Source organism: Leucoraja erinacea, chromosome 38 (assembly GCF_028641065.1).
Source record: "Leucoraja erinacea ecotype New England chromosome 38, Leri_hhj_1, whole genome shotgun sequence".
Classification (NCBI taxonomy): domain Eukaryota; kingdom Metazoa; phylum Chordata; class Chondrichthyes; order Rajiformes; family Rajidae; genus Leucoraja; species Leucoraja erinaceus.
In genome coordinates this window covers 3,502,643-3,635,551 of record NC_073414.1, presented here as the reverse complement: position 1 = coordinate 3,635,551, position 132,909 = coordinate 3,502,643, and the positions used below count along the sequence as shown (strand labels likewise).

General features: G+C 42.5%; 1 protein-coding gene across 2 annotated transcripts; it reads right to left on the bottom strand.

Annotated features, from left to right (window-relative positions):
- Positions 1 to 55,197: 55,197 nt before the first annotated feature.
- Positions 55,198 to 131,937, bottom strand: LOC129714148 (alpha-actinin-1-like). Of its 2 annotated transcripts, none has more exons than XM_055663642.1 (21): positions 131,548 to 131,937; positions 101,225 to 101,339; positions 97,278 to 97,397; positions 95,107 to 95,193; positions 93,569 to 93,656; positions 91,740 to 91,818; positions 91,054 to 91,135; positions 86,584 to 86,669; positions 84,224 to 84,316; positions 82,127 to 82,357; positions 79,529 to 79,676; positions 75,401 to 75,551; positions 75,032 to 75,140; positions 73,872 to 74,012; positions 73,594 to 73,776; positions 71,983 to 72,117; positions 70,584 to 70,763; positions 69,545 to 69,691; positions 62,560 to 62,640; positions 60,027 to 60,185; positions 55,198 to 57,673 (listed from the first exon to the last, which is right to left on the bottom strand). In XM_055663642.1, the coding sequence occupies exons 1-21, from the start codon at positions 131,671 to 131,673 to the stop codon at positions 57,515 to 57,517; spliced, it is 2,700 nt and encodes an 899-aa protein (XP_055519617.1). In that variant the 5' UTR covers positions 131,674 to 131,937; the 3' UTR covers positions 55,198 to 57,514. The 2 variants fall into 2 exon arrangements, with proteins under 2 accessions (XP_055519617.1, XP_055519618.1); XM_055663643.1 differs by lacking the exon at positions 86,584 to 86,669 and adding an exon at positions 86,301 to 86,386.
- Positions 131,938 to 132,909: the final 972 nt, after the last annotated feature.

The following is a 132,909-nucleotide window of genomic DNA, read 5'->3' as shown; positions in this document are numbered from 1 at the left end:
CGGCTCTGACCTCCCTCCCATTGAGGGGATCTATCGCAGTTGCTGCCTCAAAAAGGCTGGCAGCATCATCAAGGACCCACACCATTCTGGCCACACACTCATCTCCCCGCTACCTTCAGGTAGAAGGTACAGGAGCCCGAAGACTGCAACGACCAGGTTCAGGAATAGCTACTTCCCCACAGCCATTATAACCATATAACCATATAACAATTACAGCACGGAAACAGGCCATCTCGGCCCTACAAGTCCGTGCCGAACAACTTTTTTTTTCCTTAGTCCCACCTGCCTGCACTCATACCATAACCCTCCATTCCCTTCTCATCCATATGCCTATCCAATTTATTTTTAAATGATACCAATGAACCTGCCTCCACCACTTCCACTGGAAGCTCATTCCACACCGCTACCACTCTCTGAGTAAAGAAGTTCCCCCTCATATTACCCCTAAACTTCTGTCCCTTAATTCTAAACTTGGCTCGGACAAAACTCTGAACATTATCTGTTATTTACACTTTATCAGTTTATTTACTCATATGTGTGTATATTTATATAATGGTATATGGACACACTGATCTGTTTTGTAGTCAATGCCTACTATGTTCTGTTGTGCTGAAGCAAAGCAAGAATTTCATTGTCCTATCAGGGATACATGACAATAAACTCTCTTGAATCTTGAAAACCCACAATGTCACAGGGAGAATGTGCAAACTCCATACAGACAGCACCCTGTGGCCAGGATCGAACCCGGGACCCTGGTGCTGTAAGGCAGCAACTCTACCGCTGCGCCACTCTGATACTGGAAAACAACTGACCACTGCATGGCACATAAACTTGGTAACCAGAGGAGACAGATTTAATACAACCAAGTAACAAAGACTAGCGGAGAGGAGAGACGAGGAGGGATAAAGAGGTGTGAATACCTATGGGATGCACTGAAAACAAGTTTTGAGGTAACTCTCAGAAAGAAAGTTAATTACATTTTCAGAGGGGTAAGAGTCACAAGGACTTTGGGGAAAGAAAGTGTTAGTGGGAGAGACCAGAGAGCACTGTTTTACTGTTCTTTTTACAATCCATGTTCTCGGGGTATCTAAATCCAAATTGTATTAGTTATTTATGTTATGACATCGGATGGAAGCTGCATACCAAATCTTGTTGCACTTATGTGCAATGACAATAAAAGATATTATTATTATTATTATTATTATTATTATTATTATTATTCTTCAAAGAGCTAGTATGTGCAAGATGGATTGAATGGACTCCTCCTTTGCTATATGAGCACACACGGTGCTTAAATTTAAAGTTCCCTATCGAATGTTGAACCAGTAAAGCTTGTTTGTTAGTACTGGCCTACCTCAACCTCCCCGACTGAAAATGCCCTTTGTTCAAAAATCTCATCAAAGACATTTAACTGTGAACTCCTTGCACAGTGTTTACATATTCCTGCTGCATACTATCCAACTGTAGTGGCTCTGTTTATTTTTGAACAAGGGCCATTCTCATCTACCTGCCAATTGCTAATATTAGATTTATAGAGCAGGCTGCATTTCAGTTTGGCTAATGACCTGGGAAACAAAAATGTTGTAGTTCTAGCCATGAATTTCAAAAACCTCGAGTGATTTATTTTCAGACCAGCACAACGCATAATTGGTTGCAAGGGGATATAAAAAAATCTACAGCCAGTGCCTCTCCCAGTTACTGCAAATCCAATTTATTGACAGAACACCTATAACATTTTACTGACAGCAAATGAAAAGGCAGAGGTTAAATGTTCATTTATCAGTGTTCAGCTTTGCAGTGAAAATAAATTAAGATTGTAGAGCTTTTATGACTTATAAAGTCCCTTTTGTGTGGTGTCTGTCAGATTGTGCTTCGAAGGTGGCGAGTTCTGACTGATCACCCAAATACAGTAATAAAATGTCCTGTTAATCCAGAGATACAAGGAACTGCAGACGCTGGAACCTTGAGGAAATGACAAAGTGCTGGAGTAACTGGAGTATTTTGTTGGTTCACATGCTTGATCAATGGTGTTTTATCATGAATGTTTTATTATTATTAATGTTTGGTGTTTTCTGAGTCATTTGTAACTGTCACTGTATGTCATGTTGTTACTTGTGAGCGGAGCACCAAAGCAAATTCCTTGTATGTGAATACTTGGCCAATAAACTTACTTACTTGTTCAAGAAGGAACTGCAGATGCTGGAAGATCGAAGGTACACAAAATTGCCGGAGAAACTCAGCGGGTGCGGCAGCATCTATGGAGCAAAGAAAATAGGCGACGTTTCGGGCCGAAACCCTTCTTCAGACTGGAGAAGGGTTTCGGCCCGAAACGTCGCCTATTTTCTTCGCTCCATAAATGCTGCCGCACCCGCTGAGTTTCTCCAGCAATTTTGTGTACCCAAACTTACTTACTTACTTACTTACTTAACTCAGTGGGTTGAGCAGTATCTTTTAGTTTAGTTTAGAGATACAGTGAGGTAACAGGCCCTTCGGCCCATCCAGTCCACAGCGACCAGCGATCCCCACACTATCCTACACACACACACACACACACACACACACACACACAAGGGACAATTTACAATTTTACTGAAGCCAATTAACCTACAAACCTGTACGTCTTTGGAGTGCGGGAGTAAACCGGAGCAGCCGGAGAAAATCCAAGCAAGAACATACAAACTCGGTACAGACAAGCACACATGGTCAGGATCGAACCCGGGTCTCTGACGCTGTAAGGCAGCAACTCCACTGTGCCACACAAATAAGATAAGATTAGTTTGGTTTGGCATCACGAAATTGTGGGCTGAAAATTCTGGTCCTGTGCTGTACTTTTCTATGTTCTGGATATACAAATGGTGTAGTGCGTGTGGTCCAGAAGCTGGGCAGTTTCACGGAGACCGCGTCCAGAGACAGGGTCGGGCTGGCGTGTGAGGAGGTAGGGCTTTGTTCAGTCTCCATCATGATGCCAATGGAGTGTCGGGGTCACCAATGTAGTGCGTGGGTCTCAAAATGAGGCAAGTAGTCCGAAGTTTGAGAAGCACTTTAGTTTATTTCCTCCCGGTTCAGGGGAAGACGAAACCAGGAAAAGATGGCACCCAAACCCTGCCTTTTATACCCTCCGGCTAAGGACCGCCTCCGGACTGCAGCACTCCTGTGCCGAGGGGTTCGGCAGTATAATGGGACGACCCTTAGGAGCCGCCACAATGGTTTATTTTTGAAATTGAAAAAAAAGGGATGACCAGTCAACAATGAGGATCCAAAATGTATTCTGTCCATTCCCTCCACAGATGCTGCCTGACCCACTGAGTTACTCCAGCACTTTGTGTTTTGACCAGTTAATACATTTTGATGGTTGAGGAATAAATGGTGCAGATGTAGGCTCCTGGTCATCATATAACACCATCTGATCTTTCAATCTATTTTAAACAGTCGCTGGTCTTCACATTTCACTCACAAGATAGCGTGACTGACAATGCAAAACTACCTCGTTATCATAATTAGCTCGTGAGTCAAGTGCTGAAGGGACATTTGAGTTCAAAGCGTTTTTGGTTCAATAGGCAAAAGACTCCACTAAGCTGCAAATAATGGTTCGAGATGGTTTACGATCACCTTCGGGCAGAATGTGAAGAGAGACGAGGACTTAGCACAAGCCATTCATTTCCCAACCCACTCATTTTGCAAACAATTTAACTAGTGGCGCAGCAGCAGAGTTGCTGCATTACAGCGCTTGCAGCGCCAGAGACGCGACTCCAATCCCGACTACGGGTGCTGTCTGTGCGGAGTTTAACGTTTTCTCCGTGGGTTTTATAATAATAATAATAATCTTATTTATATAGCACATTTTTAGTCAACTTGCATTGACCCCAAAGTGCTTCACATAATTACATTACATTTCCACACAGGCAAAGGTGGGTGAAGTGTCTTGCCCCAAGGACACAACGACAGTATGCACTCCAAGCGGGATTTGAACCGGCTACCTTCCGGTCGCCAGCCGAACACTTAGCCCATTGCGCCATCTGTCGTCCCACCGAGATCTCTCCGAGATCTTCGGTTTCCTCCCACATCCCAAAGACGTACAGGTTTGTAAGTTAATTGGCTTGGTATAAGTGTAAATTGTCCCTAGTGTGTGCGTTAATGATCAGGGATGGCTGGTTGGTGCGGGTACGGTGGGCCTAAACTAAACTAGTCGCTCATCATCTCGATGTTACCTTGTGGTCCAGTGACTGGCTCGCATTTAGCAATGGAATATTTGCTACACTCAAGTGACTCATTGCAGAAACCCGTATCTATCTTCGGTGTAAACCAGCATCTGCAGTTCCTTCTGACACATTCGGAGGGTTGTGATTAGATCCAAATGAAGGACACTTCAACCAAGTTTAGGTGAAAAGCAAACAATGTCCTGGCAAATCCTCAGAAGCAATTAAGCTCCAGTTGGATCGTTGTGAGTTCAATCTCCAACAGTGAAGAGACTTCAGATCAGTGTACGTACCACTAATAAGATGTGACATAACACTATTTGCCTGTCATAAATGATTCTGGAGTGCTATACAAATAATTGGCATTTCACTACAGTCTCTCAGCCAACATACTGATGAAGGATCCAAAACATCACCCATTCCTTCTCTCCAGAGATGCTGACTGTCCTGCTGAGTTACTTCAGCATTTTGTGTCTATCTTGATCGGACTTTGCTGGCTTTACCTTGCGCGAAACGTTATTCCCTTATCATGCATCTATACGCTGTAAATGTCTCGATTGTAATCATGTGTTGTCTTTCTGCTGACTGGATAGCACAGCACGCAACAAAAGCTTTTCACTGTACCTTGGTACACGTGACAATAAACTGAACGAAGAAAGATATCGAGCTTCGAGTGAACGGGAGAGACTTGGATACAAAACCAAGAGCAAGAAGATTGGGTGTTCAAAGCAGGAGAAAATGCTCTTGTACAAATTGAAGGTTGGTTTCAAGGCTGTGGCATGCAACACCAGAGTTAATGATTAAAGCAGAGATTAGGTCAACATTTAAGAACATGTCAGACTGCTTCGTCTTATCGAATCCACATCACAAGATTCGAATTTGCTCAGGCAGAGCTGAACACACTTCTCGGCATCTGCATACAATGGCTTCTTGTCGCTTCTTGTTCGTGGCGGTGGAAAGATTGGTGGAAACAGGGCCGCGACGTGGACACTCTTCCCGTCACCCCATCAGACTACTGATTGATGGAAATGGGGATAGAGAGAATTGGAAAAGGGCAGCCACATGGAATTAGGATTGTTGTACATGCTGAAGATTAACAAGTAGTATATTTTTGTGGGTTACACAAAAAAGCTGGAGAAACTCAGCGGGTGCAGCAGCATCTATGGAGCGAAGGAAATAGGCAACGTTTCGGGCCGAAACCCTTCTTCAGACACAGTATATTTTTGTGGATGGTCTGTTTAGACCTCAATTCGACGTACTGTTGCAGATTATTTTGGTTGCTTCATTTGATGGTAAAACATATGAGGAACGAATTGAAAGGTTGCAAAGATAGCTTAAGGGCACTAGAGTGCTGTTTGTACAGAGTTTGTACGTTCCCCTCGTGACCGCGTGGGTGTTCTGGTTTCCTCGCACACTCGCTAGGACGTACAGATTTGTAGGTTATTTGGCTATGGTAAGAATTGTAATGATAGCGCATGCTAGTGTAACGGGAATCGCTGGTCAGCGCGTGCTCAAGGACCTGTTTCCGCGCTGTATCTCCAAACTAAGATATGCAAGTCCTCATGTTCCGCTTGGGCAGTCTGCACCCTAGTGGCATGAACAATGAATTCTCCCAGGTACACAAAAATGCTGGAGAAACTCAGCGGGTGCAGCAGCATCTATGGAGCGAAGGAAATAGGCGACGTTTCGGGCCGAAACCCTTCTTCAGACTGAATTCTCCCATTTCCGGTAGCCCTTGCTGTCTCCTCCCCTTCTCAGCTCTCCCTCAGCCCTCGGGCTCCTCCTCTTCCTTTTTCCTTTCTTCTTCCCGCCCCCAGTCTGAAGAAGGGTTTTGGCCCGAAACATTGCCTATTTCCTTCCCTCCATAGATGCTGCTGCACCCGCTGAGTTTCTCCAGCATTTTTGTCTACCTTCGATTTTCCAGCATCTGCAGTTCCTTCTTAAACACTCCATCTTCCTAACAGAGTTTGTTGATTTCAATCCCATTTGTATTAGTGGTTCCAGCAGAAAGCAAGAGTGAATGTCCAAATAACTCAACCTACTCATTGGATCGTGTATGGTCTGAAGTATTCTGGGTACTCGCACAGCAAGCCAGTCAGTCCCAGTTGCCACTAATTGATCAAATATACAGTGACACTCTGCGAGTAATGCTTTTCCCCAGGGTACAAACAGTGGCTACAAACAGCAGCTTGGGTAACCTGAGATGAAGTTTCCCGCTGAGCTGCAGGCTGTATACATAATCCATACTAGCAGAACAGATTGCAAATGTTTAGTGTCTACAGGAGTAACAAAAAAATAAAAAATTATCTGGCCTTTTAAAAAATGGGATAGAGCTGTTACTTAAAATATTTCAGCTACCTCCTTGTTTAAGAAGGAACTGAAGATGCTGGAAAAATTGAAGGTAGATAAAAATGCTGGAGAAACTCAGCGGGTGAGGCAGCATCTATGGAGCGAAGGAATAGGTGATGTTGCTCCATAGATGCTGCCTCACCTGCTGAGTTTCTCCAGCATTTAAATCTACCTTCAGCTACCTCCTTGCACTCTTTGGATTTCCATCCAGCACTGGTGGTGAGCCCAGATAAACGCAGAGTTCAATTATTCAACTGATGCTGCCAACTAGTTTCAGCTGGATGGAGGATGACGGCTTAAAATAAGTATAGCTGCTGGTGCTTTTTCTACAAATCCCCACGGGAACTGCTCTCTGTCACACTTCAAACAGAACGCATCAAGCAAATAGACAGCAGTTACAGTCCCCTTACGCTGTCCCTTCGAACACACACCGTACTTAAACAAGTTAGACAAGACTGGCACAAAACTGGCATAATTGTGCTCCACACGTCACTCGGAACAAATGCAAAGAGAATATTGCAGACTTATTTTCAAATTTCTTATCACAATCGGACCAAAGATGGGTCCCAACTTCCTGTGTGGGAAGGAACTGCAGATGCTGATTTAAACCGAAGATAGACACCAAAAGTTGGAGTAACTCTGAGGGTCAGACGGCATCTCTGGAGAAAAGGAATTGATGATGCTTTGGGTCATCTGACGGAAGGTCTCGACCCAAAATGTCACCTATTCTCTTTCTCCAGAGATGCTGTCTGACCCGCTGAGTTACTCCAGCGTTTTGTGTCTGCCTATGAACCTCACTGGAGACCCTCGGACTATCTTTGATCAGACTTTACCTTGCACTAGATGTTATTCCCCACGTCACGTATCTGTACACTGGGACGGCTCGATTGTAATCATGTATTGTCATGCTCTACTGATCATCATCAAAGTTGAAAGCATCAACGAGCACGGTGCCTTACAATGCTACGTACGACAGTGATCGCAACTTCTACTGAAGTGTGGATGGCCGTTGGATCGCTAGGAGCTCATCCGCCCTTCGACAGGTCTTGTGTTTGGTCCTGCTGGGGGTCCACAGCCCCCTCCTCACCTGGTAAACCAGGTGGGGGAGACAGTTTAGTTGACGACTATCCGACCATGGAGCAGGTAGCAGTGGATTACATGGTGCCCATGGCTGGGGGAACTCCTCCCGACCTGACTAGCGCGCAACAAAAGCTTTTCTCTGTACCTCTGTACACATGACAATAAACTAAACTCAACAACCCGAAATATCACCTATCCAGGTTCTCCATAAATGCTGGGGAAGGGTTTCGGCCCGAAACGTTGCCTATTTCCTTCGCTCCATAGATGCTGCTGCACCCGCTGAGTTTCTCCAGCTTTTTTGTGTAACCATCTCCATAAATGCTGCCTGACCCACTGAATTACTCCAGCACTTTGTGTCTATTTTTTAATAAACCAGCATCTGCAGTTCCTTGTATCTTTGGCGCTCTTTAATTTTCTTTCTTTGTGGTGGGCTGGGAGGGGGGAGTTGGATTGGAACATTTCACCAAAGTACCATTTGAAAGAAACAGGCATGTTTTCCAGAAATATCCCTGTCAATTATAGCAAAGAGCTGGCAGTTCGCTGTGCTTGTCATTTATAGGCATCAGGATCCAACAATTACACAAGATCGCATTGAAACATATAAGATTGTTAAGGGTTTGGACACGCTAGAGGCAGGAAACATGTTCCCGATGTTGGGGGAGTCCAGAACCAGGGGCCACACAGTTTAAGAATAAGGACTAAACCATTTAGAAAGGAGACGAGGAAACACTTTTTCTCACAGAGAGTGGTGAGTCTGTGGAATTCTCTGCCTCAGAGGGTGGTGGAGGCTGGTTATCTGGATGCTTTCAAGAGAGAGCTAGATAGGGCTCTTAAAAATAGCGGAGTCAGAGGGCAGTGGAGGCCAAATCACTGGAAGGATTTAAGAGAGAGTTAGATAGAGCTCTAGGGGCTAGTGGAATCAAGGGATATGGGAAGAAGGCAGGCACGGGTTATTGATTGGGGACGATCAGCCATGATCGCAATGAATGGCAGTGCTGGCTTTAAGGGCCAAATGGCCTCCTCCTGCACCTATTTTCTGTTTCTATTGCATAAGGGTGGCACGGAGGCACAGCAGTAGAGTTGCTGCCTCACAGCGCCAGAGACCCAAGTTCTCCGAAGAAGGGTCTCAACCCGAAACGTCGCCCATCCCTTCCTGTCCCGCTGAGTTGCTCCAGCCTCCTGTGTCGATCTTCAAGTTAGATTACGGCAAGCTGATGAGCTAACAGCCTGCCCCAGCTGCCTTCACATCCTCCAGCCTAGGAGGAGTATGACTTGCGTAGGCGTGGGCAGTTGACAGCCAGTGATACTACGGCATTTTGTGTCTATCTTCAGGCAACTAGAACACTTTGTTGACTCCTAGATGCTCTGCCTACAGTCTCCACTCTCTGCAGACAGAGACACAGCAACCAGGATTAAGGGGCTGTCCCACTGCGGCGACCTAATCTGCGAGTTCGGACGAGTTTGTCCTCGACTCGTACTCGCAGCATAGTCGACACGAGGTCCTAGGAGGTCTTTGTAACTCTCCTTCATGCTCGAGTAGTCCCCCGCGTACTCGAGGCCTCAGCTAGGTCGCAGCATATTTTTCAACATGCTGAAAAATGCCCGCGAGTAAAAAAAGATCGCCATGGAAAGAATCAACACTTTTTTTGGTAAAAATCTTCCCCTCATTTTCAGAATTTTAATTTATTAACACAAACTGTTCCCCCGCAACGTTGATTACACTGCGAGTCGGGTCCCGGTTACTGAAATGGATGAAAAAAAGGCCCACGTTCCGCTCCGTTGCGTACTACACGTCAGCCCATTGCATTTAGCAGGAGTGGTCTATCTTGCTCCACTATAGGATCTTTAATATAGACAGCACCCGTAGTGAGGATTGAACCCGGGCCTCTGGCGCTATAAAGCAGCAACACTGTTGGAAAACGGTAACAGATTGATAACATAGTTCAACTTTCGTAACTAAATTTTCCAAAATCCATCAGCGGCAACACATTTAATTAAATACAGCCCTATAAATGATTGCATAAAACATCTTAATTATGGGTTTAATGTTTAACCATCAGTTGTTCAATTTGCCACGAGGCAACTGAACCATTGGAATGAAAATTATTAAAGGTTCCAGCAGAATAGATGCAGAGATGTTGTTTCCTCTGAGGCAGTCCAAAACCAGGGACCAAAATAGGAGAGAACATATTTAGCACTGCAGGACACCCTGTGGCTGTTCTTAGAAGCATTGGCAAGTAAAATCTGACGCTGACTCTCTGGTATACAATGATCAAACACACCATTTAGGAGAAATTTCCTCTCCAAGACAGTTGTTACTGCAAACAGCAGAGATAGATTTGAGGAAAAGCAGAATAAACCAGTGCGGCACGGTGGTGCAGCAGTAGAGTTGCTGCCTCTCAGTGCCAGAGACCCCAGGTTCAATTCGGATTACGGGTACTAACTGTACGGTGTTTGTACGTTCTCCCCGTGACCGCGTGGTGATCCCGTTTCCTCCCACACTCCAAAGAAGCACAGGATTGTAGATTAATTGGCTTCAGTCAAAATTGTGGGGTGGGAGATTGCAAGCTTCACATGGTCCACCCTGTTTCGACTAATGCAATCAACCTGACTTGCACAAACAAGGTCAAGTAACCGAATCCTCTTTGCAAGACGCAATGGCATTTATATTTTCAAAGCAATTGTGGTAAACAACCAATACAGGTATGTTTAGAAAGTAATGGTCATCTCAGCTTTTCTTTTCATGTTCAGGAAATAATTTCCGCTAGTTCTCGACATTTTACCAACATATTTCTCTCTTCCCAAACATTGAATATTTCCAGCATTTCTATTTTCATTTTAATTTTCCAGCATTTATAACCCGCTATCAATATGTAAAATAGATTATAGTCGTGATAGTATACCAAAATAATTTAGGTAACTGATATTTTAGTAGAATGAGAGTGCATACTGTCGTTGTGTCCTTGGGGCAAGACACTTCACCCACCTTTGCCTGTGTGTAAATGTAATGTAATTATGTGAAGCACTTTGGGGTCAATGCAAGTTGACTAAAAATGTGCTATATAAATAAGATGATTATTATTATTATTATTATTATTGTTAAGTAGAACAAGTTGACCTACAACTTTAGGCTGTGCAAGTAAAGCCACACGCATGAAAAAGAAGTGAAAATTATAAATTGTTCCCAGTGCGTGTAGTATAGTACTAGTGTATGGGGTCGCTGGTCGGCACGGAATGTCACCCATCTCGGGGGGCCGAACGACCCGTTTCCCCGCTGTTTGTCTAATCTAAATTAGAAAGAAAGGAAAAGATGGGCACGCTAATGGGATTAGACTGTGCAGAGACGGTTCACCAGACTGATTCCTGGGATGTCAGGCTGTCTTATGAAGAAAGACTGGATCAGAATTGGTTTATACTCTCTAGGGATTTAGAAGATTGAGAGAGGGGATCTTATAGTGGTTGGGGTTGGACAGGCTGATGCAGGAAGATTGTTCCCGATGTTAGGGAAGTCCAGGACAAGGGGTCACAGCTTAAGGATAAAGGGGAAATCCTTTAAAACCGAGATGAGAAGAACTTTTTTCACACAGAGAAATTTCTGTGGAATTCTCTGCCACAGAGGGTAGTTGAGGCCAGTTCATTGGCTATATTTAAGAGGGAGTTAGATGTGTCCCTTGTGGCTAAGGGGATCAGGGGGTATGGAGAGAAGGCAGGTAAGGGATACTGAGTTGGATGATCAGCCATGATCATATTGAATGGTGGTGCAGGCTCGAAGGGCCGAATGGCCTACTCCTGCACCTAATTTCTATGTTTCTATGACAGGTAGGGTAAGCAAAGGCTCCTGTGAATCATGAATTCCAGGGAAGACCACCAGGACATGTGGTTTGTGTGCTGTGAAGTTCCATTTAGTTCCAAACCTCCAAAGAAAGTTTGAACTCAAGAAAGTTGCCGGCAATGGCACGCCTGCTATCTGAAGACAATTTAACATTGGATGCCACTGAGCATGACCAATTTACAACATAGGCTAACTCTAAAAGTGCTGGAGGAACTCAGCGGGTCAGGCAGTGTCTTTGAAGGGGAAAACAATGAAATGCTGGTTTTCAAAAAGAAGACACAGAGTGCTGGAGTAACTCAGCGGGTCAGGCAGCATCTCTGGAGAACATGGATGGGTGACACCTATCTATGTTCTCCAGAGATGCTGGCCCACTGAGTTACTCCAGCACTTAGCAACTGTGGAGGCAATGGACAGGTGGCATTACGTCTCAGGACTCTTCTTCAGACAGGAGTGTAACATAGGCTTCATTTTTTTATTAACCAATGCAATTTTTAAAAACACAAAATAAGTGTATTTATCAACCCACAATATTTCTCATGTCAGGAATGTGAGATGCAGAAAATGTATTTAAACTCAGGATATAAAGTTCATAGAGAAAGCTGCTGCTTTCTCTTAGAACTCCAGATATATCCTATATAATCATTTATTCACTGATCGCTCTGGTGCCTTTAGATGCTCCAATTCCCAAAACTAATTTAAAGTAGCCTTACTTAATAATTACATCCAGACATCATAGATCCTGGGGAAATAGACAGGTTTGATACCTCAGAGCCCTATCCTTTAGTTTTAGTTTAGAGATACAGCGCGGAAACAGGCCCTTCGGCCCACCGGTTCCAGGCCGGCCAGCGATCTCCGCACTATCAACACTATCCTACACCCACAATTTCTACATTTACCAAGCCAATGAACCTACAAACCCGTACGTCTTTGGAGTGTGGGAGGAAATCGAAGATCTCGGAGAAAACCAACGCAGGTCACGGGGAGAATGTACAAACAGGATTGAACACGGGTCCCTGGAGCTGCATCCGCTGTAAGGCAGCAGCTCTTCCAAAAGTAATGGCAAGACATCCATCTTATTGATGCATACCTCCAAAGGTTATAAATGACAATGGGGTTTCAACCCCACTGATGTCTCGTGGTTGTGTTTTGTTCCTTTGGATGGTAGCAGCATGGGAACAGACTTTCTGTCTAGAAAACTCTGTGCAATAACTTCATAAATTTCCAGGCTGCTGTCATGCTGAATAGAAGGAGGGCAGCGTTTACCATTCACAAGGTCAATGGAGGAGGAACTCTATGCTCAGTTACCACTCCGAGTGCCTCCGGCCAGTTTAAGAGACATCAGGCTTTGGCAGTATGGCTCTACCCCCTGGTCTAACATCAGTTCACAACTGAGGGAACATTTGTCATGCATGATAAAATCACCCAGGTTTACTTCCCAAAAGTATGAGACAAGATAGATCCAGTTAACACATTAACTTTGCTGCCCCAAGGTTAAAATTAAATAGTCCAAATGTGAATGCATTCCTTCTAGTATCCCTCTCTTCATTTGCTCTTCTAAATACAATTGTGACTTTAAAAGATTAATATGGGTGTATAAACCACTGTTCCTAACACGCTAATCTTTGATTCTAGGACAATTGTTGATCTTCTTCCTGGTGATACAGTTCAGATTCAGATTCAGATTCAATTTTAATTGTCATTGTCAGTGTACAGTACAGAGACAACGAAATGCATTTAGCATCTCCCTTGAAGAGCGAAATTGATTCATTCATACAGTGATTCATTCATACTATTTCTAATAGTTATAGAGTCACACAGGCCCTTCGGTCCAACTAATCCATGCTGACCAATTTGCCTGACCCTAAGGGACAATGTTGAGGTAACAGTATCCAAGAACCATAAACTTTTGTTTAGTTTAGAGATATATAGCGCAGAAACAGGCCCTTCGGTCCACCAAATGTTTAAGAAAGAACTGCAGATGCTGGTAAAATCAAAGGTAGACAAATTGCTGGAGTAACTCAGCGGGACAGGCAGCATTTATGGAGAGAAGGAATTGGTGACGTTTCGGGTCAAGACCCTTCTTCAGACTGAAACATCGGCAATTCCTTCTCTCCATAGATGCTGCCTCACCCGCTGAGTTACTTCAGCATTTTGTGTCTACCTTCGGCCCACCAAGCCCATGCCGACCAGCGATCCCCGCACACTAACACTATCCTACACACACTAGGGACAATTTACATTTATACCAAGCCAATTAACCTACAAACCTGTACGCCTTTGGAGTGTGGGAGGAAACCGAAGATCTCGGAGAAAAGCCCACGCGGTCACGGGGAGAACGTGCAAACTCCGTACAGACAGCACCCGCAGTCGGGATCTGCAAGTGCTGCAAAGTACCAACCACTGCACCGCCCCTAATTATTTATAATCACTGGTAATAGCAAACATCCACCTAGAAAGTACAAATAGTCACCATTGCAGTATTTGATACAAATTTTACTACAAATAAAATAATTGAACCCAAGTGTCATCTAAAATGTTTTAAATGATTCACTATCTGCATTTGACTTTGTTTCACTAAGTCAGGGACCACCTTTCTCCATTTCTGATAGAGGTCATTAACCTGAGCAACACATCCACTTCCTCCCTCACAGATGCTGTTTGACCTGATGATTGTTTACACCGTTTTCTGTTTTTAGTTCTGTGGCTGTTCTCTCCAGACACCATGTTCGATCCAAACCTATTAAACAGCTCATGTTTTGCTCTGTTCAAATACATATTGGCCCTTTTCATTCTGTTGCTACCCCGATGAAAATGTGGCCAGTTGTTTATATTGAGTTTAGAAAATAATGGGAATGTGAGTTGGTGCATGTTAGATAGCACTGGAAAGAGAGGCTTAACTGGAGCTGTACAGCATGGATACAGGCCCTTCGGCCCAATTTGTCCATGCCGACCAAGTTGTATTCTAAGCTAAAGATAGACACAGAATGCTGGAGTAACTCAGCGGGAAAGCCAACATCTCTGGAGAGAAGGAATGGGTGACGTTCGGGTCATGACCCTTAGAAACATAGACTGAAGGGTCACGTGCAGAACCGTCACCCATTCCTTCTCTCTTCGAGATGCGCCGCCCGCTGAGTTACTCCAGCATTCTGATCATCCAACTCGGTTTCCCAGTATCTGCAGTTCTCTTGGTGCACAAAAATGCCCAGAAACTCAGCGGGTGCAGCAGCATCTATGGAGTGAAGGAGATAGGCAACGTTTCAGGCCAAAACCCTTCTTCAGACTGATGGGGACGGGGAGAAGAAAGGAAAAAGGAGGAGGAGGAGCCCGAGGGGCTAGGGAGAGCTGGGAAGGGCAGGAGACAACAATTGTGAGAATTCAATGTTCTTGCCACCAGGATGCAGACTCCCCAAGCGAAATATGAGGTGCTGCTCCTCCAATTTACGATGGGCCTCACTCTAGCCATGGAGGAGGCCCAGGACAGAGAGGTCGGATACGGAATGGGAGGTGGAGCTTCCTAGATATTGCATTCTAAGCTAATCTGGGCTAAATGGTCAACCTCTGTTGATTAATACTCAACTAAATCTCAGAAGCCGTGGCAATTAATTGCATGGCCTTGAACAAATAGGAAAGAAACTGCTGCAATATGGCATGGTTGAGGCAGATAGAATAGAGTCAAGAATGTTTAATTGCTATGTGTCCCAACAATGGAACAATGAGATTCTTACTTGCAGCAGCATAAGACGTGGCACAGTGGCACAGCGGTAGAGTTGCTGCATTACTGTGCTTGCCGTGCCAGAGACCCGGGTTCGATCCCAAATACGGGTGCTGTCTGTACGGAGTTTGTACGTTCTCCCCGTGACCACATGGGTTTTCTCTGAGATGTTCAGTTTCCTCCCATACTCCAATGGGTACAGGCTGGTAGGTTCCACAGAAAAGCTGCAGAAACTCAGCGGGTGCAGCAGCATCTATGGAGCTAAAAATGGTCAACGTTTCGGGAAAACCCTTCTCAGACTGATCTGGGGGTGGGTGGGGGGGACAATGGCCTTGAAAGGAAGGAAAGAGTACCAGAAGGCTGGGGCATGGTTGAGGGGAGACTGAGGAAGGGGAGGAACAGCAATGGACTAACAGAATTGGGAGAATTCGATGTTCATGCCCCCGGGGTGCAAACTCCCCAAACGGAATATGAGGTGCTGTTCCTCCAATTTCCGGTGCTGCTCGCTGTGGCCATGGAGGAGACCCAGGACAGAGAGGTCGGAGGCGGAGTGGGAGGGGGAGTTGAAGTGCTGAGCCACCGGGAGGTCAGCTTGGTTATTGCGGACCGAGCGGAGGTGTTCGGCGAAACGATCGCCCAACCTCCGCTTGGTCTCACCGATATAGATCTGTATGCATCTGCAGTTCCCTCTTAAACACAGGCTTGTAGGTTAATGGGCTTGGTATACGTAAGTGTAAAATCGTCCCTAGTGTGTGTGTACGATAGTGTTAATGTGCGGGGATCGCTGGTCGGTGCGGACTCAATGGGCCGAAGGGCCTGTTTCCGCGCTGTATCACTAAACTAAAACTAAACAGGCCTGTAAATGCAAGATTATAATAAACAAAATACTCAATAAATTAACCACAATCAAGATGAAACGGATGTGAAATTAAGTTAGGAGGAAGTTTGTGTTGAGTATAAACACTGGCATGCACAAATGAATCATTAGACCCATGTTTGTGCTAAATTTCCATGCAACTGTAGATAGTACTGTACTAACATATAAAGAATTGAGAGGAAAAGAGAACCAAAATATGTTAAAATGTAAAACACAATAGTGTGGACACAAGAAACTGTAGATGCTGGTGGACAAAAAAAGCGACAAAGTGCTGGAGTAACTCAGCAGGTCAGGCAGCGTCTCTGAAGAAGATGGACACGGGCCTTTTCCGGTCCATAGGAGGGTTGCGATGCAAGGGTTTCCTCCCACATTCCAAAGACGTACAGGTTTGTGGGCAAAGTGACGCTGGTAAAATTGGAAGTGTATCTCTAAACTAAACTAAACTTCGATAAGTTGTAAAACTGTCCCTAGTGTGTAGGATAGTTTTGGTCTACAGGGTGATCGATGGTTGGCGTGGACTCGATGGGCTTCCGTGCTGTATCTCTAAAGTCTAAAGTTTATGTGTTGCTTGCTTCCTCGTTACTGATTATGAGACTTGGCTGCCAAACTTCCTATGCAGAAACTGAGATCACACTTAATTGGAGCCGAGTGCCGTGGGATATCCTGAGATCACGGAAAGGAAATGAATGCAAGTTTAGCTTGCCATGGTGGACGAGGAATTGAGCAGCTCGCCACGACTTACAACCCTGCAGATATGTTTGGAGAAAGTGCTAGATTAGGATTGTGAGAAGACTACGTCCAGGAGACGAAGTGGGGAGATTCAACAAGGGATGAATATAATATAATCATTGCTGAAAATAAGCCAAAGTACATTATGATCCGGATTTTTAAATGTAAACGTAAATCTTGTTGCCGATTTTTATTTGTAACTAGACCAAGTGCAGATCCGTTGGGTCTGCTCCCCCAATGGTGTGATCCCCCAACCCAATATTCCACCATGCACCCGTCTCCTCCAACGGAACTGAACCCATTCCCAAATGTAAGATTCCAGCACTCCCCTGCCTCCCTCAGCAGTGGATTAAAAAAAAAAATCCAATTTCACCTCCCCTGCCTGCTGCAGCAGTTCCAATTGCAATACCAATTGGCCCTCCCCCTCCTGTTGAAGCACTTGCTGTGATATCCCATTGAGGCGAAAAGTTCAGAGTGTTCCTGTCTTGCAACTTTGTTTTGAAGTGTGTTGGAAGGTGATAGGAAGGAGCAGCGAATCAAAAGGAAGAAAGGCAGCCGGCAGCCGGACGGACGGCAGGCGGCAGCCACAGACTTTTATATAATAACTAGACCAAGTGCAGACCCGTTGGGTCTGCTCCCCCAATGGTGTGATTCCCCCAACCCAATATTCCACCATGCACCCGTCTCCTCCAATGGAACTGAAGCCGTTGCCAAATGTAAGTTTCCAGCACTCCCCTGCCTCCCTCAATTGCACCTCCCCTGCCTGCTGCAGCAGTGAAAAGTTCAGTGTTCCTGTCTTGCAACTTTGTTTCGAAGTGTGTTGGAAGCTGATAGGAAGGAGCAGCCGTCAACGAATCAAAAGGCAGGAAGGGATCCGTTCTGCAGGCGGACGGGATGGATTTGAGTTTTATAGATATAGATAATAGATAGATAGATAGATAGATAGATAGATAGATAGATAGATAGATAGATAGATAGATAGATAGATAGATAGATAGATAGATGTTGGATGGTATTGCAACTTTTCAGCGATCGGTATAGTCTTTTCTCCATTATAATCGCTATTATGGAATTTAATGCCACCGTCGGAGGCTTCTTGGACCACAACATATTAGTCCGTTACCTGCTACCCTGCTCTTCACTCAAGTACCCTGTTGTTTTAAATATTTAACAAAGAAGATGAGTTAGCCTCTCTCAATTGTGAACAAGAGAGTTAAGTGTTTAGTTTTTATTAGTTTAGTGTCCTCCCCATAATGATGTGGGTACAAGCAAGTCATTTGGTTGGTACACAAAAAAGCTGGAGAAACTCTGCAGGTGCAGCAGCATCTATACAAAGTGTTTAAGAAGGAACTGCAGATGCTGGAAAATTTGGTTAATTTAGTCATTTGGTTAATTGTTTAGTTCTGCTTAGAGATACAGCGCGCAACAGGCCCTTCGGCCCACAGAGTCCCTGCCAGCCAACGATCGCCAAACGCTAGCACTACCCAACACACATGGGGCAGTTTGCAATTTTTACCAAAGCCAATTCACCTATAAACCTGCACGTCTTTGGAGTGTTCAAGAGGGAACTGCAGATGCTGGAGAATCGAAGGTAGACAAAAATGCTGGAGAAACTCAGCGGGTGCGGCAGCATCTATGGAGGGAAGGAAATAGGCAACTTTTCGGCCCATTGTGCCGCCCAACAGTTCTACGGCCAACATCAACAATGCCTGGATACATCCCCAATATCCCCAAAATAATCCGCTTGGGCAGTCTGCACCCTACCTCCGCTTGGGCAGTCTGCACCCTAGCGGCATAAACATTGAATTCTCCAGTTTCTGGTAGCCCTTGCTGTCTCCTCCTGTCTCCTCCCCTTCTCAGCTCTCCCTCAGCCCTCGGGCTCCTCCTCATCCTTTTTCCTTCTTCTTCTTCCCCCCCCCCCCCCTCCCCCACCCTACATCAGTCTGAAGAAGGGTTTCGGCCCGAAATGTTGCCTATTTCCTTCGCTCCATAGATGCTGCCGCACCCGCTGAGTTTCTCCAACATTTTTGTCCACCCTCTTTGGAGTGTGGGAGGAAACCGGAGCACCCGGAGGAAAACTACGGGGGTGGGGGGAGGGGTGGAATTGTTGTTAAAGGGTGTTTGGTGCCCACTGTGGATATGATGGGCCGAAGAGTTTGTTTCTGTGGCGTATTACTACAGAATAAGGAAGATGACCACAATTGCTTTTGTAGTCGATTCTGAAGATTGGTAGAAGGGGAAATGTAATGACAAGTCTAGCAAAGAATTCCAAGAATGTAACCAAAGACCTGCTGTGTGATAATTCAAAGACAAATTCCAGCAAGACAGCAGGGAATTTAACTTCAGTTTGCTAAATAAATCAGGTGTCAAAGACGAGTCTCAGCAGTAGCAATCATGAATCTATTGGATGGTGCTTCAAATCCTTCAGGGGTCGGTGACTTGCTTTAGTGAAAGGAATCTTCTACTGCAGTTGTACAGGGTCTTGGTGAGACCACACCTGGAGTAATGCGTACAGTTTTGGTCTCCAAATCTGAGGAAAGACATTCTTGCCATAGAGGGAGTACAGAGAAGGCTCACCAGACTGATTCCTGGGATGTCAGCACTTTCATATGAAGAAAGACTGGATAGACTTGGCTTGTATTCGCTAGAATTTAGAAGATTGAGAGGGGATCTTATAGAAATGTACAAAATTCTTGGGGAGTTGGACAGGCTAGATGCAGGAAGATTGTTCCCGATGTTGGGGAAGTCCAGGACAAGGGGTCACAGTTTAAGGATAAAGGGAAAATCCTTTAGGACCGAGATGAGAAAAACATTTTTCACACAGAGAGTGGTGAACCTCTGGAATTCTCTGCCACAGAAGGTAGTTGAGGCCAGTTAATTGGCTATATTTAAGAGGGAGTTAGATGTGGTCCTTGTGGCTAAAGGGATCAGGGGGTATGGAGAGAAGGCAGGTACAGGATACTGAGTTGGATGATCAGCAATGATCATATTGAATGGCGGTGCAGGCTTGAAGGGCCGAATGGCCTACTCCTGCACCTATTTTCTATGTTTCTATCTGCCATCATTACCTTGTCTGACCAGTGGACAACTCCAGACCCAGAGCACTAGGGCTGATTCTTACCTCTTGCAAGGACAATTGATGGTATAGAATATCCACAGAATTTGCCACATCCACAAACAATTTAAAAAATCACGGATCAATAGTCAATAATCAATAGTCAATCAATAGTCAATAGTCAGGGTCAGGGTGGCACAGTGGAGCTGCTGCCTCACAGCGCCAAAGACCCGGGATCGATCCTGGCCTCAGGTGCTGCCTGCGTGGAGTTTGTAGGTAGACAAAAGTGCTGGAGAAACTCAGCGGGTGCAGCAGCATCTATGGAGCGAAGGAAATAGGCAACGTTTCGGGCCGAAACCCGCAAGGGTTTCGGCCCGAAACGTTACCTATTTCCTAAAACAGGCAACGTTTCGGGCCGAACCTCTTCTTCAGACTCAACGTTTCAGCCCGAAACGTTGCCTATTTCCTTCGCTCCATAGATGCTGCTGCACCCGCTGAGTTTCCCCAGCACTTTTGTCTACCTTCGATTTTACAGCATCTGCAGTTCCTTCTTGAACAATGCGTGGAGTTTGGACGCAGATCCTCACTCGGACCGCGAGGGTTTATCTTCAGGTGCTCTGGTCTCCTCTCACATCCTAAGGTTGTGCGGGTTTGTAGATTAATTGTAGATTGCCCCTGGTGTGCAGGGAGTGGATGAGAAAGTGGAATGGCATGGAACTAGTGTGAACGGGTGATGAATTGTCGGCGTGGACTCAGTGGGGCTTGGCTCCCTGCTGTAAAGCTAAACTAATCTCAGAGAGGACAAAAGTGTACAGATACAAATTGGAATTCCGGGAAGCAGGAGCGTGTTGCGTGCGGAGAGGAGCCATTAAGAGAGAAGGCATGAGGGTGATGAGTAATTATAGGAATTCTAAAAATATTCAGCTAATCTTCCGAATAACTAAGTAATTGTACATCTGTTGAAACACAGGAGACTGCAGGTGCTGGAATCTGGAGCAAAGAACAAACTGCTGGAGGAACTCAGGCTGCAATTGTGCGGGGAATTTAAAAAAAAAATCAAAATACACTTTTAAAAGGTGGTAAAAAAATCCACTTTAAAAAAGTGTAAAAATAGTGTTAAAAAATTGGATCAAAAAAAATATGTACAAAACAAGAACTGTGCAAAAAAACAGTTTGGTAAAGAGGTGAGGAGGAACTTCTTTAGTTAATCTGTGCTACTCATTGCCACAGAGGGCTGTGGGGGCCAAGTCAGTGGATATTTTTAAGGCAGATTCTTGACTAGAACGGATGTCAAGGGTTATGGGGAGAAGGCAGGGAAATGGGATTAGGAGGCAGAGATCAGCCATGATTGAATGGTGGAGTAGACTCGATGGGCCGAATGGCCTGATTCTATTCTAACTTGTGAACTTGTGAAAATTCCTCCGACATTCTCCACGGCTACACATACGCTTGTCAGCGTTCTATCTGGTTGTGTTCCCAAAAACTATGCCCCGTACCCTTGCCGCTCATGTGGCCCCCTGGGGTGATATCGGTTCCCTTATTTTGAGGGGCGTCTCCACCAGACCCTGCCCCCCAATGTCAAGTAGCGGAAGGACCCTAGACTGTGGTCCTCCCCCGCAGAGCCTTGGCGTTGGCCGAGCCTTGGCCGAGCTTCAGTGCGCCCCTCAGCACGTACTCCTGCAGTCTGCAGCGGGCCAGTCGGCAACATTCCCCGACGGACATCTCGCTCCGCTGGAAGGCCAACGAGGTTTGGTAAGACCAAAGAGCGCCTGTCACCGAGTTGGTGACCTCCCAGCAGCTCTTGATGTCCGCCTCCGAAAGTGTCCCTGCTTGCAGTCTGTAAATCAGACAGCCTTCTGTTACGGAGCCATGCGGGATATACCGTGACAAGGACCAGTAAATGTTTCGGCTCCGAGCCTTTCATCTGAACTGAGAAAGGGGAGAAAGCCGCTATCAAGAGGTGAGGGGGAGTGGAGTGCTGAGAGCTGGTGGATTGAGGGGAGGATGAATTAATTGGCAGATGGAGTCAGGCGGGGGAGGGAAGTGTTGTGATCTGATTTGGCATAGAGCAGTTTTTCAGATAGACTGAAGTTGTTGCTTCAGATATTAATTTGACCCGTCGTTGCTCATTCAAGTTCGAACACACCAACGCCAGCCAAAGGCATTGAAAAAATCAAAATGCGTTCCCGCAGAGGATAAACAAAACTTAGTGTTACAAGTAAGTGGAGTTGCTGCCTCACTGCGCCAGAGACCCGGGTTCAATCCTGGCTACGGGCGCTTGCTGTACGCAGTTTGTACGTTCTCTCTGTGACCGCGTGGGATTTTTCCGGCTGCTCCGGTTTCCTCCCACATTACAAAGACGAGGTTTGTAGGTAAATCGGCTTCGGTAACGGTTGTAAAATGTCCCCAGTGTGTAGGATAGTGCTAGTGTACGGGGTGATCGCTGGTCAGGGTGGACTCGGTGGGCCGAAGGGCCTGTTTCCACGCTGTTACTCTAAAATAAACGGTCTGAGGTGCTGTGTAGGATCACAAACTTCAGTGACACCAGGACATAGAAACATAGACAATAGGTGCAGGAGTAGAGGCCATTCGGCCCTTCGAGCCTGCACCGCCATTCAATATGATCATGGCTGATCATCCAACTCAGTATCCCATCCCTGCCTTCTCTCCATACTCCCTGATCCCTTTAGCCACAAGGGCCACATCTAACTCCCTCTTAAATATAGCCAATGAACTGTGGCCTCAACTACCTTCTATGGCAGAGAATTCCACAGATTCACCACTCTCTGTGTGAAAAATGTTTTCCTCATCTCGGTCCTAAGAGATTTCCCCCTTATCCTTAAACTGTGTGACCCCTTGTTCAGGTTATAGGAGAACAGGCCAAAGCATTGGGCCCTGTAGTTTTATTCAACATTTTTTAAAAGAGGGAACAGAGCATGGTGTGAAATGGAGACCAAGGAACTGCAGATGCTGGAATTGCAGGCAAGAGTCAAAGTGCTGGTGGAACTCAGCGGGTAAGGCAGCGTCCGGAAAGGGATGGATAGGCAGTGTTTCGAGTTGGGATGACCAGTGTGAGGGAGGATCCTGAATGGAACCTCTGCCTGCCCATTCCTTCCACAGATGCTGCCTTGCCCACTGAGTTACTCCAGCACTGTGTGGTTTCCTGGAGGTCGGTGTTTAGTTAGGGCAGTAAGTTCTGGGGGAATGGTGAGTGAGGAGAACTGGGCAATGTGTCGGATAACTGGAAAGGCAGGTGTGGTGAGAGGAGCCTCCGGGGGGAGGTTTAAACCTAAGGTCAAGATACCGTTACAGAAGAGAACACCAACACCACCTCCTCAAACACTTGATCAGTGAAACAAGAGCATGCAGAAGTTACATATAAACTTATGAAACACTTTGTGTGGGAAGGAACTGCAGATGCTGGTTTACACCGAAGATAGACACAAACAGCTGGAAACATAGAAACATAGAAATTAGGTGCAGGAGTAGGCCATTCGGCCCTTCGAGCCTGCACCGCCATTCAATATGATCATGGCTGATCATCCAACTCAGTATCCCGTACCTGCCTTCTCTCCATACCCCCTGATCCCTTTAGCCACAAGAGCCACATCTAACTCCCTCTTAAATATAGCCAATGAACTGGCCTCAACTACCTTCTGTGGCAGAGAGTTCCAGAGATTCACCACTCTCTGTGTGAAAAAGGTTCTTCTCATCTCGGTTTTAAAGGATTTCCCCTTTATCCTTAAGGAGTAACTCAGTGGGCCAGGCAGCATCTCTGGAGAGAAAGAATGGGTGGCGTTTCGGGTCGAGACCCTTCTTCAGACTTCGGTAACATTTCTAAATCCCACCTAGTATGTAGGATAGTGCTAGTGTACGCTGGTCGGCATGGACTCGGTGGGCCGAAGGGCCTGTTGTCGCACTGTATCTCTGACAGGGGAGAGGGAAACCAGAGATGTGGAAGGGTAAGGTGTGAAAACGACAGATCAAAGCAGACGATGACCAAGAAAATGTCGAATAGATCATTGTTGGCTGAGGGGAAGGTGACAACGAGGCATACAAACAGTAAAATTAATCAGCAAGACCATGAAACTAGTCGGAGGACTAGTCGGGTGGGGGAGGGATGGGGAGAGAGAGAGAGAGAGAGAGAGAGAGAGAGGGTAAGCAAGGGCTACTTGAAGTTAGAGAATTCAATATTTATACCGCTGGGTTGTAAGCCGCCCAAGGAACACTTTCCTTTCCAGAAAATCTCTGAATAAAACATTGCACAATGTTCAGAGTACCCAGGGGCTGAAATGTACATAACTTTTTCCCTGTCATATGAAAACCTTCTGGTGAGGGCAGGGTCATCTGATAAGAGAGCCTGCCAAATGCATCATCATTGAATCTAACATTGATGTTCAATCCACAGTCAGTGATATCCAAGCAATGCAATCAAGTCGGAAACATCCAGTGCTTTCTGCAAGTGAGGAGAGAGGGGGGGGGGGGATAGAACTAAGGACCCGGTGTGGGGGGGGGGGGCATGTTCCCAACAGCCCTCATCAACTTCCGCAGATGCTCCGTTTAAATCATCTTACTGGGATGCATCACAACCCGGTTTGGGAACAGCTCCGAAAGAAATCGCAGAGAGTTGTGGACGTAACCCAGATCACCAGGCAAACCAGCCTCCCTCCCATCAGCAAGGTCATCAGCACAGTCTAGTACCGGATAACCTGGTCACGCTAACTCTACAGTAGATAAGGCAAGAGGTACAGAATGTTTGAAAACGCACACCTCCAGATTCAGGGACAGTTTCTTCACAGCTGTTATCAGGCAACTGAACCATCCTCTCATCAGCTAGAGTGTGGTCCTGACCTCCCATCTACCTCATTGGAGGGCAGGCATTATCTTGTACTAAATGTCGTAGCCTTTGTCCTTTATCCTAGGGAAGTCCAGGACAAGGGGTCACAGCTTAAGGATAAAGGGGAAATCCTTTAAAACCGAGATGAGAAGAACTTTTTTCACGCAGAGAGTGGTGAATCTCTGGAACTCTCTGCCACAGAGGGTAGTTGAGGCCAGTTCATTGGCTATATTTAAGAGGGAGTTAGATGTGGCCCTTGTGGCTAAGGGGATCAGGGGGTATGGAGAGAAGGCAGGTACGGGATACTGAGTTGGATGATCAGCCATGATCATATTGAATGGCGGTGCAGGCTCGAAGGGCCGAATGGCCTACTCCTGCACCTAATTTCTATGTTTCAATGTTTCTATCTGCACACTGTGGATGACTTGATTATACTCATGTATACTTAGTTTTTTTTGTGCATTGATTAATTTTCATCAACTATAAATATTTTCTTTGACTGGATAGCACGGCAACAAAAACTTTTCACTGTACCTCGGCACACGTGACAATACCAACCACTAAACCACTTAACCAAAACAAAAGCATTAACTTAGAACTTGGAGCACAGGAAACATTTAGGGATCATGGTCGCTTAACATCGCAAATGACCAAAGAAATCTCTTCTTTTAACTGTAAAAGACCAGCCCCTGTTTGTTAGGAACAATATGATTGAAGGTAGACAAAAATGCTGGAGAAACTCAGCGGGTGAGGCAGCATCTACGGAGCGAAGGAAATGAATGCTAAAAATGAATGCTAAAAATCCTGATCTTTAGTTATATGTTTACATGTTGAGAGTTCTCTGCCACAGAAGGTAGTTGAGGCCACAGTTCATTGGCTATATTTAAAGGGCGTTAGATGTGGCCCTTGTGGCTAAAGGGATCAGGGGGTATGGAGAGAAGGCAGGGATGGGATACTGAGTTGGATGATCAGCCATGATCATATTGAATGGTGGTGCAGGCTCGAAGGGCCGAATGGCCTACTCCTGCACCTATTTTCTATGTTTTCTATGAGAGAGAGTCTGAAGAAGGGTTTCAGCCCGAAACGTCGCCTATTTCCTTCGCTCCATAGATGCTGCCACACCCGCTGAGTTTCTCCAGGATTTTTGTCTACCTTCGATTTTCCAGCATCTGCAGTTCCTTCTTAAACATATGATTGAAGAGGTTCCTTTCTCCATGGAAAGCCTGAAATTTAACACATGCTGGCACGACAATCGCCTCCCAAAAGTGTAGAGGATTAAATTAAATGAATCAATATAATTTGAAAATCTTGATGAAAAAAAACTACCTATATTCAGAAGTGTACAAGATTGCAATGAATATATTTAAAACTGACATGAATAGAATTGGGAGAACAAGCGAATAGATTGAATAGATTAGATGTGATCTAACTGAATAGTAAAACAAGTTTAGACACAAAATGTTGGAATAACTCAGACTCTGAAGAAGGGTTCCAACCTGAATCATCACCCATCCTTTTTTTCCAGAGATGCTACCTGACCCGCTGAGGTACTCCAGCAGTTTGTATCTATCTTCAGTATAAACCAGTTCTTTCCTACACACGGTAAAACAAGCTCGATGGGCTGATTGGCCTGCTACACCATTGTTCCCAAGCAAAAACCATCACTTAACCTTCCGCAGATGCTGCCTGACCCCCTGAGTTCCTCCAGCACTTTGCATTTTGCTCAAGGTTTCAGCATCTGCGGTGTCTTGTGTCTCTATTGAGTTGTATCCTGATCGTGAGGCTGTTTCAGGAGGCAGCTTAAAATTAAGCAATGCCCAAAAAGGTCTAGTCGGAGGCTCAGAGGGGATAGAGCCTTCTCTGTTGCTGCTCCGGCACTCTGGAACACCCTGCCGTTGCACATCAGACAGGCCCCTCACTGTCCATCTTCAAATCCAGTGTTAAAACACATTTGTACTCCCTGGCTTTTGACCATGCCTGAGGCTTTGCTTCTGTTTGTGGTGTTTTTGATGTTTCTTTATTTTACATGTCTTTTCCTACTATTTCTTTTGATTGTTATTTTTGGTGTGTATTAACTTTTTTGTCAATGATTAGTGATGTACAGCACTTTGTTGCAGCTATGTTTGTTTTTAACGTGCTCTATAAATAAAATTATTATTATTATTATTATTATTAAAAAGTAAAACATGCATATGGCTACAGGGAAGAAAAAACAAGTTGGATTGCTCTTTCCAATAGCCAGTTAGACACATACACCTAAAGGCTTCCCTCTCCTGCAGCTTAGCATTTGCCGTTCCTCATCAACTTGAACACAATGTTTTCAATGGAACAACATCAAGGCAGCTCTTTCAGCCACATTACAGAGAAGGATGTGGTAGACCTCTGGTTGGTTTTGTGAGCACTGCAATGACATACTCTGGGTGGCACCTCCACCCTCTGGGGGAAAAAAATAACCAGTTCAGTCCACACCCTTAAATCTCATTTTAAAAACAAAAACAAACATGTCCATTTTAAAATGGACTTCCAAATGTTCTTCAAACAGAAGTGCTCAATCTGTCTGAACTTCTGTCAGAACCTGCAGTCTGAAGAAGGGTCTCAACCCATCCCATCTCTCCAGAGATGCTGCCTGTCCCGCTGAGTTAGTCCAGCATTTTGCGTTTATCTTCCGTGTTCAACATGGAGTTTTTTTCCCTGGCTGAATGTAACTATGTCAATAGACAGTAGACAATAAGTGCAGGAGTCATCCACAATCAGTACCCCGTTTCAGCCTTCTCCCCATATCCCCTGGCTCCGCTATCTTTAAGAGCCCTATCAAGCTCTCTCTTGCAAGTATCCAGAAGGCTGGCCTCCACCGCCCTCTGAGGCAGAGAATTCCACAGACTCACAATACTCTGTGTGAAAATGAGTCCACAGACTCACAACTCTCTGTGTGAAAAAGACTCCACACACTCACAACTCTCTGAGTGAAAGAGTCCACAGACTCACAACTCTTTGTTTGAAAGAGTCCAGACGCACAACTCTCAATGTGAAAAAGAGTCCACAGACTCACATCTCTCTGTGTGAAAAAGAGTCCACAGACTCACAACTCTCTGTGTGAAAAAGAGTCCACAGACTCACAACTCTCTGTGTGAAAAAGAGTCCACAGACTCACAACTCTCTGTGTGAAAAAGAGTCCACAGACTCACAACTCTCTGTGTGAAAAAGTGTCCACAGACTCACAACTCTCAATGTGAAAATTAGTTCACAGACTCACAACTCTCTGTGTGAAAAAGAGTCCACAGACTCACAACTCTCTGTGTGAAAAAGAGTCCACAGACTCACAACTCTCTGTGTGAAAAAGAGTCCACAGACTCACAACTCTCTGTGTGAAAAATAGTCCACAGACTCTGTGAACTAGTCTGCCTATAAGGAGTTATTGAACGCCGAGAAAAAAAAAATCAGGGTATTGGAAAAGTAGCTAAAAACAAAAAGAACGGGGAATTCAACATCTCGTGCTGGACATTAGTCACATGGGAGTGCAGTTTTTATGGAAAGTTGTTGATATGCAGGTCGGCAATGTTCATGTAGTAGTGTTTAAGAAGGAACTGCAGATGCTGGAAAATCGAAGGTAGACAAAAATGCTGGAGAAACTCAGCGGGTGAGGCAGCATCTATGGAGAGAAGGAATAGGCAACGTTTCGGCCCGAACCCCTTCTTCAGACTGATGAAGACATGCCGGCTTCTTGGAACACGGCCAACTAGAGCGCAAGAGAAAAGTAAAATAAAAACACATCACCTTTCATCATGTACTGAACCTGAATTCAAATGAACTCAGGGCATGTACACTGCTTGTCAGTGCTTGTGCAAGTTGGACAAAAATGAAGAGTTCACTTTTCAAAGTAGGCTTCAGAGTTTAAGGAGCGCGGGATCCAGTGTGAGATTTATGTTCTCTACAACACCCTGGTTCAGATTTCATGCTAGTTTCCAAGATTGGGCTGTGAGTGCCATCTCCCATGGACGTGAGATCGATGAGATAGTCCTATCATCTTACTGGTGTGCTCACCACTCCAGTTTGAGTGGTTTGGTCCCAGATTTGGTTTCCATTGATTCAGGCTAGTGTTACGGAAAGGAACATTTTCCCACCCTGAGGTCACTCAGTCAGGAAACACTCCCAGGCCGAACTGAGGTTTCTGGTGCTGCCCCGGTCTATTCTCACCTCTGCACTCTTCACACACAAATCATTTAGACTTTAGAGATGCAGCTTGGAAACAGGCCCTTCGGCCCACCGAGTCCGCGCAGACCAGCGATCACTGTCCTCCACACCAGGGACAATTTGCAAGTGTGGGAGGAAACCGGAGCACCCGGAGAAAGCCCACATGCTCACGGGGAGAACGTACAAACAGACAGCACCCGTTGTCAGGATCGAACCTGGGTCTCCGGCGCTGTAAGGTGGCAACTCTACCTCTGCCCCATTGTGCCGCCCAACAGTTCTACGGCCTACATCAACAATGCCTCTGGATACATCCCCAATATCCCCAAAATAATCCGCTTGAGCAGTCTGCACCCTACCTCCGCTTGGGCAGTCTGCACCCTAGCGGCATAAACATTGAATTCTCCAGTTTCTGGTAGCCCTTGCTGTCTCCTCCTCTTGTCTCCTCCCCTTCTCAGCTCTCCCTCAGCCCTCGGGCTCCTCCTCATCCTTTTTCCTTTCTTCTTCCCCCCCCCCCCCCCCCCCCCCCACCCACCCTACATCAGTCCGAAGTAGGCTTTTTGGCCCGAAATGTTGCCTATTTCCTTCGCTCCACAGATGCTGCTGCACCCGCTGAGTTTCTCCAGCACTTTTGTCTATCCCCAAAATAATACCTCCACGTTTACCAATCAAGAGTATTAATGGACCAAATGTTTTAGAATATTATTCATCTCAATTGTCACACCAAATCTAATCGGTAAACTTACCTCAAGACTAATGCCTGACCAAAGTTACTCATCACAATCAGTAATAGTTGGAATAGTTATCTGTACAGCTCACCAGTCATTATTATGTGAAGCAGTGGTTCTAATTTATTCATACATTCTTCTAATGACAAGATAATTTGTAATTATATCCACGATCCTTCACCTTCCCTTGTACCCGACATATTTTAAAAGGCAGGCACAAAATGCTGGAGTAACTCAGCGAGACAGGCAGTATCTCTGGATAGAAGGTATGGGTGACGTTTCGGATCGAGGCGCTTCTCCTTCTATCCAGAGATGCTCCCTGCCCCGCTGAGTTACTCCCGCATTTTGAGTCTATCCTCGGTGTCTCTCAGCATCTGCAGTTCCTTTGTACATATTTTAAAAGGCAGATTCCTCACGAGGATGGAGGTGAATGAAGCATATTTCAAGGTGCCCTTAACTAAGGTTTCAAGATGCTTCCCCCAAAATTCACTCAAATAGTCAGGTCTATTGATTTATATTGTTTCATATACTCCAACTAGTGGGATACCATTTCATTCCTTGATTTATGCAAATCCCATGGGATTCCATATTGAATTCAATGAGAATGGGGCAGTACAATGCGCAGTGGTAGAGTTGCTGCCTTACAGCACTTGCAGCGCCAGAGACCCGGGTTCCATCCTGACTACGGGTGCTGTCTGTACGGAGTTTGTACCTTCTCCCCGTGGGTTTTCTCAAAGGTCTTCGGTTGTCCCTCGTGAATGTGTAGGATGGTGTTAACGTGCGGGGAGCGTTGGTCGGTGTGGAATCGGTGGGCCTGTTCCCGCACTGTATCTCAAAGCTAAACTAAAACTAAACTAAGTCTGAAGAAGGGTTTCGGCCCGAAACGTTGCCTATTTCCTTCGCTCCATAGATGCTGCTGCACCCGCTGAGTTTCTCCAGCTTTTTTGTGTAACCTAAAACTAAACTAAGCAGGTTTGTAAATGCAATGCACACAGATAATATATAATGAACAACCTTTGTGAGGGTAGTCCTGTATTTAAATGCCTTCTGCACTCTGTAGTTTTCCCGTTGCATTGCTGGATGGCATGAACACAGAGCCACATTGCACCATGGAAAAATGGCAGTGTAACTTCAGAGCCAATGTATTAACCACTTTCCCATCCACGTCCAGAAGGGTGGATAACATTTCACATTGAGTCACCGGGTCTCAAGCCAAAATGTCTGGAGGTAAGATGTGATTACAATTGTTATTGTGCAGAATCTATTCTACTCATTTCCTCCTCCTTTGAAATGAGCTCAGTTTCCAAGTTATGCCCAAAAGTTGGCTTGTCTTTCACCCGTTCCATATTTGTTTGTACTCTTCACTGTTTTACATTTAGAAACATAGAAAATAGGTGCAGGAGTAGGCCATTCGGCCCTTCAAGCCTGCACCGCCATTCAATATGATCATGGCAGATCATCCAACTCAGTATCCTGTACCTCCTGCCTTCTCTCCATACCCCCTGATCCCTTTAGCCACAAGGGCCACATCTAACTCCCTCTTAAATATAGCCAATGAACTGTAGCCTCAACTACCTTCTGTGGCAGAGAATTCCACAGATTCATCACTCTCTGTGTGAATTTTTTTTTTCTCCTCGCGGTCCTAAAAGATTTCCCCCTTATCCTTAAACTGTGACCCCTTGTTCTGGACTTCCCCAACATCGGGAACAATCTTCCTGCATCTAGCCTGTCCAACCCCTTAAGAATTTTGCACGTTTCTCTAAGATCCCCCTTCAATCTTCTAAATTCTAGCGAGTACAAGCCGAGTCTATCTAGTCTCTCTTCGTATGAAAGTCCTGCCATCCCAGGAATCAGTCTGGCGAACCTTCTCTTTTGCCTCCATTTGATGCAGTACAAATTCATGCATTATATACTTTGGGATCAATGGCTCAAACACAGTTCCAGGCCTCACAACGCCACCCCACAACATCCTACACCCCACAACATCGTTAAAACGAAGGGGAAATGGATCAGATTGTCATTTGTGGAGTGATGTGGATAGCATACGAATGATAACCAACATGGCTCTGTAGGAATTAAGAAATCTAAAACAGCTCTCTATATATCTTCTCCTTCCAAGGTCAGTAATGTGCTCACTATTCTAATGATGCCCCTCCATAGAGAGTCTGCAGGTGTGAATCTCAACAAACATTGACAGCGTTGCAGTTGGTAAAGCTGCCGAGACACAGTGACGGAGACCCGATTTGATTCCTCCCTAGAGAGTTTACTGTTGTCATGATAACTGCTGTGTACATACCACCAGATGCCAATGCTAACTCGGCTATCGGACATTTGTATGGTAGCATTAGCAGCCAACAGAGCACATATCCTGACGGTGTTCACATCATAGCAGGGGACTTTAACCACGCGGACTTGAAGAAAATGCTGCCCAAATTCTACCAGCATGTTAAATGTGCTACAAGAGGAGCAAACACCCTGGACAAGGTCTACTCCAACATCAAGCTGGGCTATAGGGCTAGACCACTACCACACCTGGGCCAGTCTGACCATATGTCCCTGCTCTTAATTCCTGCATATGCCCCCCTCAGGAAAACCGCTCCTACCATTACAAAGACCATCACAACCTGGCCTGATGGTGCTTCTCAGCAGCTGCAGGACTGTTTCGACAGGACCAACTGGGAGGTGTTTGAACACCGGGACCTGGAGGTGTTCACAGACAGTGTACTGTGTTACATTAAAAACTGCATGGACACGGTCACAGTGGACAAACGCATCCGGGTCTACCCCAACCAGAAGCCCTGGATGACTCGGGAGGTCCAGCGGCTGTTGAAAGAGAGGAACACCGCTTTTAGGTCTGGCGACAGGGCTTTATACAGCACGGCCCGAGCTAACCTGAAGAGAGGCATCAGAGAGGCCAAATCAAACTACAGGAGGAAGATAGAGGACCACCTGGACAGTAATAACAGCAGGCAGGTGTGGCAGGGGGTCCAGTATCTCACCAACTATAAGACCAACCTTGGAGCTGTTGAAGGTGACGCCTCGCTGGCAGAGGAGCTGAACCACTTCTTTGCTCGCTTTGAAGTGGAGCCACCCGAGACAGCCACATCACAGCACATGGTCTACAGCAGCCTACCCCTCAAGATAGAGGAGCATGAGGTGAGGCGCACTCTGCGGGCCATCAATCCAAGGAAGGCTACTGGACCTGACGGCGTCTCTGGACGCGTGTTGAAGGACTGCGCAGACCAGCTGGCTGGAGTCCTTACAAGGATTTTTAACCAGTCTCTGGCCCAGTCCACTGTCCCACCCTGTCTGAAGTCCTCCACCATAGTCCCCTTGCCCAAAAAAACCAACATCTCCAGCCTCAACGACTACCGGCCAGTCGCACTCACACCAGTGGTGATGAAGTGTTTTGAAAAACTGGTCCGGGGTCACATCACATTACTTCTGCCCCGAAGCTTTGACCCCCACCAGTTCGCGTACAGAGCGAATAGATCCACAGAGGACGCTGTAGCCACAGCTCTCCATGCTGCACTGTCTCACCTGGAGCAGCGGGGGAGCTACGTGCGGATGCTCTTTGTGGACTACAGCTCTGCTTTTAATACTATCCTTCCCCACAAACTGGTGGACAAACTGGGGGACTTGGGACTTCCACACTCCACCTGTACGTGGATAAATAGCTTCCTGTCGGGTCGCAGCCAGAGAGTCAGAGTGGGCCATCACACATCCACGGCCCTCAGCCTCAGTACCGGCTCTCCACAGGGCTGCGTACTGAGCCCCCTGCTCTACACCATCTACACACATGACTGCACCCCCGCCCACCACAGCAACACCATTGTCAAATTTGCGGATGACACTACAGTGGTGGGACTCATCTCCGGGGGGGACGAGTACGCCTACCGGGATGAGGTGGAGCAGCTGACAGTGTGGTGCGAAGAAAATAACCTGCTCCTCAACACCTCAAAGACGAAGGAGGTAATAATAGACTTCAGGAAAAACAAAACGGACATGGTACCACTGACCATCAGAGGGGACTGTGTAGAGAGGGTGGCGTATTTCCGCTTCCTGGGAATCCACATTGAGGAGGACCTGACGTGGAGCGTGAACACCACTGCGCTGCTGAAAAAGGTCCAGCAGAGACTGCACTTCCTGAGGGTGCTCAGGAAGAATAACATCACTCAGAGGCTGCTGCTGTCCTTTTATCGGTGCTCCATTGAGAGCATACTAACATACTGTGTATGCGTGTGGTACACCAGCTGCACAGCGGCTCAGAGGAAAGCGCTCCAGAGGGCCATTGACAACGCCCAGAGGATTGTCGGCTGCCCTCTCCTTACCTTGGAGGACCTACACAGTTCCCGCTGCACCAAAAAAACCCAGAATATAATAAAGGACATCTCCCACCCCGGACACTCCCTGTTTGAACTGTTGCCGTCAGGCAGACGGTACAGATCCACAAGGACAAGGACAAATAGACTAAAAAACAGTTTTTACCCCACTGCTATAAAAGCACTAAATGTAGCCGCCAAGGAACGCAGGGGCGATACAGACTAAGGGACTGTGGTAACGGTGAAATCGACAGAAGGATGGAGGGTTGGGTGTGTATGCGTGCTTTGTCTGTGATATTTATTTATTTGCTTACCTTTATTATTTTACCGTGGATGTTTCGTTAGCTTTAGAAATGTTTGAATGCTGCACTGACTGGCTGACATTTTAAATTTCGTTGTACATGGCCCATGTTACAATGACAATAAAGAAACTATTCTATTCTAATGTTCTGTCGTATCGTATCAGTGAAGCTCGTTTAAGAGCCTCAGCATCTTTTTATCTGCATGTGCTACGCTTCAGTGAGAATGTGTCTCCATTCATCTATGTTACATCAGCCAACTCAGCAGAGAGATGAAAGGGGAGATTCTGTAGGTCTGTCGGACTGCTGGAAGGCAAGAGTGTGGTTATACACATCCGCATATAGAACCCAAACTGCTAGTCTCCAAACTGAGTCTTCAATCAGAGTAATGACAACGTACCAATCACTACCTCAAGCAGACTGCATCATGCCAAATCTATAGTCTCTCACTGAGCGGCAATTTTAGTGAGAGGAAGCAGGGTTGGAATTTGGCATGAGATTGCTACACTTATGCAAGTTCAGTCATTTTTCTATATTTTGTGATGAAAATAGTGATAGGAGCAGCAGGGTGGCGCAGCGGTAGAGTTGCTGCCTCACAGCGCCAGATACCCGGGTTCGATCCCGACCACGGGTGCTGTCTGTACAGAGTTTGCACGTTCACCCCGTGACCCGCGTGGGTTTTCTCCGAGATCTCCGGCTTCCTCCCACACTCCAAAAATGTATAGGTTTGTAGGTTAATTGGCTGGGGATACATGTTGAAAACATTTTCCCCTAGTATGTGTAGGATAGTGTCAGTGTGCGGGGATCGCTGGTCGGTGCGGACTCGGTGGGTCGAAGGGCCTATTTCTGCGCTGTATCTCTAGGTGAAATGAAAATACTTAGAATTTGTATTGTGTTTGTATTGGTACAGTATTATTGTATATTCTTTGGTTCAAACACCTCTTCAAATTCACCCCTTAACCAAACCTTTATCCCCAGAATTAAAACTGGAAGCAAAAGATCGTGGTCATTGTTTTTAAACTGGGGACATCCTGTTTTTTGGTCTTTTGACCAGCTTAACCAATATCACCATGTCAGATTAACCGATGCTGGTTTGTTGTCTGCTTTGCTGCTCATATTAACTATCATGTTTGTCCATCAAATGATCACCTTACTCCAAAATGACATGTCCCCCCCCCATCCCGACATCAGTCTGAAGAAGGACCTTGACCCAAAACGTTGCCTATTCCTTCTCACCATAGATGCTGCCTCACCCACTGAGTTTCTCCAGCATTTTTTGTCTACCTTCGATTTTTCCAGTATCTGCAGTTCTTTCTTAAACAAATGTTTAGTGGGAAAGGTCTGTTGGACAAAATAAGGGATATGGAAAATGCTATAGAACTGTAATCTTTGGTTCCCCACTATGAAGTCTGATCAGCAATCACGCACTCCTTGTTCTCAAAATGCATGCAGCAGCTTGGTTTCATTGGTAGAAGAAACAAGGAACGAGAGGACATAAAATAAATGTGGTTGTCAAAAGTATCGAAAAACTGTTCCAGGAGATATTTATGTTTAAGAAGGAACTGCAGATGCTGAGAAAGCGAAGGTATCCACAAAAATGCTGGAGAAACTCAGCGGCTGCAGCATCTATGGAGCGAAGGAAATAGGCAACGTTTCGGGTCGAAATCCTTCTTCAGACTGATGGAAGGGTTTCGACACGAAACGTTGCCTATTTCCTTCGCTCCATAGATGCTGCCTCACCCGCTGAGTTTCTCCAGCATTTTTGTGTACCCAGGAGATATTTATGTTGAAGCAGAAAGAACGCTCTGCTGGGCTGCTAGTGGACGCAGGTTCCCTATAGCCCTCAAGACAAAGATGGGCATCATTTATTGCTTTTTAAATACTATAATACATGCCAAACTGATGGCACTTCATGAACAGAATATTTCAACTGAAAAGACACAGCTTGTTTTAAACGAAACAAACTACATTGACCCAAAATGTAACTCTCCAAATTGTGCACTTTTGATTCTAAACTTTTCCCCAAAGACTCACAAATGTCAAACTGGAACTGCCCAGAATGTTTTCTTTGGCCTTTTCAGCCACAAAACACCCAAGATGGAGAGTAAATAAATATACAGACAATAAAGCAGCTATCCCCTCCCTCTCCTCCCCGGCACCAAAGGGTTATTTATTTTGTGTTCTGAACAAGGGACAGGGAGAAGTTTATTGCTGGCCTTACAACATTGTCAGAACTCACGCTACACTGACCTCAAGATGACGGGCCACAGACTCTGGAATTGTCACGTGTACCGAGGTGCAGTGGTGGTGGAGGAGGCGGGTTCTCTGGATGCTTTCAAGAGAGAGCTAGATAGGGCTTAAAAATAGCGGAGTCAGGGCATATGGGGAGAAGGCAGGAACGGGGTATTGATTGGGGATGATCACATTGAATGGCGGTGCTGGCTAGAAGGGCCAAATGGCCTACTCCTGCATCTTGTCTATTGTCTAAAAGCTTTTGCAGATTCTAACCAGAAGCGAAGGTTACACAACAATCAAGCTGGAGAAACTGTACAGATATATGCAGACAGAGTTGATGTGGACAAGCTTTTCGAAGGAGAATAGGCAAGATTCAAACAAGAGACACCCTTCAGGTTTAAGGCCCGAAAGTTTAGGGGTGATATTCGGGGGAACTTCTTTACTCAGCTGAGTGATAGTGGTGTGGGATGAGCTTCTATTGTCTAAAAGCTTTTGGCAGGTTCATAACCAGTAGAAACATAAAACATAGAAATTTACAGGAGTAGGCCATCCGGCCCATCGAGCCTGCACCACCTTTTAATATGATCATGTCTGATCATCCAACTCTGTATCCCGTACCTGCCTTCTCTCCATACCCCCTGATCCCCTTAGCCACCAGGGCCACATCTAACTCCCTCTTAAATATAGCCAATGAACTGGCCTCAACTACCCTCTGTGGTGGAGAGTTGGAATGAGATTCACCACTCTCTGTGTGGAAAATTTTCATCAAGTATCATTTAAAAATAAATTGGATAGGCATATGGATGAGAAGGGAATGGAGGGTTATGGTATGAGTGCAGGCAGGTGGGACTAAGGGGGAAAAAAATTTGTTCGGCACGGACTTGTAGGGCCGAGATGGCCTGTTTCCGTGCTGTAATTGTTATATGGTTATATGGTTATATGGTTATATGGTTATATGGTTATATGGTTATATGATGAAGGGAATAACATAAATAACATTCAGTGCAAGATAAAGTCCAGTAAAATCTGATTAAAGATCGTCTGAAGGGCTCCAAGGAGCTAGATAGTAACTCGGGACTGCTCTCAAGTTGTTGATAGGATGGTTCGCCTGTCTGATAAGAACTGGGAAGAAACTGGCCCTGAATCACACGGTTGTACCTCTTGCCTGATACCAGAAAGGAGAAGAGGGAGAGGCTGGGGTGTGACTGGTCCTTGATGATGCTGCTGGCCTTGCCGAGGCAGCGTGAGGTGTAGATGGAGTCAGCTTTCCCTGTGCTAGCGGAGCCAGTGAAGATTGAGCAACACACACCATATCTGGGAGGTCTCTTGCACAGTAAATCTGCTCTCGCTCAGCACAGACTGTAGGCAAAACCATACACTCTGGCTCCACTTTTGAAAGGAGACATGATCTCAAAGGCTTTGTGTTATTGGTATTCCCCACACAGACTTCATTGACCTCTGGTTTAGATATACCGCGCAGAAACAAGCCCTTCGGCCCACCGAGTCCACACGGAGCAGCAATCCCCGCACACTAACACTATTCTACACACACGAGGGTCGATTTACACTTTTGCCAAACCAATTAACCTACGTCTTTGCAGTGTAGGAGGTACCCGGAGTAAACCCACGCAGGTCACGGGGAGAACATACAAACTCTGTACAGACAGCACCCGTAGTCAGGATCGAACCCGGGTGTCTGGCGCTGTGAGGCAGCAACTCTACCGCTGCGCCACTGTGCTGCCGATAAGGTAGAGATTGCAAGTTTAGAAAGCAGCCTTGGCAAATAATTGCAGTCTAACTTTTAAATGGTGCAGACTGTAGGCCCCTTTCAGTTCTGTTTAGTTTATTGTCACGCGTACCGAGGTACAGTGAAAAGCTTTTGTTGCGTGCTATCCAGCCAGCGGAAAGTCAATACATGATTACAATCGAGCCGTTACAGGAATGTTTCTGTGGGAGTAGATTTAGGAGTGTGGCAATATGTGATTGCAGATTTGCTTCTGTGGTTAGCAAAATAGTCGCCTGGGTAGGGAGCCATCTTGCAAACATCTACCCGCAAGATGAACAATGTTGCAGGTTGCAACAAGCACCAGGAGATTCAGTGCCCTCAACAGAGGAAGTGAAATCAGAAGAAGGGTCTTGTCACAAAACGGCACCCATTCCTTTTCTCCAGAGATGCTGACTGACCCGCTGAGTTACCCCAGCTTTTTGTGTCTATCCACAGTGAGATTCAGGACAGGGTAATGGTGGCAAAGACCAGAGGGATGAGTGGACAAGCAAACGCTTGAAGGAGCTGCACACTTTTCACAGAGCAGAGAAACTTAAAATAGCTCCCTCTTCACATTCAACTCCTGATCTTGTAAGACAGATGCAGGATACATTTACCCACAGGGCAATTAGGAGAATCTATCAAATTAAACCATTAAAATTAATTTGGACTACATGCTTTGAGATGTCAAGTTTTTCATTATTAAAATGAATAATGTAATCCAAGGAAGAAGATGGTCCTTGTTGTAGAACAGGCACGTGCCCTTATTAAAACCCAGAGAATACATTAAATGCCTGCTCTAATTAGGATCATAGCTCTTCCTGTAGGCATTAACTTGTGTACATTTGTAAGGCAATCCTCCAAGAAGCCTGTTCTACATACACTCTAGATGGCGATTGCTAGAGCAGTTAGATTTAAGGCTTAAGTACCCCATTCAGGAGCTTGATCGCCCCAAACGCCACCAGCTCCGGGAGGCAAGATCGTCCCATCAACCGAAGGCTCGAGAGGCCCCAGACCGTGGGAGAACAAAGAAGGGAAGAGATTCGTTTAGAAGGATGAGGGGGAATCTTATAGAAACATATAAAATTATAAAAGGACTGTGCAAGCTAGATGAAGGAAAAATGTTCCCAATGTTGGGCGAGTCCAGAACCAGGGGCCACACACAGCCTTAGAATAAAGGGGAGGTCATTTAAAACTGAGGTGAGAAAAAACGTTTTCACCTAGAGAGTTGTGAATTTGTGGACTTCCCTGTCACAGAGGGCAGTGGAGGCCAAGTCACTGGATGGATTTAAGAGAGAGTTAGATAGAGCTCTAGGGGCTAGTGGAGTCAAGGGATATGGGGAGAAGGCAGGCACGGGTTAATGATGGGGTTAATCACTGGGGCTCAAATGATAATAAATTTGTATTGTATTGTATTGTATTGATTGGGGCCGATCAGCCATGATCACAATGAATGGCGGTGCTGGCTCGAAGGGCCGAATGGCCTCCTCCTGCACCTATTTTCTATGTATCTATGATTCATGGGCTTGGGACTCACCTGGGCTTATCTGGATGGGCAGGGCCCCAGTACTTCCAGCAAGTGGCATTACATTTGGACATATTTCATTGTAACCAGTGGCAATATATGGTGACTGTGCATTTATGGGTTGTGCAAAAGAATTTCCCTCTGCGGCTTTGGAGTGTTGGAGGAAACTGGAGCACCCGGAGAAAATCCACGTGGTCACAGGGAGAAGTACAAACTCCAAACAGGCAGCACATGTGGTCAGGGTCTCCAGCGCTGTGAGGCAGCAACTCTACCGCTCAGACACTGCGAGCCGCCCTGAATTCTCAATGTTTCCCATGAATATTTGTAAGGGAAATGAAGTAGAAACAGTGGAGTTGAGGAGGGGGGGGGAAGGAAGGATAGCAGAGAATTAACTTTAGTTGTCAAAAAAGCCGATGGAACAAGTGCTTTTAGCTCCCATTAAACCTTCTCAAGCTAAACCAGCTGTTGAAAATATCTAATGTTTCCAATGAACACATGTGGTAGATTATATTTCAGTGTTCAACTGGCCATTTTGCTTGGCAGTTTCAATATTGTATGCTGTAAAAGTCACAAAACTCCAGTGTCTAACACATTTCACCACCTGAATTCTCTCAAAGGGAGACATAAGCAAGCTGGTAAAAACCTCGCCAAGTGTATTAGAGTTCCAGTTTTGGAGGCGTCCCAGTAGCGCAGCGGGTAGAGCTGCTGCATAACAGCACCAGAGACCCTGGTTCGATCTCGATCTTGAGTGCTGTCTGTGTAGAGTTTGCACTTTCCCCCGGGGACTGCGTGGGTTTCGTCTGGGCGCTCTGGTTTCCTCCCACGTTCCAAAGTTAATAGCAGGTTAATTGGCACTCTGTAGATTTCCACATGTGTAGGGAGTGTCTGGGAAAGAAATGGTGTGAATGGGTGATCGATGGGCCAGTATGGACTCAGGGGCCGAAGGGCCTGTTTCCACGCTGTATCTTTGAAATACGCATTTCGTTGTCTCTGTAACTAAGCTAAAAACAGCTTCCATGTTTCCACAGAGGCAAACACGGCAACTTGCATTAAAGAAGCTTCTTCAACCAAATAAGCATTGATGGAACCAACCAAAGAAAAAACTATTTAAGAAGTTTAACTGCAGATGCTGGAAAATCTGAAGAAGGGTTTCGGCCCGAAACGTTGCCTAATTCCTTCGCTCCATAGATGCTGCTGCACCCGCTGAGTTTCTCCAGCACTTGTGTCGACCATTGAAAAACGATTTTGCTTGTTTATCTTTTCAAATATTGTAGCCCACGTCTGCAGTGTACAGCAAGTTACCAAACTATCCAGTTGCATAACTTGCCCCACGCACTCAGTTCCACAGGTCTACAACACCTTGCATCCTCGTGAACCTTCTCTCCAGTGATGGTGCCTGTCCCGTTGAGTTGCTCCAGCTTTTTGTGTCTATCTTCAGATAAAACCAGCATCTGCAGTTCCTTCTTACACAAAGATTGGTTGTTACAATGGTTTTGTTTTTTGTGCTGCATCGCAGGCAAAGAGGGAAGCGCTAATGTGATTTCCGCAAACATGTTTCCATTCAAGTCTAATTAGCAATTCTATCACCGTAAACTTCCCACAGGGTTCTTTAGACAGAGGCAGTGAGCGAGAGTTGTGGGCAATTCTGCCCAACGTAACTCGGGAACAGAAACCAACTACTCTTCTGGTGGAATTCTCTGCCTCAGAGGGCGGTGGAGGCCGGTTCTCTGGATGCTTTCAAGAGAGAGCTAGATAGCGCTCTTAAAGATAGCGGAGTCAGGGGATATGGGGAGAAGGCAGGAACGGGGTACTGATTGGGGATGATCAGCCATGATCATATTGAATGGCGGTGCTGGCTCAAAGGATCGAATGGCCTACTCCTGCACCTATTGTCTATTTTTCCCTCCACTCATCAAGGGCCACGGATTTAGGCGATAACAACTTTTATTTATGAAACCCAACATCTTTTGGCACTTCACGTAACCCTTGAAAACATGGCAAGTAGCCACATGAGGAAACAGGGCAGATGGCCAAGGGTCGATCAAAAGAGACAAGCTTTGAGCATCTTAAAGGAAGAAAGTGAGAGATGGTGATGTTTAGCGAGGGAATTCCAGAGCTCACTGCCCAGACAACCTAAAGCACAGCCGACAATCCGCGATGATAGAAATCAGGCTGCAAATGGAGATGAGGGAGACTGCGTTGAGAGGGTGGGGCAAGACTATGGAGGAGTGATGTGGAGTATTCCTGTTCTGAATGGCTCAGAATCTCACCGTTATCATACCTCTGGGCTTATCATCATGGAGGTTCGCAGCTGAGGATGGGTGGTGGTGTTGGGCATTACCTGCAACATATCAAGGTCTTGTAGCCCGAGTCTGAGTCTGAATAGATGAGCCTGAATATTGAATTATCTAACTTTCAAGTAACCCCCTCTCTCCGTCACTGCCCCACCCTAGTCAGAGTAATGCCCCTGTCCCACTTAGGAAACCTGAACGGAAACCTCTGGAGACTTTGCGCCCCACCCAAGGTTTCTGAGCGGTTCCCGGAGGTTGCAGGTGGTTGCCGGAGGTTGCAGGTAGTGGAAGCAGGTAGGGAGACTGACAAAAACCTCTGGGTTGCTTGTTGCTTGTTTCAACCTTCAGTGTGTAACTACAGTAGTCTGCACCCTCTGATCGGAAATGATGTGATCCCACCAAGCTATATAATTGTCTTGGACAGTGCTTCTTAAACTGGTGATAAATTGGCTCACCCAAGGGCGAATGGAATTATTTTGGGGTGAATGAAACTAGAGGGGTGAATGAAGGGAGAATGACTTCATTTATTCAGATATTTCTACATATTTTTTTCTATACTTAAAAAAACATTGCCATTAAAGTGGTTAGTTAGTAAGCTCTTATTGGCTTTAATGGCAGTTAGGCTGGAAATTTGATTTTTTTTTCTCTCTTCCAATGGTTTTCTAATTTCAAAATGTCCCAAATTTACTGTAATATAACCTTTTAGGGAAGTCCAGACGAGCTAGTGGGATCATAAATGTATAAATGGCAACACTGGAGGATGGCCGTAGGCAACTGTTGAATTGTATCGTTAATTTGTGTAGCAATTTAGCTGCCATAGTTGATATTTGATGGTATTGTGGGCTTGTGTCTGTGGAGAGTTATAGAAAGTTATATTGTTTGGATACTAATATATTAAGTATTTTCCAAGGCAAAAACTGCAGTAATCAAAGCACGAAAGGGTAGGATGGGGCTGAAGCCCAGCTTTTAGACATTGGAATGGTTTATATCTGCTGTGGGGGGACGTTTCATGTTGATTTCTATAGTGTACTGTTCTGTGTCTTTTTTTCTTTTTTTTTCTTTTTTCACTTTTTTGTTTTGTATGGATATATTGACATTTGGTTTGTTCTATTAATTTAATCAAACTCTGTAAAGCACTTTGGTTCAAATACTGGTTTTGTTGAAAAGTGCTATATAAATAAATGTTATTATTATTATTATTATTATATCATTCTAATTGAATGATTATCCAACTCCATTGGTAATTAAACTTTCTTTTTTCACCCCTTGTTTTCTTTACATATTTTTAGGTTGTTCAAAAAGTTGAATAAAATAAAAATAGAAACATAGAAAATAGGTGCAGGAGGAGGCCATTTGGCCCTCGTGATTCATTGTGATCATGGCTGCTCGTCCCCAATCAATAACCCGTGCCTGCCTTCTCCCCATATCCCTTGATTCCACTAGCCCCGAGAGCTCCATCTAACTCTCTCTTACATCCATCCAGTGACTTGGCCTCCAATTTAAGAAATCAGTTAATTTTTGTTTTTTGCTCATGTGACAAAAAAGTCATGTATAAAATTATACATAAGGGAGAATAAGGAAAATTACCAAAAAACATAAGAAAATTTAGTTGAGGGTGAATTAAATTTTGTGATGAAGACTCAAGGGTGAAGGACATTGAAATAGTTTAAGAAGCACTAATCTGGGCGATCCACTATAGTATTAGTGTTGCCAAGATTGTTAACTGCTGATGAGAAAAGTTAACACCTAATGGAGATGTAACAACTTGCCGTGCAATTATCTATCTTTAATGGAATGTGTGAAGAAAATAGTCTTGTGTCTTGTGAATTTTCGCACCTTCCAGCAGCACTAACTCCCTGCAGCAGTGCACGGTCCCTGCTGTTTAGAGGGAACAGATGCTGGAGAATCCCAGTTACAAAAAAAGCGGATAAAAAAAGCAGCTGTTGGAGCGAGGAAATAGGCAACGTTTCGGGCCGAAAGACTGATCGGGGGGGGGGGGTGGATAAAAAAAGCTTGGAGACAAGGGAAGAAGGGCAGTTGGAGGAACTCAGCGGGTCAGGCAGCATCTGTGGAGGGAATGGACAGACCATGTTTCGGGTCGGAGGTAGACAAAAATGCTGGAGGAACTCAGCGGGTGAGGCAGCACCTATGAAAAGAAGGAATAGGTGACGATTCGGTTCGAGACCCTTTGCCAGACTGATGTCGGGGGCCCTTGGAATACAGAGTTGGAACAGGCCCTTCGGCCCAACTTGCCCACACCGACCAACATGTCCCATCTACACTAGTCCCTGCCTCAACTACCTCCTCCGGCAGCTCGCTCCATGCACGGATATGGACAAATGTCTTGTTTAACAAAGGAATATCCCGCTGCTATTAAATAAACTAACACAAGCTTAAAGTATTCCATATGGAGGAAGGAACTGCAGATGCTGGTTTACACCAAAGATAGACACTAAATGCTGGAGTAACTCAGCGGGACAGGCAACATCTCTGGAGAGAAGGAATGGGTGACGTTTCGGGTCGAGACCCAGTCAGGGAAGAGGGACACTGGAGATATGGAAGGGTAAGAAGAAGGGTCGCCATTTCTTCGATCGACGTTTGCCTGTCCCGCTGAGTTACTCCAGCATTTTGTGTCTATCTTAAAGTACTCCAGCTTTACGTAAAAACTGGGTTCATTTACACCCAGCTTCACAGCAAATGGATTCCAAGGAGAGATGTCTCTGAAGTTTGATCTCCCCAGATCTCTGCCATTCCTGCTTGATGTCACGTCACGCGAGCTAGACAGATTATCCGAGGCATTTTGTGAACGTAAACAATACAGACATTAAGTGCAGGCCTTACACAGGCTCCTGATCCAAACCACCAACCTCGATGTAATTAAAATGCCATTTACCTTCACTCCCAAACCTGGCTTTCCTCACAGCGCATTCGACACCATTCCCAAAGGAAAATCAACGTTTAGTCTCCATCAATTCAGGTGAGTACACTTGGGGAGGGGGATTAGAACAAAGGGCGGCATCAAATGTCAAGATGATCTCGCGTTACAGACCCCAGCAGCCTGGCAATGCTGCCAGACAGCGAGGGCTTTTATTTCAGAATCGACGAGTACCGTCTGTGATTGCTTATCCAAGTTAGAAAGTTGTGCTTTCAACTCTGGTGAGTTAAGTAACATGGTGCTCTAAAGAGACACTTATTATGCCCCTGTCCCACTTAGGAAACCTGAACGGAAACCTCTGGAGACTTTGCGCCCCACCCAAGGTTTCCGTGTGGTTCCCGGAGGTTGCAGGTAGTGGAAGCAGGTAGGGAGACTGTCAAAAACCTCCGGGAACTGCACGAAAACCTTGCGTGGGGCGCAAAGTCTCCTGAGGTTTCCGTTCAGGTTTCCTAAGTGGGACAGGGGCATTACTGACCAAAAATTAAGGGGTCACACGGTGGCGCAGTGCTAGTTCGATCCTGTCTACAGGTGCTGTCTGTATGGAGTTTGTACGTTCTCCCTGTGACCGCGTGGGTTTTCTCCGGGTGCTCCGGTTTCCCCCCACACTCCAAAGACGTACAGGTTTGCAGGTTAATTGGCTTTAGTGCAATACTGTTATTTATCTCTCCACATCATCGTCTATATCTCTCCTTTCCCTTATCCCTAACCAGTCTGAAGAAGTGTCTCGACCCGAAACGTCACCCATTCCTTCCCTCTAGAGATGCCGACTGTCCCGCTGAGTTACTCCAGCATTTTGTGCCTATCTTTAGTAAAATTGTCCCCGGTGTGTAGGATAGTGTTGGCTTATGGGGATAGTTGGTCGGCGTGGACTCGGAAACCTAGAGGGGCTGCTTCCATGCTGTATATCTAAAGCTAGTCTAAATTAAGAGCATGGATTTGGAGGTACAATAATATCTTCCACGAGGTTGGAACGCAGATTAACGAGGCCCATCTTTGCATGGCTTTGGAAATCCCCATGTCTCCATTACTGGCCTCTTGTTTATCCACCAATTTAATCTATTCCTGACAGTAAAGACCACGCAATGTGGACACGTTATGTGATGCGGTGTCAGGGGTTATGGGGAGAAGACAGGAGAATGGGGTTCGGAGGGAGAGATAGATCAGCCATGATTGAATGGCGGTGTAGATTTGATGGGCCGAATGGCCCTGGGCCAGAGGGGATAACCTACTCATCACTTGCTCCAATCCACTCAGACAATCCAATCCAATCCATGTCCCATTCCAGCTGCAGCTCCACAAACTGCAATCCTTTCATGTTTCCGAGTTAAACCTTGACCTTCTCTCTCAGCCCAAGTTACTAAACTCACATTCCAGATGTCTCTAAATCACCGCTCTGTTGCAACGAGACTCGTCCAAGCGCTGCCCAAGTTCCCCAAACTCACCAACCATTTTAAACCATTTTAAAGATTGTTAAGGGCTTGGACACACTAGAGGCAGGAAACATGTTCCCAATGTTGGGGGAGTCCAGAAACAGGGGTCACAGTTTAAGAATAAGGAGTAAGCCATTTAGAACAGAGACGAGGAAACACTTTTTCTCACAGAGAGTGGTGTGTCTGTGGAATTCTCTGCCTCCGAGGGCAGTGGAGGCAGGTTCTCTGTATGCTTTCAAGAGAGAGCTAGATAGGGCTCTTAAAGATAGCGGAGTCAGGGGATATGAGGAGAAGGCAGGAATGGGGTACTGATTGGGGATGATCAGCCATCGCTGGCTCAAAGGGCCAAATGGCCTACTCCTGCACCTATTATCTATTGTTTAAACCTGCGATATACACGTTCCCCTTTCCCTCGATGTCCCTGCCTGCTGTACCTTGCATTATTGGCCATGCCAGGGAATGCACGAACTGAGATTGCTGGCTTGCGACAGAGCTGGGGAACAATCCCAGGAACGCAGTCCGTTTACACTCACTCACCGGCCAGCTTAAATTTGTGGTCTGGCGGGCTGGGGAATGTGCCTCTTAGACAGGGCAGCAACCACAGACACCAGTGCAGGCTGGCGTGTGAGACCTGAAACTAGAGCGAGCCATCAGTATTCCATGTTAGCCAAAATTGCTGGTGAAACTCAGCGGGTGCGGCAACATCTATGGAGCGAAGGAAATAGGCAATTTTTCGGGCCGAAACCCTTGGAACTGCACTGCTGCTGGCTCGACCAGGAACGTCACCCACACCTTCCCACCTGTCTCGCTGAGTTACTCCAGTATTCTGTGCCTATCTTCGGTATCTATATAGAATCTCTTCTGCCAAACTCACCTGTTCAGCCAAAGAAGACACAGACTGCTGGAGTAATTCAGAAAGTTAGGCAGCATCTCAGCAGAACATGGACAGGTGACATTTCAGGTCGGGACCCTTGTTTAAACTGCAAGAAGGGTCCTGACCCGAAACGTCACCTATCCATGTTCTCCTGAGATGCTGCCTGACCCGCTGAGTTACTCCAGCACTCGCTTCTTTTGTAAGACTGCATCTGCAGTTCCTTGTTTCAACATCTCCGTTAACAGGTTATACACATTGATTTTGTCAAAATTATGTTGCGAAATATAAAACATTTGTCGAATCACACAGAACCCATGGAGGTTATTTATCTCATCACACTCACCCATAAACACCCTCAGCCAACCTTCACCTTCACCCCTCTCACCCCAGCTCTATCCCCTCACCTACACCCACTCTTCCCACCCCAGCCCTTCCTCCCCTGCATCCTCCCATCCCCTTCACCACCCTCCCTACCCCACATACACCCTCGCTATATCACCCCCTCCCCTACGCTCCCTGCCCTCACCCTCCGACCTACATCCTCCCCCTCCCTCCCTCTCTCCCTTGCCCCCTTCAGCCACTCCCTCCCCTCCATCATCCTCTCATAGAAACATAGAAATAAGGTGCAGGAGTAGAGGCCATTCGGCCCTTCGAGCCTGCACCATTCGCCATTCAATATGATCATGGCTGATCATCCAACTCAGTATCCCATCCCTGCCTTCTCTCCATACCCCCTGATCCCTTTAGCCACAAGGGCCACATCTAACTCCCTCTTAAATATAGCCAATGAACTGGCTCTCCTCAGCACCTCATCTCCTACCTCCTCCTCCTCTTCCTTCTCTCCCCTTCCCACCTCAGCATCACATCCCATTGTTCCCGATGTTGGGGAAGTCCAGGACAAGGGGTCACAGCTTAAGGATAAGGGGGAAATCCTTTAAAACCGAGATGAGGAGAACATTTTTCACACAGAGAGTGGTGAATCTCTGGAATTCTCTGCCACAGAGGGTAGTTGAGGCCAGTTCATTGGCTATATTTAAGAGGGAGTTAGATGTGGCCCTTGTGGCTAAAGGGATCAGGGGGTATGGAGAGAAGGCAGGTACGGGATACTGAGTTGGATGATCAGCCATGATCATATGAATGGCGGTGCAGGCTCGAAGGGCCGAATGGCCTCTACTCCTGCACCTAATTTCTATGTTTCTCCCCTCCACCCTCCCACCCCTCCCCTACAACCTTCATCTCTCTCCTCTCTCAGCCCCACAACCTCTCTCCTCTTCACTCTCCTCCCCTTCCAGCCCTAAACCTTCCTCTCTCCCCTCCTATCCCTCTCCCCCCCTCCATCTCCCTTCATCCCCTCCCCCTTCTGTCCACTCGGCCCCTCTCCCCCCGTGTCCACTCGGCCCCTCTCCCCCGTGTCCACTCGGCCCCTCTCCCCCCCGTGTCCACTCGGCCCCTCCCCCCCCCCCCGTGTCCACTCGGCCCCTCTCCCCCCGTGTCCACTCGGCCCCTCTCCCCTCTCCTCCTCTCCCCCCGTGTCCACTCGGCCCCTCTCCCCCCGTGTCCACTCGGCCCCTCTCCCCCGTGTCCACTCGGCCCCTCTCCCCCGTGTCCACTCGGCCCCTCTCCCCCCGTGTCCACTCGGCCCCCTCTCCCCCCGTGTCCACTCGGCCCCTCTCCTCCTCTCCCCCCGTGTCCACTCGGCCCCTCTCCCCCCGTGTCCACTCGGCCCCTCTCCCCGTGTCCACTCGGCCCCTCCCCCCCCCCGTGTCCACTCGGCCCCTCTCCCCCCGTGTCCACTCGGCCCCTCTCCCCCCCCCGTGTCCACTCGGCCCCTCTCCTCTCCCCCCGTGTCCACTCGGCCCCTCTCCCCCCCGTGTCCACTCGGCCCCTCTCCCCCCCCCCGTGTCCACTCGGCCCCTCTCTCCCCCCGTCCACTCGGCCCCCTCTCCCCCCTGTCCACTCGGCCCCTCTCCCCCGTGTCCACTCGGCCCCTCTCCCCCGTGTCCACACTCGGCCCCTCTCCTCCTCCTCTCCCCCCGTGTCCACTCGGCCCCTCTCCCCCCGTGTCCACTCGGCCCCTCTCCCCCCCCCCGTGTCCACTCGGCCCCTCTCTCCCCCCCGTGTCCACTCGGCCCCTCTCCCCCCCGTGTCCACTCGGCCCCTCCCCCCCCGTGTCCACTCGGCCCCCCTCCCCCCCCCCCCCCCGTGTCCACTCGGCCCCTCTCCCCCCCCCCGTGTCCACTCGGCCCCTCTCCCCCGTGTCCACTCGGCCCCTCTCCCCCGTGTGTCCACTCGGCCCCTCTCCCCCCCCCGTGTCCACTCGGCCCCCCTCTCCCCCCCCCGTGTCCACTCGGCCCCTCCCCCCCCCCTGTCCACTCGGCCCCCTCTCCCCCCCCCTCGGCCCTCTCCCCCCCCCGGCCCCTCTCCCCCCCCCGTGTCCACTCGGCCCCTCTCCCCCGTGTCCACTCGGCCCCTCTCCCCCCCCGTGTCCACTCGGCCCCTCTCCCCCCCGTGTCCACTCGGCCCCTCTCCCCCCGTGTCCACTCGGCCCCTCTCCCCCCGTGTCCACTCGGCCCCTCTCCCCCCCCCCCCCTGTCCCCCCCGGCCCCCTCGGCCCCCCCCCCCCGTGTCCACTCGGCCCCTCTCCCCCCCCCCGTGTCCACTCGGCCCCTCTCCCCCCGTGTCCACTCGGCCCCTCTCCCCCCCCCCGTGTCCACTCGGCCCCTCTCCCTCTACTTTCCCCTCTCACCTCCTGTCGCCGCCACATCCGGCAATCTCCCGCAGACCGCATCCGGGTCCCGGTTCCCCGGGCGACGGGCGATTCCACTCCGACCGCGGGGGGGTTTGTGTGTGTGGAGGGAGAGAGGGAGAGACCAAGTCTAGCCGGTGGCGGGGGGGGGATTGTGGAGCCGCTGGCCCCGCCCACCAGTGGCCCCGCCCCTTCTTGGCCCCGCCCCCTCCCCAGCCTGCCCCGCCCCCATTGCCCACCATTGGCCCCGCCCCCTCCCCAGCCTGCCCCCTCCCCAGCCTGCCCCGCCCATCATTGGCCCCGCCCCCACCATTGGCCCCGCCCACCATTGGCCCCGCCCCCTGGCCACGCCCCCCTCTCCCTCGGACCCGCCCCCTCTTCTCCGGGCCCCGCCCCCTACGGTCAACAGCCGCCACTGCACCCACTGCCCCCTGGCGGCGCCGACCGGAGCTGCACACACAAAACTCTCTGGAGTAACTCAGCGGGACAGGCAGCATAGATAGACATAGATATGCCATTTATTGTCACTATACATGTACAGTGAAACTGAAAGCTGCTCGTACTCAGTGCATAGATACAATTTAGCACAAAAAACAAGAAACAGAAAAAAAAAACACAAAAAAAAACAGAAGGAAGATGGGGGGGAATAGGTGCACAAATTCTGCGGCGCTACATACATACATATATACAGATGGAAGGTTACACAGAAAAGCTGGAGAAACTCAGCGGGTGCAGCAGCATCTATGGAGCGAAGGAAATAGGCAACGTTTCGGGCCGAAACCCTTCTTCAGACGAGATATACAGATGGAAGTCCGTGTTGGGCGGTGTAGTCAGTGCATGTGTGAATTTGAATTTATAGTAGATATGATGTCTGCATTTGTGATATAAGCATCTGTGGAGAGAAGGAATAGGTGACATTTCGGGTCGAGACCCTTCTCCAGACTGGACAGAAACAACGTCTGACGAAGGGTCTCGACCCGAAACGTCACCCATTCCTTCTCCCCAGAGATGCTGCCTGTCCCGCTGAGTTACTCCAGCATCTTGTGTCCAACTTCGGTCTAAACCAGCGCCTGCAGCTCCTTCCTGCACCAAAGAGCTGTGACTACACTGCAAACTCATTTTGCCCTTTTTTTTTTTTTTTAAATGTATTCTGGATCCTTTCAAGAGAGGTCTTAAAGATAGCAGTCAGGGGATATGGGGAGACAGTGCAGGCTCGTAGGGCCAAATGGCCTACTCCTGCACCTATTGTCTATTGAACCTTGTTTTCCGTTTCTATCGTGTTATCGGTTGTTTGCAGTGTTTCCAAACCTGTTGTGTTGCTGCAAGTAAGAATTCCAATCTTGTTTTTGCACATATCTCAATTAAACCCTTTTGACTTGCTCGAATGAAAGCTGGAAGACGTTTGCATGTTCTCCTAGACGTGGAAGTGTGTAGACGTGGAAGTGTGTAAACGTGGAAGTGTGTAAACGTGTGTAAACCTGGTCTCCAGGCAACGAGATTTTTAGATTAAAACGTCTTGTTCTGTGTCAACTCTTACATGCACCTCGGTCATTTCTGAAACCTCGCCCTTGGCTTTAAGGAAGAAAGAGAGAGAGAGTTCCACAGTACTCTGACTCTTGGCACAAGTTCCCCAGTTGTATTTATTGATCCACACACAGAAGTGCTGGAGGAACTCAGCAGGTCAGATAACATCTGTGGACAGAATAGACATGGCAAAGTTTTGGATCAGGATCCTTCTTCAGTCTAAATTTCTCAGCCATTGCCTTACATGGTTGCGCTTTTGATCCATTTATGCTCTACTCAATAACTAAAAGTCTGTAGCCTCCTTGTGCTCTGGTATTTTATTTCATTCACGTTTAAACGATAATGTTTTATTATCAATTGTTTACTGCATGTCGTGTTGTTGCTTGCGAGCGGAGCACCAAGGCAAATTCCTTGTATGTGAACATACTTGGCCATTAAAATTATTCATTAATGTGGCCCATCGAGTCCACTCCACCATTCAATCATGGCTGATCTACAGTATTTTTCTCTCTCAACCCCATCCTCCTGCCTTCTCCCCCTAACCTTTGAAGCCCTTACTCCACTTTAAAAAAATACCCAATGACTTGAAGCTCACCACAAGAGGGTGCATGCGTGCAGCAGAAAGATCGGATCCACTGGGATTTCCATCATTAACAGATACAAACTTTCCAGACGTAAACATCATTTTGCTCTTTGAATGGAGGGAAGGGGAGAACATTAACATTTAGCTGATTATTTCCACCAGGTGGCGCTTCGATGGCAGCCTCGCCTACAGTCTGTCTGTCCTTTTCTTTTTTTTTGTTATTTTAATGTGTTTAAAAAATGTGTTAATGCTCTCTAGTTTGTTTTATGTGGGGGTGGGGGAAACATTTTTTCAATGTCCTACCTTGCCGGAGATGCGATTGTTTTCTGGGATCGTATCTCCGGTCGCTCTGCGGCCTAACATTGTGGAACTGCTCGAGACTGACTTTGAGCCCCACCGTGGGGACGTGAACTTACCATCAGAGCAGATTCCTTGCCTGGGATCAACGCTCCAACTGTGCGGCCTGTGACTTTATCATCAAGGAGCTCGCAGTCTCTGGTTGGGACGGATGTTGGGAAGCTCCAAATGCCACACGATGTTCGACCAGCCCCGACCCGGGGTAGATCGCCCAGCACGGGGGAGCTGAGATCCCACCCGATGCAAGAGCTTGATCGCCCCGATGAGGAGGCCCACCGCCTGCTACGGGAGTAAGATCGTCCCGTCAACAGGTTAGGGGCCCCCCCACCGCTGGAGAACAAAGAAGGGAGAGACTGAACTTTTTTTCACCTTCCATCACAGTGAGGAATGTGGAGGAGTCACTGTGGTGGATGTTCATGTTAAAATGTATTTTGTGTGTTCCGTTGCTTTTTATTGGTATGACTGTATGTATGGCAAATAAAAATCCTCATATGTTGCAAAACCTACTTGGCTCATAAAGTACAATTATGATATTTGCAATTGATAAAACAGTTTAAAGGAAATTAATATTGATTGTCGCAGTGGTAGAGTTGCTGCCTCACAGCGCCAGCGACCCAGGTTCGATCCCGACTAGGGGAGCTGTCTGTACGGAATTTGTATGTTCTCCCTGCGAGTTTCCTCCCACAGTCCAAAGATGAAAATACGACTCATTCTGCTCCTATTACTCATGACCTTATGTTCAGAGGGGCAAAGTTTAAATGAGAAGTTCCAGACTTTAAAAAAAAATATATATAACGGTATGATGGGTGCCTGGATTTGCTGCCACATGTGGTGATAGAAGCAGATACAAGGGGCATACAAGAGGCATTCAGATAGACACATGACCATATAGGGAATCGAGGGATATTGTTCGTATACAGAGATTAATTTATCTGGTGTTGATGTTCGGCATGGATATTGTGGGGCAAAAGGCTGTCTGTTCTGTTCTATGTTTTAAATTCAGATCAACCAGACACTAAATGCAATGGTTTCATGCAGGAGCTCATTGGGGAAATAAAAATGCCCTGTATATTTAATATAACTAATAACAAGACTCCTCAACAGATCAGACTCTCCACCATACGCTTCTTTTACACTTCACGTCACTTCCGGACCACAGCCAACATTATCGGACCATTTTCATCCCTCTCCCATCAGGATGAAGTTAAAAGCTTGAAAGCACATACCAGATTCAGGAACAGCATACTCTCCGCTGTTATCAACTACCAGTCAGTCTTAAGACGGGTCTCGAAGCGAAACATCAGCCATTCTTTCTTTCCAGAGATGCTGCCTGATCCTCCAGCATTTTGTGTCCATCTTCGATCCAACTTAAACCTGGTTGTAGTCGTGATCTTCCAACCTACCTTATAGCGGATCTTGCACTTTTTACTCTGCACTCTGAAGTTTCTCTCTTTACAGTGCTTGCTGTGCTTTTCTTGATTGTACTCGTGTAGAGAATGACTGGATATCAGTGTTTCCACTGCATCTCAGTACACACCAATTATAAATGATGGCATTGGCGTATAATTTATCCGTTGTAATAAAGTATCGGCCTGGCTTAAGCAGGGACGGTCCCAGATGACAACAAAGACCCTGTGCGCCACCAGTTGCTACATGCAGCGGCAGGCCTGGTTCACCACTGTGAACAAGGGCTCAGTGGGCCGCTGCCTGCAGGAGGAAGCCCAGAGGAGGGATCCACTGGTGAATTCAGAGGCGAGGAGTGGCTCGGTAGGAGATGGACCTGGATATTGTCTCCAGCGTCTTCACAGTAGGCGACAGGAGGCGCCCCAGGGCCACAGACCTCGGATGAGAAGGGCATCGGATCGCGGGCCTGCAGCAGCCTGGGGCTTACCTTGGTCTGGGGGGTTTGGGCTGCTCTTTACTCCCAGCATGTGGAGCAGACTCGACTTTCTCTTCGCAAATGGTGCCAAAATATGGCGACTGTGCATTTGTGGGTTGTGCAAAAGAATGTTACTGTGCTGAGCATTCATGACAATGAAGGCCCATTGAACCATGATACCAGTGCAACTGTCCCTGTAGCAAACCCTTACAGGGTGATTCATTCATTTTTATGTCAAAATCATTATTCCCGATCTTCCAGCTTCCTTATTGTAGACGTTAGACTTTGTCTGAAGCACTATTCTGCACTCTGGTATTTGCCCTTTCACGTTAGGCCGAAGGGCCTGTTTCCACACTGCAACACTATATGTCGATAAAATATATACCAATGGATCCCAATGTCTGGAGCCAGTCAGGGAGGTTGGTCTGGGCAGAGATGGTTTGTTCAGTTTTGGAAATCGGTGTCGTGGGGTCTAGAGTAGTGGTTCTAAATCTGGGTGAGGTTCTTAACCTGGGGGTCATGACATTCAGGGCTTTATTGGGGGACATAAAGGGGACACAAACAACATATCAATTTGCTGAGCCCATGTTTAGGACTTAGTTCTGGACCCTTTTCAGACTGACATGTGACAATAAAATTAAGTATTCATTCATTTATAATAAACTAATACCAATTCAGGAGGCAGAGAGAAACGGTGAATGCCAAGCTGCCGAGCAATACACAATATACCATGTAATTGAATGCATTTTCTTCCAAACTGCTCACTGCCGTTCGAGAGCTCAACCACGCACACCTTCAGAGTCCAGGAGTAGCCTTGTATCGCAAGAAATAAACACACCTTCAAAGTCAGACTTTAAAATAAAGAGTCTGGGAGTTTTTATTTCTCAAAAATAGTGATGATTTATTTCATCTAATAGGGCTAAGGTAGCAGAGACCCTCTGAAAACACCCTTAAATCAAATGTAGAAAGGCAGCCCTCACTTATACTTCACAATTATGGCAAGGAGGCTACAAAGGGGAAGAAAATGTTCACAATATTTCTAATATTCCAGAAAATCTCATTTGTCCATTGGAATGTTTTTTTTATTTTAAATCCAGAGAATGTTCAATTTATTTCCTCTTTTAAAAACCAAGCAGTAATTACAGTCCATGAGAATTTCAGATGAGATATATATATATATATGTCGTATAGCAAGTCCCATATTAAGGTAAATAGCAAAAAGCCCTTCCACACCACCAAGAACTGCAGTTATACTCTCTCAAGGCCAGCCTATTTCTCACAGCAACAACAATTCAACGTCTAAGTCCGAGGAGCAAGGAGAATCAAAAATTAAAACAAAAGCCCCCATTTCCACCTCCCAACCCCCCCCCCTAAAGACTTCTTTCTGCAAAAAAACTCAGTACCCTCACAGAAAAAGCCCAGCTTTGTTTTTGTTTTTATTTAAAAAGGCAGTCATTCAAATTATAGACCACTGCAGTATGTACATGAACAGATTAAATATGGAGAGATAAATACTTTTCCTACCTCAAAAATAACCTATTTTACCCCTGGCATAACTATTTAAATGGGGGAAACCATCCTCTCCGTTTGAGGTGAAGCCACTCAGTCACCATAGCCAGTTACAGTTGTACCAATGCTTCGAGCACTGGGCTCACTTTCCAACTGCATAGCTGGAAGTGTCAAGACACACAGCTGACAGTCCCAGTTCATCACCGTGTTAGTTACAGCACTTAATCCTAGCTGCCGACTTCAATCAGACTCGTGATGCGTTTCTGGGTAGGCATATGTCAAGTTTCCATCCAATTTCATTCTTGGGCATGCAGTGTACATCCCCATTTGCCTTCACCAAAGATTATACTTTCATGATTTAGGATTATAGAATGTGCATTTCAGTAATTTTACACCCATCTACTTTGCTGTTCTGTTCCATGATCAGTTTACATGAATGATTCAAACTTCCCGGTGGGAATCTGCAATAACATGATGCCACTGGACAAAGGAGAGCATTGCAGTACCTGCCATGATTTCTTGTCTTACTCCTTCAGTCCCGACAAGTAAATGTGGTAGCAAAACGCTCCAGATTCAAGCCCAGTCCCCTTTAGAATTCAACACTGCCTCAACTGCACAACAGTAGCTAAAGCCAACGCTATTTTAACAAGCTATTCATAATAAATAACTGCAACAGCGAACAGCAAATCACCCTTGGGGCGCTGTTAAACCCATGACACCACTAAGGTCACATGGTTTATTTGAGAAGCCATCAGAAAGTCAAACATGTTACTGTCTTAATACCCACTGCCAGCAATTTATTTATTCCTCCTGCGTTTCAGTAAAGGGCTGCCTATTCAGCATGTCACCTGACCTGTCCAAACACTCCCAAAGTCTAGACACAGATTCTGTTCAGCAAGGGCAGTATGGGCTACTCTGGAACACTGAATTAAAGAGAGAGAAAAAAAAAACTCGCAAAAAAATCTAAATCAGCCACGATTTTCGGTTAGAAACAATTTCCAGGTAACTGCATCCTCCTTCAAAGCATATACTGCACTGTAGAACTAAATACCTTATCCATTTAAAAAAAAACATTTGTGGCCCACCTGGTGAAAATTATTCTACAAATTGGCTGCAGAAAGAAAATTAATTGAAGCAGCACATCATTATACCTTGGTTCAGAGTTTGTGTGGGGTGGGTGGGGGGGAGAAAGAGGTGAAAATAGGATATTTATAATACAAAAATATTTAGTTTTACAGTATCGAGTACATTTGGAAAAATACAAAGGTGCCAGTTTCCTATGGAATTTCTAGAATTTAACATCAAAACCTCCAAATTCCTGTGAGACTGATTCATACAGGTCCGTTGGCACTTATGAATTAACAGTTGGTGCTCCAAATAGTGTGTCTGTGCAGAATGTACAGAAAATGTTTTGCACCCCAATATAGAAACGCAAAATGGAAATTTGCATAGATTTAAGACTAATGAAGTCGTAATATAAGACACATAATGGAATGTACAGCAAAAGGTTCCTTGGTAAATTGTGTATGCCAACTGCAAAACGCTGCGGATAGCACTGGCATGTTCAGGTGGTGGTGGAGAGAATGCGCGTGCATGCTCCAGGGGGGAGTAAGGAAAGAGTGGGCTGGCTATGGAAAAGAAAATTTGCTGGTGGGGATTACAGATCACTTTCGCCGTACAGAGCTGTGGAGAAAGACATGTAATCCAGGGCGCCAGGCACTGTGTCGGGTCCTTGGTACGGGGCCATCCGGGCAATGCAGTAGTCAGCTTGATCTGGAGGGAGCTCCCGCCGCAGCTCATCTGCCGTGATGAAGTTCTGAAAAGAGAATTCACACACCAGCTCGTCAGACTTTTTTTTAAGCGGATAATGTGGCGAGATCAACCATCAGGCTCTTGAACACTTCACACTAATACACGAACCACAACTCTATCTCTGCAACTTCATGCTTCTGTGGACTGCACTACTGTGAACTATGGTTTAGTTACTTGGTACTAAGATTAATAATTTACATAATTAATCATTGTACATTTGCATTATCGTGTTGACTGGGCTATAAAAACGCAGCAACTAAAAACAGCATTTCCGGTAGAATATTCTCGACTTTTTCTTGATTCTCGACAGTGTACGACCCAACCCCAGGGTGAAGTATCCTGACCAGAAAATGACTTCATCCCATCCACAGATGATGCCTGACCCACTGAGTTCCTCCAGCACTGTTTTGCTCAAGATTCCAGCATCTGCATTCCTTGTGACTGCACGAGCCAACCCTAAGATCTACAACCTGCCCTATGTCCAATATAACATGGTCTCCCAACATTCCCACATACCCTGCGGTGACAGCAGAACCACAGCAGAAACTATGCATTCATTTTTTCTGCCAAGGTAATATGACTGAAATGCTCATCTCGTCAATGCTTGTGTTACTGCCTCAGCCACTCCAACAGCACCCTCCCCAACACACAACCTCCACCAATGCAAATGGCAACAGATGCTTGGGAACAACAGCACCTCATTTCACTTGGGCAGCGGTATGAATATTGACTTCTCTAACTTCGAGTGACCCTAACATTCCCTCTCTTCGTCCCAGGTGCAGGAGTCGGCCATTCGAGCCAGCACCGCCATTCAATGTGATCATAGCTGATCACCCAAAATCAGTATCCCATTTTGGCCTTTTCTCCCATATCCCTTCATTCCCTTAGCCCCAAGAGCTAAATCTAACTCTCTCATGAAAGATGCTGCCTGTCTCGCCGAGTTACTCCAGCATTTTGTCTATCACCACTGTGCAGGTCACACCATCCCGACTTGGAAATCTTTCTCATTGGACCCAACTCGACAGCAGAGCAGGAAATATTCCTCACCTGTATCCACCCATCATATAATCATATAACAATTACAGCACAGAAACAGGCCATCTCGGCCCTACAAGTCCGTGCCGAACACTTATTCTCCCCTAGTCCCATCTACCTGCACTCAGACCATAACCCTCCACTCCTTTCCCATCCATATACCAATCCAATTTATTTTTAAATGATAAAATTGAACCTGCCTCCACCACTTCCACTGGAAGCTCATTCCACACAGATACCACTTTCTGTCAGGACCTGGAGACTTATCCACTTTTATATTTTTCAAAAGTGTCAGTACTTTATGTACTTTACTTGTCAGGCTTTATCTCACCCCCCCATCTCTCTTTTCCAGCTTTCTCCCTCCATACTCCATCAGTCTGAAGGATCCCAACCCAAAATGCCATCTATCCACTTTCCTCCACAGAAGCTGCCGGACCCACTGAGTTCCTCCAGCACGCGTTTTGCTCAAAACACCAGTATCTACAGTTACTTGTTCCTCTAAAAAAGTCCTCAGTAGGTGTGCTATGATTCAAACTGGGGTCAAGTGAAAAGGGGCAAGTATTGCAAGCGATTTTCACATCAGGGAACTGCGGGGTTTATTTTTCCAACCACTAACATGATAGGGACGGAGCAAAAAAACTTGTCTAAGGTAGACACAAAATGTTGGAATAACTCAGCGGGACAGGCAGCATCTCTGGAAAGAAGGAATGGGTGATGTTTCGGGTCGAGACCCTTCTTCAGACCCGAAACGTCACCCATTCTTTCTCTCCAGAGATGCTGCATGCCCAGCTGAGTTACTTCAGTTTTTGATGTCTACCTTCAATTTAAACCAGCATCTGCAGTTCTTTCTTAAAACAAAAACTTGTCTATTTGGCTCAGCTACACATTTGATCAAACCACAGCAAAACCTGTTGCAACAAATGATGCCATCCACTGACAACACACAGGCTGGGACTTGCCCTGTGAATGCCTTTAATGGAAAACGAGGGCTTTCGCTTCTTGAAGATTGTATCTTGTCTCCACGGCAACAACTAATAAATCAGAGCCGTATTAATTCACTGACACAAGACTAACTAACAGTGCGACTGACACAGAACCCCACCTTAACAAAAGATTAGCGTTCCATTTTGTTTGGTTGGCACTTTCAGCTTGTCCGTAAAGGTTAATGGACAATTTAATAACTTTCTGCAGAGTAGTAACTGTGGCAAATTTCAAATAGTCATTTAACAGAACAGAAGTTGTCTTTACAAATAATTTAAAAGTAAAAATTTTATGTTCAACCCTGCAGTAAATTTTCTTGTGACTTAAGTAGAATTGTTTACCTTGTCCCCAGCCAAAATCTTGAAAGAGGCCATGACTTGTTCAGCTGTATCAGTGTCTGTTGTCTCCTGTGACATGAAGTCGATGAAAGCCTGGAATGATATTTCCTGCGTGTTGTTGGGGGCAACAACACCCATTATACGCGTAAACTCGGCTTCACCCTGGGAAAAACAGCAAGAAAGTCAATACACACCAGCACTGAAAATAAGAGTGGGCCACTCGGCCCCTCTAGCCTGCCCTGCCATTCAATTTGATGGCGGCTGATGCTAGCCTCAACTCCTCCGTCCCATTTCTCCATATCTATTCCAGAATCAAATATTTATCCAGCTATACTTTAAATAGTTCTAATGATCCAGCTTCTACCACCTGCCAAAGAAGGGAATTGGGGAATTCACCACAGTCTGCATGAAGCCATTTCTATGCAACTCAACTGGTCCCTTGCCTGACTTTGTCCCACTGAGAAAACATTCCAACATTTGCCCTGTCGAGATTCAGATCAGAGGTTTGAATGAGAACTTAATTCTTGGAAATCCCTAGAGATACAAGCCCAAATTGTTTTGTCTCTCTTGGTATCACAACCCCTTCATCCCAGGAAGTAGCCTGGGGAATCTCCTTTGTACAGCTATAGGTCTGTGGCGCGTGCAGCTAGGAGGTAGACTATAGAAGAATGTCCTTGCCAGTTTGTTTTCACGTTACTCAAACTGCCCAGTTGGTAGAACAAGGCTAGTGTAAAAATGCCACACCACAGCTGGCTAACAAGGCACACAATTGTATCAAGGGAACTTGCAGAGATCCTCCAACTGAGAGTTCCCAATTGCAGTTGACTATGACCAGAAGTTATGCCTGGACCACATAGACCTGGATCTGTCACTGCCAGATTGAAAAGAAAATAATGTTCTATTCCCCCCCCCATTTTCTTCAACATTCTCATTATAATTTTGTTGGGAAAGCATAATCCCAGGGAATGTTGATGCCATGTTATGAGCAACTTTTACTGAGAGATTGGGGCAAGTGAGGGGAAGTTAGACCAAGTTTAGTCCTCTCAAACTGTCCTCGCTTACATGTATACAACCTACAGCATGGAACTTGCATATTATCCTTCCTGACTAATGAGAGTGCCCCATGGATAAGATCAGGTAACTTGGCAAAAACAAATCCCCATTTCTCAATTCTCAGTATCAGAAGTATTCTTTGCCTTCTTATTCTTAAGAGATAATCCATATTGTTGAGCGGAGATTATTTCCGCCTCACATTTAAAATACAATTTTTTTAAGTTATTCTATTTTGGAATTGCACAAGATTCCAGTTTATTACTTTAGAAAAAAGATTGATTATCAGAAAGTAATCAGGGAGCAGATTCTTCGATGTAACAGCCAGTGCCTAAACAATGACTGGAACAGAAGCCACCAAATTCCCACAAAATATTAACTGGTGGAATTGAGCTTATTTGAAGGCAAAGACAACCAAGATATTGGGCAAAAATGTGTAACGTCAAAATCATTCAGCAATTGAAAAAGTCTGACAACTTGACTTTGATTATTTTTTTGTAGAATATCCTACTTGCTTACTTTGACTTTGAATCTCTGCTTACATCAATTTATAGAGGAGAAACTGAAAATGTTTAAGAGCAAAAAGTGCTGAAACAGCCTGTGCGCTTAACCAGATAACACAAAATGCTAGAGTAACTCAGCGGGACAGGCAACATCGCTGGATAGAAGGAATGGGTGACATTCCGGGTCGAGGTCTTTCTTCAGACTGAAGAAGGGTCTCAACCCGAAACATCACCCATTCCTTCTATCCAGAGATACTGCCTGACCAACTGAGTTACTCCAGCATTTTCTGTCTATCTTCGGTGTAAACCAGCATCGGCAGTTCCTTCTGAAACATCACACTTAACAGATCAAATGCATAAAACTAGAGAATGCTTTGAAATATTATCCAATTACCTCTAGCGTCCTGGAGTACTCTACAAAATGTTGTCGGATTTGTTGAAGTTACAAATTAGCGCCCAATACACAGCAGTGCTTAAAATCTACTCGTGTAATTCAAATATGGATGCTTCATACTGTGACTTTTGAGAGCAAAACTACTTCTACAAAAGATTGACTAAAATACAAGAGAGCTTACAGGTGAGACCCCTGGTATTTCTGGCTGAAGATGTGAAGGAGGAAGAGGAACCGTACCAGACTGTAGCCCGTAGAGATAAGTAGAGCTCGAAAATCATCCACGTCCATCAGCCCGGTTCGCTTCTACTCCAACAGAGGAGCAAGCACGAGGAAAATACACGCACACAGAGGGCATGGTACCATGAACAAGGGTTTACATGTCAGACAAGACGGGTACAGAACCAACCCAAAAGGAGGAGGAAAAATATTAAACAAAAAAAAAAAAAAAAAAAAACAGAACAGACCAGGACAGGGTAATTTAGAAAGGAATTTGGAAAAAGGCCAGAACACAGAATCCAGGAGAGAAGTGGAGAGAAAAAATACATAGTTAGCAATTTATTGACTTTTAATTCATTCAAATCATCAATACCTGTTGGTCATTTCCAACATCGTAGCCCAAGCTGATAAGGCAGGCTTTAAACTCTTCAGGTCCCAGTTTCCCGCTATGGTCCTATACGAGGTCATGGTGCAGACCAGGGCATGCAGGTAACATGATGTGCGCACACACACACACACACAGCGAGGATGATGTGGGAAGGGGGAGAGGGAAGGAGGGTGGGAGGGAGACAAGGGGAAAGAGGGTGGAGTTGTTGGTGATTCAGCACAACATGCACCATGCACGTCACATGCAGATGGAGATAAGGAAAATAAAAATTAGACAAGACAATGAAAAACATTTGAACAAAAAGTAAAAATGCAAATGAAATCATGAATTTTACACAAACCTTTCAGCTGTAAAACAGTACTAAAGAATTACACGTACAAATCAGTATCAGACATTTTCCCCCCACAAATTAAAAGAATTTCAATATAAACTTTAAATCAACCTTATTGAACAAGACACTAATACATCTTCAATTCTGAAACTTAACTCATTTTGCCATAATGCTGTACAAATTATTAACAATCGATGTTGATAAAATGCAAACTTTCAGAAATAGTTTAATGCATGTTGCTATGTCACCCACCTTGCATATTAATGTGTTTGTTGAACTTTTTTTTTTTTTTTTAATTAAATTTTAGACTTCTTAGAATGTTTCCATCATTTACTTTATGCATTAAAATCACATTATAAATGCCTGAATTTTAATTGGCGGAGAAATATCTGATCTCACATGAATAGTAAATTGAAACAAAACAGTATTTTAAAGAATGGTTTCGGGCCGAAACGTTGCCTATTTCCTTCGCTCCATAGATGCTGCTGCACCCGCTGAGTTTCTCCAGCATTTTTGTGTACCTAGCATTTTAAACAAAGCTGCTACAAGTTTAAGGCACTGATCACAAACAGCTGTAGTCCCAGTGGACTTCTGTTGGTAGTACTGGTCACTATCCTCAGCTGAGCAGCAGTTTCAACAGCAATGCAATACTAAATATACAACCCAAAAGCAATATTTTCTGCATTCCATTGTGTTTTGTCATAATACATAAATTCCTCATTTTACATATTTAAAAAAAAACGAGTTTGGAAAACCTACGAGGTGGGCAGTAACTTGATAATAACTGAACTTCCTGGTGAGATTTTTGAAACAATAATTATTGGGCACAACATCAAGTCTTACTTAGAAATTGCACTTAATGATTCATACAATTCAAGTCACACAGACATTTAAAAGAACTTGGTTCGTGACCTTCCTTTATTTATTCTGTTGTTAAGTATGATGGTAATGGAACTCATACCCCCGTTAGTCACTGTTAAGCCATTGCTAAACCTACCAATTAATTTTAAATCTAATTTCACTAAGACAGCCTCCTTTTGCTCTGGTATTTTATTTAATTCACAAGTTTAATTGTTAATGTTTTATTATTAATGTTTTATGTGTCATTCCTAACTGTCACTGTATGTCATGATGTCACTTGCGGGTGGAGCACCAAGTCAAATTCCTTGTATGCGAATACTTGGCCAACAAACTTATTCATTCATAATTTTGTTTTCCACCTACAATGATTTTGATAAAAATCAAACAAATTAATGGTGACTAAACACGTCCAACCCTGACAATTCTGTCACAACTGATTAAGCTGTGTTGGAAGCAATGACCAAGAAAGCACACCAACGCTTCTACTTCCTTAGGAGGCTTAGGAAGTTTGGTATTTTCCCTACAAGTCTCGCCAACTTCTACAGATGCACCATAGAAAGCATTTTACCAGGTTGCATCACAGCCTTGTTTGGAAACAGCTCCATCCAAGACCGCAAGATATTGCAGAGAATTGTGTACGCAGCCCAGACCATCACACAAACTAACCACCCATCTATAGACTCCATTTATATCTCATGCTGCCTCGGCAAGGCCAGCAGCATAATCAAGGGTGTCACACCATGGCCACTCCCTCTTCTCCCCTCTCCCATCAAGCCAAAGATGAAAACACACACCTCCAGATTTGGGGACAGTTTCTTTGCCAGCTGTTTTCAGGCAACCGAATCATCCTACCACAACCTGGGAGTAAGCAGTGCTGAACTACTACCTACCACTGATTACCCTCAAGACTATTCTTGATCAGACTTTGCTGGCTTTACCTTGCACTAAACTTGTATTTCCTTATCATGTATCTATACACTGCAAATGACACATTTGCAATTTATTATCTTCCCGCTGACTGGTTAGCACGCAACAAAAGCTTTTCACTGTATCTCGGTACATGTGACAAACTAAATAAACTAAGCTAAATAAACTAAAGACGTTGTGGCCAACTTTATTTCCACCGCAAGACAAACTGAATTTCTGCAAATGTGTTAGTACTTTCTGTATAAACAATCCTTTCTTTGGCTTTTTAAACTAATTCAAATGACCTATCTACTGAAAAGCACAATGGAGGAATTCAAACTTATTGCCGCCCTTTTGCCAAACAGCCATGGAGTTCAAAAGGAAGAGCATTCATAAAGATACAATCGATTTAGCAGCATCTTTTAAAACCTTAAGCACTAGGTTATTTTTGGGGTCTTCATTTAAAATATAATATCTAGCTTTGAGTGTGTCAACCAATTTCTTCTCAGGCAATTGAACATTCAAGTATGTGCTCACCAAGGAAAGATTCTTATATTAAAGTGCAACAAATGATCAAGGAGAGTTTTATTACTAAGTAACTGCACCTATTAGGGAAGTATGCAATGACATCCTAATATATTGGGCAACACAGTAAACCCTATTAAATCTAAACTAACATGTTAGGCAACTTTTATACCAACCCATTTCCCACAGAGCTTGTTTCTTTGTTAAGATGACACAAGATACTTTTGAACAAGACTAACATTGCAATATTAAACTGTTCCCCCCTAAGTTGGACTCTATGTAAAAAAACAGGTCATGACAACACCATTTGTCATGACAGGATGTATCAGTATGCTTATATTTTCCACAGAGTTAGATTGCTCTTTGCAGCTTTCAACATTTGCTCAGTGGTCAAGTGGACATCTGGAATTTACTGCGCATTTTTAAAAGCTAATTAGAGTACCGTTCTGGAACAAAGGCTGTATTGTCCAGTGGGCAAATTAAATGAATCGTAGCCTTGTGGCAGGGTGGTAAAACATATCCGCAGCAGGGATTGTAATTACCTACTAGGTCTCAATTCCCCCATAACCCTCTGCCACCACCCTCCTCCAATCCTTAAGACTACTCAACTCCCCTCCCACATCTCAACTGCATGAGCACCTTTTCCACCATCACCGCTCGAGATCACCACTTTTAAAAGTTTAGTTTAGAGATACAGCGCAGAATCAGGCCCTTCGGCCCACACTAACGCCATCCTACACACACTAGCGACAATTTACATTTATACTAAGCTCATTAACCTACAAACCTGTACGTCTTTGGGGAGTGGGAGGAAACCGAAGATCTTGGAGAAAACCCACTGTGTCTCGGAGAGAATGTAGTCGGGATTGAACCCGGGTCTCACAACGACTCACCCCTTTCTCCAACATTTCTCACTACTCATGTGGTTCAGGTCCTGTCCTAACTAGATCAAGTTTTCCACTTCCAAATACTGATAGTTTCATTTCCTCAATTGTCAACGGTTCATTGCCCTTCACAGATGTTGCCCAAGTGCTGACTTCCTGCAGCAGTTTGCATTTTTCTGTTCAAAGTCATTATTTAGTTCAATCAAAAATATCTTTCTCCACTGGCAATTCTAGTTATGTTGCAACCACAATGTCGAACGCGAGATCAGTAAAGATTAAGGAACACCATTTTTAGACGAGTTAAGGGCATGCAAATACATCCACATTTGTCAGTGGTTACCAAACCACAACTGCTCTGCTGTGACTGCACTGTCTATCTGAAAGTGTAGTCAAGTGTAATCCACTTGAAAAGATGCAAACCATGATCATGATTATTTTATATTAAAAATTTCATTTGTTTTGATTCAAGAATTTGGATTAGAAACATAGAAAATAGGTGCAAGAGTAGGCCATTCGACCCTTCGAGCCAAAGGTGACAAACAATTATGCCAATGTACCATAAAGACTTGTCAAGAGATGTCAATGCTGTCATTCTGTAGAAAGATGAAGCACACCCTCACCTTTACACAAATTATGTAACTCGTAGGATGGAGGTTTAATTTATACTCAAGCTATATCTAGAGGTGTCAAAGTACTTGTCTTGACTATTTAGAGGTGTCAAAGTAATTTCCCGCTCAGCAACATAACTTTAGACAACAAAATTGAAAGACAAATGAAAATTAAAAAATCAATTGCTATACTTTCCCATGAAGAAATCATACAGATCTTTTGCAAGTGGCCATTTTTTTTTTTTTAGGAGTGAGGGAAACAGGGAGAATAATGCAATTCCTGAAATTAGCTACCATTTGCCAGATTATGAAAATTTGATGTTTCACAGGTAATTTTGTAATTTTATCTGTAATTTTAGAAACTGGTTTCGCAGTAACTTTTAGCAATCAGTGCGAGATAATCCATCTGAATGAACGCGTTTGTACTTTTTGAAGTGTGACCATGCAAGAGCTTTCCCTTAGAGGTAAATATCTAAACAAGTCACGTGGATGCCAGTTATGCTCATGTAACTATTTGGTAGAACTGTGCTTTGTTATTTTGTTTATCGGCCTTGAACTAAGCCAGCAGATACAAAATGCTCTGTTTGCTGGATTCTAAATTGTTCCCACATTGACAACATGGCTGCACCTCAAGTACAACAAAACTGGCAATGGGGCACCCTTGGGACTCTGGTGACATTGCAGTGGCCTATTTTACAGACTATTGGATGCTATTATATAATGCTGACACTTACTGCATGTAAGACAGTATAATACATTTGTCAGTGAACCCAGCCGGTTGAAAGGTAGCAAGATACTGTGCCATGTTAAGTTTAAAGGGAGCACAGCCTGGCGAGTTTCTGCTTGTAGATTTCAACCAGCTCATCTCCGGACTCTAATTCCAGCTGCAATCCATATTCCCAATTCCAGCTGCATAACCAGCTCACACTCCACACCCTAGCTCTGGCCACAAACCTACGCAGACTCCTTGTAATGCACGACTGACTTAGTTGCTTTGTGAACAGCGAGGACTTAAAGTGTATTAATGACCTTGCTAGATGTTGAACCATCTGGATTTCTGAACAACTGAATAATGGGCAACGGTTTACTGTAAAGCAGGAGGGGTGCCTTGCTTCAAGTCAGTACATATAAATTGAACTCCTGTCAAATAATATTTCTCGGTTCATAAACCACAAGATGACGAAATCCTGCAAATGTTTTGTTTTTTGAAGTGCTCAGCAGGCCACATATTCCAAATTCATTCAGAGTGACTACATTGGATATATAAAGAACACTCTCCCCACACACACCAAAAACATTAAACACCCATGCTTTGGAATTCAGTTTTCTCTGCTCAAAATTAAATATCAACTAGGTCTCCCACCCATTTCAGCAATAAAGCACCATTGTACTCTAATGAGATTTCAGTACAAGTACCGTGGAGAACATCAAGGCTTAGGGTGCCTGGCAAAGCTAATCAGTTATAGCATTACCTGCCTGAATGAGAAAAGGCAGATTCAGCACAATAAAATCCTACTCTTGTAAACAGCTGCTGAGCAGCCATACCCTTTACCTAAACCAATGTAACAATATTATAAACACCACATTCGTCAATGCAAATTCTCCCACTGTGTGATTCAGCTATATATGGCCAATCATTACAAGAAAGGTAGGCACAAAATGCTGGAGTAACTCAGCAGAATGGCTGGATAGAAGGCATGGGTGACGTTTCGGGTCGAGACCCTTCTTCAGACTGAGAGTCAGGGGAGAGGGAAACAGATATCAAAGGGAAAGGTGTGAAAACTAGATATCAAAGGGGATGAAAGTCAAGGAAACTGTAGTATAGATCATTGTTAGCTTGGGGAAGGTGACAATGAAGCATACAAAGATAAAAATTTAATCACCGGACAGTCAGACTGGTCAGAGAACTAGGATGGGGGAGGGGTGGAGAGAGGGGGAAAGCAAAGTTTACTTGAAGTTAGAGAAGTCAATATTCAATTGGCTGAGTTATAAGCTGCCAAGGCAAAATATGAGGTGCTGTTCCTCCAATTTGTGTTGGGCCTCACTCGGACAGTGGAGGAGGCCCAGGACGGGAAGGTCAGCGCGTGTATGGGAGGGAGTGTTACAAGAGTAGATTGGAAAAACCTATTAAGACCAGGCATTGAAATAATCCACATTTAAAATCTTTAATCCTTTCATCTTCATAACACATTAATTGGCAACTATTCTTCCTGTGCATTTACATAATACAATCAGCCTAATCTGTACTCAGTAAGATCACAATGTCTTGGATTCAGATTCACTTTCCTAATTATTTCCCCGAAATGCCTATTCCTTTAGTCCAAAATATGTCTAAGTCTTAAATGCATTCAACAGGTGTTGGGAGTACAGAATTCTGAAGTTTCAAAATCCCCCAAACGTTCATCTCCATATTAAGTGGGTAACTCTTTATTCTAAAACTATACCCCACATAGTTCCAAATTACTCCTTAAAAGACAATTTTGAGAAGGCATGTGGCAATCTCATACAAAAGCATGGAGTTGCGGCAACTGTGGATCTACATGTAGCCTTTATGCCTGAAACCCAATGTCAAAATCTGGGTTTAGTACGTGGAGATGCTCAAATCCAATTAGTAAATATACACGTCATGTTGTGCATATTCAGCAAATCATTAAGCCTCACATATACCTTGCTCTCTACAGCTCCAGCCCGCTGCTACTAAAGTGCTGCTCCATCTGCAGGTTATTATATTAAGTAGGGCTAATAGGATGTTTATTATTAAAGCTTTGCAATTCCATTAGGTAAATACTCCAATGCCATAAAAAGCAAATAACTTTATTTATTGGGGAAAGCACAGAAGGAGTTACAAAACGTACCTTGTCGAAGTGATTGAACGATGACCGAAATTCGTTGAGCTGCTCTTGGCTGATGCCTTTTGCATCACGGGTGAGGATTTGGTTTTCTACTTCATTAATAGTTCTGGCAATCGTTGTCAGCAGCTGTTCCCAGCCAACTCGGATGTGCTTTTTACATTAAAACAAAAAGCCAAGGTGTTAATTAACTTCCTGCCCAAATTGAATGTATTAATCCAGCCTACTCGTATCATAGACTGACCTGCACTTCCTTTGTGAAAAATCAGTTCCGTTTTGAAAGTGTATGTGGAAATTATGCATATTTTATGCTCCATATTCTACCCCACATGTGGTGGCATGACTTACGGCCTTCCAGATCTCTATTTAATCAATCTACCTGGTGGTACAGTGGTGCAGCAGAAAAACTGCTGCCTTTAATGTCCCAGAAACTTGGGTTTGATCCGAATACAGGTGCTGTCTGTACAGAGTTTGTACGTTCTTCCCGTGACCTGTGCGGGTTTTGAAATTATTTGAATATTTCTCCGGGTGCTCTGGTTTCCTCCCATACTCCAAAGCCATACGGGTTTCGAGATTAATTGGCTTGGTATAAAGGTAAATTGGTGTGTGTGTGTGTGTGTGTGTGTGTGTGTGTGTGTGTGTGTGTGTGTGTGTGTGTGTGTGTGTGGGTGTGTGTGTGTGTGTGTGTGTGTGTGTGTGTGTGTGTGTGTGTGTGTGTGTGTGTGTGTGTGTGTGAATGTGCGGGGCTCCGCTGGTCAGTGTGGACTCGGTGAGCAGAAGGCCCTGTTCCCATGCTGTATTTCTAAACTAAACAGGAAAATAATCTTTTTGGCAAAAGGGAAACTCCAGTTAAGAAAGGACAGGTCGACAAAGATTTATTTTCCTTTTAAGAGATGCTACTTTTGGTTCAGGATAAATCAATAAAACGTTTTCACAAGGCGGAATGAGAAGTAAAGCTACCATCCTCTAAAGAGTCAGCGTCCCACACTAAGTACTTTGCCACTGATTTTAACGCGTTAATTTACTAGTAGACGGTAGGTATTACCTCCATGGTGTAGTTGGTGTGCTTGTTGTCAAAGATGAGGGCCTCCTGAATGAGTTGATGGTCCTGCTCCAGTTTGTCAATATTGGGTTTATAATTGATGATACTGTCCTCATACTGCTTCAGTTGATTTAGCTGGTCTTCCAGTGTACCGTGCATTTCAATAGAAATCCGTCCAATCTCCTAATATAGAAACACAACAGTCAATTCAACCACCCATTTGCTACACCAAGGTGTTGCCCTGTATTCATATTGAGAGAACAGCACGTCTAAAATTGCAATATTTATTTTCACCCAATGTGCAATCTCAGTTTGACAGACACCCATCATAATTTGAAGATACATTAAATCCCCATCAATTTTGGTGCATGCAACAATTGATTGATCCTCATTATAATGAAAAGTCTTAGGTTAGTAAAAATATTGCAATAATAACTCCCCAAGTCTACAGAAATAAAATGCAAGATTTTAAGGGAGAGCTGGATAGGGCTCTTAAAGATAGCGGAGTTGGGGGATATGGGGAGAAGGCAGGAATGGGGTACTGATTGGGGATTGATCAGCCATGATCACATTGAATGGCGGTGCTGGCTCGAAGGGCTGAATGGTCTACTCCTGTGTTTATTGTCTATTGAGACAATCAGGCTATTAGAGATTTCAAATACCCTTCAAGACTCATCTCCTACCGAGTGGTGAAACTGCACTAAAGATCAAGCCAGCCAATCATTTCATAACATCTTCTCTCCCCCCCCCCCCCCCCACCGCAATAATTGATAATACCAATCAGCCGAGCATAGGATGGAGAGCAAAATTAGTAAATTCCTAATGGAAAAGATAAAATGTTTTCGTTAATATCTCAATTCTCTCTTCATTTACTATTGTAGAATTCAAGGTTAATTCTAGGGATTGTTAGCAAGGAAAAATATTTAATTTATCATGCATGAATGGTGTTTCTCTGCTCAATAGGGCGACGTTAGGCTGTTTTCAAGACCAAAATGAGAGTGACGAAGTATGGCCAAGTACAGGTGATCACTTCCTTTCCTTATAGTGTCAAAATTTCCTGTAAAACTATCTTGGGTGCAGTTAATAAAATTACAAGGCCTGTCAAATTGAAGCTCGACACACCATATCTCCACTCCCCAGAACACTAATTCAATCCCATAACCACGAGACTACATATTTCACCAGCCACCGTCTTAAACTAAAATTGGATACAATAGGTTAAAATAGAAAGGATGACAAGAACTATTTAGTTGATTAAAGCTTTCAAATAACAAGTAAACTGCATTAACTTTGTAGCTAATTACAGTGGAATTTAATAGCTGGAGTGTGGAGGTAGAACATTTTTGTTTGAACTTGGAGAAACTATCCTCAAAACCAGTTCTACATGTTAAAGTTTGCCAACCTTCATCTTGGTCTGAATCCAGGGACCAACAACGTTGGCTGCATTTGCAAACTGCTCGCGCAAGTTTTCATTGGACTGCTGTTTGTTAAATTCTGCTTGCAAGGCTTGGTCTCTTGCTGGCACCAACTGCTGGACCTAGAAGCACAGACACAAACATTCAGGTCATCAAAGTTTATGCTCAATGGCTTAGACATTTTTCCAGGTCTTTCAAGGCCCCACCACCACCCACTTGCAGCTTCTTTTGATCACCTCAATGAGTGTTCATTGTGACATATCTTCTGGTGTTAATAGTATGTTGACTTAAGACAATTAATCTTAAGTACATTAATTTCCCAAGTTTAGAATTATTTGAAACAGCACAGTGGCTTTTTATGTAGAACTACTGCCTCATAGTCCCTGATGCATTTCGTTGTCACAGTTCCTGACCCATATGGAAGGAAGAAATAGGAATACTTCATTGTCACATGTGACTAGGCACATTGAAATTCTTTGCTTGCATACACAATGTATACAAATAGCAGCCACCTACGGTGCTGACAGTCACAAAGCACGCCGGCTCCCCCTTTTGTCCCCCTACTCCCCCCAACGGTACCCCCATGCATGGTCCCCATTATCCTTTGTTCCCCCCCCCTATTATCCTTTGTTCTTCCCCTCCCCTCATGGAGGTCCCCCCCAACGTAAGTTTTATTATGCAAGTTCCACGACCACATTGCTTTTCTTCCATGTCCCAAAGATGTGCTGATTTCTTGGTAAAATGGCTTCTGTAACGATAATGTGGGTTGGTGGAAGAAAAAAAAAAATCAGGGAGTGTTGGTGGTCAGATTAAAAATAGGTTACGAGGAAATAAGTGGGAGAATGATATTGCTCCGAGAGGCAGCCGCGACTCGATGAGCCAAATTGTCTTCTCCTCAGCATCCCATACCACAGAAACAGATCCCCAACACCACCCCCTCCCTTCCCTTGAGGTGGCTGTGGCACCTGCCCGCAGCACTAGCCACCAGTTCAATCCCAACCTATGTGGAATTTGTATATTCTTGCTGTGACAGCATGGGTTTCCTCTGGATGCTCCAATTTCCCCCTGCATCCCAAAAGTTATGTGAAACACTGGGTTAATTGGTCACTATAAATTACCATTGATGTATAGTTATGTGGCAGAAGCTGGGGGAGTTTACTCCAGTGTTCAAGAGTTATTAGGAAAATTAGTGGGGATTGGAATTGCTTTGTGAGCCCACAGATTCAACAGCTGAATGGACCTCCTCCCAGGTCATAAGGAATATTTTGAGTAACGTTTATGACATTTGTTTGCTAGGTTTGAAAGTCGCACAGCTCAAATCAGACATTAGCTGCATGAAAGAGGAAAACTATAGCAAGTTTTCAATTTCAGCACAGTATTTGAACCCAATATTTTAATCAACTAATTTTCAATTGGACCCACATGTTCTTGTGAACTTGGCATGCCACATCCAGTTCCCTATATATTAAATTACATTTACTATAGAAAGCCATCAGATATGGAGTAATACTTCCCCACATCTTAATACGAATAGTACTGTGTACAAAAATCATCTGTAAATGCATTTTAGATTCTGATGGTCTTCAGCAGTCTCTTACATTATTCCATTTATCATTAATACTCTGCGAGGTAATGGATGTGTATGGATTTACACCAGAGAGCTTAATGTCATAAGACTGAGCAATTTTCATCATTTCATTGTGGATGCCCAGAATTGCTTCCCGCTCTTTATCAGCATCTGGTAATGTTGCTTTGAATTGTTCATGAGCTGCAATGAGACCCTGCAGAAAGCAGAGGGAAGAAACCAATGAGAACAGGGAAAGTAGCTTTAATTCACTGTAAGAACTTTATTCCATGTATTGTACTCAAATTGTACCTGAATCTCCTCAGTAGTATGGACAATAAACATATCCTGCAGGTCTTCCATCGCGCCCTCCATCCAATTGTTGAAAGGTGCAGCTCTTTTAGCATATTCCAGATACAGCTGGTCAATTGTTTCCTGCAGTTTTTCAGTCCTCTGTTAAATCAATTTAAAAATAAAGGCTCATTTAGGAAGCAGCAGTCAAATAGAGCACAAATTTAGCCTTTAGCCACCTCTGCTCTCATGAGCACCAAATGAATGGTTATCAAATAAGACGGGCTTAGCAAAGAAATTCTGCTGGAATTCAAAGGTTGGTGTTTTGCAATAACATCACTAAATCAGTTAGAACTCAACCATAAGAACCAGACAATTATGTAGCCAAGCTTTGTTCCTAATTTTGCAATGTAATGGATTTTCTACACTTTCCTTGTAGTGTACAAAACAGCAGCTACTATTTAATTCCTTCAAAGCATGCATCTTAGAATGGTCTCAAAATCTAACACATGCTTTCTGCAAACACATTGCATTTGTTCAATCTGATTTCTTGACGTAAAAATCGGCATGCTCAAAAATTTCTGGAAGATTGTTCATAGTTTCAAATCCATGACATGCTAATTAGGCCAACGCACTGATGGAAAGCTAGTTGACAAGTCTAGTTCTAGTCTGGTTCTACTCGAGTGCACCCATGAATTGAAACAACTTTTCATAAGACAATTACAGTAACTATAATCATAAGGGAGTAAGGGTACAGAGACCAGAAAATGAGATTTGAAGCGGGGCCGATATGAATCTTAGCTGGACTGAGTCAAAATTACCTCAATAGCCATCAGGAAGGGAGGAAAGCGAATCACTCGGGCATTCTATTTCTAAATGCATCAAAAACTTTTTCAAAATCAAAAATGTATCAAAAATTGTATCAAAAATGGAAACCAAAATACAAGTTAAATCAAAATGAATATAGAATCTGAAACACTGCCAACAAATTAAAGAATCAACTCAGACACATGATCACTAAACACTGCACCTCATCTCACATACAACATTGAATTAAGCAAAGCATTTTCCCATTAATATCCCAAGGTCACCTGGGTTTAAAATTCTGACTACGGTTAGAGATATGGATAAATTAAACACACGAATTTCACCACAAAATAAAACAGCAGTTTTGGTCTCACCTCCAGGGCATCCCTCCTACTCTGTGTTAAAGAGCCCAGAGTGTCCCAATGGTCACAAATCGTCTGGCAGCGAGCGTTTACATTGGGAGAGTCATAATAATCCAAATCACTGCAGAAAACAAATTACAAATTAAAAAAATTGAGCTAGGCCACCACAGGATTCAGAATATTTCACTTCAAATATTTGATTAGATGTTTCAACTTGCATTAGAGGAAATATTCTTATTTGTTCTTATTCATTAGAGTATAATAATGGTTTGTAAATTTCTGACTGCAGAAACATTGAAACAGTGGGATCAGTTATAAAACCTGGCCTTTAATGTTGAATGGCAGTCTGGTTGGTGCAAACAATCATATTATTGTACATACTTGAGCTCTTGTGCGATGGCAGCGATCTGCTCCACTCTGTCTTGGTGTGCTGCCAGATCACTCTCAAACGCTTCGTGTTTCTTGAGCAAGGCCTTGATGTCAGCCAGTGCTGCCGTTTCATAGTCTTTTTGTGTCAACATTACTTCTTTATCTGTAGGAACAGGCAGCAAGGATAAAATTTGCATTACCATCCAAGAGCCAAGCGACCCGAAACGTCGCCAATTCCTTCTCTCCTTAGATGCTGCCTCACCCGCTGAGTTACTCCAGCATTTTGTGTCTACCAGCCAAGCGATGATGCTGGTCAGGTTTGAGCTTTGGCTCAGTTGGATACTTTGCTTAAATCTGAGGTTCTGGGTTCAAATCCTATTAGAGATGCCACAAAATGCAATGCTGGTAGTACAGTTGCAGCAGTGAAGGAGTGCTGGTGTCATAGGTGGCATCTTTTGTAGCAAAGTGTACCTCAAGGTCCAGCTCACTCAAAAGGCAGAAGGATAAAAACACACACTATCTCTAAAAGGAGCATGGTGTTTGTCCTTAGCAATATTCTACTAAAAAAGACCTGGCCATTATCACATTGCTGGTGAATATTCAATCCATCTCAAATAGTCTGCTATTCACATTTCCACCCACTTGTGCCTGGAAAATAACTAAGGAATTGTTTTGATGACAATCTTTTATTAATTAGAGCAAAACTTCATGGGTACAATCACCTCAGACATGGAAATTAATGAGAAGGTCCATTTCCGAGGTTGCGTGAATTATTAAATGGTGTAACAGCTCAACCATACATTCACTTGTAAAGTTATACACATGGTCCTTAATCATGTCCCTGGGGAGAGCACTGAACTGTTGTAAATTATTAGTGATTGTGGATGCATCTCCCTGGCCCTTTACTCATCCCTGAAATATCTGGATATTGGACACCAGACTCCTGTTTATTGTCCATAGCTCTGACTTGCACACCTCAATTCCAACCAAATGTTTCAACTCCAGTGCCATGGACTCAGCACACATTTCTGCAAGCAGATCAATCATTTATCCTGACCCATAGACTGCAATCAGCAGATGACACCTCTAGCAAATCCCCATTTGCCCTCTCAGCCTCTTGGTATATTCCCCCCACACTCCTACTACTTTGTTGACAAATTGAACTCCAACGTCATGTACAAGTTTGCAGATGACACCATTGCTGTGGGCTGGATCTCACAAAACAACAAGATGAAGTTCAGGAAGGAGTGGAGAGTTTAATGGCATGGTGTCAATTCAACAACCCGCAATGTCGCAAAACCAAAGAGCAGGTCAACAACTTCAGCAAGCAGGGTAGAGTACACACCCCAGTCTGCATGGTGCGGGGCTGGAAACTATCTGGTGCTTCAATTCCTGGGTATAAATATCAACAATTTGTCCTGGTTCAACCACATAACACTACGGTCAAGCACACCAATGTCTCTTTCTCAAAAGGCTGAGAAAATTCAGCATGTATCCAACGAGTCTTACTAAATTTTACTGATACACCATAACAAATATCCTATGCAAATGCTACATAGCTTGATATAGCAAATACTCTGCCCTAGACTACATGAAATTGCAGCATTGCAAATGCTGCCTGGTCCATCATACAGATCAGCCTACCCTTCACTGACTCCTCCCTTAATTCTCATTGCCTCCTAAGAGCAACCAACGTAATCAAGGACAGTTCCCATCACAGTGATACTCTTCTCCCCCTCTGACAAGTATTCAGACAAGCTATGATGAATTATTGATCTCCAAAACTACTTTATTGCAGCCCTTGCACTTTCTTCATCTGCACTTTTTCTGTAGCTGGAACACTATACATCGCATAAATTCCTCGTTTGCATTACCTTGATGTATGTACTTATGGTACGATCTTCTTGGATGGAATTCTTGGTACACAATAAGAAACCAAACTAATCCCTCTTCCAAGAGATGGTTTCTCCTACAACACAGCACCCCTTCGGTGTTTTGGCTGGAGTGTGCTTGAGCCTCGAACGAGATTTGAACCCAAAACTTCAGATTTGAGCAAGTTTTATGGGGCTTCTGGCTGGGCACAACTCCTTAAACAGAACAGCTGATGGAGCTATTTGGGATAGGGAAAAGCATATTTTTATCGTTAATTTCTCATTTAAAATGGAAGTCACTGGACTAATGCACAGAAAACAATTAAGTAGCGTGGCTGCAGGCCACTTTATCTTTACCTTCCCCCACTCACTGATTTGCAAGTAAATGGATTTTTGTTAGACTAGCCATTGAAAAATTAATGTTGACTTTTTCCTGGAACTTCTGGATAACTGCAGTCGCTCATGGTACCCATTCTTTTTGTTCCAGCAACAAAATATCTACCCGTACAAGTCTTATGTTGAATCCACAAGCCAATTCAAACATCAAACTTAATATTTTTGCCTAGATAATTGAATGTAGAGAGAGCACTGTGTGTTTGCTTCATCATGCTGAGAGAGTCAAGGTACATAAAAATACTGTGGTTAACTCAGAATTTCCACTCTTGTTCAAACATCTAATCCAAATACACATTAACTCACCCAAGTGTTGCCTGACTGGATACTGCAAGGGGGAGACAAATAATTTCTCCTTTCCTCCCTCAAGTTGATCAAAATGAAGAGTTTCATTTTGTTTTAATATTTTAATTAAAATAATGAGAGAGACACAAGTTTCAAGCCTTTTCCTTTTGAAGTTTTGTGCATGAGGTAGGTGTGATTGAGAGAGAAGAAAAGAGCTGTGCTGGTATTCAAGCCAAACCTCGCCAGAAACAAAAATACACACAAGAACTGAAGCACCTCAAGGTTAATAAGCATCTGCTAATTCAATCTTACAACATCTGGCAACAAGCTTGGAGGAATCCTTCAGCCAGCCTCAATATGCTGCACCATATTTTTTTTAAAAAAAGCATTTCTTAAGGAGACAACTTAGCAGGGTATTCAGTGGACTTAGAAAATCCCCATGCCTAAAATTTGCCGTCAATAAAAAACAATAGTACTTGTCGACCTCAATGGTAGCAGCCCAAATAAAGTTTCAATCTTTTAGGGATCTCCCTTTGTCCAACATTAGTTGCTTTCAAATCACTAGTTCTTTTGTGGGACTGGTTGAAGGGGGGAGGGTGTCTCTGATATCCAGCGAGACATCTCATTAAGCAAGCCAAGCAGCAAATCCGACAGCAAGCCAGAAAAGAACATGTTTTACCAGATTTCTTTAAACATTTTATAGAGCACAAAAGACTGAATAGAGAAGGAATCTTAAACATTAAGCCACCAAATAAAACTTTGAACATCTAAACTATAGAAATTTCAAAGTTGAGTTTGAGGATATATATAGAACAACAAGTTTCGGAGTCAGATGTCATTAGATATTAACAGCAGCAGTACACTCAAGACTCTACCCAGGATTGATCCTGACTATGGGTGCTGCCTGCATGGAGTTTATACGTTCTCCCGTGACCAAACTTGTTTTCTAAGGGTGCTCCGGCATCCTCCAACATTCCAAAGACGTGCAGGTTTGTCGGTTAATTTGCTTCTGTAAATCATCCCTGGTACATAGGATGAATCGTTGGTCGGTGCAGACTCAGTGGGCTAAAGGGCACGTGATTTTTTTTCTATTACAAATTTCCATTGTGGAATACAGAGGTAATTAAATAAATAATGGGTTTTTCTGATCGACTTCCCTCAAATTTTATTCACTTGTTCCCATGGAAATCTCGAGTTACATTAGTCTGAGACCAGTTGTGCAGATTTCACGTATACAGCACTCGTCAGGTGGTTTGGATGCAACATCAGGAATTGGTACATTGATAATTGCAGTATTTATTATTCAGCAGCTGGGAGCATTGAACAAAACGAAACAGCTTCTGGATAACTTGATTATGGGTCCTTGCTGAGAGGAAAGAAGGTTTGAGCTCCAAATGTCAGATATGTTATTACTAAGGGTTGACAAAAAAGGTTGGCTTGCAGTAACAAAATTCATAGTTTAATCTATTTTTTGTTTATCAATTGGTAGCCAAGTAGCTTTTGATTAATGCCATGATTTTAAACTTCGCACTAGATGATCATCCTAAATTTAGAATGCTATATATACACAATTATAAAATTGGAACATTACCTGTGGTCCAATCTTCGTGGATGGAAGCTTTCTGCCTGAATTTTTCTGCCAGATGATCAAGTCTTTCCAGCCTCCTGATCTCGTTCAGCAGCCATTCCTCGTACCCTTTCTCTGCCTGCTCCAGACCTTGCCATGCATTATTAATATCCTATACACAACCAAAAGATATTATTCCACAGAAGCCTAATGGGAATGAAGCATTGTCATAAAAATTTGCACAGTATTATCCAATTAAAAAGAATTTATAATGCACATACAAGCAAGCAATTTAAAATATAAATGAGAGAGTTCCTTCAGGAAATGTTTGACATGAACTGCTTATTCCAACAACTAGCAGACTCCGGAAGAACCTGGGCCTACAGACTAGCGTTTCTAAAGCAGTCCACCGATACAGGTTGCCACCATTTGTTTGGATTTGTTATGGATGAACTGATGGCCATAATTAGTGAACAATTGCCTTTTGCAACTTCAAGTATTAATGCATCAAGCAACACTTGATGCATTAATACCGAGGTACAGTGAAAAGCTTCTTAGTTTAGTTTAGAGATACAATACGGAAACAGGCCTTTCGGAGCACTGAGTTCGCACCAACCACCACACATTAACACTATCCTACACACTAGGGGCAATTTACACTTGTACCAAGCCAATTTATCTACAAACCTGAACGTCTTGGGGTGTGGGAGGAAACCGAAGATCTCAGTAGAAAACCCACGTGGTCACAGGGAGAACGTACAAACTCCCTACAGACAGCACCAATAGTCGGGATCAAACCCGGGTCTACCGTTGCATCCTATCCGAACGAGATGATCCTTTATCGCTTCTCCAACAATTTCCACTGAACACCCATGGTATTCATTCACGGAATTAAAATTAAAGTACTTGAAGCTTGTGAATAGAGTGGCTATTTCATGCACATCAAGATCCAATAAACTAAAGAGGCAACTTGTTCAGTTTGTAAATATTTGTTTTGATGCCAACAGTGGCCTGCATTCCCCCACACCACACTCCCTTCACATTATGAACATTGAAGGATATTTTTCTACAAAACTATTCCCATAATCAAGCACCTCTACTTCCTCCAATTCCTTCCCCAAACAGAAACACACCAATCCTAACTTTAACACAGGTATTAGGGCAGCCATTTCTTAATGCTGAAACAAAAGACTGCAGATGCTACAATCTTGAACAATGAACAGTGCTGAAGGAACTCAGCAGATCAGGCTGCATCTGTGGAGGGAATGGCCAGGTGGCCATTTCAGGTTGGGATCCTTCTTTAGACTGCATTTCAGGTCAGGAGCGGAGTCTGAAGAAGGGACCCGACCCAAAACTGAAGCTGTTTGTCCATTCCCTCCACGGATGCCGAGGGAATGTCAAGCAAACAACTTTAGATTGTGCAACAAAAAAGGAAAACAAAACATTGTTGGTTGGTTCAAGACCAAAGAATATAAACTATCCACTTTTGGCTACTTTACTTCTTGTGCAGAAAAAGTCCAAAAATACTTTGGCATTGAGTTTGTTGTTGCATATCTTGCTACACCAGTGCAAAGTACTGACCATCTCCAACTGGAGTATTTAATCCTCTACACTGGACATTAATTCCATCATCAAATTCCCACCCTTAGTTGCCTGGGAGTTGCTATGACCAGAAACCTAACACTAGTCACATTGGGACAATGGGAATAAGATCAGATGGTACACTGGGTAACCTACTGCAAGTGACACAGTGTTCCCACTATCTACAAAATGGACAAATTACACTGGACGAGTACAGATGCAGCCACACAAGCGATATTTCACATCCACTATGCACTTCCCTCACCAACAGTCACAGTGAACTCACCATTCCACACCACCTTCCTATCAATCTCCATTCAACAGGTCCCATTAAAACAAAACAACCAAATTTATATCCCATGGATTTCAATTGTAATGTCAATGGATTCTACTGCTACGAGAAAATCGTTCTTTCAATTTAAAATGCACAGCAGCATCTCGCCGACACTCTATCTCTAACAAGAGCAGAAAAGCATGGAAACACCATCTTCTACAGGACACTCGCAGTATTATATTATCTTGGGGATTGGAATCTTGCTCACCATTTAGTCACCATCAGGCCTAAATCATGGAATTCAAACACTGTGGGAATGCCAGTCACACTTCAAGGCCCATTAGAGGAAGGAAGGCAGGAAATGTAAGTCTCAAAGTGAATGGAACATTACTGGCGTAAAGTATGAAAACCACTGGTGTTAATTAATTCTCACGGGGAAAACATAGTATTGCTCCACATACAAAATGTGTTCCCCGTTTGATTCTCAACCAATTTTAGGTTAATAGATTTCAACCAGGAAGCTACTAATAGTCCTCTAACAGGAAAACACAACTTCAATGGTGTATCCAAATATAAGCAGGACGTGCGGGATTGTAGTTCAGTGTGCAACTGTGAGAAAATTAAATCTTTGCAGTTAGCCTGGGGAAGTGAAGGGAAGCAGAAGGTAAAGAAGCTAAAGTGTATAGAGTTTATGCGATAAACGTCAGATACAATTTTCCAATTCCAACTCAACTGTGGCAATGGATTAAAAGTTAAATGTTTCTTACCGAGATCATTTTCCCTTCAGAAGGCATAAACGCTGGACGGTTGCTGAGGCGGAGTTTGGTCTGAAGGGTGTTGAAGTTGATCTCAAGCTGACACTTCTCTTGTACCTTTGGTGGCTTGTGGACACGCCGATAATCACGGAAGTCTTCCAGTTTTTGCTGCATAGCTTGCATGGTTTTCTCAGGTTCCCTGTTCTCAAGCCAGGGTTTGGTTTGGCGAATCCATTCCAACAACTGGAAACAAAACACCACAAAATACAAAAGGTGATCACAATTTTTTTAAAGCTTAGAAATGCTTTTGAGAGCAAGAAATCTATTGAAAAGGCACATACTTCATTGTTTACTAAAATTCCCTACAATATTTACCCACAGTACCAAAATTGCACCAAAATTAACACCGATTTTAAACAGCAAACACTGTGATGACTGCTATTCACTTCCCCCAGTACATGTCACATGTTAGTCAGCATGTCACCACACCTCCTTGGCCTATTTAGCCTCATTTAAAGAAACATCTAAAATATATATTTTAAGTTTTTTTTAAATTGCAACACCAATGAGAGATTCGAGCTAAATATTTGGTTTGTAGTCTTGTAGCAACTGGTTCTTAAGGTAGCACTGTTATAATTCCAAAACAGTGGCCATTTTTTATTAGGATAAGAACCAGTTGTTACAGGACAACAAATTAAATGTTGATCTCAAATCTCACAGTAGCTCGGGAATTTAAATACACTCAAACAGAATTGAAAAAGAAATTAGCATCAGTAATGGCAATTATGAAACTACCAATAAATGACAACACTTTCTTTAAATAAAATTCCTTCAAGGGAAGAAAATCTACTATCCTGAGCTGGATTGGCACATGTGCCTCACTTGGATTAACTTTTAAAAACCCTCTGAAATGGACACCTAGTCACTCAGTTCAAGGACTATTAGACTAATAAATGTTGGCTTTGCCAGCAAGAGCAGCCCATGAAGGATAAATGGACCAACGGAAATTTGTCAAAATACAAAACCTCAGGATTGCGGTTTTAATACTGTTCAATTTCCAGAATTTAAATACATTTGTTATTCCCTAAATTATTGGAACCCCCAATTCTAGGAAACGTGAAATACAATTTTACAAGCATTTCTCACGAATATACAGGTTGTAAAGGTTATTACCATTTACAAATCAGAAATTGTTAGGGGGCATGACATTGTCCTCTATAATCCTAATGGAACTTAGAGCTCCAGGATGTCCTCACCATTGAATTATATCTTCCTAGAATTTGCAAGAGAGTTTATTATATTTATACATTGTTTAAATCCATTGATTCTTCAAGGTGTGTCACTGCCAAGGCCAGCATTTACAACTCATCCCCAATTTTCTCTGAACAAAGTGCCATAAGTCATTTAAGGAGCATTTAAAAGTCAACCACATTAGTCGCATGTAGAACAAAATCATGAATGAACTTCCATCTCCTTCCCTGCACATTTAATTAAAGATCTCTACAAATATATCTGTAAAATTGTACATTCATCGGTCATTTTTTCCTGAATAAGCACCTTCTAATGGTAATGAGATAAACTGGGAACTAAACATCAACAAAGTCATAGAATCCAAAATGGGCATCATCCCTTGTAGAATGTGGAGCTCAGTAATTCTGAACAGGCACGAATGATGATCAGCCAAAATGACAGTTCAGCTGTCTTATTGTTCCACAAATCCATCGCACAAATGAGCTATCTGGCCAAACAGTTTGATGATCATGCCAAAGTATAATAATCGGCTGATTTGCAAAAAGCCTTTTGATGGAACAAACCCCAAAACTAATCCACAGATGTGTTCAGTTATTGTTAAGAAATTTAAGACTACTGGCTACTCACATTTGTTTTCGGTTTGATGACCATCCACAAATTGTAATAGTTTTTAAACAAATGCATTCTTTTAGACGGAAGGGTATCAACCCGAAGCATCACCCATTCCTTCTCCCCAGAGATGCTGCCTGTCCCGCTGAGTTGCTCCTGCATTTTGTGTCTACCGATTCTTCTAGACTATACTCACTGCAAGTCATTCAGCAATTTAAAAAATTTACTGCACTCGTGCAAAATACATACATCACTCGCCAACTTTTCATAATCTTCCATAAGGTGTTCATTCTCTTGATTAACTGCCAGAACTTTGCAGATCCTATTGGCCGCAGTCTCCGCCTATTGGGAACAAATACATGGTTAGAAATTGCAGCACTTAAAATGTTATGGAAAAAGTTATGCAAAGTTCAGGCAGATTTATGGGATTGTTTTGGCACAATATTAAAATGTCATTATTAAAGTTTTTAAAATTACCTTTCAATTCCAAGAGCAAACATCTCAAATAAAATTGCCACTCTGCAGGTCATGATGTTCACAATATATCCAGCTTAGATTAAGCTTCACAAATGAGTGTCATTTAAGCAAAGATTGGTTCAAGAGACAAAATGGGTGATTTGAAATGCAAGTAAGTAAACAAAGTTTAGATTTATCTAAAGATCTGAGTCTCCCCAAAAGGCTTTATCCTCTCCCCCCCCCCCCCCCCTTAAGGACAAAGACTGGCAATTGTGGGTTTTGGTCAGAAATATAAGCATGCATCACTACAACCAGATTAGTGCAGAAATGCCACTCACCTGACCCACCTCAAACTAACACGAGCAACATGGCAGCATGCTGATGCAGCACTCAACTTTAAAAAATGCCTATTAGTATTCTATTTCAAGCAATTTTGTAATCCATCTGTACTGTATGGGATTTGCAAAGAATGTGAAAGCAAGCTAGTGTGCCACACCGAAGCATGTACCCTTGCCCCAAGGATTCGGCTTCCAAGTGCCAGTGCCTTCATCTACATTCAACGGATTGACTGCTTTGTCAACTCACTTTTGCAGAATGAATTAGTAAAGAATCACTAAAGGAAGAAAAAGTCTTTCATTGTACACCTGTTCGCACTGATACATGCAGCAAACTATATCACAACCTTTAAATTACCAAGTTAAGAGAGTGACGATGAAGTGATGTGTGAGAGAAAGCATATTGCTCCAAAAAGCACAAACAGTGTCAGTGGCAAACCATTCATTGCCAAGAGACAACAGGAAAGGGAGGCTTTTATACCTGTTACACAGCAAAAAATATACATTGGCAGAACAAATGCAGATGAGAGCTGGTCACCATTGATGGAAACAAATGGTCTACATAAGAGGGGAAAAAAAGAGACAGCAATGGTTGACAGTTGAGAACAAGTTCATGAGGTTATTTTATAATAAAGGAATATTAAATGTATGCAAATTGCACTGTACATTTAGTGTAATTTTTCGGGGGTTGTTTTATGGATTATAGATTAGGTTTAAAACTTTGACTTTGCATCATTTTCTCTTCAAATTGTCGCTAATCAACCTGACAATGTCAGTTTGCAGAATTACATTGAAGGCCAGCAAATAAATAAGACCACTTTTATACATATTTATATTTACTATGGACCTAACCACCCTTGTCATTACTGAGATAAGACCCAAACGACAAATGGTGTGAAGACTAGACATAGCACAATGCTAGAATTCTTCTCCCCCTAACATTCCACCTTTCTAACAAAGGAGACATTTAGCATTTTGGTGTTTTAGGTCATAAAATGTCCTCTTCACAACTTTAGTTTTCTGGCATTATTGGGAATTTTAATCCTGAACATGCGAAAATAATACATTTCCAGACATCCAAATATATGATGAAAATTCTAATACTGGGACTTTAAACGAAGTTTTGAAATTAGTAGCAAAAGTAGATTTCAACAGAACAGTATAGTTGCTCGGAAGGATATGCAGACAATATCACTAAATTCAGATGTATTGCTGCACAAAGGGAAGGGGTATAGTAAGTGGGAACAGAGAACAAGGATTGACCAGAGGTAGTCCAAGGGCCTTGTTCAGAATCAAATATTATGGATTCAGGGTAGTTCATTTGCATATGACAAGAGCATGCTTATTTTGAATATATAATATATATGCACACACTATGTACCTTTAAAAAAATGACACTCATTATCCTACAGAAAGTGCCTGTGCACATTATACAAATGGATCTAGAACGTTCACCACCCTACAAGAGGTAAGCACCACACAGAAGACCAAAAGCACACAAGAGGATAGAATGTTTGCATGAGTCAAGAGCTCACCTTTTGAGCACCTGAGAAGGCATGGTAGTAGCATGAAACGTAAGTCATTATAGCCTTTTCATCTGGCCTGAGAGTGCCTACAATATCTGTGCAGAAAGAAAGTTAGCAGAGTAAGGTCGCATCATGCCATAAGCAGAAAAACAAGTACTCTTATCGTACGGTATGCAAGAGCAGAGGTGCAGCATCATGCCTAGAACAAAGAAAATAAAAATCTGAAGGACAGCTGAAAGAGAAGCATAAGATCAGTGCTGCAGCAAGAAGTGGATCCTTGATGACATGGTACCTTCTGTGCTCCTGAAAAGGCATGGTAGAAGCAGGAGACATAGGTCATTATAGCCTTCTCATCAGGACGGGCTGTATTCACAATGTCTGCGGGTAAACAAAAATATTAGAAGCTTCTAATCAACATCCCAATCTTTATCATTAAATACTTGTGCTTATATCCATGGACCAATCAAACCCAAATGTACAATGTTGTCATTAAGACAGTTAACTTAAGTTCAAAAAGCAAAGCGGTGCAGCACACTTACAACTTTCTACCGCAAATCCATTGGAGCTGCACACGAGTTATAATAGCTGTTTCTCACCATCAGAAAAAGTAATCACCATGAGTCAGATACTCAAACATAACCATCCATGGGAAAAATTAGATCCCTAACCAGAAATTGATTGACATTAATATTTCAGAACACACACTAAAGGTCAATGATTAATATTATGGTCGTCAGTAAATACTGTGCAAAAGACCGGACTAAAGTGTGCCAATTTGCCTTCTTCAGCCATTTCTACAGAAATTTAAATGGAAATCTTCATTAAACAAGGTTTGTTTATTCTATCCTGCAAAGCCTCCAGAAGTATAGATTCTGGCTACAAAATCAGTCCAAATAAAATACGTGAATAACGCTGGTGCACAGTATTTAGTACAATCAAGTAAATCTGCTGATGCATATCAATAGTAAACTGTTAAATGTATCCAATTAAAAATCAGTATCCAATTAAACATCGGTTGGAGGTTTAAAAAAAAAATGTAAGTACTAAACACACATTTCAGGTCACAGACCTTTGCCAGAACTATGTAAGCGGAAAAAACTGTTTATTGTTAAGTTGAAGACAAGTGGGGAAGGGACGGAAATGATAAATGGAGAACCTCTAAAAGGTCGAGGCTAAGTTTCCACCTTCTCTGCTACTTCTCTTGCTTGCTCTGTCCCAATTCTAACAAAGAAGTGTTGACTGCCTTTCCACAGATGTGGCCACACCTGCAGCTTCAATCATTGCTTTAACATCAGATTACCAGGTTTCTGTTGGATTTTCAGGTCTACATAAAACCAGCACTCCCAAGTTTTGAACGGAATCATCTAGAAACACATTTCAGCAGTCTTGCCAAATATACAAACTGAAAAAAGTGTGGAAATTAACATGCATTATTTGCTAATCTGGTGATCGGATATTACAGGGGTGAAACAAATGAATTGCATCACAAAATCAAATGAGAATAATCAAACACATTAGAACATCAATTCCACTGAACGACAGCAAACAGCCCCAAGAACACTACCCTTCAGGCCTTTCCACCCAAATTTAATTTTTATTTGTATTCATCGGTCTCAATCTTGGGTCTCAAGACATTTGTTTGCCTCAGACAGATGGCTACTAATGCCCTAATGTGATTGCATTCGCAAATGTTGTCATGTTATGGAAATATTCAAATTATGTACTTGGCTCATTCATGCCCCAGTGAACACTCGTTGCAATTTCACTGACAAAAGATTGGGATCCTTTGCTGCAAGTAAAATATTCGTTACTTTGGCAATATAGATGAAAGATTTTAAAAACCAAAACAGGAAATGTGGTTTGAAATTGCAAGATGTTGGGATAACAGAACATTATGAAGGAAGTCTAAAATAATACTACGCTCAACACCCTTGTATTCAATACAATAACTACCTAATTATGTATGTAAAATTATGAAAGGCATAGATAGGGTAGACAGTCAGAGCCTTTATCCTAGAGTGGAAATGTCACAGACTAGAGGGCATAATTTTTAAGTGAAAGGGGCACGGTTTAAAGGAGATGTGGGGGGGGCAAGTTTTTTTTGGTTTTTTTTTACATAAACAGAGTGGCGGATGCCTGGAATGCACTGCCAGGGTGTTACTGGAGGCAGATGCAATAGGTACATTTAAGACATTTTTGGATAGGTAGATGTGACCAAATGGAGGGATAGGGATCATGTGCAGGCAAATTAGATTTTTATTTTATCTTAACATCAAGTTGGGCATGGGCATTGTGGGTAGATGGGGCCTGTTTCTGTGCTGTGCTTTTCAGTGCTTTATTCTTCCACTAAAAATGTCAATTAACACAAAACCCTCAGGAGTACTGTCTGTGCCCCATGAGGTAGCTATAGCAATGTCAAGTGTAAATTACTGCTTCAAGCCCGTATAACAGTTAGTTGCCCCTTAAAAATCAGATATCCCATCCAGAAAAGGGGTACCTCAAAATGTCGATTTGCACGAGATCAAATGCAACTTCAACCTCCTTCAATGCAAGGTAGACAAAAGTGCTGGAGAAACTCAGCAGCGGGTGCAGCAGCATTTATGGAGCGAAGGAAATAGGCAACGTTTCGGCCCGAAATGTTGCCTATTTCCTTTGCTCCATAGATGCTGATGCACCCGCTGAGTTTCTCCAGCACTTTTGTCTACCTTCGATTTTCCAGCATCTGGAGTTCCTTCTTAAATTCCTTCAATGCAAGTGCAAGCCAATTCTCATCCTTATCTGTCAGGCGTACACACATGGAAATCTCATCCTTGCCCATCATCTGTGTCCTCATGAAAACCATTGACTATTAGTGGAGCAATTGAATCCATTTTCTTTTCCAAACTAGGTTGAACCCTTTCTGCCAAGTTAGCATAAAAACAAAATTAATTTCAACTACTACTGGATTTACTTGGCTGTAGGAATAGATATATACCACAAACAAACTGGAAAACAACTACTCACCAGCCAAATAAGATTTTCTTGCTACAACATTACTGTTACATCCACTAAGAACAAAGTATAACCTTCTCGCATGATGATTGCATCAACACATGTTAGCTTTGCACTTGGCAAGGAAGCATCTGCATCATCATTCCCTAATGGCATTCATTTCCTACACTAATGTTCATAGTTTACTGAAGTTGGATTTAAGCACTTCCTGCAAAGCCGAGCAACAATAGCTTAATCTCATTAAAGGTTTGTTATACGTTGGGAGTTGACCTGTTCTACAGATAGCGTTGGAGTTAAAGGACACCCAAACCATATATTTCCGGATGTGCATTCTTTGAGACAAATAGCAAAAAAAACTCCACATCATTAACAGATCTTAGTTGTAAAATACACTTCACTCAATTGTGCAACTCAAAACAATCAGGTTTTCACTCCTTAAGTAACTGTATTGCATTTAAAATCCGTATAGTATTTTGTAAAGTACCCTCCCCCACCACCACAAAGGCAGCACATGGCAGGTAGTGCCAAGTTGTGCCACCAGTGCATCTCCCATGTTGCAGGCCCCACCTTTCATTGAGATGCTGTCCTGGGATTCCCTGAAATAATGACAAGATCATAGGGGCAGCTAACAGTCAGATGATATAGGTGTCCTCATGGGGCATATTGGAAGCCATTTCCCAAGGTGGGATGTTAATAACTGCAAGTAAAATGCTGCTGAGCCAGAATTTTTCTCAAATCTTTAAATAAATCCAAATACCATAAATGTAAATATGGAATTAAGTTTATGGCCCACTGAGCCTACACTGGCCACCTGTTGGTGTAAATGCTGCATCCTTCTCTTGATCTACAGTTGTCAAACATCTAATGTTAAGATAAAGCTACTTTTAAATGTAACTTTTAATTAAACAAATCACTTGGTAATTTTTTGCACCATCAGAATTATTAGTTCACCTAAAAAAACAATTATTCTACAAGTAATTAGAGATAAGTCTATTGGGATCCCCACCCACCCCCCCCCCCGGATCTTCACATGTGAATTATTTTAAGGAGCTCATTAGAGGGAACACTGAAAGGAGGATTTCCATGTAATAACAAGCCCAGCACCCTTTGTGCAGCAAAGATTTCTGCCTGCATTGCTGTAGCCAAGGTTCTCAAATACATTTTAACACGCTATTCACTACTAGCCCTTTCTGACTCTCCCTAATGGTCACTGGAATAGGCTATCTCGAGCATCACATATTCAGGCCAACCTACAAAATCTTGCCGACAATAACCAGTCAATGCTGAATTGTTGTTCAAGGAGGAACTGCAGATACTGGAAAATCAAAGGTCGACAAAATTGCTGGAGAAACTCAGAGGGTGCGGCAGCATCTATGGAGCGAAGTAAATAGGCAACGTTTCGGGCCAAAACCTTTCTTCAGACTGATCGCAAGGAGGGTTTTGGCCCGAAAGTCTAAAGAAGGGTTTTGGCACAAAACGTTTCCCATTTCCTTTGCTCCATTGATGCTGCCGCACCCACTGAGTTTCTCCAGCAATTTTGTCAACCTTCAATGCTGAATTAACATTATCAATTTCTACAGTAAAAACTTCAGTCTACTTCTGAACAAGGGATTCTATGCAATCAGAATTGAAAAGTTTGCTAGAACTTTTACAAAAAGATGCAAAGCGTGCTAGAGAATTAATCTATATTAGCAACCTTAAAATGAAACATTCATAACTGAACACCAAGTATATTTCTTTCCATTAACGTTAACAGAATAAAATAACTCACCTTCTGCGTCCAACATCTTGGGTATATCTAAGTATTTTTCTGCCACTTCAAAAGCATTGTTCAGGTTAGTCAGAGGATCATCCTGTCAGGAAAAGAGGAACCAAAAGGTCAAACACATACCTTGTAAGCATTAAAATTAAAATTGCTACCTCCAAAAACGTTTTTTTCCATCAAACACAAGTATAAACATACTAACTATTGGTAAAAGTATCCCTAATATAAAAGGATGGCAGATTTCCTCCTCTGAAAGGGATTAGTGAACCAACAAGTCTTTATGATAATCCGGTAGTTTTGTGATCAGGTGTCAGAAAGAACTGCAGATTCTGGTTTACAACTCAGGGCAGGCAGCGTCTCTGGAGAGAAGGAAAGGGTGACGTTAAGTCGAGACCCTTCTTCAGAAGAAGGTTCAGAACCTATTCAGAAAAAGGAGCTCGACCCGAAACTTCACCCATTCCTTCGCTCCAGAGATGCTGCCGGCCCCGCTGAGTTACTCCAGCATGTTGTGTCTAGTTTTGTGACCATGACTTTTCTATAAATTCAAGAATTGTAATTAAAACTTCAGAGTCGAGTCCAGGCTCGCTAGATTAATAGTCAGTAAATTACACATCCTTCAGCATGAGCACACCCACAAGTTAATATCCAAAGAAATATGCAAAGAGTAACAAAATGTAAAATTTGTTACATACCTTCCTCAACTTATCGTAATCAATAAGTTCTGGTCTGTGTCTGTGAATGAGAGCATTGAACGCCAGACCATCTTTCCAACTGGACATCAGAAATGGAATCCAATGGAAGGGGGAAGAGAGACAAGGGGAGAGATGCATTATTTATTTCAATCGAACAGCTACAAAGGTTCCGCATTAGCAATTACAAAAAGTACTTTGGGATATGTTAAAGCTATTACAGTCACAGAAGTAGTTTGAGGTGCAAGGGAAGGAAAAATAAATTCAATGAATACATTCACTGCAGAAACCTATTTATAATTTAAGTGCAATTCCATTAAGTTCAACATTTTCTGGAAATACTTGTCCCATGAAATTAACTCCTGGGTCAACGCACTGCACTAACACATCTAAAGAGCCCATTGAAAGCTAACAGGAACAAGTACAGAAATGTTAGCCTTTTATGGTAGAGCTGCCTCCCACGGGAAGATCCTTTCCAAAACAGCTCTGATGTAAATGGCCCAATTCCCTCAGTATGCTTGCAGAAAGGCTGCATTAACTTTGTATACATCATAAAACTTTACAATAAGTTCATATCTTGACAGGCCATGCCAAAAGTCCAAATTTGTATTAGAATGGTATTTTATACCTGGAGAAGCAAGATTGCACACACTTTTGTTTAACAGAATTATGGCAACATTAAAATTGAAAAAAAAACCTGCATGAATGGTAACTAATACAAAAAGGCTCTATTATACAATGTTAATTATATTTTTACTTCAGAAATTAAGGCCCAGGGAGCAACAATATTGTAAATGAGAAATTATCTTAAAGCTATAAATCTGTTATACGAAATGGTATTAGAATAAAACTACAAAGTATTAAAATTTGAAGCACTGGGACACTTTCCAGTGGAGTTGAGAAACCAAATAGGTTTTATATTATACGTTTTAAAAACAGTGAAAGGTGAGAGCAGTAATATGGAAAGACCATTTCCTTTGGATGGGAAGTCAAAAATGAGGGACCCATAAATCTAAAATAAGTTTGACAATGGAATTTGCCCTCGCAAGGAAGCATTTATGGCAGACCATGGCATCTTAAAAGGAAAATGCAAACGACAATGGGAGGCTAAAACCAGCTCATAAAGAGATGTACAGGATGATGCCGGGATATTGTAAGAATAAGCACAGTGCCAAATTGCAAACTTTCACAAACTTAGTTGGTACAGCATTTCTTTTGATCTAACCCATTAGTTTAATAGAATTAAATTCTTGCTCCACTTGGTACTATTGAAAATAGGTACAATTATCTGTTTCCATGTTAATTATTTGCAGTGGCCACAATAAATTCAAAATATTCAACCACAAGTTATGCAAAATTTTAACCAAACAATTAAGAGGACAAAATGTTCACAAACTAAGTGACAATGTCATTATTGATATATCTGCTGTAAAAAGTGAACAAACAAGTGCAAAGTGTGAATGTATATGTGGTTGCATACCAATGAACCCAACAGTAACTAAGGTGTATTCAATCATAGCATACATTTAAAACAAATCTTTTACAATCGAAATTTACACCTCCCACCTCGGAGGCAAAGTTTAGAGAAATGCTGGTTTGCTGCTATTGTGAAAATTAAGGGCACTCAAGCGTTCAAATGAACAGCAGCTGTATAAAATATCCAGAGCTTGCATGAACATTAATAACAGGATTCACGTAACAGATATGATGACTACAAAGGCTAGCTACAAGTCTGCTTTTATCTATCACTCCAGTTTAAGAGATCACTTTCCTTCCCCCTCCCCTCCACCCACACCAAGCGAATAAGTGATTCATTATGCTGCACACATTACCTGATGTGGAAGTTCTGCACATTCACATTCTTGTATGGCGCAGTCTTCCTCTGGCACCAGAGCAGCAATCCCTCCTTGGCAGATGTTTCTGAAGCATTTCAGGAGCAAAAACAACCATTAGAACTGCTGAACTACAGTAAAAAGTGCACAACAACAAAGCAGAGTGCTTAAAATTAAGTAAAATGTAGTATCTAGGTTTGCAACTATCAGCAAAAACAAAACTGGTGGTTGGAAACACCCAAATACCTACAAGTTTGAATGTGGCACATAACATTTTAAATTACATGCTGCCAAACCAATAATAGCTTTGTCAGCATCATGTTTCAAAAGAGTTTCAAGGTGTCACCTAATATGAAACACATCCGCCTTGTAGTGACACAAAACGTCATCCTAAGATAAAGGCTGCCAGCTCTCTCAACCCAGAGAAGAATTAAAAGTTGTTTAATATTTAACGACGGATTGTTGTAATCCTTCAGAATTAGAGTGTTACTCGAAATTTGGGAAAAATTGATATCCATAAATTACAATTGACCAAAAACTATCCAGCTTCCTGCTGTTTTTTAAAACATCTATGAAAATGCTACTTACACCTAACAGAACCCAAATTGGCAACAGTTCAAAAATCACTCGCTAACTTTAATTAGGACTGAGTACACAAAATGTTATGTCCATTTTGTATCCAACGGCATGTTTTATCTGACTAGCGAAATTAATTAACATGGCTGCCAGCATTGTTTCAATAATTTAAAACTTGCGATTATTAAATCTGCAACACAAACATCACTAAATGAGCAAGTTATGCAGTTACACGGGCTAGGATCACAATTGAAGCTTTCCACTCCCCTGCACAACACATCCTTAAGAATGACCAATTATTCTGATATTTTGCCAAGCCTTTCAAAATTGGTAATTTACCAATGGGAACACAGAAATTATATTCCATTCCTACGTTGTTGCTCTGACATTCACAAATCCAGAAGATTTTTGAAATATTTAAGGGTGGCACAGTGGCTCAGCGGTAGAGTTGCTGCTTTACAGCGCCAGAGACCCGGGTTCGATCCAGACTACGGGTGCTGTCTCTACAGAGTTTGTACCTTCCCCCGTGACCGTGTGGGTTTCTCCGAGATCTTCAGTTTCCTCCCACACTCCAAAGACGTATAGGTTAATTGGCTTAGTATAAGTGTAAAATGTCCCTATTGTGTGTATGATAGGTGTTAATGTGCGGGGATCGCTGGTTGGTGCGGACTCGGTGGGCTGAAGGGCCCGTTTCCGCACTGTATCTATAAACTAAACTCCGTCCAGGATGAATGAGACAATACCTAGCAGGTATGGTGTACCAAAACCTACTAGGTGGCAGACCTCAATGAGATTTGCGAGTCAAGATGATAAAGTTTATGAATATGACATGGTTAATTTTCACTTCAAAAACCAAGCATAGTACTGACAGCATAAAAGGATTTTTGCTCATAATGCACACAAGAATTCAGACTAATCTGCTTGTCACCAGTATTTATGGTCCCGAACCGAAATATTTTTACCTTCAACGGATATGTCTTGAATAGCAAAACGAAGGATGATTGTCCAGATCATACCTAGGGTCATCTTAGCATTACCATCCACAATTTCTGCAAAGAAACATTCATATTTTTGAAAAAACTGCACAGCTAATCTTGAACAAAAATAAACCAAAAGAATAAAGATATCTTCTTTATAGGTTGAGCTAAAATGAATACATGACATTGCAATAGATCTCAGCAACTTCAACCTAATAATTAGTCCAAGTCTCAATTTGTTCTTTCATGGCTTCAACCACAAGGAGGAGTTTTAAAGTTACTACTGAATTCCTATATTTTATCTTTACTGAACAGAGCTCCCTCCATACAGTAGACTAGTGTTCAGAAACTTTGCACTGTTGGTTTTGTTTTTCTTAAAGAACCAGGCCATGTGAAAGCATAACATAGACATGGTGAATGAGATGCCTCTTGCAATCAGTCTGAAGAAGGGTCCCGACCTGAAATATTACCAATCCATGCTCCCCATACATGCTGCCCGACCTGCTCAGTTACTCCAGCATTTTGTGCCTCTTGCAAAATTCCTTCACTGGGGCAAAACTTGCATGGTAAATGGTAGGGAGCTGGGGAGTATTGTAGAATAGAGACACCCAAGGGTGCAGGAACATCTTTGCATGAAAATGACACATGTGGACATGGTGGCAAGGGCATTTGGTCAGCATCTTGAGTACTGAAGTTGGAATGATATGTTGATATGGTCACACTTGGAGTACTATATAGAGTTCTGGTTGCCCTGCTATAGGAAGGATCAAAAGGTGCATGCACTGGAGGTCGGTACCAGGAATTACAAGGAGAGGCTGGTGGCCTGGGGTTTTTTTCCCCCCTAGGGGGTACCTTAGAGGTTCATTAAAAAAACATGACAGGTAGTGATTGGTCGATTGCTAGTCTTTTCCCCAGCTTAGGGGAATAAAACAATACTGCATTGTTGGAGATTTCACCTTTAGGGCAAGATCTTCACTGCTTTTGGGTGACACTATCAAAAGCCATTTCTCCGAGCAGAATGGCCAATATACCTCTTACCAATATAACTCAACTATCTTCATTCCAAATGATTGCGATCATTTAGCCATCATTACATCTTTTGCTGTTATGGGCAAATTAGCAACTGTGTTCCCGTTCACTTAAATAGTAGCATTTCACTGACTGCAAGCAACAATGATATACCATTGAGGCCAAGAAACAGTCTTTCAAAACCTATCTACCACCCAGAGATGCAAATTAGATAACGCTTTAGCCAAAAATAAACATTTCAAAATACGATTCAGACCTTTAATCCAACTATTGCCACATTACTTGCAACAAGCAACTTTATTTACTTGTGTCTACCTACAATAACTTTAAATCACTTATTATGCAATTTTTGTAGGAGTCATCTGGGATGTACATAAAGGAACTTGGGCAAAATGCTTAATGACAAACTAGCATTGGTTTAATGTTCAACTTTCCTCCAAATCTTTCGACATACATTCTAATGTTCTATCGTACCATTTGACAATAATTAATGTTTGTCTTATGGTATTACAGATATATTATGCACCAAACCAATGTCAAAAGAATATTCTTGAACTATATAAAAGCTATGTAAAACTTCTATTCATCCTCCCTCAAATAATTTATATAGAATTTACAGGCATTGGAAAATTCAAACCATGTGCTACATCTGAGTTTTTGTAGTGGATTCTTGCAATACAAGCAAAGAGGAATAAATATGGTCTGCTATACATTTATCATCAGCACCCGGGAGTTGTCATATATCTGTTACTATATTTATTAACTTTCTTTCAACAGTTAAATTCACCAACTTTTCAGGCTTAATCAAGATTAGCCATTTGGAATATTTAAAAGTGCGGAACCAAATGCCAAAACAAGACAACCATATGCAACTAGGCAGAGAAAAAAGCTTCACAAAGAACAATTATTCAGACTATTTAGCATGTTTTACTGGTTCACGACAAACCAAATTTCATCAACATGATTTTAAAGACCCTGTGATAAGCTGCCAAGTCCAGTTCTCATAAAACAAATTTTAATCGAAAGGAATGGCATATCTCCGTGAAAGTTTGAAAATCCCAAATTCCGCACCACTTGGTTTCAGAAGCTTTATACAATATTATGTAGACGGAAAACAATTCTCTTACCTTCTGCTCCAATGGAAACTAGCTTCACCCCTTTGGACGCAATAAAGTCCAAAGCCTTGTTGACATTATTTATTTTATGCACCCTCATTTTTCCACGTTCTGGTTTAGGTAATCGCTCTCCTGGGGAAAGATTGAATATTGTTCTTACAAAAGTTCTGCAAGATTCTGCAAACTTGCATTAAAATAGTAACATCCAGTAATCAGATAATTTAGTTAAACAACTAAGGACAATTTACAGGTGCAGATAAATAAAATGGTAAATAATATTTGTGAAACCCGAACACAAAAGCATTACATGTTAATACCATTGATATTTGGAAACTTTATTTATCCCAGAAGTAGAAGTTCCACAGATATAGCAGCTACTGCAGTGGTCGGTGAAAACAAGGACTAGGAGTAAACCACAAGATTACAAAGCTTCTAGTGCCTTCCTTCAAACCTAGGTCATCCCACAATATTTCATCGGCACAGTAATTTAAGTATAATTGTATCGTATGAAATAAGACAACCAATTTATACACAGCAAGCTCCCAAAGTTAGACTTTTTTTTCTTCTATAAAAGGCAGAGTTGAAAGTATTGGCTCCAGTACTGAAAGTCACACTGTGGGACTATTTACAACCAACTGAAGGAAAGATAGAGCCTCTACTTAATAATTGACTCCATTTAATAATTCATGCTCACTCAGCCTACAAAGAAATGTCAGCTTAGATTTTTATGCTCATCTTCGGAGCAGGACATGAACCAATAATCAAAACTGAAATATTTACTACTATGGCTTAATCAATTGTTCCAAATATCCTCAGCTGTCCCAGCTTTCAAAACTTCTGCAGTGTTTGGTCAATTGCATTCTTTAGTTTTTTCAAACATTTTTTTTTGCATCAAATCAGCTAAACAGGGCCAAGAATCAAAAACACAAAATGTTGGAGTAACTCAGCGGGACAGGCCGCATCTCTGGAGAGATGGAATGGGTGACATTTCGGCCCGAGACCCTTCTTCAGACTGAATAAAGTTAACAAGCTGAATTAGATTTCTAATAAATGACAAGATTTCAGGCACAATTGCCAATGGTAAGAATTTAGGAAAGGAATAAACTTAACATGCAAAATTTAAATAGTTCTTGTCGCTCATGCGCAGATCAACAAAATGCTTAATAAATTATAGAAAATTTGATTTTCCCTGTCCCAGCCATTTAATCCTACAATTCCACTGTGCTCACATTAGGTTTGCATCCAAAGGTTGAGATCTGCAAATTCAAATCCCAAAGCAAATGGGCAATTTAATTAAATAACAACTTAATTAAAAAGACAGTATAATGGAAACGTAAAGATAATGAAATCCTATAATGTCATTGTTTCACTGATGTCCTCCAGGAAGGGAATTTGTTTGCCCTCACTTTGTCTGTCATGTTAACCCCTCCAGCACAAGATTATGGTCAACACTAATTGTATCCTCGAAAATGATCTAATGGGTCATTTCATTGCAGCAGGCCACAAACTATAGGACGGGAATACAGACCCCTTTCCATAGACACTGGTATAAAAATACATTGGAAATTCAATAAAAACACATTCCATCCCTCATCCCCAACATTACATTATGTGGGTGCGTGCCTGTATTGAGCAAGCTGTACCACAGACGAGGCAAGAAATAGCCCCACACTGTAATATTCAGAACATTGCATTGGTGCCAAAATTCCAGATTCCAATGCTCCCCATGTAATATCCTGTCTCGTCCCAGCGGTAAAACACACTAGTCAGAGGTAGAGAATAATATACAAAGAACAGGGAACGATTCTGGCAGGCTCAAAGATGCTCATTACCAGGAATAGCTTGATGGCACCAAATCGAATCAAGCCCTGAAGCAAACATAGTAGACAGCCTGCAACAAGCAGTGACAGAAGACAAAAAGCCTCAGTCTATCCAAAACAGATACATACAGCCATGACTGTACGTCTCTCCATTACGTAGCTTTACTATTGCAGTCAATGGGACATTCAAAACAAATCCAGGTAATAAATGTACACATGGTGTTGCAGACTACCAGCAGAACCATCATACTCTAAACTTCACAGTCCAGAATATATCTTGCTCTGCTATTGTCATTAAGCCAAGGGATCAAGAGCATAAAACAAACTACTAGAGGAACTGTGTGGAACATGTAGCATAGATAGTCCATATTTCAAGTTGTGACCCTGCTACAGATTCCTGTTTTTGCTGTCTCTTGAAGCATAGGAAAAAAAAAATCGACCTTTGTTTCTAGAAAAAAGTCCCAAACCACGAGATAAATACACACTTGCGCAAAAGCAAAATTTGTATTTTATGGAGATCAGCTTAAAGCTTGTCGTTCCTGTCTGTCACATAACTAGAGAATAGGGCCCCTCAGAAACCAAAGAGGTCATTTGTGTATGACCAGAGAGGTGAAGGTTGGACAGGCTAGGGCTTTATTTGTTGAAGCACACAGGTGATCTTATAAAATATATAAAATCACAAGGGGGATAGGGTGAATGCACAGTATTTTACCAGGGATAGGGGAAATCAAAAAAATGACATATGTTTAATACAAAGATTTAATACAAAGATTTAATACAAACCCAAGGGGAATTCCACTCGGAATCGGTGGGTATAGGGAACAAGCTGCCAGAGGTAGCTGAGACATGTATAATAGCATTGCACAGCTACATGGATAGGAAAGGTTTGGAGGATATGGGTCAAATGACAATAAAGATATACTGATACTGATATGGGACTAGCTTAGATGGGGCATCTTGATCAACATAGACGAGTTGGACCAAAGAGCTTGACTCTGTGTTATATGACTGAGTACAAGCTCAAAGAAAAGGCTACAATTGTTGGAAATAATTAATTGAGGAATATTAAAATGGGCAATCGATCGTCTTGATATTGCCATGATCATAAAAGCCAACTGATTCACTTTATATCAAAAACAGTTGCATATACTGTACACAGTAAAAGCTATTGTTGCAAACACCCCAGCAGTAATTAAATTAGCAGTGCCTCCATCCAACTAGCATCAGTACAGCACCGCTCTCATTTATCCAAACAACGTGGAAAACTGCCCCGTCATTAAAAAAAAAAGCATGAGACGAAAACCAGACCAAACAATTGCTGCCTTAAAACTTTATCAAATGTCACTTTAAAATGGTTATTTTGCTATTGTACACTTATCAATAACTTAAACAATGATACTCAATTAAGAATTAGCTAGAATCACTGTAATCCAGAACTCATTACAACCTTGTCCCAAAAGTCCAGAGGGAAGGAACCAACTCCTGACAGAGAAGGCAGCATTTATCAAATGTCATACTCGGGGCCAAGTTAAACTGATGAATAGGAAAAAAATTATAGCAGTGGAGGAAGAAATTTTTTTGGAACGAGGAAAGAAATTACATTCAAAGAATTCTCAAATTATCTCTTTTGTAAGTTTAGGAAACAGTAAGCGAACTCCGGTGCAATTTATTTTGATTCTGCTTTGTTTTAAAAAGTTGCCAAGTTTTTGAATATCTACAAAATAATTTGCCATAAGTGGTAATAGTTTAGCAAGTTAGGGCTTTACATCATTTAGACAAAAAAAAAATCATTCCACAAACCTAAGCTGTATGCACTCAGCTATATTCAAAAACAAGTCTTACTTGCTTTATTGTGGTTACATTTTATCAAAACAAAATATTCACATCCTTCAAACTAAAATCATTTTGTACTTAGTTTAGTATTGATATTTGTCAATTTCCCCAAGTAGCTTAGGTCGTTGTCACAAGGGTGTTAAAAAACATTTGTCTTTCTGTTTAAAACATTATACGTATAAAGCACAGGAAAATCCAAAACTATCTCAAGAATAAAAACAGATTCATTATTAACCTTGATCAAATACATTCAACTGAAAACGATTCTCATATATTCAAATGTTTTAAGAGCTCGCATCCCCTCACCTGATATCACCTCCAAAAGCAACATAAGTTTCAGACCATCTCTAAAATCTTCTTCAATTACTTCAATCTGTGTTCCTGCCTTCCGCAAATGCGAGTTGCACCACGCTGTAAAAGTCTGGAAGAAAAATAAATGCATATTCAGACTATAATATAGAATTATCATCCAATTGCCAAATATGAAAGTGGATTATTTCCTGGAAACATTCACTTTCAGGGCTTGCTTTAAGCTCTTCGATCCACAATAATTTCATATTATTAATTACTTCAATGTGAGCAAGGCTTGTATCTTGTCTTTATGATCCACTTGTGGGAACTCCGTTCATGCCATTCAATACAATTACAGTTGATGCGATTCAAACTAATAGTTGTCTTAATGCCCATTTCATAATAACAGGTTGCTTCCCAGCAGGACATTTACAAACATGCTCCTTGCAACAATTCATTGGTGTTCATTCTGATTTTTCCAGATGAATTTAAATTTTACAACTGGATACTAGGAAGTGCAGTATTCCATATCAACCACCTCCAGATGGAAAGAGTTATAGTTTGCAAGTGCTGCTATACAAGCATTTCCATAACAAATTGGACACAACGAGTGATGAATTAGGGAACAGTGAGCACAATGCAGGCCCAAATTGGTTAGAACAACAATTTTGATTGGGTACTAGAGAACCACTTGGACATTATGCACAATACAAACTGCTGGAGCAACTCAGCAGGTTGGGCAGCGTTGCTAGAGGACATGGATAAGCTATGTTTTGGTTTAGGACCAGTCTAAAGAAAGGTCCCAACTCAAAATGTCACTTACCCATGTCGTTCAGAGAAGCTGCCTGGCCCACTGAGTTATTCCAGCACTATTTGTTGTTAACCAACATCTGCAGTTCCTTGAATCAGAAAAAACCTGTTTCCATGTAACCTCTCTCTGCAGTAATCATATAACCCCTGTCCCTTAAGAATACAGCTGCAACTTTAACTGCGTGTGGCCACTGAAATTGACAATCACTTCTATTGACACTTGTGCAACTGTATATGTACTCTATTATATGTAACTGAGTTTTGCTCCTGTTAGCTCAAGATTGCAATGCCCACAGTTACAAGTCCCCTGCATACAGCCTTTAGTATTTGTAGATGACAGTAAATAAAATAAACATATTGTTATCGAACAGGCTTATTTTTGACAATCCTGCATGAAATATAATTGCAAATCTGAAACTAACCTCTAGCCACCTTCCCCCCCCATTGACAATTGTCTTTGTAACTTGATTTTCTATAACATGGTTTCAGGAACGGAATTAACATTATGGCAGAACTGTCTTTATTTTACAACTGTTGCACTAGAATATTGTGTAGTTTGTCTCCTTACTCATAAAGGATATACACGCAAAGGAAAAGGTCGAGCAAATACTCAGATTGATTTCAATAATGTTACGTTTAATGCAAGAGGAAAGATCAAGGAGATTACACTTGCATTCTCTAAAGCCAAGGCCACAAGAAGCTTTCATTGAAGTTTACAAAGCTCTTAAAGCACTTGACAAGCAGAGAGGGAGTTTCCCCCGGTCAAGATGTCTGAGGATAAAAGGGATGTCAGTTTCGTATAGAGAAGGTTTTATATGCAGAGGGTGGAAGATCTTTGCCCATTCATCTTCCCCGAGGGGTGTGGCTGGACCAATACATGCAGAGACTTAAAGAATGTAATTTCACAGCAACACTCCAAACCACTCAACTTCAATTGCAGATTCAATCTGGAAGTCTGCATTCCCTTCAATAAGAATCAAAGTAAAATCTCACTATTTCACACCATTCCCTTTTAAATCTTATTTTCTTTTAACATCCTTAATTTCAAGATGTGCTCTCTGTCCTCAAAACCCACACACTACTTCCTGGATTCAAATTCTCTAGACCATAGAAACATTTATAGCCAATTTGCATTCCACAAATTCAATCACACAAAGCTGGAACTGGCTTTATATAATGTGTAAAAAAAATTGAGATCGCAAGCCAATTCTGAAGCAAAACATGAGAAAACTTTGAGAATAATGGTCCACTCAGTTCAATTCAACCCCGCCACTACTTTATTGATGTGAAGTTGCACACAAACATTGCAGACAATGCAAATATATTCTCAAATGCACTTTTAAAATGTTTCACAACTATTTAAAAGGACAGGGAAATCAAACAAGCCAATGAAGGAAGATACAAGAAGTTGACCAGATGGATTAAGGATTTAAAATTTGGTAAAGGATTTGAAGGAAGCAAATGAGGATTTCCATAACTAATACAATCAATGGCTGCATTAAATTGTGGTGCACTAGAAAGCATTCATTGAAAACCAGAGTTGGAGAATCAAAGTTAAAAAATGGGTGCAGAAATGCATGTGGGACAAGACCAAAGGAGAATCAAAAGAAATGGGCTGAGTAGGTCTGTTCTTTTCAGGAATGGCTAGACTGTGGAGTTAGAACTGCAACTGCACTTGAACTTAATGTTTAGGGGGCTTGGAATGAATTAGTAATTAAGGAAAAAGGATTGACACCACAATACTAGGGAGGCAGCACCTCTAGAGGACATGGATAGGTGACGTTTCAGATCAAACCCCTCCTTCAGACTGATTGTAGCGAGGGGAAAATGCTGGAAGAGAGGAGGTACAGGTCAAAGCCCAATCAGTGATAGGTGGATACAGACAAGGGTTGTTTTTTGGTAGGCAGGTGTGTGGACAAAGGTTAGGGATAAAAGGAGACAAACAAATTTAAGATAAGGCAAGAAGAGATGCGAAATGTAAAGCCACAGTAAGGGATATCGTGGAATGACATGGAATGAAACAGTTGCCTAACCTGCGCCTGGTCTTGTTGATGGACAGAATGTCACATCAAGAGCTGCAAAAGCAGTGGCCTGTCCATCACGGGTATTGACCTCCCCACCATCGAAGGGATCCACAGGAGTCACTGCCTCAAAAAGGCAACTAGCAGCAGAGAGCTACACCATCTCTCATTTCATTCCTGCCATTGGAAGGGTGGTATAGGAGCCCAAAAGCTAATGTACAGATTCAAGAGCAGCTTCTTCCCAACAACCATCAGGGTCTTAAACACTACAACCTTCAAATAAGCTCTAAACTACATGGAACTGTCAGATTCACCTTCATCTATTGAGGATATAGAACTTTATCTATGGAAGTGATGTGCTACAATGCTGAGAACTACATGTTGCACCCTGTGTCTTTCCCTTTGCTTTATCTATTGTACTGGAATTTGACTCGATTCTATTTATCTATTTGGATAGCATGTAAAGTAAAGCTTTCCACTAGATCTCTGTAGACATGACAATAAGAAACTTAAACCTAAACATATGTGGTTACAGGGGAATGAACCTGGGGAAGGGATGGTGGTTTGGTAGGAAGGAATGTGGAACAAGGAGTTGAGGGAGAGCGCTTCACTTTTCACTCCCAACTCCTCCAGAACAGTTTTCACATTCCAGATTTTTCATAATACAAGAATCTTTCGGAAAATTGCCCAACTAAGACGTGAAATAACAAAGCAGATTTTCCGCTGATTTTTTTTAGGGATGGGACCGTGGCGCAGTGTTAGAGTTGCTGCCTTACAGAGACCTGGGTTCAATCCCAACTACGGGTGCTGTCTCTACAGAGTTTGTACATTCTCCCCATGGGTTTTCTCCGAGATCAGTTTCCTCCCACAGTCCAAAGACGCACAGGTTAGTAGGTCAATTGGCTTGGTTTTTATACTTGGTATAAGTGTAAATTGTCCCTAATGTGTGCAGGTACGTGTTAATGTGTGGGGATCGCTAATCGGTGCAGACCCGGTGGGCCGAAGGGTGATTCCGAGCTCTATCTCTAAACTAAACAAGCATACATCAGAAACCAATACTGGAAATGGCAATTTGGTTCTACACACGAAGATCAGTATATGGGATTCATCTGCAATAATGGAACAGGTCCATTCTGCTTGAACTTTGAGGTTGCGGTAAATTTTGCATTCTCCACACCAGGTCTACTATAGGTTCTATTGACACCATCTATTTAATACCAGACAAAATAATAATTGTGATTACATGATTACTTTTAATCAGTCGCAAGTATTCAGAAAGCACAATGCTAGAAATCACACAGCATAAATATTTTCACTTTGATGGCCATTTTACCCAAGTTACCACTTAATAGTTATTATACTTATAGCAGTCAAAGGCAGAGAAACTCCATTCAAATACATAAAATAAATCCATTTAACTAGGGAGTCTGCAGATTTCACAATTTTTCATTTGGGTCAATAACTTTCGCAAACAATTTTAATCCAACACAGTCTCAGTGTCACAGAGGTCGACTTAACTGGCTGGAATTACAAACTAAAATCAGAGATAATCACTTTCAGGTCGGTACTAATCACACAAAACACATAGCATTTAGCTGATAAAAAGATGATAGCAAATGCATACAATACAATCACCAGGTCAGGACTATACACAATAACTTCTGCCAGTTTCCTACACAAATCAAGAAAATTAAAGAGGCGACATTGGTTATAACTAGAACCATGCCTTTGAACAGATTTTCATTAAGACCAGCTTTCATCTAAAACAGCAAGAAATGCTTAGCAATACACATGAAAATCATAAACTAGCCATCCTCTCTCCCTGCTGTGACCTACCCATTCCTCGGTTACAAGAATCAAAATTGCAAACCACTGTACAATTGAGGTAATGTTTTTATCAGCATGTCCATAATTTTCCTACTTATGTGCCCTGAGCCAGAGTATTTCAGTTTTACCGGGCTGCCATTTTAAAACTGAACCAACTGTGTAAGCCATCCGGAACAATGCCAATGAAATTAAGTCTGAAGAAGGGCCTCAACCTGTAAACATCACCCATTCCTTCTCTCCAGAGATGCTGCCCTTCCCACTGAGTTACTCCAGCTATTTGTGTCTAGTTCCAATTAAATGAATATGGCCCAACCCAAAAGTTGTCATAAGTTGGTAAGATAAAGATTAATCTACTTACTAATAACTGCATTTTATAACTGCAGTAACTTAATATAATGCAAACAACGGAGAACATGTTAAAAAATATCTTTAAACATTAGAAATGTCCAATTTGCTTTTTAAAGTTCACCAAGTTTGGTAAAGGACAAAGAGGTTGCAAGTTCAGAGATCAGTGTGAAAATTGGAGGAAGTGTGTTGAAGATTAGGGACTGGGAAGGGGTTGGAAAGAACCAATCAGCAATATTAAGTAAATAGTATGCCTCACACTCTGGAAATCAACTGGTGAAAGTGTGCGACAATACCCAATTAGAATTCAATCCTTTACTCAGTGCTCATAAAGAACTCAAAGATATGGTGGAAAATTTAAATAACATTAAGCCACTGGTTTATGTCACTGCATCAGTAGCATTTTGCTTCAATCTGAAAAATGGCTCTCTAAACAGAAAAGTCTGGATTTGATCCAGAAACATAGCAGAATAGACAGCAGAAAACAATCTGCTGACAGAGCCCAGCGTGTCAGGCAACACCTGTAGAGGGAATTAGACAAACAACATTTCTGGTTTTGACCCTTCAAGAATACAAATTTCCCTCCACAGATGTTGCACGACACACTGAGAAACCTAAAATTAAATCATGAATTTAAAGAGCTACACTAGTGAAAATCAGACAGACTGCAGTTTTATTTTGATCTTGATAGATAGAACAGTACAGCACAGAACAAGGTCTTCAATCCAACGTCTGTGTCAAACATGATGTCCAACTCCTATCTGCCGGCACATAATCATATCCCTCCATTCCTTACATATCCAAAGGCCTATCCAAAAGACCCTCAAATGCCACTATCGTATTTGCCTCAACCACCACCAGCAGCACATTCCAAGCACACACCACCTCACATCAAATGGCCAACATAAAGGTCTGTTCATGGAAATAAATCCCAATGAACAATTTCAAGTGTGAAAGGCTGAGCAGAAAACAAAAGTTGGAAAGGGGAAGGCATGAAGTCGGAAAACTAGAAATGTTGAAGTTGGAAGTTTAAACATCTCCTTTTTGCAATCATGTGAAGATCCAGAATGTTAAGATATTTTACTGAAAACATCAAGCATGTCAAATAATAGACAGAGCACGAGTAATGTAAACAAAGACAATTTGTGTAGTTCAGATTAATGGACAGAAATCAGTTCTAACACAAAAGGCAAAAATGTGTCACACTTAGAGTTGTTACTCAGTAGCTATTTAACAGGCATCAAAAAGGCAAGCACCAATTGGAGAGAGAAAAGAGATATTTGAACAAATGTTTGCCTTCCAGAATGATATGGAAAGGGAAAGAACTAATATTTAAAGATAGTCATGTTAGATAATATTTAAAGATAGTCATGGATTGTGCGCCAAATCAAGCATTATGAGTACCCAAGCTTGCAGCCTTTAATTTTAGAGAACAATGGAAATGGTTATTCTATATAGTGGAGGAGAGAAGAGAAAAGGGATCTGATGGACACAAAAGGCATTGAATTCAAGAGAATCAATGATAAACAGATCAAGGCTGGCAACATGCTGGCTCAAAGTTCATAAAAAAGTTGATAACCACTCCAGAAAAGCTTCAAAGTTTTTTGCATAGCTAAAATGTTATTTGTGCTGCCAAGCATGGCAAGTAGACAAAAGAAACATGGGATTAGTTAGAAGTGACCTATTCATCACGCGGATTCCAGTTGCAGAGGTTTCATAATGAGGAGTAATGTGCATTTACACCTAGAAACTCTTTTACTGATCTTCAAAAGCTTCTTTCTCTGTAGTTACTCCAAGGAACCTGTATGGCAACAAGTGATTAGAGAGACAATAAGAGAATCAGTAGTAACTATGAGCCGATGCAACAATTCAACATAAATTATGAAATGTTTACAATGAATTGTCCTGAAGCTAACTCAATTGCAAAGAACACATTAAGTGCCTTTAAACAATTGATGGTATTTGTTAAATCAAGTCATTTTCACATTCCTAATCAACAGGAGATAGTCATCTTGAACATGTGCACCGTTTTATATTCACTTTAAATGCAAGATCAACCTAGAATTAATGAAAGACTATCACTTTTAAATTAGTGGCGATTTCTCAACAAGCTTTCCATCAATGCAGCAGTCAGCTAACTACATGGCAAATTTGTTCATTTCATGACTTCCAATCATAACAATTACAGTGACAGCATTCTTGGCTGATGAGATCATTCACTGAATTTGAGCATCGAGTGCAGCATTCGGTTTTAAACAAACCAACCACCCATACCATAATCAGTTTTCAAGAGCCACAATATTCAGCAATGGCATTCCATATACTTTAATGACTTTAGTGAATGATTTATAGTGTAGTGGCTAGCAGTCCAACAAGGGAAATAATTCTCCCCTAACAAGAGAAAGAATTCTTCACTAATGCCCCCCTTAATACAAAAGTAAATTGTGATGCCCTGGAAAAAGTCCGGAAACAAGTATTTTATTAAGGTCATAGAGTGACCTGTAAAAGATTTCTGCTGCAAAGCCATTATCAATAGCCAGGCCATTCCTACTGGGAGGTTACAGCAAGCAGGAATTAGATGAGAACTCTGCACTGATGGATCTAGATAAAAGTATGAGATCCTGAGGAGCAAGGCTGGAGTTGGTAAACGTCTACTCATTCAGACGCCATTTGGAATCTCTGCAGTCACCCAGTGCGTGGTCTCTGCAGCACAGCATAGCTCAGTCATGGAGTAAATGCAGAGACTGCATACAATGCCCTCCATTGTGTTTGGAACAAAGTCCAATCATTTACTTATTTGCCCCTGTACTCCACAATTTGAGATTAGTAATAGAGAAAAAAAAAATCACGTTAAATTGCACATTACCAGATTTTAATAAAGGCCATTTTTATACATTTTGGTTTCGCTATGTAGAAATTACCGCTATGCTTATACAGGGCACCATAATGTTTGGGACACAGCAATGTCATGTAAATGAAAGTGGTCACGTTTAGTATTTTGTTGCATATCCTTTGCGTGCAATGACTGCTTGAAGTCTGCGATTCATGGACATCACTAGTTGCTGGGTGTCTTCTCTGGTGATGCTCTGCCAGGCCTATATTGCAGCCATCTTTAGCTTATGCTTGTTTTGGGGACTAGTCTCCTTCAGTTTTTTCTTCAGCATATGAAAGACATGCCCAATGAGTTCAAATCGGGTGATTGACTTGGCCACTCAAGAATTGACCATTTTTTAGCTTTGAAAAACTCATTTGTTCCTTTAGCAGTATATTTGAGATCATTGTCTCGATGTAGAATGAACTGCCAGCCAGTGAGTTTTGATGCATTTGTTCGATCTTGAGCAGATAGGATGTGTCTATACACTTCAGAATTCATTATGCTACTATCATCAGCAGTTGTATCAGTTGGTAAGCCTAAGGTTTGGTTGATGTTTCTAACAGTTTTATTCTCGTTTCTCAGCCTCATAATGGCTTCTTTGACTTTCATTAGCACAACTTTGGTCCTCATGTTGATAAACAGCAATAAAAGTTTCCAAAGGTGATGGAAAGACTGGAGGAAAGACTAGGTGCTGAGAGCTCTTTTATACCTGCATTAAGGAGGCATTTAAACACACCTGAGCAATTACAAACACCTGTGAAACCATGTGTCCCAAACATACGGTGCCTTGAAATGGGAGGGGGGGGTACACTATGTATAAACACAGCTGTAATTTCTACGTGGTGAAACCAAAATGTATGAAAATGGCCTTTAATGATATCTGACAATGAGCACTTTAACCACATGCATTTTTCTATTACAAATCCCAAATTGTGGAGTACAGAGGCAAATAAATAAATGATGGGACTGTCCCAAACATTACGGAGGGCACTGTAGTTGCAATTATTTTGTTCCCAAGGCAGGGAGAAGATAAAACAGGCAAGGCAACCTTCCATCATTCATTTCCCAACCTACAAACTATTTATTCGACCCAATTACTAGGATCAAAACAATTTACGAATAACACATATCCTTTCAGTTTAAGACAACAAAGGCAAATAATGTTCAAGATGGCAAGCAGAAACTATTTATACAGTTTATAACAAATGTATAAATTCAGCTAACATCAAATCAAATACCACATTTGAAGTTCATGCTTAAACTTGAAAATTATTAGAATTGCCTGTATGTAGTTACTATCATTCTCGAACTAATACAAAGCGAACCTCTCATTGGACTTGCCTTTAAGCAGTAGTCATTAGGCAATTAGCAACTCTGCTTTTAAGAAGCCACAGGTTTCACAGAGCAGTCAACTTGTGCATGGAAAATTAGTTGTGAAATTTTATTGGCAATAAGCCAGTTTCCATTCACAGTTAAAGTGAAGCCCTGTCATGATTTGTCTATAATGGCCAGCCAAGAAAATGGCAGGGTATCCTTGAAGGGGAAAACCCATTTACAAATGGCAAGTGTGCCTGGAACAATTAATGCTTTTGACCCACTGAAAATGACCCCTCTCCCTCTCCCCACAATCACAGCCAAAGGCAAATAGTTGCTCAATTTACACTTTACATTTACGACTTATAGGGTTATCGATTGAATTGGGAAGAAAAATATCCAGAGAATTCAATCATTAAACTTATTGTGCAATTCTGAAGCGCAAAACAAACTAGACTCTTAAAGATTCCAAAGAGACATTCAGTCACAAAATTAACATTGCCAATAATGATAGAGGGATGAAGAAATCGCTATGTGGACAAGTATTAGAGTAGTTTGCTACAAGGAGAGAAAAGCAGTCAAAAATGTTAGCAAAGTTAAATGGAGGAAAATGCAAAGCTGTAGGGGCACAACAGATGAGCTTTGGATCGTTCTAACAAAGGGAGTAGTCATAATGGTCCAATTGACCATAACTTAACTTCAAATAACTTTAGATTACAAACATACATTTTAAAAATCAGCTTTATACAGATCACTTTTGCACTAATGTCAGATTTTAAAACTGCTTTTGAAATCGTTGTGGCAAATCAACAGAGATAGAACTGAAATGCATGTATTTAGTAGTGCATATCAAGATGAAAAAAAATCAAGAATTTTGTGCAAGGAAGGACATGCAAAAATTGGAATATTAAAATACAAGTTCCATGCTATTTGAACGTATTGGCCCATCACCTTTGCATTAAAAAGTTTGATCATCAGTAAGTCAGTGGGACAGGCAGCATCTCTGGAGAGAAGGAATGGAGTCTTCAGTCTGAAGAAGGGTCTCGGCCTGAAACGTCACCCATTCCTTCTCTCCAGAGATGCTGCCTGTCCTGCTAAGTTACTCAAGCATTGTCTACCTTTGATTTAAAACGGCATCTGCAGTTCTTTCCTACACAATGAGTGTGGGATAATTGGTTTTGTGCGGTCTTAAGGTCTTGATCTTCAAATCCTTTGTCAGTTGAGTAAAGTCTAATTATCATGGTGGTGGATTTCCATCCTTAATGCCTGCTTTTTGAGAGCCTGAATTATGGAAGTGGTCCATGTTTTCAATGATTTACTCTACAGTGCAGGCTACTGAATGGTCAATTCCCCCCCAGCAACCCAGACAGACTAATCATATAAAAAGATAGAGAAAAAGTAGAAGGGACGGCAGATATTGATTTACACAAATTAAATATGTATATGGCATGTAGACGATTTTTGCATTTGCACATATTGAGAGGCTAAACTTCCAGTAATTGGCAGTACAACCATTGATGAAGGGGGTGGGCCTTGCACATATGTGCAAGACCAATACACTGCTGCCACACCTCTTTGCCAACAGACATGCAAGCTCAGAGTAAATCATTGAAAGCATGGACCACTTGCATAACTCAGGCTCTCAAAAGATTCTCAAAAAATTCCTGTCCCGCTGAGTTACTCCAGCATTGTGTCTACCCGTCACTCATTCGTGTATTGAAAATAGTTTACTTTGAATGTCACTTCAACCAACTGCAAAGTTCTTTCCATCCTCATCTCTCCCCAATTTAAACTTTGAAACAGGTTACCAATCCCAAATAAACCACTTCCAGTATTCAAAGATTTAATTAAGGGGCTTTGTGCAAGTCCTGACACTTCAAGATAATTCCTAGGTAGACAAAAATGCTGGATAAACTCAGCGGGTGAGGCAGCATCTATGGAGCGAAGGAATGGGCGACGTTTTGGGTCGAGACTTTCGTCAGTCTAATTTCTCAAGATAATTCCTAGAACTATCCACTTATGTACCCCACTTCTTTGATAGATTGTGTCTGCGACCATAATCCTATTCCTCTCACACCTAGTCTCTCACCCTCAATCCATTTCAAGAATGCTCAGTCCATATTTTTAAACAAAACATCTAGTAATCTCAGGTTAAAATTCAAATAGTCAGCTCCCAAATTCATTGTTTCTACTGTGCTAGCCTAGAAGAAATCACATGCTTGACTTCCAGTTAAACCAAGCAAGGTCAAATGGGGAGGGTCAAAAATCTTCAATTAAATGATTACCCAGTGCTCAATGGTTTTTCACTGCCTCAAAAAAATATTCACTTTCTTATCTAGTTTTTTCCTTAATTATACAAACTGACTACATGCACAAAGTATGTACATTTACTGACAAGTATTTGTAAAAACTAGATTTTGTTGATGGTAGATAATTAATTCCATCGCAATGTGTACTTGTAAACTGTCCCGTATCAATGTCTTGTCCAACCATCCATTTTCAATGCCTGCTTTGTAGAACCTCTGAACAGTTTGAATGGAATAAAATGTAGTCGCATTTCAGTAGTATGATTTCACAGCCGACTCAGATTCAGCAATGCAGATAACGCTGTCCCAACAAAAGCCACTCCCCCAGGTAATGCTTCAACAAGATTACCTTATAAGGTTAAGCTGCTCAGTTTCTGAACGGAGTATTACATAAGCTAGGTGTGTCATACCAGAAGTAGCTGCTGTGTGGCCATTTTATGAGGCTAGTGGGGTTGAACAGGATTACTAGGAGGCTGCTCACACATTTCAGATCACTAACTTCAATACAGTGTACTGCAATGCCTCTATAGCTTACTGTACCATGACAAGGAAACCTTTTAACCACTGAATTACAAGTTAAATCCAAAATGGAAAGAAAATGCTTTATCGTGCACGTGGTCAGAGTTAGACTTAAATCTTTGCCTCAAGTGCTGCAAATCAATTAACAGGCATCGGACATCGAGCAAAGCAAATGAAAAAGTACCTCAGCAGCATTTATTAAACTAAGGTTGGCCCAACTTTACAAGAATCATTTTACAGAAGCACTGCCATAAGGACATTAGGTTTGAAATATGGTAGGTTGCTACTAATAAGTTAAAATAGTGATTATATACAATAATGTAAACAAATCTTTCTGGGGAAGGTCACTGTTGCCTTTGTTTAGAAATGACAAATTCTTCACATAACCCATGACAATCCTAGCATTTCTGCATTTGAATTGAACTAGAGTAAAATTCAATTCCAGTTTAAATTGTTTAAATAATTTTCATGTATTCTTAGACAAGCATCACTGCTTAAATAAATACAAATCTGATGTGGTTAGATCAGCTATGTGGTTACATAGCAAATAACTACAGCTACCTCAAAACTCAGAGCATATGGTTTAGTAAGAGCTCTCAAACAAGTACAGCATATTATAATTATGATCTTGGGTGAAGAATAATCCACTCCTAAATTAAGACTCAAGCAGGAAACATTAGGGAAACAAACTAGTGGAGTTATTTCAATAATAAAAATTCCTCATTCGCTAAAGGTTTATCAGTACTGGTTCCTTTAAATAACCACTATCTCCAAGTGATCTCGCTCCCATAATAAACACTGAGTAAAGTAAAGATCAGATAGAATTATTATATGTACAAACAATATTACTCATCTGTACATTCCTTCCTCTAACAACATAAAAATCCCAAGGTAGGAAAATATGAACAGCTGAATAGTTTTGTGGAAAATATGGATTTTTAATGCCATTTTTAAAATCCTTGGTTATAAAATAAAATTTCATCTTTGAAAAAGGAACAATTTTTTATGAGTACGATAGGGTGGAGAAGTAATGGGAAGACTTCTTCAGTCTGAAGGGTCTTGACCCGAAACGTTGCCTATTTCCTTGGCCCCATAGATGCTGCCTCACCCGCTGAGCTTCTCCAGTATTTTAGTCTACCTTCGATTTTCCAGCATCTGCAGTTCCTTCTTAAACCTAGTGGGAATCATTACTCAGGCACCCGATTGCAATGATACGATAAGAAATGTGCTCACCAAATATGCTGGTTTAGTGGAATTATAACCAGACATGAAAAATTTAGAAGGGCTGGCAAGTTGTCCAGTCCAGTGTTTATACAACATGATATGAAATGGATTATCTGTTCATCACATTGTTTATTAAACGTCAATGCTTCCAAATTATCAATTTCCTCCAATACAAGCTCACAGTTGAAATGATACTTAATTGATAACAATCAAGTTTTGTTGTTTGCAGCCTACACAAAATGGAAAATAAGCACCCCCCACCCCCATTACATCCAGCCTATTATTACATTTGAAACATCACACTAAAATACCCAAGAACTACTGCTTGGCATACTGTTGGATTTAGAAAAAAATTGTTTTCAGAAACAAATCCCTAGTGTACATTTATATCATTACTTGTATTGCATGGCAGGCAATGTATAATGCCAGAGGGAAGGGATACATTGCCAATTCTTCTTTGCCGTAAATTGACAGTATCCTGTTGCATACTGGCAAACGATGGAAGCAAGCAATTTGAGCTCAGAAGCACAATAGAAATCCAAGCAGGATAAAGTAGGATAACCCAGCTAAGATCAAAACCTTAAACCATTAAAAGGGTCAGGAGGGGGAGATAGAAGGTGGAACGGTGAAGGGAAGGGTTGGGGCAAGAGATCCACATAAGGAGCAGTTAATTAGCAGATCAGTCATGTGGTGAGAAAGGTGTAGAGGATAACCAAGGATGCGGGTAATAAATACAGAAGACAAAAGGTGGAAGATATGGAGCAAAATGTAGAACTAGAGGGAATGATAGCTGGTAGACAGGAACTGGGGAGCAGGGGGAAATTAGAAGACCTTCCCCATCACCTTTCTACCAACAATCTCCTCTTTACTCCAAATTGGAAGAGTTCAAACCCAAAATGACATGCTGCCTGCTCCTCAGAGTTTCTCTATTTTATTTTGAGGATTTCAGCATTTACATCTCTTATGTCTCCAAGAAACCTATTAGCTACTGTTTTATTGGAGGACAACACCATATTTACCATGACTGCACCTAGAGTGTGCATTAAGGGGGGTGCGTAGGATAATTAAGTAGTCTTAATTGGGGCTAGTGCATAACATCAACGCTATGATACCCAGCCGTACGAAGGAATGGAAGCCAAATTTAAAATAAATCACATTTTGTGGGATTATCTCCTTGGTCCCAAAAGTTCCCCAAATGCTTAAATTAACATCTTAATGCAGCTTTTAGTCTCCCTTGAAATACTAAAAATCATACCAACTACCAAAATACCATGTTTTATTTAAGTACAAAAAAATAAAGTTCTATTGGTTTGCAAAATTTGCACCAATGGTCTTTTTTCCTTTCTATACTGCTAACTCTGAACAGTTCCTTTACCCTAAATTATAATCTATTCTAATACAGAATTGAGTCTTTAACAGAACAAAACTGTCAATTAGCTGCAGAAATGTTCAAATTTGATTATCCAATGCATTTATTTAATTGACTGGCATTTAGAAGTCATGCACACGTAGGCAACGCAGACAGGCACACTAAAACCATTTCTTGGTAACCACACAGATCCAAGGCTCAAGAATATCATATTTCAAAACATTCAATAATGACATGCTCTTAAAATACTTCCTTTGGTCTTCTTACAAAGTACAGTCAATGCAGTCAACAAAACATTTTTCACACAGAACTGGGCAAGAACAAATCTCTTGTACCACTGTAAAGGCTTTCATTAACAATAGGCATATTCTTCCATATTTGCTGTTGACTATTTTTTCTATTCTAGAAATGATGCCCCATTCATAGCAATCGGTTTCAAACCTGTGATGGTAGACAACAGCAATCATGGTGGATTATAGTCCCACCTTTGAACACAAAGCTCAGGCAGGAATCTGAACTATGGTTTATAATTAGCATTTTATAATTCTGAACATGGCATAAGCATAACTTGCTGCACTTTTAGATCAACTTAGTCATGGAACAGGAGTTCAAAGGTAAGCGCATCTTAACCACAAAATAAAAATCAACTGCAATAAATGTTTTCATGACATGCCACAGGCTGCCTCTGAAAACATTCACATGCAGATGGGGAAGGAACATGTAACTATAACACTCTAGTTTGTTTTTTTAAATACCACTCGGCATGAAAAATATGTTAAACCAATTAGGTATTCAACAAGACAGATTGTCCTAAATAAATATTGCTGCAAACCACTATAGCGTTAAGGTAGGGGGTGAATATTTAAAGGAGATACGCAGGGCAATTTTTTTTTTCTATGCACAGCGGTACGTGCATGGAACATGCTGCCGATACAATTGCGGCATTGAGGCTGCTTTTAGATAAGCATGTGAAAATGCTGGGAATGGAGGAATTTGGATCACATGCAGACAGAAGTGATTAGTTTAATTATGCACCTTGTTTGGCACAAACTTAGTGGGCTGGGGGCCTGTTATTCTGTAAACATATAGATCAAGAATTTACAGGTGCAATTTGTAGTACTCATGAACATTCCACCATCCCCATCCTACAGATCGCAAGAAAGATGTTCTTGACGAGTAACCCGACCAGGAACATCATCAAAAGCTGCAAATGTTTATGGAACTGTTGCTGAAGTCTAGTTTGAACAACATTAATATACAATAGCAATTTTGAAAGTAACCAGTTGAACTTCAGAAACAAACCATAAAGGAACAATAGCATAAAGAAAGCACATCAGCGCCTCTACTTCCCGAGAAGATTATGGAGAGTCGGTATGTCAAGGAGGACTCTCTCAAACTTCTTCAGGTGCACAGAAGAGAGCATGCTGACTGGTTGCATCGTGGCTTGGTACGGCAACCTGAGCGTCCAGGAGCGGAAAAGGCTGCAAAAAGTTGTAAACACTGCCCAGTCCATCATCGGCTCTGACCTTCCTACCACCGAGGGGATCTATCGCAGTCGCTGCCTCAAAAAGGCTGTCAGTATCATGAAGGACCCACACCATCCTGGCCACACACTCATCTCTCCACTGCCATCAGGTAGAAGGTACAGGAGCCTGAAATCTGCAACATCCAGGTTCAGGAACAGCTCCTTCCCCACAGCCATCAGACTATTAAACACAACTTCTAACAAACTCTGAACTATAACAGCCTATTGCACTTTATCTGTTTATTTATTTATGTGTGCATGTGCATTAGAATTTCATTGTCCTATCAGGGACACATGACAATAAACTCTTGACTCTTGACAACCAGGTTAATTTAGGTTATTGTGGATGGGTTACCAAATTCTAAATATAGTGCAGATTCTTGTCCATACTGTCTGGAAGCTACAGATTAGAAGCATACTTTCCAATCAGTTATCAGCACAAGTTTCAAATCAAATGTGTACCGCTGTTCATGCTTCAAGACAGAAAAAAAAATCCATTCAGCATATACCCTGAAAGCGGTTGGTAAGCTACTCAGTCTGGCAACAAGCCAGAGAAGAAAAGGTCAGCTTCTTTACTTTTTAAAAATTCAATCTGCCAACACCACCCTAGGAAAACAGACATCCAAGTTTGATATCAACTGGTTATCCACTACTTCCAATGCACACCGAGATTGATTGCAGAATTTAGCTATTCGCTGAGCCTTGGAGAAAGCCAATATCCAAGTTTCTATGCCTAACTTACACCATTATTAGTTTAAAAAGGTGCATTGGAAACAGGAATTAAGAATACAGCTCTATTACAAATACAAAGGAGATGGGAGGGGGAAAGAAAAAAAAAATTAGAACAATCATCTTTGTTTACACCTTGTCCTTTTTCTTAAAGGACCCAACAAACATGAAATTCTACTCAGGTGTCTGTAACAAGCAGCTTTCTGAAGTGGGGAAAAACATTCAAATTTTTAATGTGTAGATTTATTCTTGGTCCATTTTCTAGACGCATTGTGAAGTTGTGTAGCTTTTAATGCAGTCTTGGGATACACAATTTGGAATTTGGAATGGTATCATTTTATATTTACTATTCACAATGATCATTGTACACCCTTCTGTTGAAACTGCTCAAGATTTACTACTGCTATGTTCTATTCTTACAAAATCTTGGCAGAGGTCACTAGTTATTCTTAATGGTCATAAAGGTATACCAGTTTAATTCACATGTTCACATTTACCACATGCTCAATTCAGATTGGTTAACATGCAAGCAGTATTCTCCCAATTAAAATGTTGGAAAATTCTAGGCTGTAGAATTACTTCCATTTAGAGAACAGATATCATACAAGATCATGCCAAACTTCAGACATTACTGGAAATACATATTTTGCATTGGAATTCACCTGCCAGAATCTCTGTACCTGTTACCACCACTGCCAGTTCCTCAGTGTTATCACTGGAGAATGTGTCTGTTGGACTTGAAGAATTTGGAGCAAGGCTCACGTTTCAAATGGAAAACAGGGACTGCTGTGTACTTTATTTCGCTGAAAGATGGCTCACCCCTGACCTTGCTACATATGTCCTAAGTTTTCTCCAGTCATCATGGATTATACGGATATAAGCAGGGTGAATGATTATGCCATCTGTTTTTTGGTTAATGCCTTGTAGTACGCTGTTGAGAAACTCCAAACTCTGCTCCCTTGACTTTGAATACTTGTTCATAAAATGCCATCCCTTTTGCCTATTGTGGAAATTCATCACTACCTTCTTGACAGCAGCCCACATTCCAACCAAGGTGGCACTCAAAGAATTATATTTGGTCGTCAAATAGCTTGAGACGGCACAAACTGATGCCCAGTCATCATCGATGACGACTTCCACTGAGCCAACTCCGGGACTGCAAGTCCTGCAAATTCAGGATGCTATTGATTGGTAAAAGCTCAGCCTTCAACACAATACTAAATCAGTTCAACCCTAAACTTTAGTTTAGGACTTGGGACTTCTATCTGCAACTGGCCTCTGGACTTTCTGACTGACAAACTTCAATCAGTTGGAATCAGATAATAAAATTTCCTCCATTCTGACCCTCAAATCTAATGCCTCTCAGCGTTGTGCTCAGCTCCATCTTCAACTCCCAGTACAACTTTAATTGTGTGGCCAAGTACAAAAACAGCTCAATCTTAAGAGAAGGTAAACAAAAATGCTGGAGAAACACAGCGGGTGAGGCAGCATCTATGGAGCAAGGGTATAGGTGACGATACTGGTCGAGACCCTTCTTCAATCTTAAGAGATATATGGAACTGCAGATGTTGGAATCCTGCGCAAAATAAAATGTTGGAGTAACTCAGGTCAGGTAGCATTGTGAAAGGAATGGATAGCCAATATTACAGGTCAACATCCTTCACTAGGGAGTCCAAAGAATCTGAAACAGCTCCAATCCATTTTCTCCACAGAGGTTGCCCAACCCTCCGAATTAATCCAATTTTCTGTGTTAAAATTATCTTTGTGTCTGCCAATGATAATGCTGCCATCAGATGGATCAACAATGAGTCAAAGTACAGGAAAGAGATTTTGAATTTTGTACATGTCAGAACAACCTAACCCTGCAATGTCAGCAAGACAAAATAATTGGTTGTTGACCCAAGGAACCGAGAGGGTGAACACAATCACATCCTCTTCAACCAAGTTGCTGCGGAGATGGTCAACTGCTTCAAATACCCAACTATCCATATCACCAATAATCTAACCTGGCCCCTTCACACTGATGCAGTGATCAAGAAAGTACATTATCATACTTACTTTCTTAGGCATCCGAGAAGATTTGGCATGCCCATGAGGAATGTCTGAAAAACACTTACAGATGCGCTATACTAAGAATTTTGACGGGATACAGCCTCGTATGACATCTGCTCTTGATCGACTGAACCTGCAGAGAATGATGAACACAGCCAAGTCCACCACAAGCACATTGTTTCCTTCCATCCAATCATTCTTCACAGTGTGTTGCATCAAAGTGACTGGGTGACTGCATTTTGGCCATTCCCTTTTCTTCGTTAAAACTATTAAGGTTGGAGGCTGTCGAGGGCAGACAGCCGGAAGTGATAACATCAGAAATGGTCTGAGATTATGGCCTGCTGCTCATCTGTGGGGTCATGGTCCAAGGGTAAGTAGGTGTCAGAGGGGTAGCGTTTTGCCTCAGTGTGGTCGAAGGTAGACAAAAGTACCAGAGAAACTCAGCAGGTGATGCAGCATCTATGGAGCGAAGGAAATAGGCAACGTTTCGGTCCGAAATCCTTCCTCAGACGTCTTTGTCTTTATCTTGATAATAATGTTGGGGTTGCTGCAGAGTGAGCAGAGGGCTGTACATTCAGCGGGGGGGGGGGGGTTAGAGTAGGTAAAGGGAGTGGAAAAGTTGAGACTGTTGATGCCATGCCAGTTAATAGTTTTAACCCATTCCTTTTTCTTTCTGCCTTCGGGAGATGATTGAGGAGCTTGAAAGCTCAGGTGTCTAGACTTGAAAACAGTTTCTTCCCCACCGCTGTCAGATATTTGAATCAAACATCTTTTTTTCACGGCCTCTTCCTAGAAGTGTTGCTAAAGTAAACTCTGCTTTATTCATTTAAACCATTATTGTACTTTAATTGTTTTCACTACTTTACATTGCATTGCACCACATCTCCCAATGGATTAATTATTATTCTGTTTATCAATTGAGCTTCAGGTGAACAAGGAATTTCATTGCTCCCTATGTGACGCAAACTAGTCACATAGGGTGCAACAATTATGGCTTAGGCATCAGCTACAAATTGCAGTTTCATGAAACAAAAGTCAATGCATACCATAATTCCGTCCTGACCTGCTCTAGTCAGTAATTTAAAAAATAGTATATTTTAGTCATTTTATGAGAACTGTCCAATGCTTGATTAAAATTAAACAGGCATGTCAACTCAGCGTGGAACAAATAAATAATGGACTGCATACCATTTAGCTCTGCATAACCTTTGAACAAGCCAGAGCAAGATTCTTCAAAGAATTTAACTGATTTCCAATGATACCCAAGACTATAAACCCAAACTATGTTTTATAAATTAGTCAATCAAATAATGGGAAAAAATATATCCCCTCCCCTATCCTGAAAGAAAAATCTTTATACCCTGTGGTAAAGATCGCAGAAAGTCTGTATGCTAACAGAGTAACTACTGCTAAGCAGCAAACATGGCCTATTAAGGGAGAAAAATTTGAGGCATTTAGTGGGAAATTCTGTTAATAGCTCCTCTGTGCCTCTGGCTGTAATTCAGAAGATGTTGTACATACAAAAGGTGACAGGCCGCACTGGAGTAGCAGGGAACATTTCAACGTCTTGGCAGAGATATCTTGTGTATATTTTAGCTTTCAACTATGATGCATTTCATTTGTCTCAGAAATAAAGATGTATTCCTCAGCTTGCATTATTTTCTGCTTGGCACATAGTATAATAACTAGTGTCTTGGCATCAATCTGGCACAGTGCCAGGAAAAGTGTAAGGGAGAATATACAACTTAATTCTGGCTTTCCATTTTAAAAACCAAATATTACGAACCAACATCCTTAAATTGAATAAAGATCAATTTAATCTTGATAAACCCTGTAGTTTAACAATGCCATGATAATAATCTCAAAAGCAAACAAACAGTGCACTCAAGTCCAAAGGCAGGATATTTTGGCAGGAAAGAGAAAATGGAGACAGGAGTAAAGATTATCCGTTACAATTAAGACCATTAATGGATGCAGTTTTCCGCTTTGACCTTTATGGCAAAATGTAAATGCCATTTTAAGTTAAAAGGAACAGAGCTGAACCAAGAACCAAAAAAAAAAAAAAAAAGAGTTGATTGTAAAACATCTAAGTTTTGTCAAAGCTACTAGTGTAACAATGAAAACAAGACAGACACTCAATCACCAGTCTCCCCCCCCCATGCCGGGACCCCGTTGTTTTCCCCGACCCCTCCCCCCTCACATTCCAACACCACTGGAGGCTCCTGCCACCGCCGAGGCACCCGTTGCAATTGAGGCCCAAGCTGCCACCGCTGAGGCTCCCGTTGTCACCAAGTCTCCCATCACCACCGCCGCCGAGGCTCCTCCGACCCAGGGAGGTCTCGCCACCTGGCTTCTCCACAGTCCCCTGGAAGGCCTACCAGGGCGCGTTCCGGTGGTTGGCGTTGCGGATGTTCAGTGGGTGGATGGGGCCACGTGCTGCTTCCCGGGATACTCCTGCCGCATCAGATAATCATAAATGTGGAAGAACCTATTCCTGCTTCCTCATGTTTCATTCATAAGTCTTGGTTAAGTATCATCTGGCCGACAAACTGCTAGGCCCGATTGTGCAAAAAAAAAAAACACACCTGTGTAATCCTTGCCCAAAATCCATGACCAGAACAGGTTAAATAATTCAGAAAATACAAATTCCATCATGTCACAGAATACAGAACAGATACAGGCCCTTCAGCCCATGTCCAAATTAAACTAATAATTTCTGCCTGCACATGATCCATCTCTCTCCATATTCATATACCCATCTAAAAAACCTCTTCAATCCCACTAACATAACCACTTCCACTGTGACCATTCCAGATTGAGATTCACGCTAACATCTCAGTTGTTAATCACTAGGACAAATACTTTGGCCAACATGCAAGTGTTGGGAAACAATAATTTAAACAATTTTGATAATCCTGCATTTATATCAGATCTGCAAATGTATTGGTTTTAATCTATGCTAGAAATGCAGGCACAAAAAAAATTAAAGCATTTATTCTAAATTTCCTGAAGGCATATTTGAAAGTTTCTTTTAAAATCACACGCAGTTTTAGCACTAGTTTGTGAAGCCAAATTCTACATTGAGGAATTCAAAATGTTTCTTTACTGCATTGTCTTGTCACACAGAAACATCAAAGTACTGTAGACTAATTTAAGCTGCAATATGGTGAAATAACTGCACTTCTCACAATCAAACAACATTGTTTTTCCTCACATCCTCTTGTGAGCATCCTCACAGTAATGAAATATCTAGTTAAACTCAAATCACCAATGCATGCTATGGGTCAGGTGCTTGTTAACAGTTAATAGGATTAGCATAGATAGATACTTGTTGAACATCCTAGGCCACAACGTCACCACCTGTCTTCAACTCCCCACCTTAGCACAGAGTGGACAGAACATATAGCCATGGAATTACCTACAATAAAACATCACAGCAACCCCATATACAGGTGGACCAATTTCACAAGTTTCAAAGTTGCTCTTAACCAGTCCCTCTGGATCAAGAGTAAACTCTGACCATAACAAAAGAACAGGAGCAGGACTATGCCATCAGGCCCTTCATTCCCGATCTCATTTATCAGGTTAAAACTTATCTTCCACTTAATGTAGCTATATTCCAGAATGCCCATTGAAGCAACTTAATGACCAATCATTCATAGCCCCAGAGTCAAAGGAATCACAATCCAAGTAAAAATGTGCTCATCTCTACCCTAAATGTTTACCTCTTATTGCAAGACCAACTCGATTCAAGGCAATTCACCCACACAAAATATCTTTGCCAAGCCCTGTGGGAATTTTGCATGTTCCAATGAGATCACCTCATTCTAAACTTTACTTAATGCAGGCCTAGTTTATTCAAATATTTTCCTGGCCCTTAACCAGTTCTCAATCCGCATCTGTATAAAATCCACAATTCCATGCATCTCAACATATTGGGCAACTTTCAGTTTTGGACCTTAATGTCATTAAAGACAAGTCAATACTGTACAGCACAATGTCATTTCCGACTAAGTTGCCAGACTGGTCTAGTACTATTTGCCTGCTTTTAGCCCATAACCCTTTAAACCCTTCCTTTTAATATATTTGTCCCAATATCCTTTAGAAGTCATAATTGCATCTATTTCTACAGTGACTTCAGCTCATCCTAGATACGGACTGCCCGTATTGTAATTGTATCGCTCATTACTGCAGCTTTCATTCTCCCCTAATTCTGAAGTATCTTTGTTCAATGATTAAAAGATACAGCATGGAAACAGGCCCACCAAGTCCATGCCAACCACCAATCACCTGTTTACACTAGTTCTACACTTTCCCACTTTCTAGCCCACGTTAAGGGCAATTTTCAGAGGCCAGTTAACCCTCACGCTCAGTTAACCAACATATGCAGTGTTACCAACTCAACTGTCCCATGCCTGCAATGTTCTTTCTAAAAGAGGTACTTAAGGGAGGCAAGGGTTGGGCAATAGGAATCTGGCTACAAAGATTACAATGGTACAAAGACAGCAGGCTGGTTAGACATTGCTGTAATCAGTTCCATGGAATTAAGCAATCTAACAAGATTGCAACCTAAATGATGCAATTCTTCAGTTTGTGCCCCACCAAGTGCCTTTTAAAAAAAGTATAAAATTATACTGTACTAGAAAACATTTTATTATTTTGTTCCAAAGTATTAAATAGGCAGCCAAGCATTCTCATCCTTTCAGAAAAGGATCAAGAAAAGACCTTTGAACCAAAGCTCAAGGTGTACTGCCAAATCATTCTTTATACCTGACTAACTCAAGCCAAATGAGGCTAGAGTACTCAAACTCTAAAGTAAACAGGATTCCGAAAAGTTCACACAACTCAAATTATAAAAGTTAAAGTAACCAATTTTCTTTACTCAAATGCAATTTACTGAATTGCAAGAATCAAAGTAAAACAGCTAAGACTGGGTCAACAATTCAATCAAACTCAAGAATCTGGAGCTTTAGAAGATCTATCATTAGCATCTGATCGGCTTTCTACCAGAAAACAAGAGGACTAATTTAATAAGAATGGCCAAGGAATTCAGAAGTTAATTAACCAAACTGCAAAGCATTCTTGATTTGGAAACTACATGGCCCAAGGAAGAAAGATGCAAGGCATCCAAGACCAAGGTCCATCAAAATACCCGTGACTTAAAGAAACAAGTGGTAGAAGGAAAAGCTCAGTGGTTCCAGTAACTAGCTGATAACTGCATTGCCTGGACTTTTCAATGCTGAATCCCAAAAACAAAGGGTTTCATTCTGAATCAAGATCAGATTTCTTTAGACATCCAGCATATATTGGACAAATAATTCAAACTTTTCAATCAAAACCCTGCCCTCGAGGCAAGTGTCCTCGCCTGATTCTCAGTTTAAAAAGCTACATGTTATCTGAAAAATCAGCAAGAACTTCAGAGATCACAGCATCACAACAGAAATACCCAAAAGACAAGACAAAAGAAAACAAATTTATCACCACTTCCAAGGATCAATTATCATTTATGTTAAAGTTAAAGTAATGAAGATCTAGATTTGAATTCCAGCACTATGCCAATTGCCTACCAATCTGCAGTAATCCCCACCCTAATATCTGCTGCAAAAACATGGATTATCTACACGAACATAGAAATGGAAATCATCTCCTACACAATTCAAACCAAGATTCCCAGTTTTAGAGATTCCAACAATTCAGCATGCTCTGGTCACATGCCCCGTCAAGCCGCTCCTCCAACCTAACATCAAAATGAACTGACTCTTCAACTTTCAAGTTCTGTGCTCTGCTGACCATCATAGAATAAAATTTAAAAAAAAGACAATTTTCATATCAGCTAACAGTTCCACAAAACTGATGACCAAGAGGAAAATATGATTAGAATGTTGCAAATCATGCAATTTCTACGTGGACTTGCAAAATGATTGTAAATCGGCAATTTTGGTTGCATATAGACATCAGTTGCTGGTCACCAGACTTACAAGGGTGTTAGCTGATAAGAAATAACGGACCCATCCCACTTTGCACCTTATCAGTGTGGTGGACTGCACAAGCAAATGATAAGAAACCACAAAATATGGAAAGAATAGTTTTAGATTTTACACTTCAGCCTCAAAACCTTCCCTAATGCAAGAGTAGATATGCATTGGTTAGTTGCATATAGACATTTTAAATTATTATGGAAAAACATTCACTATCACCACTAATTTGAGTCCAAATACAAATCACCCACAATATGCAAGGCTGCAGGATGTAAAGTTATGACTAAAATGTTGCTCCAATTGCATTTGAAACAGGAACCAAATGACACAATTAATGAAGCCAGTTACATAGAAAGTTTGAAAGAGTTATGGCTTTGCTTGGTGTTTTAGCTAACTACGAATATAAATGATTAAGAAAGAACTGCAGATGCTGGAAAAATCGAAGGTAGACAAAAATGCTGGAGAAACTCAGCGGGCGAGACAGCACCTATGGAACGATGGAATAGGTGACCTTTCCGGTCGTGACCCTTCAGAGTGAGGTGGGGATGGAGGGGGCTTGGCGATCGCTTCGCCCAACACCTCAGCACAGTTCGCATTAACGAACCCGATCTCCCCGTGGCTCAGCACTTCAACTCCCCCTCCTATTTCTAATCTGACCTTTCTGTCCTGAGCCTCCTCCATGGCCAGAGTGAGTCCCACCGTAAATTGGAGGAGCAACACCTCATATTTCTCTTAGGTAGCTTACACCCCAGCGGTATGAACTTTGACATCTCAGGTGGTTCTTGCTTTCTCCATCCTTCCCATCCCCAGCTCTCCCACAGCCCGCTGTCTCAGTCTCTTCCTTTCTTCTTCCTGCCCCTCCACCCCCACGTCAGTCTGAAGAAGGGTCTCGACCCGAAACGTCACCTATTCCTTCGTTCCATAGATGCTGCCTTGCCCGCTGAGTTTCTCCAGCACTTTTGTCTACCTACAAATATATGTTTGAGCTCAAGTTGTTTTTAAAAAGTATTCTATTGACTTACAAGGTGGAAAAAAACGACACTTGTCCAACTTCCAAATTAAATCTTCACTAACCTAAAACAGATGAAGTAACCGATTTTCACCACAAGACCTCAGCCTCAAATCTAGGTAAATTCTCAGTTACCAATGTAGAAATCTATTTTTAGTAGCATAAGTAGCAGTGGTGTCCAAATGCAAACAAAGACTTCTAGTACTTCCAAGATTGCATATAGACTCAATATATTATGTAGCTCTAGAAAGCTTGATCATACCAAGTCTCAGTAACTAACACAAGGTTGCATGCAACCTCCTGAAAAAAATATGCAAAATTAGAAAACTGCCATTTTTGCTGTGAGCATTAAATTTGCAATAACAGTTCATTTAAAATTTAAAGCCGACCATTACCTGAATGACTTCTCAAATTACTCGAGTGGCATAGAGCAGAGGCTTAGTTTACCATGCACTAGTTATTCATCTAAGCTTTTACAGCATGTCAAACAAATTAATGGTAATATTTTAAACCTTATTAAAAAAAAAAACTCCCCAGATTGGCTAAGTAAAGTTTGGGAAATAAACTGCAGGAAACGATTATATTATTTAAAAGGCAGGATATTTTTTTTTCAGAACTGGTTTAATTTCTCACACCACCAAATGTCTATTTCCATACTTTGACACTGCAGAAATATCTTGTCTCCCACAGGTTAATGCATAATTCTTGTTGCAACCAGAGTAGACCTTGCAGGCCACCATTTACAAAGATGGAAAAAAATTACAGGCAGATTGAGTTTATACTTTCAATTGCAAACTAGAGGGCCATATCAGAAAACTCTAGATTAAAGATATGCATTAAACCTTGGAATGTAGCTCTACTGGTTAAAAAGAGTGCACTTTGGATTTACAAAAGATTATAATTACTAAACCTCAAACTAGTTTTAAAAAAAATGAATACAAGCAGTCATTCCAAACTTTGCTAGCCCTGCATTTGAATCAACTTGTGCAGACTTTCTTTTCACATCAAATTAGACTTTGAGCAGATCAATTAAAGCTCTGAATTCCAAATAGAGAATGTTAAAAATGTCATCATGCTTTAAAGAAGATTCTAAGTTTGTACACTTTTTTTTTTTTTAATTCAGGCAAATCTTGGAATAAGTGGAACAGATAATTCACCAACCCAACATTCCATTCATGCTGGTAAATATCAATCAGTACAGGACAAAGTCAATCCACAATTAGGTTCAGTAGGTACTTTAAATGTAAAATGCGGACAGGCTACCCATTTTACTGCAACTATTGCTCCAAAAGACCCCCTCCCCCACCCCCCACCACATTAAAAGAAAAACAGGACCAGACAGTACAGGAAAAGGCACTTTGTCTCAATGTGTGTTGAACATGTCAAGTTAAACTAATGTCCTTTGCCTGCATATGATCCACATCCCTCACTATCCATGTGCTGATTTTGTTAAATACCAGTATTGTATTTGCCTCCATCACTGCTCCTGGCAGCCACTCTCTGTAAAGACTTGCCTGCACACCTCCTTTAAACTTTGCCTGTCAACTTAATGCTATGATCTATATTCTATGATATTTTCAACCATGCTTCTTAATTTTATATACTTATATAGGTCTTCCCCGAAACTCTAAACTTCCAGAGTAAACAATCCAAGTTCACCTAATCTCCCTTTATAGCTAATACTCTCTAACCCCAGCAACATTCTGGTACCTCCGCATCCTCTCCAAAGACTCCACATTCTTCCTATAATGCAGCTTACCCAAAGTTAACCAAAGCTGCAACTATACTTCCTGACTCTTACACTAAATGGCCTGACTTATGAAAGCAAGCATACCAGTCACCTTTATCTTGCGCTGCCACTTTCAGGGAGCTATGCACTTGGACCCCAAGATCCCTCTGCACTCTAATGCTGTCATGGGCCTTTCCTCTTGCATTCAACTAAAAAAGTGCAACATCTCACATTTGCTGATTAAACTCCATTTGTCAAAATAATAATAATAATAATAATAAATGTATTTGTATAGCACATTTAAAAACAACTCACGTTGACCAAAGTGCTTCACATCAGTGCAGGTACTAATTTGATACATACAAGGGTAGACAGACCCAACAATACATACATAAACTGTTTTCAGAAGGGCTCAAAACGTTAGGGAGTAGAAATAGGTTTTGAATCGTGACTTAAAGGAGTCGATGGTGGGGGCAGTTCTGATGAGGAGTGGGATGCAATTCCAGTCTAGGTTTGATACATGTAACATTTTTGATACATGTAACTGATCTATATCCTGCCGTATCTTTCGACAGCCTTCCCTCATTGCCTGCATCTCCATCAATTTTGTTGTCATCTGTAAACCTACTAACCAGCCCATCTACATGCATGATAAAAGCATAGATATTACAAACAGAGGTCCAAGTGCAGATCCCTGCAGAACACCACTGATCACAGACATTCAGCCAGAATAACACCCTTTCACCACAACCCTGTCTTCACTGGGCAAAGCAGATATGAATCCAAACATCTAGGTCACAGCGAATCCCACGTATCTCAATTTACTGGATCAGCCTACCATGAGGGACATTAGCAAGTATCTTACTAAAATCCATGCAGCCAATATTCACTGCCCTACCCTCACCAAACAGTCATGATTTCAAAGAAGAAAAAAAAACCCGACTCTCCAGTCCACCAGGACCTCATCTGAGACTAGAGAGAATATAAAGATCTTCAAGGGCACTGCAATTTCCTCTCTTACTTCCCTCAATCGCAGGGATAGATCCCAAAAGACCCTGGGGATTTGTCCACCTTTACTTTTAAAGAGGGTCGAAATACTAACTTCTTGATTTCAAACTGTCCTAACATAAGAAGCTCTAACAGTGGATTGATAAAACAATGTTACAATAGCTTTTGCTTTATTAATTCAGTTCATACACTGGCAATTATTGCCCATCTTTTTTGTCTCTCGGAAGTACGACCTGAACCAGATTATTATAATTACCGCTGCTGAAATTAACTTCTTAAACAAAATTTTAAATTTAAATTATTTCTGAAATGAATAGGACTTTGTCATATTGGGATTCCTACTCATGTGCCTGGAATCAATGATCCTGAACTCTTGACAGCTAGTACGAAAAAATGCATTTCCCACCAATGAAAATGGCTCCATTATGGAAGTGTCGGATTTTAATCCAAACAGTTATAGATAGAGATTTCCCAAGGATTGGTCACTTTACAGAATCCAAATTTAAATGTGCATTAAAAATGCATTACCATGGAATGCTTTCCAGTGACAGAATTAAGTGTGCACTACATTAATAGCTTAAATGATAATTTGAAATCACCCAAAGTTCCAATGGTACTCTCACCACTACGCTAAATTAGCATTGCCACTGGCGTATATGTTCTAGGGCTGAGGAAGGCTACAAACCAACCAAGAATCTCAGATGGGTATTGCATATGTCCCAGAGTAAGGTAGTGTGCTCACAAAAAAAACTGAAGGTCGATTGGAGTTCTGCTGTAGACAATGTATACAAAATTACAACAGTCTGAAGGGTCTCGACCCCAAACGTCACCTATTCCTTTTCCCCGGAGATGCTGTCTGATCCGCTGAGTTAGTTACTCCAGTTTTTTTGTGTCTAAATACATTATAAGTTTTTCCACAATAATATCTACCCCTTCCAGTTTGTCTTGTGTTAATTCTGGACTATTTTTCATGGCTGAATCACTAAAACAGCAATACATTAAAATGCATAAGTAATGCAGAAGATTCAAATATATTTGAAATTAATAACATCCTGTGTATTGCCGACAGCATATTGTTTTGAAATGAGATCAGTTGGTACTCGAACTCAAACCTCACAATTCTCCAGTTATCCACAGTAAACTAAACCACAATCAAAAATTCAAAAAGATAGACACAAAATGTTGGAGTAACTCAGCGGGGCAGGCAGCACCGCTGGAGAAAAGAAAAAAGTGACGTTTCGGGTCGAGACCCTTCTTCAGACAATTCTTCAAAAATTCAAGACGAGTTTGTAAAATCCAAGTCGTCATTTCCACGAGCGGTGTATAACGCAAGTTACTGCACGAATATCTTGATCTTCGGGTTAAAAGGCGTGTCACGCAGCTACAGTAAGTAGTTGCGTGTATGGCTTTATGTTCTGTACACACCTAGAATTTATGGAGCTGCAGGAATTTAATGCACTCTCCGGCAAAAAAAAAAGCTGATGACGTTTACAACTGGACAACTCGGGAGCTTTCCCATTAGGAGGAGAAAGAAAATCATTTCCAGCAGCGTGTGTAGAGTTGGTGCCATTACTTCGGCCCACCTTTGTACACGGGGAGAACCTTGCCCCGTCCGTGGGCCCTACCCCACCCCCACGATCGAACCAACCAACCAACCAACCACCCACCCGTCCTGGGCCCGGCCTTGCCTTGCCTTACCTTCCGCTGTTGCCGCTCCCAGGCCGGGTCGAGCAGCAGATCGCGGTCCCAGTCGTCCTCGGGCTGCATGTAGTCGCCATGGTTGCCCTGCTGCATCTGCGAGTTGGTTTCGTGATAGTCCACCATGTCCGAGCCGAGAGCAGCAGCTGCTCCAGGTGTCTGACGACTGACTGGCCGTCAAACAAAAAAAAAAAACTAAACTAAACAACAGCAGCAGCGGACACGGGTTCACAAAAAAAAATTCTTAGTTTTGATCTCCCTCTTTTTTTGCTTCTTCCACCCTTTAGTTATTATTATATTATATTATATATATATATATATATCTGCGGAATCCACCCCCCGGCCACTCAATTCTCCGCCACTGACTGACTGTCCGCTCGCGCTCTGCTTCTTGTGTGCCTCTTCACTTCCGCCCGGCTCGCGCCCGCGCCGTCACGTGCGCGCGCGCGCGCAAAGATCCAACCCACGCGCGCACGGGTGGGAATCCGTTTTAATTTGAAAACGCTCCCGCGCGCGAGCTCAGAGCGCGCGGCGGAGCTCCGGCCCACGTGACCGCCTCCCCGAAACCTTTGCGCGTGCGCCGTGCCTTCCGCTTCGCCCGGAGGATGTCGGGAGTTGTAGTTCCAAAGCGGTTCTCCTCAGGTTAGTAGGTTCTCCCCCCATCTCTAGCAGTTCGGAGAATAAAAAAATCGTTTCTTTTTGTGCGAATGTGACTTGTTTCGTTGTAATGGATTATTTCACGTCATTGAATGTGAAACTGAAACAACACACAGCCTTATGTGGCAACTTCAGGTTGAAGAACCTAACAGCCCTGATTTCACAAATGAAAACATAGGAACATAGAAAATAGGTGCAGGAGTAGAGGCCATTCGGCCCTTCGAGCCTGCACCGCCATTCAATATGATCATGGCTGATCATCCAACTCAGTATTCCATCCCTGCCTTCTCTCCATACCCCCTGATCCCTTTAGCCACCAGGGCCACATCTAACCCTCTTAAATATAGCCAAGGAACTGGCCTCAACTACCCTCTGTGGCAGAGAGTTCCACAGATTCACCACTCTCTGTGTGAAAAGTGTTTTTCTCATCTCGGTCTTAAAGGATTTCCCCCTTATCCTTAAACTGTGACCCATTGTTCTGGACTTCCCCAACATCGGGAACAATCTTCCTGCATCTAGCCTGTCCAACCCCTTAAGAATTTTGTAAGTTTCTATAAGATCCCCCCTCAATCTTCTAATTCTAGCGAGTACAAGCCGAGTCCCAGGAATCAGTCTGGCGAACCTTCTCTGCACTTCCTCTATGGCAATAATGTCCTTGCTCAGATTTGGAGACCAAAACTGTTCCTAAGCGGTTCTCCTCAGGTT

Bases quoted from the DNA above. Each gene is read 5' to 3' on its own strand.
- LOC129714148 (XM_055663642.1), bottom strand. From the start codon at position 131,673: ATGGTGGACTATCACGAAACCAACTCGCAGATGCAGCAGGGCAACCAT. The intron at 69,692-70,583 runs GTAATACCTACC...TAATGTAAAAAG, and splicing joins ACACCAACTACACCATGGAG to CACATCCGAGTTGGCTGGGA. The intron at 62,641-69,544 runs GTACGTTTTGTA...GACCTCGTATAG, and splicing joins CGTTCAATCACTTCGACAAG to GACCATAGCGGGAAACTGGG.